The 129077-nt window shown below is 36.9% G+C and overlaps 6 protein-coding genes across 10 annotated transcripts; all 6 read left to right on the forward strand.

Annotated features, from left to right (window-relative positions):
- Window positions 1–3569: 3569 nt before the first annotated feature.
- ankrd67 (ankyrin repeat domain 67) lies at window positions 3570–17330 on the forward strand. Its single transcript, NM_001128730.1, is given in 5 exon segments — window positions 3570–3595; window positions 6365–6614; window positions 11069–11621; window positions 13055–13351; window positions 16887–17330. Coding segments are annotated over 4 exon segments (1269 nt in total). The 5' UTR covers window positions 3570–3595; window positions 6365–6375; the 3' UTR covers window positions 17067–17330.
- Window positions 17331–19744: 2414 nt separating this feature from the next.
- Window positions 19745–34136, forward strand: ccnl1a (cyclin L1a). 4 transcript variants are annotated; one of them, XM_073929108.1, is made up of 12 exons: window positions 19747–20037; window positions 20381–20455; window positions 21757–21866; window positions 24015–24135; window positions 24252–24316; window positions 24547–24560; window positions 27875–27974; window positions 28051–28155; window positions 28408–28549; window positions 29795–29906; window positions 31933–32031; window positions 33212–34136. In XM_073929108.1, exons 7-12 carry the CDS (start codon window positions 27882–27884, stop codon window positions 33633–33635), a joined length of 975 nt encoding a protein of 324 aa, XP_073785209.1. In that variant the 5' UTR covers window positions 19747–20037; window positions 20381–20455; window positions 21757–21866; window positions 24015–24135; window positions 24252–24316; window positions 24547–24560; window positions 27875–27881; the 3' UTR covers window positions 33636–34136.
- Window positions 34137–35578: 1442 nt separating this feature from the next.
- selenot1b (selenoprotein T, 1b) lies at window positions 35579–45781 on the forward strand. The gene is given in 6 exon segments (NM_178292.5): window positions 35579–35803; window positions 38291–38401; window positions 40756–40882; window positions 41455–41542; window positions 44740–44887; window positions 45208–45781. Coding segments are annotated over 5 exon segments (582 nt in total). The 5' UTR covers window positions 35579–35672; the 3' UTR covers window positions 44865–44887; window positions 45208–45781.
- Window positions 45782–48822: 3041 nt separating this feature from the next.
- tsen34 (TSEN34 tRNA splicing endonuclease subunit) lies at window positions 48823–56046 on the forward strand. Of its 2 annotated transcripts, none has more exons than XM_073930053.1 (4): window positions 48823–49544; window positions 50492–50636; window positions 53273–53545; window positions 53639–56046. In XM_073930053.1, the coding sequence occupies exons 1-4, from the start codon at window positions 49221–49223 to the stop codon at window positions 53821–53823; spliced, it is 927 nt and encodes a 308-aa protein (XP_073786154.1). In that variant the 5' UTR covers window positions 48823–49220; the 3' UTR covers window positions 53824–56046. The 2 variants fall into 2 exon arrangements, with proteins under 2 accessions (XP_073786154.1, XP_073786155.1); XM_073930054.1 differs by having other exon boundaries at window positions 50495–50636.
- On the forward strand, window positions 55897–65486 carry bcl7bb (BAF chromatin remodeling complex subunit BCL7B b). Its single transcript, NM_001006018.1, is given in 6 exon segments — window positions 55897–56042; window positions 56613–56688; window positions 57327–57429; window positions 61146–61328; window positions 62334–62413; window positions 64721–65486. Coding segments are annotated over 6 exon segments (606 nt in total). The 5' UTR covers window positions 55897–55950; the 3' UTR covers window positions 64793–65486.
- Window positions 65487–66768: 1282 nt separating this feature from the next.
- On the forward strand, window positions 66769–100051 carry baz1b (bromodomain adjacent to zinc finger domain, 1B). The gene is given in 18 exon segments (NM_001347672.1): window positions 66769–67465; window positions 71641–71757; window positions 77393–77537; window positions 77795–77987; window positions 78092–78411; window positions 78485–78664; window positions 79661–81179; window positions 86092–86391; window positions 88926–89046; window positions 89299–89397; window positions 89557–89743; window positions 89866–90051; window positions 91633–91780; window positions 92528–92675; window positions 92853–92959; window positions 94260–94438; window positions 95797–95903; window positions 97195–100051. Coding segments are annotated over 18 exon segments (5409 nt in total). The 5' UTR covers window positions 66769–67346; the 3' UTR covers window positions 98429–100051.
- The last annotated feature ends 29026 nt before the right edge of the window (window positions 100052–129077 follow it).

Genomic DNA, 129077 nt, shown 5'->3' on the forward strand with positions numbered 1-129077 from the left:
GCAAACATTAAGACAGTGTCCACAGTATAATTTTTTCTTGGCTGTGAGTGTTTTTTTATGTTGTTGTGGTAGCACCATGTTTTGAGTGCATGCAGCATGGCGAGGTGATGAGTTTGTGTTTTACTGTCAGCGCTGAACACTCTTGCTGCTTCCCAATTCGCATACTTACACTACGCTCTAAAAGTATGTACTCTTTTGCAACGCCCCATTCACACGGGGCTTCAGCGTCAACGCTTGACTGAAGACATGTCTGAAGTTAGGGCTAACACGATCGTCATAGCAGCGTCAGCCAATGAAATTCAGTTAGCAATAGGCCACTGTCTCAGGCCACTAATTTGATTGGCTGATGCTTCCATCTGCGCTTGAAAAGTTGAGCTAGTCCCAACTTCTGCAGCGAGAAACACCTCTGAAGCAGCGCCGACGGATCCACAATGCAGTTTGGCAACGCCTGACAACACCCATTAAAAGTGAATGGGAACCGTTGGCGCTGATGCCCCGTGTGAATGGGGCGTAAAGGAAAAATATGTAAGTTTTATATGAGTTCACATTGTTGTTGCAGATGAAATATAACACGGAAAACGTGAATTAAATATTTTTTAGTTGGCTAGATATATATTAATAGTCATTACATTCAAACAAATTTACTGAAGCCTCTCGACTTGACGGTTGGTCTTCGTCATTCGTCAAGTTTGTAGTTTATTTACACTTTTTACCCGACTTTGTAGTTCTAATCAAATTCCCATCCAATGCACAATGTATTGTGGGCAGTATTAGCAGTTAGACTGCACTTTGAATTTTTATCGAAAATAGTAAATCGTCTGAGAACTTTTGGCTTTTCAACATACTGCAGTTTGAGACATACTTTTTCTATTTTTGAATACTATTTAGGACGGATAGTATATGAATTGGGGTGCAGCATTTGTGTTTTTTCAGCCATTGCAAGTTGAAAAATGTAGCGCCCTTTATTGTCACTTTTGAGCTAGCTGTCCAGTCACAGTGGAGGAGGGGCGGGACAATACCATGCAACCGTCAACAAATAATCTGCTAAAGACTTTCAATTTGTAATGATCTATAGTACAGACAGACTGATCTCACAAAGTAAATGTAAGTATTTTATGTTTTGTCCGTTTAGTGGCTAATTCCTACAAATTCCTATCAGTTCAGTCAATTGAAAATTAATGATTTTAAAAAGAAGACGTGGCACCAAACCCCATAAGCAAATAAGCAAATCATACTAAATTGTACAAATGAGATTGTACAATTTCATATGAATTACTACTAGATCAAAAAGTTATGAATTGCTATGAGATAGCATTGATACAGCAGTGATAATCTATCATAGCAACCTACTGAAAAAATGCTGTGCTGCAAAAACCGTTAAGCATTTATAGTAAATTGCTTGCATTTCTGCAGCGCAAAAACACTTCAGTGGACACGAAAGCTTAACTTTGTCCTTATGCTTTTTCTAGTTTTGCTAACATAGGCTCATTCTGAAAATGTAGCCCTATATACATTTCAGGAGATCGTGAATTATGTATCCAGAAGTACGTATGACTGCATTTCGTCGTTAAAATGAACGCCACTGGGTGGTTTGGCACCTTTGTTTTTCACGCTTACCAGCTGACCGTTTACCTCAAGTGTGGATGGCTTTCCAACTGTTACCAGTTTGTCCAGTAGCTCACCATGTACATCAGCGGACTTTAGACACAGAGAGGAGTTGACCACAATGATGGAGGTTGAATAAACGAGGAATGGTTTCAGAAAGCAGTTAAGACAAAAAATAAAATAAAATAAAATAAAGTCAATAACAGGGTGAGAATGAGGTCAAATATGACAGCATGATAAAAATCAGGCGAAGGCTTTTCTTTTTCAGGATTGCTTTTTAAAACACTGTCAGTTGGGTTTAGGGAAGGAATTGAGAGGGAATTGGTCATTTGGTCAATCAGGTGGTGGATTTATGCGAGAATAGCAGTCGCAAATGGCACTTGCGAGAGAAATTTGAGATCTCAATAAGCGTACACAGCGGCCTCTGGTGGATTTGCGAAAACAAAAACTGCAAAAAAGAAAAAAAACATCCTGGGGCGTATTTAGAACTCTCCAGAAATGTATATAGGGGTATGGTTTCAGTATGGGAAAAGTTCTCCTCAGTTGTTTGCTATTCAAATCCTGCATACAAATCAGCATTTCATTTGCAATCTCATAGCAATTCGTAACTTTGGCGGCTAATTTGTATTCGTAACTAATTTGTATTCATTGTATGATCACATTTGTACATTTTAGTACAATTTAGTACTCATCATGCTCCAATGAGGGCCAGGGTTAGGGGTGGGGAGACACCTCTTTTTAAATATTGTACGTTTTCACACAAACTAAATCGTATGAATTCAAACCAATTAGCTGCTTTTCTGACAATATGTTAAATAGTTTAGTTTCCTTGTGAAATGGGGCTGGAAACGTCATAGGTTGACTTAAAACATTAATTCATTCAATCATTTTACTTCGGCTTACTCCCTTATGTATCAAGGGTCATCACAGCGGGATGAACCGCCAACTATTCCAAAATATGTTTTACATAGACGTTGCCCTTCCAGCCGCAACCCAGAACCAGGAAACACCCATACACACGCATACTCATACGACTCATACAATACGACCTATTTAGTTTATTCAATTCACCCATACCGCATGTCTTTGGACTGTGGGGGAAACCGAGAGCTCGAGAGAATCCATGCGAACACAAGAAGAACATGCAAACTCCACACAGAAATGACAAGGTGTCCATCTGGGAACACAGAGCAGCGACCTTCTTGCTGTAAGGCTACAGTGCTAACCACTGAGCCATTGTGCTGCCCTGATTTAAAACATAAAAAAAGATCACACTAAGCAAAATGACTGTGATAATGATAGTGAAATTATAAAAACTACAACAATTCATGTGTCCTGCCCATGGTCCTGCCCCATTGCCCTAATGGAACAAGCGGACGCGTCGAGTATAAACAAGGCTTAAGCCTGGGATTGTGGGTTCGAGTCCCATCTAGGGTGCTTCGTAGCAGAGTGGCACAGCGGAAGCATGCTGGGACCATAACCCAGAGGTGGATGGATTGAAACCATCCTCTGCTAAGATTTTCCCAGAGATGGGTTGCTGCTGAAAGGGCATCCGCTGCGTAAAAACTTTCTGGATAAGTTGGCGGTTCATTCCGCTGTGGCGACCCCGGATTAATAAAGGGACTAAGCCGACAAGAAAATGAATGAATGACTGAACAACAATTCAATGAGTTTTACACAGAAAAAAAGATTATAGGAGACAACCACAAGCCCACAAGCATTTGAGTGCGTATTTAAATGTGCCTCAGCAACCATCAGGCATGCGCACTCTCGCTCTCTCTTTCTCTCTCTCTCATCAGTGCCATCATATAATAACAGTGCTCCGAAAGCCCAATCTCACCATAGCAACCTCAGATGAACATAAAACACTTGAACAATATCAGAGGAAGCGGAAAGACCGGACTTACATGTTATGCCACGCTAAGAAATCGGCTCAGAACACAGAACACCGGAGAGAAGCAAGACGCCATGGAGTAACAGGCACTCACAGGTAACTTCTGTCTCGTTTTTCAGTCATCTGCAAATTCACACAATCGTCTCTAATAATGTGTATTTATGTGACTGCTGTTTTAAACTCACAGGAAAAGCAAGTTATCTTTTGAACTTATAATTGCTTGGAAAGCCACTCAGTACAGTCAGTATGAGTTTGGTGGGCATTGGAAAGTGAATGTGGAATAGTGTTAATTTCACTGTAAAAAATGTTAGAAAATAGCATCATGTCACTTGAGGTAATTTTTCTTTCTCAGCATCAGTGCAGTTTTGTGCTCTGAAAAGATATTTTGCCTTGATAAATGGCGAGGGCAGGAGGCAGTTGTCCGCCCACATAATCCCGAACTCCCACGACATGACAGGCCGAACACGCCTCCAGATCTCCAGCGGCTCGCAGCTTGGCTTGGAACATGCATTCACAGCGAGAACAACACTTCGAGTGTGATCCTTCTAAACTACACCTCTTTGCATCTGTCAGTCTGACTGCTAAAAAAGACAATTCGTTGTTTACTCGCCCTCTGTGGAACATGATATAAAAAAAGCTTTCTGTAAAATGTATTTAAAACAAACTTAAAAGGCTATAAACAGGACCAGACAGAATCTAGTTTTACGTTATTTCTGCACAGAATTTGGTACAAAAATAATGATAAAATCTGCAGATTTACGCAGAATGAATTTGAGAGCATAGGAGCTGAAAATGTAAATTTCAAGAGCTATTTTGTAATACATTGTTAAAAGTTTTTTTTTAATAATTAAAAAAACTTTTATATATATATATATATATATATATATATATATATATATATATATATATATATATATAGTTTTTTTTTTAGTTGAAGTCAGAATTATTAGCCCCCCAGTTTATTTTTTTCCCCCAATTTCTGTTTAACAGAGAGAAGATTTCTTCAACACATTTCTAAACATAATAGTTTTAATAACTCATTTCTAATAACTGATTTATTTTATCTTTGCCATGATGACAGCACAAAATATTTGACTTTTTTATTTTTCAAGACACTTCTATACAGCTTAAAGTGACATTTAAAGGCTTAATTAGGCTAACTTGGCAGGTTGGTTACGCAAGTTGAAGATGGTTTGTTTTGTGGACTATCGAAAAAAAAATAGCTTAAAAGAGTTAATAGTTTAGACCTTAAAATGGTTTTTGAAAAATTAAAAAGAGCGCGGTTATATCACAGTGTTTTATGGATATGTAATAGGCTTACGGCTATATGAAGAGAGAATTATGAGTAGGGCGGGAAGTTTCGCGAGTCTCCGGATACCCGCAAACGAGTGATGATCTCACAGTAATCTTGCGTCTCCCTTCCGGTCCTCAAATAGGCATTGTCGCGGGTCGCGCACCCTTCTCACCCCTCCCCACCGAGTCTCTCCTTAGACATGTTGCGCGCACCCTGTCAATCACCACCAAACCACCACCTCTCCTGACAGCTTAGCGGGACGCTGCAAAATAAACCCTGACACTCTGACCAATGTAAGGAGAGTTTACTCCACGTGAGTAAAGGGCAACAATGTAACAATTGTAATCTGTTTCGGAACAACTGAAATGATTCACAGGTGTGAAAGCCAGCAGCTGAATGTGAGAGCTGAATGCTCATGTCACCCCGCTGGTCCTACGCCACCCAACCCGCTCTGAGCTGGTATCGAACCAGCGACCTTCCACATGGGAGTTGGGTGCTCTACCAAGGAGGCTAAAGACCATGTCCTGTAATGCCTGTCGCTAAAACACCTTTAGAGGTCAGAGGAGTGAGGTTTACCTGCACAGCACTAACTAGTTGGCCACCGTTACACTCACAATACTCACTGCACACTGATGTTTTAAATGTCCTAATACTAATTCATATAGTTTGAAATAGAACTGCATATTCTTTATACAGGTTAGTGGGCTTGACAAACCACCTGTAGAAACACTCTTCTCTCTTATGCACCCGACACTTTATCTAAACTCCATTGCATAAACTCAATAATGAAAAAGATGTTTACTATAAATGTACCAAAATCATGCTGCGCTGCTTACTTCAACCTTGTACTTATGTAGCTTGTCCTATGTGTATAGTTAAGTATCATATATATGTATATGTAAGTTATACATAGATTTAAAAAAAATAGCTCTTATGTCCACTGCTGTGTTTGTATTTATGATTAATTTATGTAGCACTGTGGTCCTGCACGACATGTCATTCCTCTGTATGTCCATACAAAGCGGATTGTCAATAAAGCTCGACTTGACTTGAACTAGAATATAGCAATACATACTCCATTTCTAACAATATCTCTACAATGCTTTCCACACTTTCTCCACACAACATTCTGCCAGGAAAGTTAATGAAACCTCTAAAATAGTAATAGCAGCCACTGTTACCATGACAACATGCTTCTACATGAAATTACAGCCAAAGGACTGATCTGAACAGCTGCTGAAAACATTTGCTGGGAGATCCATGTTGAATTTCAGACCCAGTGAGACGATGACTTTATAAGTTATGCAACCGCTACAGCAATTCGCACAATTTCAACATTTATTACACTTCAAATGTAGGTCAGAAATGGTTTAATTTAGTGATGTAATGAACTGGCTGAGAAACTTCTGTAAAGTTTTACCACCCCCTAGTGGAGTAAGTGTGGAGATAGCCAGAAATTAATTTGTTATTCACTTAGTTCAGTGTAATCTTTACTAAATCTTACTTGGTAGTAGGCCAGTGATAATAGAAGTAACACATTAAAATGCAATGTATGATCTGGTCCTCCACAGACTGTCCTGCCATGGCTCGCGCAGGCCCAGAGGTGCACTGGCGGTGGCTGGAGCTCCATGACTCTGTGTCCATGGGCTCTGTGGAGAGGAGGGTCCGGACGACTGCAGGAGCCAGACAGTGGAGGATCCACCGTCGACCCAAACCCAGGCACTCTCTGCTGGATGAGCGCAGGCTGCACTACGCTGCATGGGACGGCTGTCTGGAGCAAGTCAAGGCCATGCTGGAGCGAGGGGTGCCTGCTAACTGCCAGTTTGTGATCTGAAATATTCATCCAAAACGTTTAATCCTGCTATTATTTTATTTTCTCTCCACAACCAGTTTTCAAAACTACATCTATGATCTCGTAGAGAAGCCACGTTGTGTATTTTGGTAACACTTAAATTTACATTTACATTTAGTCATTTAGCAGACGCTTTTATCCAAAGCGACTTACAAATGAGGACAAGGAAGCAATTTACACAACTAAGAGCAACAATGAATAAGTGCTATAGGCAAGTTTCAGGTCTGTAAAGTCTAAGAAGGGAAGTATTAGTAGTACTAGTATTTTTTTTTTTTTTGTACAGTTAGTGTGATATTCAGAGAGGCAATTGCAGATTAGGAAGTGTAGTGGAGACTAAATAGTTGGGTTTTTAGTAGTTTCTTGAAAGTAGTAAGTGACTCTGCTGTTCTGATGCAGTTAGGGAGTTCATTCCACCAACTGGGCAGATTGAGCGTGAGCGTTCGCGAAAGTGATTTCTTCCCTACTTGGGATGGAACCACGAGGCGACGTTCATTCACAGAACGCAAGTTTCTGGAGGGCACATAGATCTGCAGAAGCGAGAGCAGATAAGAAGGAGCAAGGCCAGAAGTCACTTTGTAGGCAAACATCAGAGCTTTGAATTTGATGCGAGCAGCAACTGGCAGCCAGTGCAAACGGACTAGCAGCGGAGTGACATGTACTCGTTTAGGTTCATTGAAGACCACTCGTGCAGCTGCATTCTGGAGCAGTTGAAGAGGCTTGATAGAGCTAGCTGGAAGCCCAGCTAGTAGAGAGTTGCAGTAATCCAGTTTGGAGAGAACAAGAGCTTGAACAAGGAGTTGAGCTGCATGTTCAGATAAGAAGGGTCGGATCTTTCTGATGTTATAGAGTGCGAATCTGCACGATCGAGCAGTTCTAGAAATGTGGTCAGAGAAGTTTAGTTGGTCATCAATTGTCTTTACACTTTTACTTTGACAACTGTCTTTAAGTGTCATTTGCTCAGATATTGTACATTTTAAAAGCTGACATTGCTTAAGATGTCTTTGTTGTGACAACTTGACATAACCAAGACAACATAACCTGTCATAATCCAACACAGGCTCATAATGGTTATGTACCCCTACGTACATTTCTGGAGAGTGCAAAGTATGTGCCAGGAGCTGCATTTTTTTGCAGTTTTTGTTTTCACAAATCCACCAGAGGCCACTGTGTACACTTTTTCAGATCACAAATTTCTCTCGCAAGTGCCATTCGCGTCTGCTGTTCTCACGTAAATCCACCAGAGGGTGCTGTCGACTGACTTGACTTGCTTACTCTCCAACCTACCGATTCCCCCCAACCTCCCCCTTCCCTAAACCCAACCGATAGTGTTTTGAAAAGCAGAAAAAGAAAATCTGTGTCTGATTTTCACCACGTTTGCAGATTTTACTACATTCTCACCATGTTAATTACTAGCTTATTTTAATTTTTCTTTTTGGATTCTATTTTTGTCTTACCCGCTTTCTGGAATCATTCTTTACTGAACTCGAACCCCGTTGTTGCGGTCAACTCCTCTCTGCATCTCCGTCGTACATGTCGAGCTACCGAACAAACTAGTAACAGTGGGAAAGCGGTCCATATAAAGGTAAGCGGTCAGCTGGTAAAGACAAAAACAGGATGTCCGCAGGATCTTAAAAAGTATTAAAAGTTGATAAATCAATTATGAGAAAATTAGGGCCCTGAAAAGGAATTAAATAGTCTTAATTGCGTTTCTACGAGGGCTTAAATTTTTATTAAGCATTTTCTAAAGTGTTTGACTCATGTGTTTGAAAAAGTGTTGAAAAAAGCATAAATATATTTATTTTGCTCCTAATTTTAACAACAGCGTTCTCGATCCAAGCGATTAATTCAGACTGGGCACGTCCAGCCAAGCTCCTCTATCCGGGTGATGTCACGTAATTTGCGTCAAACGCGGTAAGGTGATGTGACTCTCTCTGCATGTAACGTAACCATAGAGCTGAACAGATGGCAAAATGGGAAAATGTAAGTTTGTGTACTTCTGGTTGGAGAAAGACGCGTTTTTCATCAGTGGCTAAAGCCTGTCGCTGAAAAAAGCAGCGTAATTTATTCTTTCAAGCTTTGTTTCTACCGAGCTTATCTGAGTTCTGTTGCATGGTTTGCTCCATTTATTTATTTAACTACAACTGTTTATTAACAACTGCTTATTAAGTTTAAGGTTTGATACTGGTTAGAACTTGAAGGGGCGATGAGGATGAGGTCTTAAAATATTCTGAGGATGTTTTTAAAAAGTCTTAAAAATGTATTAAAAATAGGATTCCAATACCTTTAGGATTCCTGCATATACCATGGAAAAGAGACAGCGTCATACCGCCCTGTATTGTGTGTTTTAAAGACAAAATGGAGCCATACATACTACTGGCTACATAACTCATGATCTCCAGAAAAGTATATAAGGCTGCGTTTTCAGAATGAGCTTATGTTGCAACCATCTGTCCTAAGTACAATTGCACGAGGCCATTATTATTGTGTCATGAAGTATATAACAAGTATATTCATTTATTTCTTGACCTCAATTACTGATACAAATTGAATTTGTTACTAAAGTGTGATTAAAAATTAATGATGCTGTTCTAAAATTATTTATAGACATTAAATGAGACATTTTAACAAACATTTGACAAATTCGGTTTCTTCCATTAAACAAAAGTGACCAGAAAAATATTCATGACCCGATTATAATGGCATAATGACACTCATGTTTATGACAGATTTATGACAAGTTATGTTGTCTTTGTAATGTGAAGTTGTCATGACGAAGACAAAAACAGGCTCTGATGTATTTGTTTATGTCAAGTTATCAAAATAAAAACTCAAGCAATGTTTGCATTTGAAATGCAAACGGAGTAAATGAAGTTGTCATAAACATGCGTAAAATCAATTTTATTCATTTATTTTCTTTTTGACTTAATCCCTTTATTAATCAGGGGTCGCCTCAGCAGAATGAACCGCCAACTTATCCAGCATATGCTTTACACAGCGGATGTCCTTCCAGCTGCAACCCAGTACTGGGAAACATCCACACACACTCATTCACACACATACACTACGGATAATTTAGCTTACCCAATTCACCTATAGCACATGCCTTTGGACTGTGGGGGAAACCGGAGAACCCGGAGGAAGCCCATGCAAACACGGGGAGAACATGCAAACACCACACAGAAACGCCAACTGACCAAGTTGAGGCTCGAACCTGCGACCTTCTTGCTGTGAGGTGACAGCGCTTACCACTGTGCCACCGCATGCATAAAATGTCATTGATATTCATGATGTCATGAGTATAAAGGTATAATGACAGTCTTGTGAACACCCCCTTCAAGTAAAACTGATTTTTGTAGCTTAAATTATGACAAGATAAAGCAAGTGTTGAAGGTATAGTTCACCCAGAAATGAAAATTCTGTCTTCATTGGCTCACCCTCAACTTGTCCAAACATTACAAAAGTTTACAAAGGAAGATATTCTGAAGATTGTTGGAAATTGGTAGCCATTGACTTCCTTCGTATTTATTTTTCCTACTATGGATGTCAATGTTACAACATTTATTTAAACTCCTAAAGGTTCAATACTACCTGAACATGAGTGAATGGTAAGAAAATATTCATTTTTGGGTGAACTATTCCTTTAAATTATGCAATGAGACCTATAGTATCCATCCACGTTTCTTTACCTGCAAGGATTTTTACCATTTGGAATTTTTAATTTTTTTTGTAAATTGTAAGCGATGAACCATAAAACAGCAAATCTTAGTAATTAATTTTGTCAACAGTATTTTTTGTCTAAGGTTCACACTTTACACGTCTCTTTCAAATAAGCACAATAAGCGTTAGTCACAGAAGATGTTAGCAAGAGAAGGAAATAGTCATGCCTAGGGCCAGACGGAATCTGTGGATGTTTTTTGCTATTTCTGCAAAAAATTTGAATAAAAATCTGCCGATATCTGCGGAATGATTTTGGGAGCATCATAACTAAAACCTTAATATGGGAAATAAAAAAATAATACCTTTTTTACTTTTATTTAATGTTCAAAATGCAAATCCAATTAGATTCACTTTATTTAGTAAACAAAGCAAGTCTCTCATATATCTACTAAAAGACAGAAAATATTACTTTACAAACTGCATTGTACTTAAATCCGATTAACATTTTCATATTAGTCATTGTTATTACTGTAATTAATTTTAAAACTGAATAAATTTAGATTTACACATATTTAGTCAAAGTGAATAAACAGAATTAATGATGGGCTAAAAATCTGCGGAATTCTGTGGAAAATCTGCGGAATTCTGCATGTGCAGATTCCGTGTGGGCCTAGTCATGCCTAATGCCAAGCAAAAGTGTTGTGTTAATCCCAAAATAAAAATCCACAGGCTTGTTTTTGCTGACTGGAGCATTTTGTGCTTCCAGGGACCCGTATGGTTGGACAGCTGTCCACCACGCCTCTTTCAAGAGTCATCTCATGCTGATCAAGTTCCTGTTGCAAACCGGCCAGGTGGAGGTAAACAACCAGGACTTCTTCAACTGCACTGCCCTGCACCGCTCCTGCAGTGGAGGAAACCCAGAGACCACAGACCTCCTCCTCCAGAAGGGGGCATCACATTCAACGAGGTCCTGCTCCGGCCAGACACCCCTTCACCTGGCTGCAGCAAGCGGACACCTGGGCACAGCTCGGGTACTGCTCCAACATTTGGCCTCACCGAACCCCCAGGACTTTAATAAGTGGGCACCTCTGCACTGGGCAATTTTCGGAGGCTGGGGGGATGTGGCTGAGCTCCTGCTGGATAATGGCGCAGACGTGGAGGGAGGAAAAGGTGTGGGAATGAGCCCGCTGCAGCTGGCGGTGTTGGTGGGGAATGAGGCGGGGGTGAGACTATTGCTCCAGAGAGGTGCGGACGCCAATATGAGGGGTCCTAATGGACGCACAGCCATGCACCTTTGTGCCTGCTCTGGAGACAAGAAGGTGAATACAAATTCATCCTATTTATTTTCTAAAAAGCCATTTCATAGGCCTTATTTTAAATTTCCAATGCATTCAAGTGTTTTGAAAATGTTTTGACCTCATAATGTTTAACCCAAAGCCCAATTTACACCTAAATTTAGGTGAATTTACACTGATTCTTTCACAGGCGGTCAAGTGAGATGCATTACAGCTTACACATGATCTTAAAGTCTGCATAAAGTCTAAATTTATATTATATTTATTTATTATTTTATATAATTTGCAGCCATTTGCTAAAATCATTTAAGTTCATTTTGTTCCTCATTATTGTACACACAGCACCCCATAAAAAGACAGAATTATTGACATTTTTGCAAAATTATTATAAAAAAAAAACTGAAATATCACATGGTCTTAAGTATTCAGACCCTTTGCTCAGTATTTAGTAGAACATACTCGACAGCATTCACATCTACAATATGAAAGTGTACTAATCTACAACCAGACAAGTCATTTTGTTTCAACAAAGCACTTGTAACATCAACCCATAGATATATACACTAGATATCACATACGGACCCTGTTCATGTGAAGGACAAAACATTAAATCTGTCTGTTATTTTTATTTTGACAGAAAATTTAGTAACTGGAAAACTAGCAAGAAGTACAATGCTAGGCCTATTTTTATAATAATAATAATAATAATAATAATAATAATAATAATAATAATAATAATAAAAAACACCTGTCAAATAATACTTTTTTTAAAAAATTGAACGATGATGAGATGAGAACTTCATGTTAAACAGTGTTTTTTTAATGTTGTCTTTTATTCCCCTTTTTTCTCCACGGACGAGCGGGCGCAGCCATTTGAATCTTTTTGGCACAAGACTTCCGGTCACATTCACTTCCATTCATTTTTAAGCATTAAAAACTGCTCGTTTCGCTGTTTGATGTTTCCTTGTTATATTATTCTACTTGGTCTGTATAGTCATGCAAACATTTGTTTGTTGATCAAGTAGTTTGACCGTTTTTTTGCCGTTTATTATTCCTAGTCATTTCTCCCATAGGCGACTGAAACGGAAGTTCTAAGACAATCCCGAAAACAGGCGCACTTCCGCATTTTAGAATAAGGTCAATAAAGGTTCTCTCTAAAGAAAGTCCTGTAAATATGAACCATCCTATAAAAACCTAAACGCATTTGTTTCCAATCAACCCTATTACCGCAGCATAACCTGCACTGCCAAGACTGTGAATTCAAGGTCTCGCTGCCCTGTTGGCTGTATGCAGTCAGAGTCACGCCAACTGCGTACTGTGAAACAGATGGCATTTGTGTGGGTGAAGGGCAGTGTACGCTTTCTGTCTCCTTAGCACCATTTGATCTTTCTTCCTCTCCCTACTTGTCATCCTCCTCTGTATTTGTCTTGATAACTGTATCTTCTCCTTCCCCGTAGATTCTCCAGCAACTGTTAGCAGGAGGGGCCAGGGTTGATGTCAGGGATGGAGATGTGGCGTCTCCGCTGCACCTTGCTGCCCGCAGCGGCTCCAGGGCAGTGGTGCACTTGTTGATTCTGAACGGAGCAGGACTGGAGGACAGGGACAATCTCAAAATGACCCCGCTGCACTACTCCACACTCAGGGACAACGTTGAGGCTGCCAAACTATTGCTTCACTATGGGGCCGATGTGAATGCTGTGGAGAGGCTCGGACAGACACCTTTGCACCTGGCTTCTGAGAGGGGTCACTGCAAGGTGCGATACTTAAGTAATTTATTAAGTAACAAATATGATTAAAACTTACTTTCACAGTGTTGGCCTGGCATCTTTCCCAGAATGCATTGGTTTTAAAGAGCCCATATTATACATGAAATAGGGTCATATCTTGGTTGTTAGGGTCTCCAACAACAGTCTAATATGCATGCAAGGTCAAAAAACACTTTGTGGTCTTATAATCTGCATTTATTTTTACCTAATTATCCCAGCGACTCCTGTATGAATCGTCCAGTGATTCATTTGTTCCCAAACCCCTCCTTAGCGCGAAGCTAATCTGCGCTGATTGGACCGATGACAGCCTGTTGCGATTGGTTGACTGCCTTCAGTCAGAGTGAAATGCCAAACAGCTAATTAGCAATATAAAAGTAATCACAGTACATACACGCTCGATAGTTTAGGCGTGGATTTTAGCTGCCAGTGGGTCAATGTAAATACAGTCGATGGACTTGAAAATTCAGACGACTATTTTATTGAGCAAAAACTCCATAAACTGTCGAGGAGATCAAATAGCTTGTCTCACTCTGCTCTTTTCACAGACACACACACACACACACACATTGCCCTCGTCCTTGCGCGCGCACACACACACACACACACACACACCTCCGGACGACAACGCGCGCGCGCACACACACACACAAACACACACATACCTCTGGATGACAGCGCACACACACACTACTCCTCCACGGAGCTCCATAAACAAAGCAGCACGCGTCGCGTTTTTAATGTGACTTTGCACGCGATAAGTGAATATAGCCAGTTAACCTGATACATTAAACGCGGTTACAAGTAACAAATGACAACAAAATACATTTGCAAGCTAGAGTCAACGAGGCAACAACTTTAATCGCACGCACTTACACTTGAGAAATGGAGGAAGAAACTAATCCTGACGTCCATCAGTAAGTTACTCTTTACTGATCCTTCCTTTAACAAACGCCGATGAAGTATTCTTTGTAGCATGCAGTTTCCAGTAGTTTCAAACTGCTTGGTTATAATGCTGATGTTTCATCTTTGGGTAGAGACTCAATGTAATATCCATCTGCAGTGTGACTTCAATCGACCGGCATGTTTGTGTGCGTGTGTTTGTGGGTGTGTGTGTGTGTCTGGGTTTCTGCGTCAGAGGGCGGGGCCTCAGGTTTGAAATCTCCCAGGTTTGCGCGTGCACGTGAATAACTTGGTTTCGTTCGTACGTCATGGCGAAACACCTAATGACTCGGTATCAAGGCGACTCGTTTGAAGCACTATGAGTCGACTCTTTTATAGATGAATCAACCGTTTTGAACACTGTATTCTTACAGATTTAAGCCTTAGCTGGATACTTCACTTCACTTAGAGCTGTGTTACACACTACATGGAGGGGAATTTTCAAAAACCCATAATATAGGCTCTTTAAATGATTAATTCACCCCAAAAATGCTAATTCTAGATGAATTTTAGATGAAATCCGAGAGTAGGCATGGGTCGATAACTGGTTTTAAGGTTTACCACAATTTTAAAAAGTCATTTTTTTAAAATGGCTAAAATTTTTATACCATTCCTAAGGTGTATGCAAGTAGTTTTTTTATTAAGTAATATTTGATTTATTTAGGCCAAAAAGTATCTTCAGCAGCAAAGGACCGTCTACATTAAAAGCTACTGGTCAGCCCACGATTCAGCAAACATTTAAAAAACAATTCGCTTATACACCAACATCCAACCATGCTACGGACCTGAATGGTGCAGTGTTGTGTTCAATGGGAAACAAGTTGTTTTTTACCCAGATATTTAAGATCAGAATCAGCCTATCCGAGAGCTCTCTCATCCTCCATAGACAGTAAAGGTTCCAGCTTGTTCAAAGTGTAGAAAAGAGGAGTTTTCATCTTGACCATTTCCACAATCATGGTGTGTACACTGACCCTTAAATGAAATCCCACATAGCAAAATTTCTCTGGCCCAGCTCTGGCCCACACAATCAGGTTTTGCTTGGCCCACATGCCGCAGTGAATTACGGTACATGACTGGACCAAGTCTGGCTTCCAGACAAGGGCCAAACACAGACCATATCTGGGCCAAGTCTCAGCCAAGTTAATAACTCATAACTGGGCCTGAACTGGACCAGATAGGTTGGTGTGTCACGATTGCAATGAAATTGATAAACCCATAGAGTGCTGCGCTTTAGGCACACTATGGGCACGCTTTTTCTCACCTGATTGGTAGAATTTTTTTTCTTTACTCAAAAATGATTTTAGTGTATTTTAAATGTGGGTCAAGACTGGCCAAACTCACATGGCCCGCTTATCAAATTTTTAAATCTGGGCCAAATACTACGTTTTTCATCTGGCCCAAATCTTGTGTGCCGCCTTAAAAACGGTGCCACCTCTGCCAAACCCGGGCCATGTTTGGCCCACATGCTGTATGCCAGTGCCGGATGAATGCCTGCTGTGCCAGCTTTTTGCCAAATCTGGGCCAGAATTCTTTGCTACTAGGGATGCATGAAGCAGAAAGCACTGGTCATTCTGTGCAGCACTTGTATGCAGTCCTCTGTAGGTCGATATGTAAGTATTGAAAAGAGTCCACAACTCGTGTCTGAGCGCTCTGTCAGTGGAGGCTGGTGCAGAGCCAGCCTGAAGTATGAATCCAGGTTAAAGACATGTTTTTCTAAAAGGATGTCAGGAACGGATAGGATATTGTTTGACCACCCATTCTTGTTCAAAACAGGGCCGTGACACACCAAGCCAATGCCAAAAACGAGCACCAACAAAACCCAACTGTGTTGTTGCCTTGCACTGGATCGCTTCTGGACCAAAAAGCTGAACAAACCAAAGGGACAAAAGTCGACTAAAATGAGAGCTGCGCTCTTATCTGTTTTCTCGTTACTTTAAGGGGACCAAACAGCCGGCCTCTTTTTGATCCTTTTTGGCTTGAATTGTTTACTTGCTACATCACTTCACTACATCACACTCATGTCTGATTCGTTGCTAAATAAGCAGTCAGAGTACTCTCTTTCGCCAACAGCGATTTGGCATGCTGAATTGGGCCAACAAGCTCTGATGTTAACCCAATGAGAGCCGACGTGTGGAACACCAAACCAACTAGCCTGACCGAAGGACCGATGAACCCCAACTGCCAACTTATATGATTATAATTTTGCATCTCACAAATGTGATCTTTCTCCACATAACTATGCTTACATCATACAATTACATTTTTGTTTGTGACACAGAAAAAAAAGGTGATTTTGACTTTTTTATCTCACGTTTCTGACTTTTTATTCAGAATTGGGAGAGAAAAGTATTTTTTTTATATTTCCTTTCTGTGCTGAAAATAAGCACTGTCACATTATTACAGTCTTCTTCTTGGAGGAAAATCTTTCATTTGCTCTTTATTTTATCTCAGGGGTCTCAAAAGGAATCTGTGTTTTTAATTCCTGCAGGGATGATCTGCCTTTTTGTGTTGCTTTATAATTGTCTCGTTATAAATGATTACATGTGTATTTGCTCTCTCAGTATTCCCGTGATTCAATCCACAGGTTCTCAAAGTTCTCCTGGACAAAGGTGCTGATCCCAATTTAAGGAGCAGCTGGAGAGAGACAGCAGAGGACATCGCGAGAGCACACAATCAGCTAGCCGTCATCCAGCTCCTTCAACAACACCAGACGGTCAGCATGAGGGAACAAGCTCAGGACAGTATACAGCAAGAGAAGAAATAGCAGTGAATTAAGGTCTATTTTACACAGGATGATAGCTCTAATATTTCGAATAGAATTGAAAAGTCAACACCACGACTATGATAAGTACATTGACAGTGCATTTAAAGTGGCAGATGACAACTGCAGTGCACAAGCCGTCTTCTTTAATTCAGAAAGCTGTTGTGCATTTGTGTGGATGCTGATGTAGTTATCTTTCAAGTTATCATTGTAGTTACAGTTCTTGGTGTGAACAGACATTTAATTGTTTCAAGTGGCATGGGAGGAATTTTCATTGTCAAAATTAAGTCATTTTAATTGGTAGCTGTGCAAGTTGGTCACCCAAAATCACTGTACCGACCATGAGAAAGCTTCTTGGTTAAAATGATTGTAGTGGTAACTGGTGCTTAGTATTTTGGTGTAAAGTATGGTTCTTATATGTTCTTATGAGGTTCTATATGGAAATAAAATTATCTTTAACATTCAGAAACACTAAAGTGTCCATTTCTAATAAAGGTTTCCTTTCTGCTCATTATAATGGAAAATGTTGATATCAGTAGTTTCTATTAGGAATACTGCATTGAAATTTAAAACCATAAAGAGAAATAAACGAATGTAGGATGTGCGTTGTCTATGAAGCCCAGGGGTGCCCAAAGTGTTTCATATAATGGCCCAAAAATAAAATGTCATTATGAGCTGTGGGTTAAAAGTAGATATACCAAAACTTATTACATTAAAGTTGCCATGGTTAATTTCCTAATTTATTTCCTAATATTTAAATATAAATAATAAATAAAAAACATTACTTTAAATTGTATTAATGCAGTGTAACTTATAAAATAAACTTATTGCAATAAAACAACAGTGAGCAGTGGAGTTCAATGCTGAATACACTAGTCAAGCAGAATCTGTCTTTGCCTTCATTTGCTCACCAAAGTCTCTGCATTGTCCTCTGTCCAACTGTACATATAAACTAAGTCTGATTAATTTAAAATATTTAATTGAAATATTTAATTTCAGTTAGCTTTTAACAATAAAACAAAAGGTTACATTAGATTTGAAATCCCCATCATTCTTCCACTCTTCTCAGATGGGATGGCGGGCCAAATCAAAGGTTACTATGGGCCAACTTTGGCCCGCAGACCCTAGTTTGGGCATCTCTGATGAAGCCTCTTCATCAGCCTTATAGCTTACAAGCAATTGTTTATTATCTAGTACCACAGATGCTTTTCATGCTCAAAATAAGAGTTTCTCTTCAGAAACTTTTTTGTTTTATCTTCAGATATGATTAGTTATTTTACAATAGTGATTAAAACTGGACTCAGACTTTAAATGTAACCATTCTAATAAAAACAAATCAAGATAATTATATAAACTTTTCAATGTCAACATTTGGAAGGCAAATTTGACTGGGTTTGAAAATAACCCTTAATATAAGGCTGAAAAAAATTGTTTTTTTTTGACAATTTAACATTCCAAAGTATTATTAAATTCAACTAAGAGTTATTACATTACATTTTTACATGCGCAAAACATCAGCAGATGTAATAAATTATGCAGCATCATACTTTTTCAGGCATTTTACCAGTGAATATTTTCAAAATAAGGTTTCTCTCTGGTGACGTGATGCATCAGCATCACGGGTGTAGTACGCACCCGCGGATGGATATGTACCACTGATTTTGGTTCCTGTTATCAACGTCACTGCGCTTCCCGTCAGTGTTCAGTCACTAGCAGGAACTGTACAATACACCTAAAAATATCCAATACCCATATTACATAATACACAGTATTACAATTATATAGGTTCTCAAAAGGAATAGCCATAATAACGTATTTGTCCCCACTAAGTAAAACAGTTTTGACTCGAAATGTCAACACAAATTATGAAAACCATTGCTGATTATTTTAATGTAATAAATTGATGTACAAATAATAACATAAAAAAGAAAGAAAAAAAAACACCACAACCAACAGGAAAGACAAACATTCTTCACATATTTATTTATTTATTGTAATTGTAATATTTTAAGACATTGGAGAACAGGAAATCCTAGCAATAGACAGTTTTAGAAATAGACATAGCAGATGTAACGTTATAAGAATTTAAATTGCCAACGGAAATGTTTTCACACCAGACTAATTCACACTGCTAAAAAAAATGAAGCAGAAGTTTCTTTGGCAAACATTCGTAATAATAGTTTCTTTTATAAGCTACAGTGTAATTAAGTTTTATGTTTATATATTTACTCTTTATTTTACGCACATAAATTCATTTTATTCGGCTCTACATGAGACGGCGGATGTGTACAGATCTGTAATAACAGATTTCGTCAGACCAACGTTCAACCCTTACCGAAATACAAATACCTGGAAATGAAGGGAACTGCCTGTTTTAAGTTCCATCTGCAGGAGGCGCTGTAAAAATATATATTTCGACTGACACAAACCCTGTTTGGCAATGCATTCAATCTAAAGCATAACCAATAATACACAAAGTGTAGAATTAATTCTTTTCAGAAGATAACTTCTGTATTGGTGCAAAAATAGAACATTATTGAAAGCTTACAGCGTTGAATAATGTAACAGTATGTCCGATATATTTTTTTTGGTCACATGACACAACTCTGCACCAATCAGCGAGCTGTCATTTAAGCGGTCGACTGGATTGTTGTTATCCGCTCTAGGTTACAAATATATTTCTAGATTGTAACGTCTTCGGCAGGTACCGACGACAGCGATCATGGAGCCGTCGATTGTTAACATTGCCGGTCCCGCCGCAAACACGCCCGCTAATAACAGCGAGGGCATACTAATAGGGGATAAAGTATATTCTGAAGTCTTCCTTACCATAGACAATTCACTGATTCCAGAGGAAAAGCTTTCCCCGACCCCGTCTATGCAGGATGGCCTCGACCTGTACACCGAGACCGACCTGCGGATCCTGGGCTGCGAGCTCATCCAGTCCGCCGGAATCCTGCTGCGCCTTCCGCAGGTAATCGACTCATTTATTAGACTATGACAATGGTAATATAAAGGAAGAGCTGTCAAATAACGTTAACTGGGACATTTTGAGCTAATCATTAGCGTCTGCGACTTTTATCAGACAACCCAATAAATACAAACATCACACGGACTAGAGAAAGTGTTAATAAAATAATAAGTTAATTTTGTTTTAACATGGTGTATAATTTAGAGGAGAACGATTGTGATTTTCTATATTTAACGAATGATGTCCGTGTATGCTGGACAAAAACAAAATGGCGGGCGCTGCTTTTTAGACAAAACGGGTTTTATATGGAATCCTTTTAAAGAAAAATCCTAATTATGTATTTCAGGTTGCCATGGCTACTGGACAGGTCCTTTTTCATCGCTTCTTCTACTCGAAGTCTTTCGTGAAACACAGTTTTGAGGTAAGAGAATAAACACTTGTTTACAGGCATTGCGGGTGGCAGCCATGTTGTTTGAGCTGACGTTTAGTCAGATTACAGCTAAAACATAGTGCTGGGTGTGTGTAAAAGTGGATGTAAAATGCTCGTGTAAGAATAGATAAAGTGTATGTATGTGGATGTACAGCTTAAATTTAAGAGGCCACTCAAAAACTTCATCCAGTATGGGATTGTATAAAATTATTATATTTGCTTTATTCTATTAACAGTTCTTCCAAAAAAGGAATAATAAATGGCTTATTTTAATGTAATTTGCCCCAAATACTTTATAATATTATTTAATTTAAATGTAACTCAATAACATAAATGCAATTTGATATTTTTTTAACAGTATAATTTATTAACTGTACAATTTTAGCATATATGTATGCGTGTACATGAGCAGAATATACACAGAGCAAAATACTGAGCTATTTTTTTAACAGACTAGTATGTACACAAGCTAGTTGTAGATGCTCTCTACTGCTCTTATGCTTTAGTCACCGTGGCAACTATGCAGATAATTAAAATAATGGGTTTTATTGCGTAGTGCTTTCTGCGTCCACTGTGAAAGCCACTTCACCTCTAATAGAGATGACAGCTGAAGTAAAATCCGGTGCAGCCTAGTCTTTGTTTCATTACACTCTTAGGGGCCAATCCACAGAATGTGCTTTTTACGTTGTGAGGCACCTTTATTGAATGATTTATTGAAGGCTGCGAGTGATTTGCACGCTACTCATAGGTTTCAATGGCCTGCTGCACCCTGCACTTTTGCCATTGCGCGCTTGCACTTGAAAAAAATGTCACCTCTGAGTGGAATAAGCGTGTTACGTCAGTCGCGTCGTTTTCATTTTCCAATGAAATAAAAGCAGAGGCGGGGTTTCCGTTGAGGTGACAGCAGTGTTTGTGTTGTCAAGACGATACGGAGACTTTTGAAGATAGAGACTAGTGGTTACTGTTTTGAGTTATCTGGAGCTGTCTTTCTTTTCTTTTTTCTTTTTGTCCACAAAAAGGTGTGCTTCGCATTTTTGGAACTTAAAAGCACGTTCATTTCATTTTTTTCTTTTCGGGAAACTGAAAAAGCCCTTTTGGCTGATAATTTTGTGGTCAAAAATTTGGTGCTTCCACATACATTACATTTTAGAATTGGGGTCCTTTTACATATGTAAATTTCTATTTATCTGTTAATGGCTTCAATAAAATGGAACCCCCTTGAATTTATGTATGCTTGGTTTCTTGTGTAGCAGTGTTTTGACATCTCTTTTTGTCATCTGTTCTCTCTCCAGATTGTTGCCATGGCATGTGTCAACTTGGCTTCGAAGATAGAAGAAGCCCCTCGACGAATTAGGGATGTCATCAATGTGTTTCATCATTTAAGGCAGCTCCGAGGCAAAAGGTAAGCAAATCCCAGTCTCTCAGGCTTCCTGTCACACCCTGTTTCCTTCTGTTCGTTACCTGTGCAAGCAAAACCTCCCACCTTAACCAGTTTATTTTCCTTTGTATAACATTTAATGTCATCACCTTAAATTGTAAACGATTCAGGAATACTTAAAATATGTTACCTGTGAGTAGTCTGTGCACTTCTGTTTGTCCTTGATATGATGTCTTAATTTTGTTTGCTTTATTCTAAACCATTTTAAAGCTTTTCAGTTCCTTCATCAGTCATAATTGGTAGTAACAGCAGGATATTCTGATTACCTGAGCAAGAAAAATACATTCTGATGGATCTGACGTTTAATCAAAGATATATAATGCCAATTGGACTATATTGTGGGAATTACTGGCTTGTCTAAATTCCTTATTGAGTTATAAAGCTATTTAAAGAGATATTAAAAAGGAACAAAACAAAAAATGTTCACCTAAAACGAAGGACATGGTATTAACTTGAATTCTTTTTTCCCTTGCAACCAACTAACAGCGACCAGCTACATTTACCAATGCCTGGGTGATGTGGAATGGTACGTAGAGATGAAGCAGTCGGCATGGCAACAGTGAGCGAGGTGTCGCTTCCCCCCCTCCCCCGGGAGAAGCCAGTGGTCTGAAAGCGGTCACTGGGATATCGGGGATCGACAGGTTGGCCGCTGGTCTGAAGCGTCTGGGTGACTCCTGTATCTCAGTTTAAGCTTATTGTCTCTGCCAGCACAGGTGATGATCTCAATCTTCTTTTCATTTTGCAAAAAAAAAGACACCTCACCACCACCACACATGTCATAGCTTCCACAGAAATGTCTCACGCTGCACATCCTAGATGGATCTTTCTTGTGTGTTCATGTGACAGAAACTGTCATTTTTATTGAATTACAAAGTTGGGTATTGTTAGATATTTATTGTTTTAAAGTTTGTTCGAAATGCGGAATTATGTCGTGTATTTATGTTAAGTCGCGAAATGTTGATGTACAGTTATTTGAGGGGTTTTGTCAGGGCATGTTTGCATTCGTCGTTAGAAATCTTTGATTGTTTTGTGTAGATTTGTTTATGATAGTTATGAAATAAGATTTCTTTTCAAGTTTTACGTAAAAATATAAGAATTAAAGCAAATTTAGACAAACTATCTGCATTTCTGGATGTTGCCGTAAAAAATGAAAGCATTCTGATAAGGACTGATTAGTTCATAAAAATTTTTTAATACAAAGTGTATTTAAATATGTGTAAACCCGTTTAATAAAAAGCGAAAACAAATTTTTAGTAAAGTAAAAGAGAGACTACATTAATTTTATATATAAATTTTTCTCGCTTTATTTATTTTTTATTGGTCTATAACTGGAGTATATTATTATTATTATAATTATTATTAGTAGTAGTAGTCGTAGTAGTAGTATTTTTAGCCGTCGTCATAGTAGTCCTAGTAGTTGTAAGATTCATAGTCGTCGTCTTCTCATTATTATTATTATTATTATTATTATTATTATTCAGCTGTAGAAAACTACATTTGATGGTATTATAGATAGTTTCGCTTCTGAACACCTACCGTATTAGCATTATAGCAAGAGTACAGGCCATTTAAATGCTTTTTACACTAGAATTGCTGATTTACTGATTTTTGAGCATGTGGTGAAGGTGACTAATGTTATGATTACACCTCTAAAACCCCATTGTGCTATTCTCAGATTGTGACTCAGCACTGTTAGCATGTTATTATCTTGTTTTAGAAGCAGTTTTATTTATGCTTTATAAATGCTTTAATGGCTATTCTAAGACTATTTGTGTTGTGATTTTGTTTCCCAGTGTTGACATAGTATAACAGTTGGATTTATGCTTTCAGTTGTTTTTAAAAGACGTGTATCTAATTTCTGTTGAAGCTATGATGTGGTGAGAGGTGGAGCGCTTTGTTTTTCCTCCAACAGTCACTTGTGGCAGTGCGAAAAGTCTTACACTGAAATTACAGGAGTCAAAACACTGGACCTGTTGCCTGTAGTTGGTTGAAAGGGAAATGGAATGATTTGAATTGAAAATGAAGCAAACAAAAAAAGGCACTTTTTTCATATTCTTTAATAGTATTTGGGTCGTGGGAAAACCATTTTACTTTCGTTCCTTCATGAATCAGGAGTCCAAGTCCATTGATACTTGATCAGAACTACATAAACACCAAAAACCAGGTGATAAAAGCGGAGCGGCGTATACTGAAGGAGCTGGGCTTCTGTGTTCACGTCAAACACCCACACAAGGTACGTCTACCATCTCACTTGATAGCAGCACAACCTTTTTGTTTTTCTTGTTACAATTTGTATGGACTAGACATGGGTCGTTTAACCTACAGTTCATTCAATCATTGCCTTTCTAGATTATCGTCATGTACCTGCAAGTCCTTGAATGTGAGAAGAACCAAACATTGGTCCAGACAGCCTGGTGAGTAAATAAGCAATCTTGCATTAGTGTCTCGACATTGGAACATAATCAGCCCAGTAATGAACCCTCTGCCTCTGTTACGTAACTTTTCTGTCCTCTCATCTGATGGATTGGTGTATTCGTGGCTCATGTGTGTGTCTTTTGATTGAAATCTCTTGTTCATGGCTGTAATTAAAGGGAAATGGAGAGCTTAGTTTAACTCTGTCCTTTTTTCTACTCTTTGATTAAAGGGTAGTCCATGATGGTAAGTGTCATAAAGGTCCTCTGAACTCTACTCCTCCAACCACATGACCTCAGGAATCTCCCCCTCATTGGCTGCCCTTCTCGAGACAGCCAATCCAGTGAGAGCTCTCTGCCCGAGAATCACTGAAGGGGGCCTTTTCCAGCTGCCAGCAGCATCTTGTTTTCTTGCTGTTGTCCAAAAGGATTTGTATTTTGTTTTTGCTCAAGTCTCTCAAGTTTTATCTCTACTTTGATTTTTAAAAGGTAGTTTTTTTTTTTTTTTAAAGAAATGAGTATCAACTGATAGATGTAGGTGGTACAAGTAGTTTTTGTTTTGTTACTTAATGTAATTTAAGTTACTAAGTCACCTAAAAATGGAAATTGTCATTTTCATATGGTGTTTTTTTCAAGCATATATGATTTTTTTTTTTTTTTTAGAATTGTGAATGTTGCTATTTTCCATACTTTAAAAGCATATGATGTCAAGATATACCAACATATTTGATAAAACTCATACTCTTAGATCTCATGTGTTTCTGACAATTCGATATTGGTATGTCACTTTTGTTGACTCGCTCTGTAAAATATTTCTTAAAAAGGCCGGAGGTAGTTTAGTTGATCAAAGATCAACATCTGTACTTGTATTCACCATTTTCCATAAATATTGAAAAGACTTATCTGGATAAGGTTCTGCTGAGGAAGATTTGTTTATTTTTTTGGTGAAATTTTAAATTTCCTGTAGGCAAAGCTTTTATTTGACTTGTAACATAGCACACAATGTGCGTTTTCATGCTTTAACGTAAAGGAATATTTTTTACTAGCTATGTTTCCATTAGGGCTTGGCAATATATCAAAAATACAATCGCAATAATTATTATCCATATTGAATGCAGCGAAACTGGACCTCTTTTACCATACACAAACATCACACATTTCAGGGGAAAACAGGTCAGTCGAGAGGTGGCATAGAAAAGTTGGAAAAAAGATACTTTGGTGAAAAAAGGAAGTAAATATTAACACACTTTTAAATTCCTATTGTTGCACATTTCTGCTGTGTGAGTGGCTCTTAGATCAGTATAGAGCAAATAAGTCCAGAGCTTATCATTGTTTTTGACATAAATTTATTTTTCTCAATTCGATATAATATTGTTTATAGGCCCAGCCCTATTTTCCATCTACCTGTTTTTATTCCCATTTTGGATATGCTCATAGAAAATGCCTGATGGAAACAGCAAGATGCACATACATTTTGATAATGCGCTTAAAAAATGTATGCACATAACTGAGTAGGATAAACTTTTTATTCAATAAGAAAAAAAGTGCATAAACTATGATTAATTCTTTTACCAAACAATTTCCAGTATGCACATTTAAAAAAAATCATGTGATTTTGTTACAAGAGATCACGGGGTGATAAAATGTGTGTGAATAGACAAACTGCAGGCTGACCACATTGTAAAACATCTGAAATGTTGTGTTGGTCATTCTAAAACACCTTAACCATTTCAGTATTAGTCTGTGCTCCATGTCTCATGCCTTTAAACATCGCCACACACTTATTGCATCTCGGCATTGTTTTCCGAAGTGCAAGTAATTTATTAAATAAAGAAAAGATTCACGCTGTATCTCCTACTGCAGAAAAGTACGTTTTTTTTTTTTTTTATTTGGCGCCAGTTAATCAGAAATTGACAATTTTGTTTTCTTTGACCCATTGGATGGAAATGTTGCCTTATTCGCACGTCCTTTATGCGATATTCCAGTTTTGCACATAAATTTAATTTGCATCTTTGGATAGAAACATAGCTACTGAATAAAGCCCAAAAGGCTTATCGGCTTATGCATAGTAAAGCACTGTTGTAGAAGACTGAAGGGCTTTATTCTGCTAATACAACTGCCTGGATGTACTTCATCCTGCTTATTACACAGCTACTTGCCATAAAACCTTTTTTTTTTACACCAAGCATTGTTCTGAGCTGTAATGACTTACTAATTTAATTAAATGCAATGCTGACAGAAACAAAAACATTGTGACTTACAAGCTTAAATATTTGGATGTAAATGTATTTACAGAGGAAAGATCGTTTGAAGTACCCAAATGAGTTTAAGCGGTTGTTATCTATGAATATCATACCTTGGATTGTCACAATTGGTTAATCAGAATCAAGTATTCCAGATAGTTATGTAATTACATTCTTTAAGTTTATGAAGTCAGCCTTGGTCATCATATGCTTTCTTCGTTGAGTGGGCGGTCTTAACCATCTGATTTGTCCTAATTGTGTTCCACTGAGTAAAGTGTCATGGGTTTAGAAAGGGTGAGTAAATGACAGTTTCCATTTTAATTATATTTTATATATATATTTATACACCGCTGTTATCGCAATAATTTGGTGTGAGGCGTTGTGTCCTACAGGAACTGCAACTTAAACCATTTGTTTGAAGCTCAGCTTTTCAATCTAAATCAAATGTTTAAGAAATCTAGTGTTTCTGTTGCATCATAATGTAGCTGTTTTTGACACATAGCGTTTGCTTTTTCAAAGAGCTTTGCTTTCCATATCTGGCAATCATTCAAAGCTGAAGTTACGATTTTGTTTGTCTGATAGTCTCCTCTAGTCTTGTGCTATAGGTGACGTTTGTTTGTCCATACCCAGGGCAGCTGCTCCCAGTCCCGCTTTGATTACTGGTTATGCATGCTGTATAGTGTTCCAAGTTGCATGCAGCCATTGGCTACAACACTTGCCACATTAAAGTTGCTCTTTCTCTCCATTTTACACTTTCATCAGCTTATTTTATAAGGGATAGTTTACCCAAAAGTATATCTGCCTCGTGGTTTTGAGTTTCTTTTTTCTGTTGAACAAAAAAGATGTTTCGAATAATTATGTTTGCTGGCACTTATCATCTTATCAGAAAAATTCTGTGGAAGTCTATGGGTCCCAGCAACCAGCAACGTTCCAAATATCTTATTTTGTGGTTAACAGAAAAAAGAAACTCTAATAGGTTTTGAACCAAGTGAAGGGTGAGTAAATAAATTTTTGGGTGATCTATCTTTTTAAATAGGATTGAGTAGCATTGCATGCTTTGTGTAATTAGTAGACCAATGTCCTCCCATGAGCTTTCTAGTGTGTACATGAGTGCGCTGAACACATGCGCGTGCCTGTTCCCACCGCATGCCTACCGTAATACTTGTACAACAACAGGAACCCGAGGCAGGAAAAGGACAAAGTTAAACCAAAGCCTCCATTTCTATATTTAGTTATTTTTGCATTGTGTTTCAAACCTCGTACATGCAGGTGAAGTTATAGGAAATGGCAATGTTGTGGTTCACCTTGTGTGTTGCAGGAACTACATGAACGACAGCCTTCGCACTAATGTGTTTGTGAGATTTCAAGCTGAGACCATCGCCTGTGCCTGCATTTACCTCGCTGCACGAGTGCTTCAGGTACAGAATCTTTCATCGCCTCTTTCTGTCTTCATTCTTTGTTAAGATCTTGTGTTAATATCGGTCTGTTTCTCAGATATCGTTACCCTCTCGGCCGATTTGGTACCTGCTGTTTGGTGCCACGGAGGAAGAGATCAAAGACATATGTACAACCACATTGAAGTTGTACACAAGAAGAAAGGTTAGATTTGTTTCACCTCATTTTTGCTTTAGGCCCACTATAAACCTGCTATTAGGATGCATGTTTGGTGATCCTGTGACTTGTACAATCTTACTGTTATCCACTTTTAATTGGCCATCCTTTGAATAACTTTTGTCCTCAGTTCAAGACAAACATTTCAGTTTATGTTATGAAAAGTCCTAGAGTTAGCAGGTCCTAATTCTGGTTTTATTTAGTGTTTTATCATTTTTAATTTGTTTGTTTGTTTTGCAGCCAAATTACGATTTGCTGGAAAAGGAAGTGGACAAGCGAAAGATGGCGATACAGGACGCCAAACTGAAGGCCAAAGGACTGAATCCAGATGGCACCCCTGCTATCTGTTCATTTGGTGGATTCTCTCCTGCATCCAAACCATGTAAGTTACCACTTCGTCTTTATATTGTGTTGTTATAAGGACGACTTATTATTTCTTTATTTATATATATATATATATATTTATAGATTAGACTAGGTTCTTGTGTTTTTCCAAACAATGAAAGTAAAACCCAAATTGTACTTGTTTATATGGCAGGGCCCGCAAATACCGGTAAGACCAGACCTAACTTTTATCTTCACCTGCCAAAGGGCTAGTGGGAGTAAAAATATATTTTAATGTCTTTACATTCACTCAAAAAATTGATAATTATGTATGTGCTGTGCTGCTGATACGGCAGCAGTAAACCCACTTTTTTACTTGAGAAAAGCCACAATATAAACAATTAACTCTCAAAAATGCAGTGTTTCAATCAATGCACAGCACTGAAGCAAACAAACACTTGTCACCCACACAAAGATTCATATACAGAAATAGCCTAGGCTAAGTTTGAAATGTAGTAATCATATGTGTTAGATTTAAAGTCACTTTTACTTGTCTATAGCAGCATGAACTTGAAATTAATGGAACAAATCCGTATGTTTAAAGTATTTAAGGTTTTTAAAACATGCCATTTATTCAGTACAATTGAACAGTTAACAAAGAAACATTAATTTCTTACCTCAGATTTGTACAGAACTGTAAAGTTTAATAAGACATGTTTGTGTAGGAGAATAAAAGAAACATGTGCGTTTTTAGAAACAAAAATAATTTTAAGTGCTGTACTTTAGCATAGTGCACCTATCATGTCTAATATTCGTCTCAACATAAAGCTATTGCATGTCTTTAGAAGAATTTTTTTTTTTTTTTACCATTTTGATACCATTTTATAATTGCTTTTTGACAAGGCCTGATCACAATTTATTTTGTGAACTAAACAATGGGAGTATTCTGCTAAACCGCTTTTTAAAGTTGACGATCATCGTTTTTTTATGAATAGGATTTTATTTAAAGGCCAATATATTAAAGAATTGTCACATGTGATGTGTTGCATACATTTCAAGTGTTGAGAGGATATATGTTAGGGTTTGGTGGAAACTAAAATTGTCGTATTTAGGAAAAATTGCAAATGTAAGGGAAAATGCAAGTTTTCTCTTTGTTTTGTGGCTTTTAAAACTAAGAACATATGCATTAGAACAGTACCAAGGTGAATGAATAAGTCAGTTTTTTTCTGCCCAGACTATTCCCTTAAAACCTTAAACCTGTAAATCAAGGGAAAAGCTAACACAATTCAATTCTTCCTGCCAGCTTCACCTAATATAATGAAAACCGACGAGAAGTCTCCCAACCTTCAAACACTCAAGGCAATGAAAAAAGAACCAGAAGATCGTCCTCAGGGGTCTAAGAGCCCACACAATGGGTGAGTGTCTGACAAATGTGACTCAATATATTAAATATATTTTAGGAAACTTGTACTGTGCTGCCACTTCATGACTTTACCTAAAGTTAGATTTTTTTTTAACCCCAATTTGTCAACAGATTCTGTGAAATTGCAGAAAAATCCCTGAAATTAGAGTCAATCTGTGCTTTCACACGATTGTCACGCAGTGTGAATTATCAAAGATAGAATCACCGACATATTTGAAATATATGAAATATTTGATTATAAATATCAGTGGTGTTAAGTAACTAATTACAAATACTCAAATGATGTAACTGAGTAGTTTTACTTAGGAATTGTAATTTACTAGGTAGTTTTATAAAGGTGTACTTTTACTTTCCCTTGAGTACATCGTTAGTGCTGTATTGGTACTTTTACTCCACTACTTTAACCTGCAGTCAATACTATATTTTTGTCCTGTCTATGGATATTAGAAAAATAAGCCCTGATTCCTGTCCAATCAAATCACATATAGAAGGTAAATCACATCATAATGAACTACCTCAAGACATGGTCGTTTTATAATCACAGCAAACTGATTGGAAACATTAAAAGTGTCCAAGAAGATGTCCAAAATTTATTTATTTTTTTTATATAATTATTTTTTAGGGGTTTTTCACCTTTATTTTTGAAAGGACAGTAGAGAATAGACAGGAGAGCATGGGGAGCAGAGAGAGGGGAAGGATCGGCATAGGACCGCAAGGCGGAATCGAACCCGGGTCGCCGCGAGCACCGGAGTGCATGTGTCGACACACTAACCACTACACCACTGGCGCCGACTGATGTCCAAAATTTTATACACGCATTGACCCAGAGACTGTTTAGATGCATGTCACTGATGAGAAGATGACTGATGTTTACTGTATGACCAAAATGGCCTTAAACACCCAGCAGGCACAAGACGTCAACATAATGTTAGAATGACGTTTTACCCCAGTGTCGTGGGGAAGATGTATTTTGTTTGGAAATAAAAATCATGTTTATGTCAGAACTCAATATCAGGTCAATGTCCAACATTCAACCTGAAACCAACCAAATATCAACATCTAATGGTGTTAGAGCTTGACGTTGCGTGGACCACTATGACGTCTATCAGATGTTGGATTCTGGTTGCAATACCTGACAAACAAATATCAGCTTTTGACATCAATATGACGTTGTTTTAAGATGTTGGCTTAACGTTGGATTTTGGTCACTTTCCAACAGCCTAAAGTCAACTAAATATCAACGTAATTTGACGTCGTTATTGGACATCAAAATAATGTACTTTGACGCTGGCTAGACATTGAATTTTGTTCACCTGATTTTTACAACCTAAATCTAACTGAATGTTAACGTCTTATGACAGAATGCACTACAGAATGTTACGTTTACACACGCATGCACAAATTACAAGTAAATGCATCAGCTTTTAACAGTGTAATACTCTGTAGTACTCTTGAAAGGGCTACTTTTTACTCATACTTTGAGTAATATTTACAACAGATACTTTTAATTTACTTGCACTACATTTTTAGGCAAGTAATGGTACTTTTACTTGTATGATTTTTCAGTACTCTTTCCACCACTGATAAATATCCACCAGTTCAAAATCCAGAACGTCAGGAAACATGGCTTTGGTTCCAAAAAGTACTGCTTATTTCTCTTTTTTGGAAAGGGGAACCCATGACTTTTTGATGTTAGTTTGGGATGTAGCCTTTTCAGTCTTGCTCAAGAACTCGAGGAAATAATGCTTTCTCATTATTTTCTATCACATCTCACATGCATTTTGTGGTGAAACTTCGTTTGCAGGCCAGAGTTGTCTGTGATTCATTCTATTGTAAAGTCATGCATCATGTAACCTCCTCTCACCAATCCATCACACAATGTAAACACAGCAGCACCTAGTGCTACTTAGACAGTCACGCAGTGTTAAAACAACGACAGCCTGACAATACTGAAAATCATGCATTGTGAACTTTGCATTAAGGACATTGATTGAACATTCTCCTTTTGTTTTCCTCAGTCTCAGGAAGGACAGTAAATTGGGTCGCAACAGTAGAAGTGCTAGTCGTTCTCGCTCTCGAACGAGATCCAGGACCAGATCACGTTCTCCCAGAAGACAGTAAGTAGCATTTGCAGTGAGTCCTCTCCTGCAAGCACTCTGATGCTGATGATACACTCTGGATCTTTTTGTGCATTGCTGTCGGGCAATTTTGCAGAGCGATAAGGCTTGGCAACTTTCCTATAAAGAATTGACTACAATATTGTAGATCAGTGGTTCTCAACTGGTTTGGTGATGGGACCCACATTTTTACATGGTCATCAAGCCGCGACCCAAATTTTTAGCAACTATAATATAATTTTTGTAATTATAATCAATTTGTATTTATTTGTTAACATACACAAGTAGTAACAGACAGATCATAAGAAAATCACCAAGACTTACAAATAAGCAATACTTTATCTCTGGCATTTAACAAAATTTATTGAATTATATTAATATTACAAAAAAAACAACATCAAATATTGTAAACAGTGGTTAGGGTAAGGAAAGGTTCTGTTACTATTAACTAAACTGAACTGTTAATAAAACGTTAACACTGATCCTGTTGACCAGAACAAACCATCAAATTAAAGTAAAATATTAAAATAATCTTAACCCTTTTTATAATAATCACTAGTTATTTGCTCTTCTGCTATTGTGTGGGCTTTCTTGGCCTTTGCTTGACGGTGAGCACAGTAAGATGTGCGGAGTGCCTGTACTTGTTATGAACATGAAGATGTTCGGGAGTTTTGTGATGTTTTCAGCTATTGGAGTCGTCTTTGAAAATAGTCCACAGGTTTGTCCTTGCAACTGGGATGTTTGCTTTCTAAATGTTGTTTTTTGTCTTCAATATATGTAAATCCACACTTTACATATTCAGGGTCGTACTTGCAATTCGACATATTTGTTGCTTTAATTCAAAGAAATTTCACATGTCAAATGGTACTATTGTCGCACGTGCATTTTAAAATAAAAGTCCGATATAAGCAAAATAAGTAAAAAATTAAACTTTTGTTGTTTTTTTTGACCACACACTCCGCGACCCACTGAAAACACTTTTGAACACTTTTGGGTCGCGACCGACCAGTTGAGAAACACTGTTGTTGATGTAACCCGTTGCTCTAATTAGTGTCACACCTGGTTACCAATTTATGGCATCATTTCCCAAAGTTGCCCAACAACGGTGCTCAAAACATTGCTCTGTGTATCATCCGCATTACTGGTCTTCGTACTTAAATCGATTGTGTTTTTTCTGTAGTTACAACAACAGACGCAGTCACTCAGGCACTTACAGCTCTCGCTCGCGGAGCCGCTCTCACAGCCGCAGCCTGTCTCCACGCCGGCACACCAACCATGGCCCTCCATCTCCGCTACTGCCACACTTAAAGTCAAAGCAGCGCTCGGACGACCTGCACCAGCACAGCAGACACAGCCACAAGAGGAAACGCTCTCGCAGCCGCTCTCGATCCACCAGCAAACCTCGCGAGCGGGACAGAGAGCGGGACCGAGAGCGCGAGCGGGACAGAAGCTCCTCAGATCTGGCGAAGAAGCACAAACACGAGCGCAGCAGCGGCGGCGGACATCACCGCGACCGGCGGGAACGCTCACGGTCATATGAACGCTCTCATAAAAGCAAACACCACAGCAGCAGCCATTCGAGCCACAGCCGCCACAGACGCTGAGTGTTTTCCTGTCACATCACGTCTGCGAGTGCGCTTGTGTTCAGTTTAAGTGGTCGACGTTGACCTAGTCATCTGTTTTAATTAATTTGATTTTCTCTTGTGTTATTTTGGAGTTTTAGTTTTAAACGTGGAAAGAATGCGAAGCTACATATTTACAGTGTAAAGATGGGTTCAATGTTGAGGAAATATGAGAAATGCTTTGATTTATAAAAGCAACCTTTTTCAGACGGTGGGAAATCACTAGTTACATTAAAACAATAGGAGATTTTCAGGAACGATGGAGACTTTGCACAGGTTCATGAATGAATAATAGAGAGGCTCTACTGGTGAGGAAAATTGGTTTGTCTGGAAATAGATCACATTTTTTTTACAGGGGATGCAGACTTTTTTTTTCTTTTTTTTCTTTTTTGGATCATGGTGACTTTGTTACACTGGTTTTTAGTCTGCACGTCTTCATGTCTGATTTTTACTCAATAAAAAGTGACTTATTCCTACTGTAAATTGGTGTTTTGCTTTTTTTATGAAACTTTTATGTACACTACCTGACAAAAGTCTTGTCGCCCATCCAACTTTTAGGAACAACAAATAATAACTCGACTTCGAGATGATAATTTGGTATCAGAAGTGGCTTATATAAAAGGTAAAGGCCTCTAGACTGTGCTGAATTTACCTTAATAAAATCGTATCATGTCTTGATTTTTATTTATATTATTATGACAAAAAGGGTCAGACTTTGCTAAGACAAAAGTCTTGTCATTTTAACAGAAATAATGTACAGTACAGAATATAAAGTTATGGTGCAGTGGAAAAATAAATAAGATTGTGTGTGACTCATTTTGGAGGACTGCATCCATACATCTCTGCAGTGACTCAAATAACTTGTCATCTGGAATGACAAAGAAAGTTCTTGCAGGACTCCCAGACTTCATCAAGACTCTTTGAATTCATCTACAATGCCTCCTTAATCGTATCCCAGAAAAGCTCAATAATGTTCATGTCTAGTGACTGAACTGGCCGACCCTGGAGCACCTTGATTTTCTTTGCTTTCAGGAAGTCTGATGTGGGGGCGGAAGCATGAGAAGTGGTTCCTGGCCCCTACTTTGGGAACTACAAAATGAATTATAGTTTTACTATAGCATTTGAAGTAATAACATAGTAACTACTAAATGAATCATGGTTTTACTAACTATAGCATTTGAAGTATGAACATGGTAACTACAAAATGAATCATGGTTTTACAATGACAGTTAAAGTAATTACATAGTAACTATAAAGTAAAATATAGTTTTACCATGACAGATTAAAAATAAATATGATTTTTTTTGTGATTTGTGTTATGTTGAATGCAATTTTTGATTGAAAATCTTTTTACCATAGCATTGCAGTGTTTTATCAGTTACATTTAAGTAAAATATAGTTATGATTACTATAGCAATCCAATGTTTGCACCAGAAAAACACAGTTCCTACGATCTTTTTATAGCATTACTACAATATGTTTTTAAAACGACAGTACGCACAGAAACATGTTTACTACACAGTCATAATTACTACAGGTGTACTATAGAGAACCATGATTAATTATTATTAATTAACGAGCGTCTTTAAAAACACGAGTAATAGAGTCACTGATGGCAATTACATTTGTAACGTTATTCTTCAGAAAAGCTTTTTTTTATTCGACGACTCAAAACTTCGGTCTCTTTTATATATATATATATATATATATATATATATATATATATATATATATATATATATATATATATATATATATATATATATATATATATATAGCTTGTTTACAGTACAGCTTGTTACATAACAACTTTTAGATGTTTTGTGTTGTTATAAGTTAAAAGTAAAAGATTAAAAACATTGTCATATGCCAGCCGACAGCATAAAGCGTTATACTGATACTTTTTTTCAGGACTCGGGAACTGAAACTCTTAATTTGGCATTTAACGTATTTATTTTTTGTGAGCTTCCGGTAGGGACAGAGGCTCAGGGCAGAGTTTACACTAGCGGAGCGTGCGGGATGGAAACGCGGTGTTTATATCTTTTACTGGTGTGTGTGCTGTCAGTGAATCACGCCACAGCCGACAATGGCAGCATTAAAAAGATGAAAATGCAATATACCGGATTCCCACTGCTGAAGTTTCAGATTTGGTGAGCAACTGAATGGTTTTCCGTTTCCTGTCAGTTCATGTGCTGATCAAATGTGTTGATAACACAACTTATATTATTAAAAATGGCATTATTATGGGTCATCTAAGTGCATTTAAATAGAATTTTAGCATACGTTCTCCCTGCTTATCACTCAGTAACATAACAGTATTTTCCTTATCTGTACATGCTGTTTTATTTGACATTTAGACATTTGACATTACTCTTAAGTAAATTTTAATGATCGTAACTCCAGAACAAAGAAAAAAACATTAATATTGTTTAGAATTTATATAATTTGAAGATAAACTTGTAACGTACCCTGTAATCGTTTTCATGAACTACAGTGTATGACAGAGTGTGACATTATGAGGTAAACTTGATTTTATAAATGTAAATATATATATATATATATATATATATATATATATATATATATATATATATATATATATATATATATATATATAAATATAAGTTCAGAAAAGTATTCTTTGCAAACTCTAACTAGGGAAATCAGCAGCCAATGGCTATTAAAGTACATTTTTCACAATTAAATTGTGCTAATTTTTGACCTCGTACTTTCATGCGTTTTTCGCCTACTTGTTGGCATGTGAAAATAAGAAATAACTAATAAAACATCCACAAATTACTAAATCTATTCATCTGGAGCTGTTTCACTGTAAATAAAGAGTTGAAACGGTCAGTAATATGTTAATATTATTATTTACAAAGGAATTATTATTATACTTTAGTATACATTAGTAAAGCTGCAAATAAACAGTTTAGCCTTTTAAAATGAATAGCTATTATAAAGAAATTTAATCAAGATATCAAATCACATTTCCCTTTTCTTCACTGTATAACTTAAACATTCTGAATTAGGAGCAGCTAATAAATCTCTCAATTAGATTTTCCATTTGATTACATTAAATATCAGAGGTGTCACTTTAAAAACGCACACATCTATAATGACATAAGTAACTTTTTTGCTCATTTAAGACCAAATTTGTTGTTTAAAAGAAAAAAAAAAAACACCAAAATTGGCATGTTTAGATATTATTTTTTAAATATTTTTATTATTATTGTTATTATTATGTGTATATGTTTGTTCAAACATGCATCCAAAATCCAGAGTGTCCACTTTCACTTCACATCTCATGTACAGAATCCATTTGGGAAACAGTGTCTATTTATCACTATAATGTAAGTCTGAGTCACGCACCGCTACATAATCGGACTGTTTTGAGGATTGCCTATGAGAGGCAACGGCGACTGTAATGAAAATTCTGCCGTTTTTATTTTTATTTCAAAGTGTTTTCATGTCTTAATAAAATGACTCACATTTAAGAGCAGGGGGCGTCCCCTTGTGGTTTGGCGGTATGGGTTGCTTATAGGAGGATTGGCTCTTTAATGTTTGTTGGCACCCTTCATCGAAAGATTAACATATGAGAGAAATACAGGAAAATGCTTTTACGGAATGGTAGCGGGATAGAATTGTAAAATACGGGACAATCCTGGAAAAAAACGGGAGGGTTGACGGGTATGGTTTTTCGACTGCATATTCAGGTTAGTGTGTCACAAGTAGGGTTGTCACAATACTGGAATTTGGTACCAATCCATACTGAAATTTTAAAAACATCCATTTCCAGCTGAAATTTCAGCGCTGTTGAGCACCTTCTTAAACAGTGCTGATTTACCATTGTATTCACATGCTCAACAGAAATGACTATGATTGGCCCTAAAGGTCATCAGTTCACCAAACTCACAGCTGTTCACAAAGTGTAACCGCAGTTACAGGGACCATTTCAAAGTCACGTCTATCAGCTGGTTTGTCTATAAACTGACATGAGATTCACTGATGAATTGTGGCTTTAAAACGCTTTAGTGTGCCTTTATCTTTGGTTACACTCCGTAAACAAGGGTGAGTTTGGTGAACTGATGACCTTCACAGCCAATCACTGTCATTTCTGTTGAACACAATGGCAAATCATTTCCCAGAGATGGGTTGCGGCTGGAAGGGCATCCGCTGCGTAAAAACTTGCTGGATAAGTTGGCGGTTCATTCCGCTGTGGCGACCCCGGATTAATAAAGGAACTAAGCCGACAAGAAAATGAATGAATGAATGAACAATGGCAAATCAGCGCTGTTTAAGAACGTGCTCAACAGCGTTCAAACGTAAGCAGGAAATGGATGTTTTTAAAATTTAAAATTAACAAATGTGCCAATATAAAACAAACTTTAACCTACATGTGTGACTTTTAGTCTAACAGAAGGGGAAAAAAAACAGCATTTGGAATTGTATGTAATTTTAGGTAAACTAGTATTTTATATGTAAAGAACACAAGCAGTTAATAGAACTCTTTGCATGCAAAATGGCTTAGTATTATACAAACAGCTATAACAATTTGTAATTGGGTAACAGTTTTTTTTATTAGGTGTATTTTTTTATTGGCCAATTTCCTTTGTACGGTGTCTCTCAATTTTCAGTGTTTCCTGAGGGTACCGGCGGGTGTTTGAAGAGTACACTCGGGTTCTCACCCAGAGGTATCCAGACATCCGCATCGAGGGAGAAAATTTCCTGCCACAGCCTTTATACAGGTAAATTTGCTGAAATGTGACACTGGACCTCAAAACCAGGCTTATGTTGCAAGTAGGGCTGAGCCGATAAACGATATTATATTGAATCACAGTGAAATTTATGTCAATAACAATGATAAACTCTGGAAAAGCCAATCACACTGCAGAAATGTGCAACAATGGAAATCTAAAAGTGTTTATATTCGAGATGAACTGAATTATCGGCCACCGAAAATGTATTATCCGAGAATATGTTATGCCATTTAATCGGTTCTCTATTTTTTGTGGCCTTAGTCATTGTTAGGGTACTCTTTTAAATTTAGAAAGATCAACTTGAAATTTATATTGAAATATTGTTATCGTGCAATATGGAAAATAATTATCGAGATTGCTTTTTGCCATATTGCCAAGGCTTGGTTACCAGAGTATATTTGTAGGAATGGCCAAAATGACATTGAATAGGTCAAAGTTATCAATTTTTCTTTTATGCCAAAAATCTTTAAAGATATTTTGTACATTTCTGAAAATATATAAAAAAAAACATGTTTTTTGTTTAGTACTGTGAATTCAAGCATTAAAATTTGGACAAATTTAAAGGTAGTTTTTTTTTCATTACTTTGATTTTTTTTTATTTGAACCCTCAGATTCCAGATTTTCAAATAGTTGTAAGTATGGATGCTCCGATCAGGATTTTTGCAGCTGATACTGAGTATCATGCATGGTGATCGTCCGATACCCAGTAATGATTCGGATTCTTCAAGCTTTATATAACTTTGCCATTGCATAAGCACAATTACCCTTTAAATATGAGATCTCACCTTACCTAAGATAATAAATTAAGGATGTTGCATACATGTAATGGTCAGAAGCAGCTTTACAGAAAAAAGATAAAACAGATAGAAAATGTTAAGAAAAGTGACTAACAATGCAATTTGGAAACACTGCTGCTGATGTATAACCCAGTTCCTATTTGTTTCCCAAAAACAATTAACCACTAAGAAATGTCCAGTTCACATCACATATTATTTAATAATAAGCCTTGGGACATGGTAATACAGGTTTCGTTTGTAACATGCGCTGTAGACCAGTAGAAACCGACTGGGCCATCAGAGCAGAGACTAACTGAGGAAGGTGGGATTTTGAATGAATGTTCAGTCTTTAAATGTTCAAGACACCCTGGAGTAGATTTGTGTGTGTTGAGCATCAGTTAAGACACTGTAAGCACCTGTCAGTTTTAATTGTGGGGAAAACTGGATAATTTTGAGCTTTTGTCAGCTTATTTCTTCTTCCGGGTTTAAAATAATTTTTGGGGCGGGATCAAAATCGGTGACGTAACGCAGAACTGCAGGTGGAGTGATAACATGTCGGTTTCTCATTATTATTCATAGCGCAATTTTTTTTTCCTATGAAAGGAGCCCCCTTCTTAATTATTCATGAGCGCACATGCTTTCTGAAAGCAAAGCAGACCTGCCAAGCTGGGAGACCCAAAGACTGGGTGAGACACGGGTCGTATGTGTTTGTTTCCATGATCCCTGGGGTTTGTTGCATGTTTTTCCCAGCCATGCTGTCCGGGCCGATACAACAAAGCTGTTGGTTTGCAGCAACCATTTTGTTACTGCAGTTTGTTACCATCAGGCACATCACCTTTATCCGTGCTGCTGTGTTCGCCTATGTTTAAAATCCTCCAGATTACTGGCAGGGTTAATGGTTGGAATAGATAGGGAAAGATACATGCTGTACTGCTATCCACTTTGTCTGCATTCAGACCCAGGGATTGAGGAGGAGAGAAGTTCTCCTCATTTATAGTGTTTTTATAAATACGATTATCCTAATGATATAACAAATTGTGGTTGAGTGTATATGAAATTATGACGGACAAATGTAGCAGGGCATTAAATTACTGTTTGTGTCTTTGCATTTTAACTTTGTAAACTATAAAATCGTGGGTCTCCTCACGGTGTCTCATTTTGTGAGCACTGTCGGCCACTCCTACTCCTCCCTCTGCTCACAGCGCTGCTCCACGCCCAACTCAGAGCATTTTTTGAAAAATTTCTGAGGTAGACTTGAACTGAAAGAGGGGGCTTTCATGACCCTCAAAACTAATTGCTTGAGAAATCAGGTGACAAAGTAAACTCTTTCATTCATTTTACTTTGGCTTAGTCCCTTATTTATCAGGGGCCGCCACAGCTGAATGAACCGCCAATTATTCTGCCGTATGTTTTACACAGCGGATGCCCTTCCAGCCACAACCCAGTACTGGGAAAACAGGAAGTGAATGTTAGGATCAAATTATGCTTTATTTGACGTGTTTTTTAAGCTAAGATGCATGTCAACCTATGTGGGAGACCATTATTATTACCTTTATTTCTTTTCAGGCACATTGCTTCCTTCCTCTCTGTCTTCAAACTTGTCGTGATTGGCTTAATTATCCTGGGCAAGAACCCTTTCACATATTTACACATTGAGACTCCAGGAATCTGGCTTTGGGCACAAGAAAATAAGGTCAGTGAATGGGCATTATGGACCGCATGATTATCTCTGTTCACAAATGCCACATTTAGGGGTGTCTAATATGTATTGTCTTATCAATAATTATTTTCCTATTCCTACCTTTGTGTTTGCCCCTCTTCATTTATGCTTCAATCTAATTGGATGCATATCGTATTTCATACAGCAAGGGATGTAGATTATTTTTCTAAACAGTCATATTAACCATTGTCAGGGTAACCGTGGGGTCTTAAAAAGTCTTAAAATGTTTTAAAAAGTCATACATTCACTGAAATTTTGTCTTGTAGATCTTAAATAATTATAAACAGGTCCTAATTTTAAAAAATATAAATATTTGTTATGGAGCTGAGCTCTGTTTATTGATTAATATGGCAGTGCTGCATCAGCAAATGGCTTTCTGTGTGGTCAACTACTTGCATACAGTGAGTTTATGGGTAACCTGTATATATTGTTTATTAACGTAGTACTGTTTGGTGTTGCTAGTGATTTAGAAATGGCAGTTCTTGTGTTCAGTCCAGTTCCCTACTTAATGTGATTTTGACCTCCGCTTGTTTTGTTTCATAAAGATATACACCTGCACGATGGTGTTCTTCCTCAGCAACATGATTGAAAACCAGTGCATGTCCACTGGTGCCTTCGAAGTAACCCTTAATGGTAAGACTGATCAAGTCAACTTAAGCCACCTTTAGTTTGCTTATTTTAGGACGGATTGTGTTTGCTCATCATTAATTGTGTGTTGGTCAATGATTTCACACAAATGAATACTACTGTTTAACAATAGTGTTTTTTTTACTTTGCGTATTTGTGTTAAAGGTAAAGTTCATTTAGAAATGAAAATAATTATATACATTATGCCCGCTTGTGTCATTCCAATCATGGAACACAAATGAGGATATTTTCGAGGATATTCAGTAGGAGATATTCAAGCATTTGATGCTCCAAGAACACTTTTAAAACAGTGTTAAAAAACATTCAAATGACCCTGCTCACCAATATCTTCTCTTCAGTGACAGATCAAGCTGTGTGTTTACTATGTGACATATGACATGTATAATTTATGTGGCATGGCATGAGAAATCAAAGATGTTATTATACAGTTGAAGTCAGAATTATTAGCCCCCTCCGGGTAATTTTTCTGTTTAAATGAAAGAAGATTTTTTCAACACATTTCTAAACATAATAGTTTTAATAACTCATTTCTAATAACTGATTTATTTTATCTTTGCCATGGTAACAGTAAATAATATTTGACTAGGTATTTTTCAAGACACTTCTGTACAACTTAAAGCAGGGGTGTCCAAACTTTTTGGGCCGAGGGCCAGATGCAAAAAAACAAACGTTGTCGCGGGCCAAATTTTACATACATCACACAGACACGTGTGTATATATATATATATATATATATATATATATATATATATATATATATATATATATATATATATATATATATATATATATACACAGTTGAAGTCAGAATTGTTAGCCCCCCTAAATTATTAGCCCCCATTTATTTTTTCCCCAATTTCTGTTTAACGGAGAGAAGATTTTTTTCCACACATTTCTAAACATATTAGTTTTAGTAACTTATTTCTAATAACTGATTTATTTTATCTTTGCCATGATGACAGTAAATAATATTTGACTACATATTTTTAAGACACTTCAATACAGCTTAAAGTGACATTTAAAGGCTTAACTAGGTTAATCAAGTTAACTAGTTAAGTTAAGGTATTTAGGCAAGTTATTTTATAACAATGGTTTGTTCTGAAGACTAAAAGGGCTAATAATTTTGACCTTAAAATGGTTCATAAAAAATTTAAACCGCTTTTTATTCAAGCCGAAATAAAACAAAAGTCTTTCTCCAAAAGAAAAAATATTATCAGACATACGGTAAAAATGTCCTTGCTCTGTTAAACATCATTTGGGAAATATTTAAAGAAGAAGAAATAAATCAAAGAGGGGCTAATAATTCAGACTTCAACTGTGTATAGATAGATAGATAGATAGATAGATAGATAGATAGATAGATAGATAGATAGATAGATAGATAGATAGATAGATAGATAGATAGATAGATAGATCATAACAAGAACTGCTGCTTAATTGAATGCATGTAATAGCGACACCCGGTGGTTATTTATTGAATTACGTTCATTTTTGTATAGCGGGCCAGATTCTATTGATATTTATAAAAAGCCTCGCGGGCCGCCACAAAACTGATTGCGGGCCGCAGATGGCCCGCGGGCCGTAGTTTGGACACGCCTGACTTAAAGTGACATTTAAAGGCTTAACTAGGTTAATTAGGTTAACTAGGCAAGGAAGATTGCGGGAAAGCATGTGCACGTCTAGAACATGCTGACGTGACACGTCTACTTTAGCCAATCAGAACAGTCAGATGCATTCACTCCCACGCGGTTTATGAAAACAAAAGCCTTTGAATATTTTTCCAGACACATTTAGCTGATAGATGTTAGTCAGTTAACGTTTATATGTTTCTTCTTAATGCTAACTGTGTAAATAAATATTGATAAGATGCATATGATAAACTGCTGTTTGTTTACTTTCAAGTTTTGACGTGTGTGCACCTAAAGCAGCTGGTGAGCACCAGCACACACACATATTATGAACATCTCGACATGCGAAAGTATTTCTCTAAGCCAGGGGTCACCAACATGGTGCCCGCGGGCACCAGGTAGCCAGCGAGGATCACATGTGTTGCCCGCAGACCTATTCTAAAAATAGCTCACCATAGCGCCACTTACCAGTAAGCTTCATCTACTATAGAAGTAATCATTTAAAAATGTAAATATTTGCAGAGATATATAAAAATAAAGTGTTGCACATTGATCCATTAAATACAGGGTATTTCCTACCCTGTTAAATCATTGTTGATAGCTTTTGTGAGAATCAGTAACATGATCAGTGTCTTCACATTGTTTATGAAGACACTGTACATATAGTATAATTAAAAGTAAATTGAGCAAATTTGTTATTTGAGAAGTGTTTATCAAACTGGTAGCCCTCCACATTAATCTGTACCCAAGAAGTAGCTCTCAGTTTCATAAAGGTTGGTGACCCCTGCTCTAAGCTTTCATCAAAGTTGTTCACAACACTGATCCATCCACAGAGGTGGTAATGTAGTCAAACGTTTACAAATACAAGCCCAGCCGTTTTTGGCCATTTCTAGATAATGATGTCAGAATTTATCTGTATTTTGGAATGGATGTGTGAACGGTCCTTTCTGGAAAAATTCCAGAACGTCCTTGTCTGTGTGACCGCGCTTTTCTGAATTTGCTGGTAAAGTCGTTCCGGAAATTTTCTGTATATTAAACGGTATCCCTGTGTGAAAGGGGCTAATGTCTTTGGTTCCTATTCCCTAACTATGAGCATCTTGGGAAAGTTGCTGTCCATGGAGGATAAGGGAGCTCTCAGAATTCATCTAAAATATCTTACGTTGCATTTCAAAGATTAAACTAAAGGTCTCAGTGGATAAGAATGATATGAGGATGAGTAATGAATAGGGCCAGACGGAATCTGCGGTTGTTTTTTGCTATTTCTGCAGAGAATTTTGGTAAAAATCTGCGGATTTCTGCGGAATTATTTTAGGAGTATCCAGCGGAGTATCAAAACTAAAACCTTAATATATGAAACAAAAAGTAATAAATTACTGAATAAAAACTGAATAAATTTAGATTTACATATTTACTCAAGTAAATAAACAGAATTAATGATGGTCAAAAAATCTGCAGAAATCTGCGGAATTTTGCGCGCGCAGATTCCGTGTGAGCCTAGTAATGAATAACAGAATTGAACTGTCTGGTTAAACTAATCCATCAATGTGCTCCCAGATGTGCCTGTATGGTCAAAGCTTCAGTCAGGACACCTGCCGTCTATGCAGCAGCTGGTGCAGATTCTGGAGAATGAGATGAAGCTGAGTGTACACATGGACTCTCTCCCTCACAGACGGGCGTAATGCTGCAGGAATCCAACAGAACTGTGGGTGGTCTTCGTTTGTACTCCAGTGTTAATGGTTAATTATTAATGTCATCGCCGGTGATTAGATATGCACTTGTGAGGAAGACTGAAGAGTATACCATGTCGCCTTATTTTTATGCATATTTTTTTCTATAAGGTGAAGCGGTCAGTTATATTTAATGATTTGCATGTAAATTATAGTTTTACTTGACCCCCCTCCCTCCCTTATTTAGGGGGTGAACTGTCCCTTTAAATCATATTAAATATATACTGAAAAATGCCTCCAGGTGACAGCTATGGGGTTAAAATTTTAATTTTTTTCTCTCTGTCTTCCTCTGCAGGTGTGTGATGTGAAGCTTTGTTGTGTGAGATGGCATTAATGAAGGTCGGCACTGAAGGCAGTGTTTCTGCTTGTGTAGACTGGATGTCCAGCCTCTTCTCACCGGTTCATGGCTCACCTTATACCCACAGCTCTGCTGTCAGTGACTCAAAATTAAGAAGGAAATAGAACGGTTTATCTGCAGGCAACGACTAGTAACAACACACACTGCTAAATTGACTTATTTAGTGTTAATGACCTGTTTTTGGTTGTCCTGTAGGCTGCTAATGTTGAAATCAGTTACTTAAAGAAGTGTTCATAGTATTTACATTTCAAACATTCAATCTCGTAATGTGAACTTTAATTTTTCTTCTCTCTATATGATCATGTGCCAGATCATTCATTCCTTTTGGATGTTTTATGCACACTAAAACATTCTCAGTTTGAGACAACAGTGTTTATAGAGAAATGTAAACAGAGTTGCATAAAATTATCCAGTAACTATTTAATTATCCTCATTGATTTACTTTTTTGATCATTTTTTAATGCGTTTATACTCACTTTTGAATAAAGACAATGAATTACCACCCCGTTAATTCCTGGAGTATTGCTTTAAGTTTTAAGTGGTTTAAAATGAATGATTATATGAATGTATTAACAAAAGTATAGTAAGGGGAAATGAAGCACCCTCAGGGATTTATCTTAAGTCGGGCTTGCTTTATTAATCATTTACTCAATTTGTAAAACTCATCCAAATATTTAAAGGTAATTAAAATTAAAACAAGATAGAAAGTTTTACGCATTTAAGTTAGCATACTTTAAAAACTATAGGCAGTGAATTGCTGTTAACTTGTCAGGTTTATGGTGTTATGGTCTACACTTAATTTGTTGTAAATGCATTTAAAGATGCAGAATATTTAACAACTTGCCTTCATATCTACAAACCAAGGACTTGGAGTTTTGAGACTCACAAATGAAGAGAGACACCAATTGACTGAAGATGACAAGCTTTATTTTATTCAGCTTCAGAGTAAGAATCAGCATCAACATGTGTCTTCATGATTCTCAATGGTCCTAATGTCTTCTGGTGACCCTTACCAACCCTCTGTGTCACACTCACAAACCTTCTGTGTTTTTTGGTCACCCTAACCAACCCTCATTGTTCTTTGGTGACCCTCACCAATCTTCAGGGCCCTTTGGTGACCCTCACCAATCCTCCATGCCTTTTGGTGACCCTCAATAACCCTTGTTGTTCTTTGGTGACCCTCGTCAACCCTCAGTGCCTTTGGTGAACCTCACCAGCCCTCAGTGCCTTTGGTGACCCTTACCAATCCTCAGTGCCTTCCGTGACCCTCAACAACCCTCAGTTCCTTCGGTGACCCTCAACAACCCTCAGTGCCTTTGGTGACATTCAACAACCCTCAGTGCCTTCGGTGACCCTCAACAACCCTCAGTGCCTTTGGTGAACCTGACCAACCCTCAGTGCCTTTGGTGACCCTCACCAACCCTCAGTGCCTTTGGTGACCCTCACCAACCCTCAGTGCCTTCGGTGACCCTCAACAACCCTCAGTGCCTTTGGTGACCCTCAAAAACCCTCAGTGCCTTCAGTGACCCTCACCAAGCCTCAGTGCCTTCGGTGAACCTCACCAGCCCTCAGTGCCTTTGGTGACCCTCACCAACCCTCAGTGCCTTCGGTGACCCTCAACAACCCTCAGTGCCTTCGGTGAACCTTACCATCCCTCATTGCCTTCGGTGACCCTCACCAGCCCTCAGTGCCTTTGGTGAAGCTCACCAACCCTCAGTGCCTTCGGTGACCCTTAACAACCCTCAGTGCCTTTGGTGACCCTCAACAAGCCTCAGTACCTTCGGTGACCCTCACTAACTCTCAGTGCCTTTGGTGACCCTCACTAACTCTCAGTGCCTTTAGTGACCCTAAACAACCCACAGTGCCCTTTGCTGAGCATTCTTGGCAAATACTTTAGGGGGTTGGTGAGGGTCACCAAATGACACTGAGGGTTGGTGAGGGTACAACCCTCAGTGTCATTTGGTGACCCTCACCAACCCCCTAAAGCATTTGCCAAGAATGCTTTCAGTAATCAAGAATGAAAGTTGGAGGTTCAAAGACGTTCAATCACACAAAAACAATTGTCACATATTAACCAAACCAAAAATAATCTATCATCATTTTTATCAGTTTGTCAACATTCTGATTGAATTCAAAAAGCCACCACCCTCACAGATAATATCATTTGATACATAAACACAAGTACGAACTCTGATGCACAAGGATATATATTGAAGAATTAGATGATTATAGTTGTTCAGCGTGTAGGCTGAGGCTGAGTGGTTATTCTGTAGCGATAAATCAACAATGTTTTCAATAGAGAAATCATCGCAAAACGCATGAAACCAACTAGAACAACCAGCAAAGGATTCCAATAAAGAATGTTCAACCCTCACGTCATTACAGCACGTTCTATATAGAATCCTTTTTAAAATAGCAGAACTTGTCATATCACTGCGGTCACACCATCCGCGGTTCCGAGAGAGACGGTCTCGCTGTCTGTGCTTTTAGATTAAAGACCCGTGTGTTCAAAGCGATGCGTAATCTTGTTTCAGTTTTATTAATTTAAATGAGAGGTAATCAAAAATGTACACTTTAATCATGTTTGGATATATAATAATTATGACTTTCCATGTAGGTCCTGTTATTATTTGTTTGTTTTGCTGTAATTGTGTTTTATTTGTGAGTTTAAAATTAAGATAAAATTAAGAGCACTTAAAAATCATTACCCGGCTGTCATACCAATTCACATTCCTTTTCATATTCACAACCTTTTATTTAGGTGTTTGCTGTGTAATTATGACAGTTTTTTTCTGTTAGTTTTTGTTTTTCTGTAAATAGTTTCACCTTTTTCCATTTAGAATGTTGCTAAAGTACTTTTTAATTATTTACTTTATTAGGAATTATGCATTTTTTATATCTGAAAAAAAAGAATGAAGGCAATGCTGTTTCCAATTAACCATTGCTATTGGAAGAACACTTTTATCTACAGTTAGAATTTTCCTAATATAATTATTACATTTTTTTATCCACGATAGAAAGCTCTGGAAGAGAACCAAATACATGCTTATTTTTGCGGTTTTAATAAGGTGATTTTGGGGAGATACAATGAACAAAGTTTTTAGTATTCATCGAAAGCATTTTTAAAATCAAATGTGTTAATAAATCCCCAACATGACTTTATATCAAAATCTTTTCTCTGTACAAAAATGAATAATTTTTTAACATTATCATTCCAAAATATGGACTTGTTTTTGAATAAAATATACTGTTTGTTCCAAATAATACATGAGTGGAGGGGAAAAGATATGCTTATAAATCAATTTCCATGTGTTCAAGGCTTGTTTGTGAAAATTGGACATCTTAATAGAAACATTAGAACACAAAATCACAAGATAGTAAAAAGTGGAGGCCACCAATGAATACTTGTTATAAAGACTATTCTTGATCCAATTGATTTTAAAGATATTGTTAACAGTCGAATGCGGGGTTGTACCATGGACTTTTTAACCATTCCAATAAAGCGAACACCAAGGAAACCACTAGATGGCGCCATGCTTCAAATGGACAAATAGTCACGTGGAATGTGATGCAAGGGAAGTAAGTTGCAGAGAAAACACTCGTGTGGTGAATCATTTTGTATATGTTGTACCTTTTTTGTTTGCTATTTACATTTAACAAAACTCTTTTAGCAGACGAAATCAATACAGAATTAACATGTATGTACAGGCAGCGCGAGGTTAGCGTGACCACGAGGCAGAGTTTGTTTTGAAATACGTGTGCCTTCAGTACATGTTTTCATATAGCATATGGTCGTAAAAGCAGTGAACTGAGAGACACTCCATATTCATCGCCATGTATTTACTCTAATGAGCCTAAATGTATCAGTAAATGCCTTTTAGAGCAGATGTCCGGCTTGTATGCAGCTGAGAGTCATGTGTTGAGACATCCAGCTGTGTTTTGGAGGACTAATGGATGGGGATCCAGCAGTCATGAAGGTGCCTCGATCATCAAGTGTGGAAGTAAAGGAGGATATGGATACTAAAAGTGAGAAACAGGCAACAAGAGATGCTTTGATTGACATCAGCTTCTGCGGATCCACCCCTATGTTGTGGAAAGTGTCTGATATGAAAAAGTGCAGGTCTGAGGGTGTGATCGGGGCTCTGGTGGGCTCTCTGGCCCGGCAGCCGCGGCAGAACGTTCGGCTGGGCAGACCACTGGAGCTCCGGCCCGAGGAGGCGCTGCTGCTGTTGGAGAAGGAGAAGAGCACTGCTGCTGTTAGACTCGACACTCAGGTGACTTTCTTTCTTTCTTTCTTTTTCTTTCTTTCTTTTTCTTTCTTTCTTTCTTTCTTTCTTTCTTCCTTCCTTCCTTCCTTCCTTCCTTCCTTCCTTCCTTCCTTCCTTCCTTCCTTCCTTACTTACTTCCTGTCTGTCTGTCTGTCTGTTTAGGGGGTGTAACGATACACTTCATCACGATTTGATACTTAACTCACGATATGATATTATCTCCATATCGTATACTCAAACGTATGGTAAAAACAACGTATACAGCAAGTAGACCCTTGGATGGAACAAGCTTACTGTTGCATATTGTTTACCTAAGCAATATGCATTAAAACAGTTATGTTACTCGATATTACAATGTTCGAATACTATATATTAGTATATTAAAATACTATATCTGTCTGTCTGTTACCTGTGTAACGATACACTGAAGTTAAGATTCAATACGTATCTCGATACTTCAGATAAATTATTTCTTTCATATTCTATAAAAAAGTTTCATTTTAGTATAATTAATATTATAGTTTTTTCTCAAACATATGGTACAATAAAATATTATATGTAGAAATTTACTGTAAAAATACAATATGCTAACTATTGAGAAAAAAAAACAACCCACTGTCGCTTATTATTATTTCAGCGATATGCATCAAAACATTTTTATTTCACAATTTCTCGATGTTGCGACGTATCTTTACACATCTATCTTTCTATCTATCTATCTATTCATCCATCCATTCATCCATCCATCCATCCATCCATCCATCTTAGTTCTGTGAGTGAAAATGAAGAGAATAGCCAGACTGATTTAAGCAGATTGAAAGACATCAATAACTCAAATAACCACGTGTTCCACCAACCTTGAAGTAGATGAGCTACAACAACATAAAATGAGCACAGCCTGTGTGTGTATCTGTAGTACAGTGTGGCATACACACTGTTTGTGTTATTTTCAGCAGGATTGTGAAGACGAGGAGGCTCATTCTGAGGCGGTGAGGCTGTATGAAGCCGGTCTGGAGAGCAGCTATCAGGAGCAGTGTGTTCTGGCCCTGGAGGACAAGAAGAAAACATTGAACAGAGTCATGAATGAGAAAGAGAATGGTGAGAACGTGCCTATTGGAATTATAAATAGGGAGACTAAAGCTAATTTGATTTTAGGCCTATCTATTTTTATTGTTTACTTGATGAGACGTACTTAACATCTTTTTGTACAAGTGATTTCATGCCAAAAGAATGAATACATTTACATACAAACTTGTTCAAAAAGTTGTTCTTGAATTACTTCACTGTACATTATATTATTAAAGGGGACCTATAATGCAAAAATCACGTTTAAAAGGAGTTTAAACACAATTGTGTGGCAAGAGTCTGTGAATATAACCAGCTGCTAATGATAAAAAGGTATTAATTAAATTTTTATAATCACACGTCATAAAAAATACCAAAAACCCACCCATCAGTGATGATCTCTCCCTCATTAGCATAGGATGTTAGGGTGCTTTCACACCTGTGAATCGATTCAGTTGTTCCGAAACAGAGATTACAAATGTTACATTGTTGCTCTTTGCTCTTGGAGCGGTTCGCTTTCACACTGCAAAGTTTCCAATCGGACCAAAAGAGATAAAACAAGTCACGTACGAGTAAACTCTCCTCACATTGGTCAGAGTGTCAGGGTTTATTTTGCAGAGTCCCGCTCAGCTGTCAGGAGAGGTGGTGGTTTGGTGGTGATTGACAAGGTGCGCGAGCGCGCGACGTGTCTGAGGAGAGACGCGGTGGGGAGGGGTGAGAAGGGTGCGCGAAGATGCCTATTTGAGGACCGGGAGGGAGACGTGAGATTACCGGGAGATCATCACTCGTTTGCGGGCATCCGGAGACTCGCGAAACTTCCCGCCCTACTCATAATTCTCTCTTCATATAGCCGTAAGCCTATTACATATCCATAAAACACTGTGATATAACCGCGCTCGGATCGGATCGCTTTCTCACTGCAATCGAACCGCTCCAGGGTTCGTTTCAATCGAGCCGAGACCACCTCATTCAAGCGATCTAGGAGCGATTACTTTGGCGCGGAACAGAGCGCGATTGCCCTGTTCACATATGCCAATCGAACCGCGCTAACTGGGCAAACGAGATACGTTCCGAAACAAAAGTGTAGGTGTGAAAGCACCCTTAGTCTTGTTTTTGAAACTGCCACCATGCTGACGCATTTGTACCTCTGCCCTCATTTGAAATTAAAGTGACCGTCACCAAAATGGCACAATTAGGATCAAAGCCTAAAAGGCTCAGTTTCAAAGAGATATAAAACATTATTTGTGTGGTATTTTGAAACATCAGATGCACAAACAGAAAAAAATCTGACTTATTTTACATCTTGAAACAAGGGGCATAGTAGGACCCCTTTAATACAAATGGTAACTTTTAAAAGGCATCTAGACAAGATTTTTATTCTCAGAGCACTTTGATAAATGTTTGATGAATGCATCCCCAGGAAGAATTTTAGGTTATTTATCAGAAATTGAACTGAATAATCATATGTAATGTTTTTAATGTAATTTTCTTAAACTATGTATTTACATTTATTTATTTACTTATTTTGTATCAACTTTTGAAATATGAAGTTATTGAAGTTTTATGTATGTCGATCTTGCCGTGAAGTAGGCATAAGTTGCTAATGTGGCAATAAATAAACGAATGTTAACTTTATTTTTAATTTGCAGCTTTAATCTGTGGCATTTTCACGTGAAACTGAGCTTTGCAGGGCAACTGGACTACTGGAAGGGGGGGCGGTATATTAATTGCACAGCCCTGCTAGATATTTTTCAAGACACTTCTATAAAGCTTAAAGTGAGAATTAAAGGCTTAACTAGGGTAATTAGGTTAACTAGGCAGGTTAGGGTAATTAGGCAAGTTATTGTATAACGATGGTTTGTTCTGTTGACTATCAAAAATAAATATAGCTTAAAGGGGCTAATAATTTTGTCCTTAAAATGTTTTTTAAAAAATTCACAACCGCTTTTATTCAAGCCGAAATAAAACAAATAAGACTTTCTCCAGAAGAAAAAATATTAACAGACATACTGTGAAAATTTCCTTGCTCTGTTACATAATTTAGGAAATGTTTAAAAAAGAAAAAAAATTCAAAGGAGGGCTAAAAATTCAGACTTCAACCGTATATATATAATATATTAATATAAATAATTTGTTTGTCTAAAGAGCAAATCACTGTTATCCAATGACTTGCCTAATTAAACTTACTTGCCTAGTTAAACCTTTAAATTTTACTTTAAGCTGAATACTATTATCTAGCTACATAACTAGTAAATATTGTGCATTGTCATCATGACAAAGACAAAATAATTGAGTTATTAGAAATTAGCTATTAAATCTAGTTTGTTTTTAAATGTTGAAAAGAAATCTCTCCTGTATTTTTAAAAGGCATATAATTTTAACTGTGTGTGTGTGTGTGTGTGTGTGTGTGTGTGTGTGTGTGTGTGTGTGTGTGTGTGTGTGTGTGTGTGTGTGTGTGTGTGTGTGTGTGTGTGTGTGTGTGTGTGTGTGTGTGTGTGTGTGTGTGTGTGTGTGTGTGTGTGTGTGTGTGTGTGTGTGTGTGTGTGTGTGTGTGTGTGTGTGTGTGTGTGTGTGTGTGTGTGTGTGTGTGTGTGTGTGTGTGTGTGTGTGTGTGTGTGTGTGTGTGTGTGTGTGTGTGTGTGTGTGAATGACTCTCCATGACTTCACAGGCACTGAAGGCTCTGGCAGTGCAGTCAGAGAGCGTCTCGAAGCACTGGACCAGTCTTTCAGCTTCCCCTGGTCAGCGATGGCAGTCCAGCTCTGCACTGCCCGCTCTGGCTTCAGTCACTGTCCAGAGGAGCGCAGTTTCCACTCCACAGACTGCCCCATGCCCAGAGATGAGCACTTGAACACTAGATTCTCTGTGTACAGGGATCTGAGAAATAAAGGCTACTACCTGACCTCTGCTGGGAAGTTTGGAGGAGATTTCCTAGTGTATCCAGGTGTGTTACAAAAGCAAAGATGTAACGTTTCATTGAAGATAGAACGTTAGTATTTTCAATTTAACACTCATTTTTTAAAATATTTTTTCACAGGTGATCCTCTACGCTTTCATGCTCATTATATTGCATTATGCGTCTCGTTAGATGAAGAGATGCCGGTCTGTGATATTCTAGCTATTGCTCGTCTGGGCTCTAATGTGAAGAAAACGGTGCTGCTTTGCTCTCCGCAGGAGGGAGATGTGGTGTATTCGTCACTGCAGTGGAGTTCTATGGTTTAACCACACAAATAAAGTTAAAAATAGTTTTTCCACAATTGTTTTCTTACACGAGTTTGTCAAATTATTATTATTGTCATTATAAATATTAAGCAATATAATAATAATATTACATTGGAAATTTTGAGATGTAAAGTCTGAAATATTATTTAATTTTTTTTATTAAATGGTGTAGTAATTAACCTCAGTGGAGGACAAATGTTACTTAACTCTTGTGCACTGTTCAAACTGACTACTTTTTGTTATGTTCAGGATGAAAACATCCACTAAATTAAACTGCTGGAAAAATGCATCAGATAAATATATTTTTCTTTCTTTCTTTTTTTTGCATAAACCTGTTAATCAACATCAGTCCTGATCAAGACTACTAAAGGTTTTTAAAAATTACAGGATTTTAACTCTTTAATTGCCAAATTTATAAATGATGTCATTGGTTTGTTGAAAAAGCACACAAAATGATGTATTTTCAATATAAACAGTAGTTGTGGGCTGGATTTTTAAAAATCTTTTATCAGAGTCTCAGACATGTAAACGATTAGTAACAACATTGGCTTTGATGCATGGTTAGATTTAAATTTTTTCTCTCTAATTTACTGTTGGTGGCTGTTTTTGCCCCATTGACCTCCTTTATAAGCACATTTAATGGTGCATAAATACAGTCTTTGCTTTTGTTTACTCCATGTAGATCTGAGAGCTCAGACACATCAAGGTAAGTGCGTAAAGATCACACTCACGCTTTTACACACTCAGACACACATACACACACTTTAATTTGCTGTTATACTCCATATAAAATCTGGAAATCAAGCTTTTTTTTTGAACAGGCCTATATAAAGCGTTAATGGCGCCAACTGATGATCGACTGTAAAAATTACAGATTTGACCCACCATCAACAATGGAAAATACATGATTTCGTGGTGTCATGGTTTTGCAATAAAGAAAATGTGGTTATTATGGAAGTTAATGGGACAAAACTGCCACCAACAGTAAATTGGGGGGGCATTCACATCAAAACCAATGTGTCAAAGGCAATGTTGTTTCACAAATCCAAGACTTTGATAAAAGGTAAAAACAATCCTGTCCTTAATTACTTTTTATATTGGAAATGCATCATTTTGTTTGTTTTTCTTTACCAAATCAGTGACATAATTTATGAATTTTGGTATTTAAAGAGTTAAAATACTGTAATTTAAAATATATAGAGTAGAACGGAGGTTGATTAACAGATTTATGCAAAAATATGAGAAGAAAAAAAATTACTTTGTGGCAGTTTTGGAGTAGTTTAACTCAGTGGAGGTTTTGATCCCAAACATAACAAAAGAGCATTCAATGAGCCGAGACCCAAGAGTGTATTAAGTTTTTTTTTTTTTAATTCAAAGCATTATGTTAAAAAAACGTGTCAATATAAGATTTGTCACCAAATATCATTTTGCTAGCTGAAACACAGCATAATGGCCAAATTAAGACTCAAAATCACCCCAGGGTGGATGAAAACATCCTAGACAGCATATAAGGGATAATTCCTCTTATGCAGAATATTAAACTTCTGATTGTTAATGATTAATTCTAGGTTAATAAAGTAAATATAAAAAAATATTTACAGTGAAATACAAAAAAAAAACACCAAAAAAAATTTTTTTAAATGGCGTCATTAAAATATTTGTATTTTTGCTCACACAAAATGTGTAAATATTCAAAATTCAGTTCTGTTTTGATGATAGGCGCCACATTTAAAATGTACAATTTTAATACTATAGAAAATATGATTTATTACCTGAAAGGATTTTTGTGGAGATTATGTATGGTAACTTGGGCCTCACATGGGGTTTTAAAAGTGTAAACGCTGTCATCTTGTGGTATTAAGAGGACATTACATGCACGTAACGGTTTTTTTTTACGTTGTTTGCTCGCCTCGTGGATATTAGATTAAATTAATTCAAGGGTATTTTACAATTTAAATAGATAAACAAATATATTAAAATGGAAGATATGAAAAACAGAGAGGCAGTGCCAGTGGCGCGTTCTAAAGTCTCGCGAGACCGGGACGAAGACCAGGCGAGATCGCAGTCACAGACGGAGGAAGGCGAGAAAAAGAGGAAGATCTTGACAAACTAATAAAAGCCATCAAAATGTCTGGACGGTCCGTGCGAGCGGAGACGCGCAGCCGTGCAAAAGATGACATCAAAAAAGTGATGGCGGCCATTGAGAGGGTTCGGCGGTGGTAAGTTGGCCGTTTTGAAGAGGGAAACTGAAGTTTCTTTTCTTCTACGTTACAAAAATAAACTTCAGAGTGGCGGGGAGGGTGACGTCCTTCGACATAACATGACAGACAAGCAAGGCGACCAATGGGGGTCACTGTTTTTAGCGTGTGGGCGTGGCTTAGACGTGTCAATGGGGATTGTACAATCTGTTGGCGGACTGTAATGGAGTGAAGTCATTTTGTCATTCTGTTCGGAAATGTAACAATAAACCTGTATGATTTGAGTTAGTCTGTTCAGCAAATTCATGCAACGTACAGTCAAGAGCATGTGGCGTTTGTTCATATTAGATAAATCAGTGTAGAATAAACTACTGTATTAAGCTATTTTGAAATGCAAGATTGAATACACATTTGAAATGCAGTGTTTTTGTATTCAGGATAAAATGACTACAATAAAGGGGTATTACTCAAAATAATAAGAACTGATACATAATATTAGTCCCAAAATTAATTTCGTTTTATTTGCACACAATTTAAAATGTGCCTTGGACATCTTTTGTGAGATTAATCTTAAAATATTTGTCTTTTTAGGGAAAAAAAGTGGGTTACAGTCGGAGACACTTCATTACGGATATTTAAATGGGTTCCGGTAACAGAGACGAAACAGGTTTGTGCATCAAATCACCTTAAGTGACTCTCCAGCTCAAGGTGAAAATTGAATTACTCAAGCATCAAAATAATAAACATGTCATTCAGCTTGTATTGTGAGTGAAATACAGCCGATTCATTTTGAAATGTATATATTTTAATTATTAATGGTATAATTGTTTTTTACCATCATTTAAAGAAAACAGCCAATAAAATGCTTCTCAAAAAAATTACAAATTTCCCACCATTTACTCACACTTGAGGCTTAGTTCTAAACTTGAATGAATTTCTTGCTGTTTAACACAAAACCAGCAGCTATTGACATCCATAGTCCAAATCCAAATACTATGGAGGTCAATGGCTGCTGCTTTCCAACATTTTTCTTCTTTTGTGTCTAACTGCAGAAAGAAACTCAAAGAGATTTGGATTTAATGATGACAGAGTCATCTTTGGGTGAACTATCCCTTTAAAATGTATATTTTAAAATAACAATGTACATGTATTTGTTATTTTACTTTACTTTGTATAATTTTATCAAGAGCTACATGAGTTCTGGTTTGGTCTTGACTTGGTTTAGGTCATCCTGACTACAACCTTATTGAGTTTACACCTCATATTTAAGCCAAAGTTTTTAATATTTGTTTCTCTTTCTGATAGATATACAAGCCTAAGGGGGCAGGTCCTGCAGTGAGGGAACTGAAGGGCTTTCCTACAGATGTGGTGCTGGAAAATGCCCGTTCTGTTCTACTGGATTTCCAGGGTAATTCAGGACAGGTTATGTTTATGTCAGAAACAAGGAAGCTTGATATTTTCTCTGTAAACAATTCAGAACATCCTCTATTCAATTTACAGCATCACTACTGGGCTGTTGTTATGCTTTATTACCTTGACAGTGTTGTTTGCATCACTACTTTAACATTGACTTTTATTTTAATAGCAGTTTAAACAATGAATACTGTGTCAACTGCTTTACATGGACTAATTGACAAAACATACAAAGTCGGATAACACTATTTCAGTTTTTGGGACATATTCAGAATATCAGGCAGGTAGCAGAATAGTGGTAGAATGAAAGTGCAATATGCTCAAGTACCTAAAGAATAAAGCTTGATGTACTTCTAACTGAAATAGAATATTATGTAGGGGACTGGGCTTTCTTTTTATGCATCATTCCCTTGTAGCAAACTGACGGTAAAGGCTGATTTATACTTCTGCATGCTGTTTGTGTTGCTCTGCAATAACATTTCCGAAACGCTAGCTGGGAGTAGGTTTCATGTTTCTCTGCATTGAGTTTCTTCATGGGTGTTTTGTTTTTTCTGAACGCTACCTTAATGTACAAGTAGCTTAAACTCACTCATTCAGAGGCGGGAACCTGCAGATGTTCAACAAATTTAATCATAAGGTGAATACGAAACAAAAGCTTTCATCTGGAACTCCTTCACAGGACTCAACACTTGTAAACAATCGCTCCATCAGGCTCGCTGCTTTCAGCACCGCCCACACTCTTCACTGCTACCAAGCCGACCAGAGCTTGCGCTATGCGTCATTGTCACATGTAGTAACATTTTTTTGAGAGGTCAGCGTCAGCCACAGCGAGGGCTATGTGACCGCAGAAAGGCTGCACCAGACCATACATGTGCGCTTTAAGCAGAACTATAAATCAGCCTTAAGCCTGGTTTATACTTCTGCGTCAAGTGACCGACGTAACCCACGGGCGCAGGCAACGCCCGTAGCCGTGCATTTATACTTCTGCGCGTGGTCTCCTTTGTTCTGCATTAACACTTCCAAAACGCTAGTTGGCAGTGAGGTGTTAATGTTCCTCTGTGTCGAGTTTCTTCGCTGCTGTTTTGCTTTTCCTGAACACTTTTGGGATGTACAAGTGCCTCAAACTCGCTCATTTTGAGGCAGGAACCGGCGGACGTGCAACAACTTTAACTATGAGGTAAACAAAAAACAAAACTTTCCATCCGGAGCTCCTTCACGAGACTCCACACTTGTTAACAATCGCTCCATTGGGCTCATGCCATTCGCGCAGCTCTCGGTCCCGCCTCGTCAGCGCTACCAAGCCGAGCAATCACAGAGCTTGCGCTACGCGTTGTTGCGATGTGTAGTTACATTTTTTGAGAGGTGCACGTCAGTGACGCCGACGGCCATGGCGAAGGGCTATGCGTCAACGCCGCAGCATATGGCGGCGTTTGACGCCGAAGTATAAATCAGCCTTTAAGATGGACGTAGTTAAAAATATTGTGGCTTAAGTCCTGAAACTGATGTCAATAAAGAAGGGTCGACACTCCAATTGTGGAAGCAAATGGTCAGAATTTTATTGAAGATTACCAAAACATACATTTATTCAGTTGTTTAATTTTCTTCATTGTTCACATGAAATGCACATTCGCAATGTTTATTTGGCGTGCGCACATTGTTAGTGTTAAAGCCATCAGTTAATCCATGTAAATTAATTCACTATAGTTTAAGTAATCTTTAATCAAAAAGCAACCGTTTGCTCGTGCTCTACAACAGCAGTCCTTCTCTGATGACGTCTGTAGTGATGGGTCGTTCTTGAACGGTTTGAATCTTTTGTGTGACTCAAGAACGATGAGTCCTCTCAGAGAGTGATTTGTTCACATTATGCATAAGGGAGATAAGATTAGTCCCCTTTTTCCGAGTCTTCTATCATATTTGAATTATTTGTTCATCAAAGAAAAAACAGAAACCAAACATATGCAGTAAGAGCCCGAAAAAGATTTGGGGTCCGTTCTTCGTACGTGGATTACTCAGTTAGCTGGATTTGGATATTGACGATTTGACACGATCCAGGATCGTTTCGTTCTTCAAAGCTGATCCGAGAGGTGTTGTCATAGCAATAGTTCTGCTAGCTTAAACCTGATCGGGAGCAGGTTCAATTCATATAAACAGGATTAGATCGGCTCAGTTCAAGCAAATATAATACAGAAAGTATGTACCGAATTCTGATATTTTCTTACAGTAGTAGTTATATACACTTGGGAAAAGAGTAAATGTTTTTTAAACTATATATATAAAGTTATAGTTATTAATAAAATAAATAAAGTTATATATATTAATAAAACTTATGCAATCTGCATTCTCGAAATGAAAGTACAAAGACTGCCACCTGGTGGTGCACAGAGACAACTTATTGATATGAACTTTTTAGATCGCTTAGTACAAATTGTGTATAATAGAAATGCACAATATGTGACTTTTTTAAAGCAATAATTTATGCAGTCATGAACATGTTTTGATAGTTAATATGCCAGTGATTTGATGCTTCACTAAAGTTGCAGGCGCCTTTACCAATATCTAAGTGCTTTTGTAAACAACCAGTTATTCTTTACACCGATTAAAAAAACGGCTACTATAATAAAGAAAATCTTTTCTAAATGTGGAACTAAATACACTGATATGCATTGAAATACATGATGAATACTCTTGACACATAAAATAGTAAAGCCTGCAGCTCACAACAAATGCTGAAGGTTATTGCGTGTCATATTTAACAAGCCGTTTACTGCTAATTTGACGTAATTTTGCTCACATGGACAATTGAATATTAATCAGATGATGTCATTACGCAGCTGTGCCGTCAGCCAATCGCTGCATTGCTGATCATGATTTCGAGGATCGATAGGTCTATCCTTTACAACACACGCAGTGATCTCAGATCAGTTCATCCAGACATGCTAATCTGATTCGCGAACTTGTTTGAAGAACCAAATTAGCAAGAGATCAGTTATCAAGATTAAAAGATCCAGGATCTGCCAAATCATCTTAGATCATTTAAGCGAGGTATGAAGAACAGACCCTTGATCTGTTCACTTATCGAGTCCTTGTGTTTGAGTGGTTTAATTCACTTTACATGCTTTACATGATGAATGAATGGCTCAAAAAAAAAAAAAAACCTGAAGACATGACAGGTGAACTGATCATGGGCCCTTCTAGCTTAGACTCTGTGCATTGGTTTAGCTTAACTGTCAGTCTCGCGAAAACGAACGAATCAAACTTAAAGCCTTGTTAGAAGAGCTGAGCTATTCATTGACAAAACAACCAGGTAAGCAATGATTGATTATTTTCTTTTTATAATAGCATTCTAATTATGACTTGTTTAGAGTGTATTTAACATTTGGGCTAGTTGTAGATGTGTTTGGTAACATTGTCAGGATATTTTGATGAAATAAACGAAAAAAAGATTCATTCATCTTGCTAAACAAGACTCAAAGGTCTGAGTCAGTAAAGTGATCTGAACTTCTCATGACTAGGCGTCAGTTTGACAGCTTGGGTGAAATATGCTTAAAAGGCATAAAAATAAAGTCCCGCCCCCTACTCAATATTCCATTTCAGTTGGAAATGCATCATCGTACTAAAATAAAAGTCTGCAGCAATGTCCAGTTCATGCCGACTTTAAATATAATTGACTGATAATGTGAAGACTGGCTACAAATATGTTTTTATTCACAGATGACAACAGTAATCAGAGTTTCCTATCAGATGCCTATCAGTCTAATACCAAAGTGGACAGCAGTAGCAACTCCAGTCCACAGCATGTGAGTGAAGCAGTGAGTCCTTCACATCCTACGTATTACCGGACGGAGGACTCACAGCCACCCACACTGGGACAGGAGAGCATGGAGGCTGAGAGAGGTGAGACATTATAGAGGGAGAAAGGCAACACCCACAATTTGTTTACACTCAAAAATGACAATTTAGTTGTTAAGATGCTTAAAATATCCCGGCAGGCACAGGACATCAACCAAATATCAAAATCTAATGATGTTACAGCTTGACGTTGCCACTATGAGGTCTATCAGATGTTGGATTTTGGTTGCCATACCTGATGAATAAATGTCAGTATTTGACGTCAATATATTAGTTCCAACACAACCTAAACTCAACCAAATATCAACATCATTTGACATCATTATTATACATTAAAATAATGTTGTCCTTAGACGCTGGCTAGACATTGAATTTTGGTCACCTGACATCTCAACCTAAATCTCACCTAATGTTAACATCTTATGATTTCGTGTGCCTGCTGGGAAGCATCTTATTCTTACAAAGGCTTCATTTGTTTGATCAAAAATAATGCATTAATATCTAATGCTGTGACGTTTTTTTACATGAACATATTTGAAAACTTATTTATTAATGTGATGGCAAATCTGAACATTCAGCAGCCATTACTCCGGTTGTTAATTAATCTAATATCCTTTTTTGCAGTATTGCATTATTTATATATTTAAAATACCAGTTAATTTTTATTCAGTGTAAATGTGTTAAAATATTTAGATAACGTTTGTATGATGATATTATTTGCAAAAACTTAACACAATTAAAAATAGTATTGTAAATAAATCGCTAAATCCCTAGTAAAATGTACTTCATAAAAAAAGCATCATTTAATTTTTACTTAAATATATATATATATATATATATATATATATATATATATATATATATATATATATATTTAATTAAAAATTAAATGATGCTTTTTATATATATATATATATATATATATATATATATATATATATATAATATATATAATTTTTGTTGGATGAAAATAGAGATTTGTCCAAGTATGTAAGATAATAATGATTGTGCTTCCTTTACTTTTATTTTCATGATCAAATCCATATTTAGAGGCTTCAACGACCAGCAGTGAGGTGACAGATGAGCCTCCAACACTCATTAAAGAAGACGTGCTGTCTCTCTCTACTCAGGTAATGTGAGTTGGGATAAATGTAAGGGTTGATTTAGGTGTGATTTATCTGACAGACACACAGAATTATGTTTTCCTGAATTGTGAAAATTAAAATAGATTATAAATATATCCACCTGTGAAGATTAAGTAATTTTAGGATTTGTACATTGTACATTACATTGTATACAGCGTAAGAAAATTTTAAATTAACAATCGTGAAAAGTGATATTTTGTTTATATGTTAAATTGTTTCAGGATTCGTTTTATACCAAACTATGTTTGGAAAAATATAAAATACTTTATGCAGTATGTGTGTAAAATGGCCCATAAAAATGTTTTCTTATGAGTGCACTTAGGAGTGCTTCTGGAACCGATCTACCTCAAATACGTAGATATGTCAGTTTCAGAACCACTCCTGGTTTTTTCATCAAATATTGACCAATCAAATGCTATCTGACATGTCCCGCCCCCTTCAAGTCACTTTTCATTTCGTTTTATTTGAAACAATTGATCTCAACCATTCTCACTGACAGAGCTGTGATAAAACAAAACGCTACTGGCTGTTTGTAAAGGGGAGGAACTACTCTATGTCCCACCCTCTCTTTATGTTTCGGTTGAGATAGGGTATATGCCGAGCTAGTGTTTTTCCCATACTGATAAACTTCCGGTGACCTGTTATTGTGAGTTTTTTTTTTCCATTTTATACAGTTCCTTTTACAACATTGATGTTGTAATGTCATTAAAATACATTCGGTTAAATAAACTTTGGCATTAATTTAGTTGCTCAAGCGTAAAACGATACAAAAAGCCGTTTATTCGCACGCGCGGTCAGAATCGGCAGGCTAGCTCAGAAGCTCCATTGAATATATCAGGGTAAAATAAATGCTCATATTATAAAGACATGGCCGGGGAAAATGTTATTTAATGCAGTGCTTCTTGTACAATCTGAGACCCACTATATATCGGATATCACTCAGCTAGTGGAGATCGCTGATTTTTAAAGAAAACAGCCCTTAAACGCGCCGGTTTTTGCATTGGCATACAGTTCGCAGGAAGCACTTAACCCAGATACTGGCAAATTAAAAGTCACTTCAGCCAGCGTTTTGTAGTTAGGAAACATTTATGCTAAGGCTGTGATCAGAACTAAGTTTACTGGATTCTCTGAATGTGGGATTTCCTGATCCTGCATGCACTCGTTTCACCGGGAAAAAATACTACAGCACGCGCTCCTTCTGCACCCCTCTGCGTTCGGTAGTGCTCACAACGCACTCCAAAACACCTGACCTCCTTGCTGCTGCTGGGTTGGCTCGTAACACCTGTCGGCGACTGAGGATTTTTGTCTGTTTGTTCTTCATCGTCCACAGCATCACTTCCTCTTTTTCCCTTTATTATTAATATCACATCTATTTGGCCGTTTAAAGAAACTTCTCACACACATTTTTGCAACTGTACGCAGCGATGACAAAGAGGAGACAAAACAAGGATAATCGCCATCAGCTGGACAAGAGTGGGAATTACAGTTAGCTACAAATTACAATAGATCACCCTCAGCATAAAGCCTGGTTTATACTTCTGCGTCAAGTGACCGGCGTAACCGTAGCTGTGCATTTATACTTCTGCACGCTGTCTCTGTTGGTCTGCATTAACACTTCCAAAACGCTAGTTGGCAGTAAGGTGTAAATGTTCCTCTGTGTCGAGTTTCTTCGCTTCTGTTTTGCTTTTCCTGAACACTTCCGGGATGTACAAGTGACTCAAACTCGCTCATTTTGAGGCAGGAACCGGCGGAACTTTAACAACTTTAACTATGAGGTAAACACAAAACAAAACTTTCCATCCGGAGCTCCTTCACGAGACTCCACACTTGTAAACAATCGCTCCATCAGGCTCGCACCATTCACAGGCTCTCGGTCCCGCCTCGTCAGCGCTACCAAGCCGACCGGTCACAGAGCTTGCGCTACGCGTTGTTGCGACTTGTAGTTACATTTTTTGAGAGGTGCACGTCAGCGACGGCCACGTCGAAGGACTATGCGTCAGCGCCGTAGCATACGCCGGCGTTTGACGCAGAATTACAAATCAGCCTTAATCCGTCAAAATTATGGATCACCTTCAGATTTTTCCGTTACTGCTGAAAAAAATCCGTCAATGACAGAAAATATTCAGTTAACGCGACCACTGTTTGAAACCAAAATATTTTGCAGAGATTTTTGACAAATCCTTTAAAACTTTGTCAGATTTAAATGAGAATTACAAAATATTATCGTATTTCTATAAAAACGTTACACTTGCTAAATGAATGCTTTTCAAACAACATTATTGATTTTCACAGGAGGAAGAGGAGGCAATCGGAGCTCCACCGCTTAAAAGAGTTTGCACTGAGCATAACTCAACCGTCAGTTAACACAGATATGCTGAACATTGCACATCAAGACTACAGAAGACTTTTTTAAAGCAGAACTGCAAATTTAAGAGACATTTTACAACCAGCCAAATGCCTGATATCCGCTTACAATTTATGATCATTAAACAAGCTTGAAATGTTGTGTTTTGTACAATTTAAAAGACTTTACTTCGGGTATTTCTTATGAAGGTAAAGCAGTTTGTAATAAATACATCATGAAAACTGTTATTCTGAACTGAGAATGAACTTGGTCAGGATAATACACGTGTCTGCATGGAGTGATGATTGGTTTAACAGTATTACAAAACAGTAGAGTTTTAGCTGAATTTGTTTTGTGTTTGTGATAGCTTTGACATTATACAAATGACTTTTATTGCTTTGTTTTACTTAGCTTTTCTGAATAATAGTTCAACGCATGCAGTTTAGGGCAGTTCTAAATGACATCCGCGTCAACAATTTCTTGATTTTTATTTTTAATGTTTGTTGTATTGCATCCAATTACTGAACATTTTATTAAAAACAAAAAAGGGAATGCATAGCTTTTATACATGTCAGATTTGTATTTTGAATATAAAGACTTCCATTTTACATTGTAAGTATTTTTCAGATAAAAAAAGTGTATTATCCATACAGTGTTGTCTGTAAAGTTGGACTTGTTCGCAGAAGATATGAAAATAAAACAACTTTGGTTTAATTTGGCATTACTGTGATTGCATTGTTGGCAATGGTATTACAAGAATACTCCACAAATTAAAATTAATCACTGAAGTGTACAAAATGTATGACATTTCTATAACAATAGTAGTCATAAGTAGTAACTTGAGTATGTATGCGAAGTTTCAGCACAAAATACCACACAAATAATGTTTTATAACCCTTTGAAACTGACCCTTTTAGGCTTTGATCCTAATTGTGCCTATTCGGTGACTGCTTTAAATTCAAATGAGATTTTTGCTCTTTTTCAAATGAGGGCGGAGCTACAAATGCCTATGTGTTAGCATAGTGGCATATTCAAAAACAAGAGGCTGGCTATATTCACACTGTTGCTACATAACTATTTAAACCCCTTATTTTTTTTTTTTTTTTGCATAAGTCCCCTTTAAATCTGTTATAAAAGACTATTGCAAATGATAAATGGGTTTCAAATATTTTTGCAGAATATATAATCTTTATTCCATGTTAGCAATTTATTTATTCATGTATTATCACGTTTATTATTACATGAACATTTTTATTTTTTAAAATTGTAAAATATTTTGTTTTAATCTATTTTTTTCAATCATAATGTTTTATATTACATATATTTATTATTTTTAACTAATAGATTAAAACGATTATTTTTTTATAAAATTGTATTAATTTATTTCTGTAATACTAATGTTACTTATCTGAATATAATTCATTTTCCTTCGGCTTAGTCCCTTTATTCATCAGGGGTCGCCACAGTGTAATGAACCACCAACCTAATGTAATGTTTATTTATTATTTTATATTAATTATAAGATCACACATTACATTTCACGTGGCTTTAAAAATAAAAAAATATTGCAATATCTTTATACTCTCTACTATTATAAGTGTCTTTAATATATTAATGAAGACTGTCTCTTTAATTGGATCAAACGTGTCGTGTGCATGCCCTATTGTCTCCATTTAATTTCTATAATCAATTCACCTTTTGGCTGAACGCTTGGCATTTGGCCATGTAAAGCGTCAGGTTTTACTGATAAACTGTACAAGTCAAACTAAAACCTGTCATTATTAATTTAGTTATGGACAAATCTACCATAAACTGACCTTTAGTAGCCACGCTTCCAAACACTTCTTGTATTTGTGATTGGAGGGGTGTTGCTTTGACAAAAGGTAGAGTAGATGTAATAGACAACTCAGTCCACCAATCAAAATATCGAAGTCTGTGTCGTAGTTTTTTATTAACCAATAGCTGCATTTGGAGGGCGGGGTTTAATCTTGCGACGCTGCTTGCTACCGGGGTAACGGAGTTTTGAGGTTGCACGGAATGTTGCCGGTGTAGCAGGATCTCCCGCCATTTTTCAACCAGCGATAAAACCCTCTTGTTTGTTTATGTAATCAGCACATCCTTCAAAACACCGTTTACGCTGTCTATAGTCGCCACGGACGAGGGATTGGTACGTTGCTTTGGCCTGGAGGATCGACCGCAACCCGGACCTGAGCGGCACAAGTGAGCCTGTCACAGCAGCTCTGACGGGCGGCCTTTCGCGCTTCAATACCCGGCATCCGGGAGCTTCCGTTCACTCCATACGCGCTTTCCAGGCGTTTCGCCATGACCCCACCGGCTCCACGAAACCAGCGGATTTAACACAGGGATGTAATTGACCAGTCAAACCGCAGTTTTGTTTCTGTTTTGTTTTGACTTTTACGCGCTTTCTGAAAGTACCGAAAGCACCGCGCGCTAGCCTAGCCCCGATGCTACGCCGCTGAGACGCGCGAATTTCACCGCATATTCATTTGGAGCTGGGATTGAGAGGTGGGTTAGTTCAGTACTACGCTTCGCTGATACATTCAGGACCCCGCGATGGCACCGTTACTAGGCCGGAAGCCCTACCCGTTGGTTAAGCCGCTGTCGGAGCCGCCGGGCCCAGGAGAGGAGGTGTACACCATCGAGCACACTAAAGAGGCCTTCAGGAACAAAGAGTATCCTTTCTTACTGTCTCCACTCATCGTTTGCATGCACAGAACAAACAAGCACGTGCCCGTTAGAGTCTCGGTCCGCGGTTTCCACGCAAATCGTGGATTCCGGGCGCGTGCGTGCGCAGTGTGTGGATTTAGGCGTTTATTGTTGTTTTCATTTTGCGCGCTGCATCTCATTGTAACGCTAGCCGGCTAAAGGTGACTCTGACGTTTATAACTTGAGGTTGGACTCTTAAAATTGGCGTTAATGTTAGTTTTGTGAGGGTTTCTGGGTTAAGTTAGTGTCATTTAAGCGGTTGTTTTGTTGTCGTGTGTGTTTTTAGAGAGTCAGTGTGTTGTTAGCTTGCTAGCTGCAGGACGCATAGTGTGTGTGACGTCTGCTCATCCATGACTCAATCTTGTGTAAGAGGCGCGCGCGCGCTATCACTTTAAGTTTAGGGATTTTATTTAAAGCATGGGCTCCTAGATTATTGGTTCTGTACAGTTAGACTGGAGTCGTTATATGTATGCTTGCTTATGCTTGTGCGTTCAGTTTTAGCTCAAGCTTCTGCTGGAGAACAATATGTGCGAGTTCATGTGCAGCTGCTGCGCGAGGTCATTTGCGCGCGGGATGCTTTTCGCGCGCGCCACGTGAAGTTTTCACAATTGACAGGATGCGTGAAGCTGAAGTTTAGGGCGTGCGGCTCTTACATTTGTCAGTCACGTGATTCTGTTAAATTCCTTCATTTGTTTTTAGCTATTTGGTGTTTTTTGTAAATAAGCCTTGTTATTCCATTGAGAAGCATTAGTTGTTGTTGTGAGAGTGCGCTATGTTAACTCGAGCATCTCTTATCTGACATTGATGTAGGATTCTTGACCTCTCACACCTGTCTCTGTAAAACTGTATTAAAAAAAGAAAGTGACCCCAGGCCGCATGTGTTATACAATCAGAACGCTAGCCAATAAGAAGCGCGATCGGTATGTCAATCACTCTCCTCTGTTTCGTTTGATAGCATCTAGTTGGCCGACGTGTGTGGGGGGCGGGGCTTTGATCAAAGGATGAAGCGATTTGAGATTGGAGGAGCTGCAGTGCAAGGTTTACTAATGGGGAAACTACCAGACTCGTTGCATTGGTACAGATTTTATCGCTTGCTTCCAGTAGGGCCATTTTAAGTAGGGTTATTGTCAAACTAGAAGTTGTCCCAACGTTCACAATTTAAGTCTGTTATTTAGGTCTGTATCCAGCATCATAAGAATTGTCATGTTATATTTTATTAGATGCAGTGGTAGAATATAGTAAGGAAGTAAACAAATGGTTTTTAACAAATGATGATTACTATACTATTTACTATAATTTTATATATAAATATATATATATATATATATATATATATATATATATATATATATATATATATATATATATATATATCAGTGCTTCACACATGTTTGAAATATACAGTTGAAGTCAGAATTATTAGCCCCCTTGTTTATTTTTTCCCCATTTTTGTTAAATGGAGAGATTTCTTCTACACATTTTTAAACCATAGTTTTAATAACTAATTTGTAATCACTGCTTTATTTTATCTTTGTCATGATCACAGTAAATAATACTTCTAGATATTTTTCAAGACACTTCTATACAGCTTAAAGTGACATTTAAAGACTTAACTAGGTTAATTAGGTTAACTAGGCAGGTTAGGGTAATTAGGCAAGGTATAGTGATGGTTTGTTCTGTAGACTATCGAAGTTAATACAGCTTAAAGGGGCTAATAATTTTGACCTTAAATTTTTTTTAATCATATAAAAGTGCTTTTATTCCAGCCAAAATAAAACGCATAAGACTTTCTTCAGATGAAAAAAAATATCAGACATGCTGTGAAAATGTTCTTGCTCTAAACATAATTTGGAAAATATAAAAAAAAATAAAATTCAAAGGAGGGCTAATAATTCTGATTTCAACTGTACATGTGGTGGTAGCTGGACTGAAATATACTTTTTATCCGCACATCACATAAATAGTTAACTATATGCAACAAACAAACCAATTTGATTGTTAACAATATTTTAATGTATTAAGAAACTGTTATACACTGTTTCTTTTGAAAAACTTTATTTCTAGTGTCTCTTATGCTATTCAGGAGCCATGTGCACTCACTGACAGGTAAATCTGCTTTTCTCTAATGTTAGCTGTCATTCAAGTTTAAGTTTGTACAGTATTGTCAACTTTTTAGATGTATAAAATATGCAGTATATTAACATCAATCTAATAAAATATACAGCAATTGAGAAAAAAATAAAGGGATGAAAACAGAAAATGTCTCTAAAAATTATAATAATTACAATAATAAAACGTGTAGATTTCAATGAGGTAAATGAGTTGTTTAGCCGTTTGTAATGGTGTACAAATGTTTTGCTGTGCAGCCAATTTAGATCTAATTTCGTCCTTTCCAACTGTTTAGTAAAGTTTTTAGTAAAGTCGTTTATATTAAAAAATGGGTCCCACTTTATATTAAGTGGCCTTAACTAATATGTACTTACATAGGAATTAATATTTTGTTACAATGTACTTTGTAAGTACATGTATTTACTGTGTACTTATGCTTGATTAAATACACTGTTGACCATCCCTTACACCTTAACCCACCCTTAAACCTACCCATACCACCAAACCTGTCCATAACTCAACCTCTGTCCACTCAAAAGCACCACAAGTGTTCTCAAATACATTATAAACACAGTAAGTACATTGTATTTCTTTTTTGATGCAAGTACATAGTAGTTAAGGACACTTAATATAAAGTTGGACCAAAAAATGAATTTAAATTTAATCATTAAATATGTTTCTCTCATGGCTGTGCGCATACATTTGACGACAGCTTTAGAAAGGGAAAGCAAAAACAATTCCTGGACATTTTAGGAGATTTAAAACTTTAGCGCATTAAAAAGGCATATTTCTTTGGGTCTTTGCAGAGCACATGAGTCTATGGGAGTGTTGCAGGTGTCCTGCACAAAGCTACAAAACGGTTAAACGAGAAGATTTTCCACTACTTAATTGATTGCGGGTGTTTGGTTATATTGGGCAGATACAAAAAAGTGTCAAAGGATAGTGATAGTAAAAAATAAAAATTAATTTAGATAGATTGGGGTGATTTTTCTAAGGGTGCGAATCATGTATACAAATTATTTTCATTTATTGTTCATTATAAATATTTAAAATAAAATATTCTAATCAAATATAAAAATGTAATAATAAAAAATTTATCTCAAGCAAAATAGTTACAAAAGAGCTAAGAAAAAAGTCAAATAAAGAGTGCTTTATGGTTTTCGGAAGAGTCAAACATTATTCAGGCATAGAAATTGAATAACTAAATGTAAAACAAAACCGTATCTTCATTGTATTAATTATTCAGTAATATTATTCTTCATTAGAGCTACAAATGTTGTACGTTATTGTGCCGAATGCTTTACACTTTCCTGAAATGCCTTTAAAACACATGCGAATGGTAAAGTTTCACTCTGTTATCGTTTTACTTTGCTATGACGCCACAAATCTCATGTATGCTCAGTTGTGGATCAACTATAATCCCAACTGAACATTGCGTATCCTACAGTGTGACTAAAGTGGATGCACACATTGTGATTTCAATGCTGAAATTATATATTGTGCAGCCCTAATATGTATTTTATAATATATAAAAGCAATATTCCGTGCCTATTTCTTTATAAATAAGAGCTAAAATTAAGAGAATTCTTGTTAATTAAGAAAATTGTTGTTATTAACTAACACATTAAGGAAACTGATTGTCTTGATTGATATGAATATAATGCTACATGCTATTTTTGTTACTCCTTTCGGTGACTTGCTTCACCTTTTCATAACACATGACCAATGCAAAATAAACCCTAACTGTTGATTTTCCTCTAAAATGGTTTCACTCTCTAATAAATGCTTTACTGAAGCTCTTCTGTATTTGTCAGTCGTTCTTTATGATGTGTTTATGTGTGATCTGCTGGCCATTTAATTATTAAGCGGCTTTGCTTCATGCGTGCGTTTAATTATGAATGAGTCTGTCTTGTAGAGAACACTCATGGCGCCACTTGATCAACTCTACTTTGAAACTGTTTGCTGCTTAGAAGTTTCAGAAGAGCTGGATGTGATGTAGTTTTGGCAGTTTCTCCTTAATACTTTTGCTCAGAGAGTATGAAGCTCGGCTGCGCAGGTATGGAGAGCGGATCTGGACATGTAAAAGCACCGGCAGCAGTCAGCTCACGCATAAGGAGGCTTGGGAAGAAGAGCAGGAGGTCACGGAGCTGTAAGTACTGAAAACAAGCAAATGTAGCATCATTTAGTCACCAGTCCTTATCCATTCCGTTCATCTCAAAGTCTCTTTCGCACTGTGGATTCATCTGTTTTTAGAGATATACTAAGCCTTACTCTCAAAGTGAGTGTTGTCAGCGTCAATGCTTACCTTGTATTTCTGTATATCTGAACAACAGAAATGCTGATTTGGCAGCTTTTTTAGGCAGTTGCCATATCTTAAAAATAACTTGAGTCAGAGTTCATAGCAGGGTTATAATTTTTGTATCTGGAGTAGGGCTGCACAATATTGGAAAAATCTGATATTTTGACGTTTTATTTTTCTGCTATTAAATATTGTAATATGAATACAGTTTAGAAGATAGTTGAATAGCACTATTTCATAGTTTTCTGGGGAGTCTTACAGTATTCATGTAGAGAAATTGAAAAATCACAATGCAAGAAAAAAAATATTTTCTTACTTTCTTCAAAATAATTCTTAGACCAAGGAAAAGATTTTTAGTTTTTTTGTTTACCGTCAGAAGAAATAGTTGAAAAATAAGAGGTTTGTTTTTTTGTTTGTTTTAGAGAATTTTTTTTTCCATTGCTGTAATTGAAATAATCTTATTTTTACTTTGAAATGTAGATATTTGGACTAGAAACAAGACAAAATTCTTAGCAAGATAATTTTTTTTTGCATGAATCGTATACATTTTATATAAATACAGTGATTAAATACAGTTCGGTCAAATATAATTCAAACTAGATTTTGGATATCTTATCGATGTGACTATTGCGAATGCACACATTGTGATATCAGTGCTGAAACATTATATTGTGCAGCTTTAATCTGGAGAGGGATTTTTTAAATGTGAACCCTTCAAATATGGTATATGATATATTTTATCAAAAGTAAATCTTAAAAACAAAACAAAAAGTAAACTTGATGTATTGTGGAATGTAGTCTTTTTATGTAATTTTTTTAATGTAATGTTTTTATGTATTAGTATAATGTATTTGTTGTCTGTATATTGTTGATGGTTTTATAATAGAAAAGTGTTTTTTATACAATGTTTGTAAATTTGATCTGTTTTTGCGATTTAAGATCGTTTTCTGTAATCTATATTTTTTATCACGTGAGTTTACCTTGCATAAATATTTTTACTGACCTTGTAACCATGTGAATTATTTCATTGCTATAATGCAAAACAATTTGGGGAAGTGCATCTAATTGCTATTTTTATATTTTGTAAATATAATTTAGCTATTATTTAACTAAGTTACAAAAATCTATAAAGAATTTCAAATATTGAACTTTACTGATATAAAGGGTCATTTATGCAGTCATTATTCAGGCATTTTTTGTGATTTAACCACCTTCTCGATGCTGACATGTATTGTAATTTAACATTTTGCTATTGCCATTAGAGACTTTTGTTAGGTTATTATTTACTGTTTACTTTAAGGCGAATGAAGTCCAATTCAAAATATTACTTATTTAAATTTTTAGTTTGCAGTAGTTTTGATTATTATTATCAATTGTTTCCAGTAGTTTTTGATATTATTATTATTATTATTATTATTATTTTAATTATTATTGGTTTCCATTTTATCATTATTGTATTATAATATTACTATGTGTTTACAGCAGTTTCTAATATATTGTTATTAATATTATTGTTTCCCTTTTAATATTATTATTATTATTATTAATAATATTTATCTGCTGTAGTTTTTGATATTGGTTTCCTTTTTTATTTGTTTCCCTTTATTTTGTTTCTAGTAGTTTTTAATATTATTATTATTATTATTTGTTTCCCTTTTATTATTATTATTGTTTACAGTAGTTTTTAATATTATTGTTTCCATTTTATTTCTATTGTCATTATAAATATTTGTTTACAGTAGTTTTTGATATTAGTTTCCTTTTTATTGTGTATTTAATATTATTATTTGTTTCCCATTGTTATTATTTTGTTTCCTGTAGTTTTTTATATTATTATTATTATTATTATTAATATTTACTATTTTTATGTTTTTCTTTCATTATTATTATAATTATTATTTGTTTCCTATTGTTATTATTATTTTGTTTCTTGTAGTTTTTGATATTATTATTATTTACTATTTTTGTTTTTCTTTCATTTTTATAATAATAATAATTATTATTTGTTTCCCATTGTTATTATTATTATTTTGTTTCCTGTAGTTTTTAATATTGTTATTATTATTATTGTTATTATTATTACTATTTTTATTTGTTTCCCTTTTATTATTAATATTATTATTTTATTTCCAGTAGTTTTTAATATTCTTCTTATTATTTGTTTCCCTTTTATTATTATAATTATTTGTATTATTTTGCTATTTTTATTGCTTGTATTACCTTGTATTTCTGTTCCATAAAATCAACTCAATATATTACAGTGATCATAATAGTGTCTATTTTATTCTGAAGTACAACACTGGTTCACGGTCATGAAATACCTGCCATTATTAAAACTAATGTGCATGCCATAATATTTTGCGGAAATTGTCATGTGAGAATTGGTTACAAAAAAAACAAGCAGTTTGAACTGATTCATAGAATTGTATCATGCCCACTTCTAACACGTTTGTATGAGCAACTCATCTGCTGTGACCTGCAGTGAAGGTCAAGGAGACGCTTTGTGACCTCTCAACTGATGTGCAAACGGCTTTCCATGTGGGTGTGAGGGACAGAGAAAACAGTTGAGCTTGTAAGCTGCTTATGTAACTGGGCACATGTACACTCGGAGATGTGTTTGCAGTACAGGCCATATAGAGGGTCACAGTGTTTTTGAAGCTATTTTTACAGTTCATTCTTCACCCCTGTGTTTCTCATCTCCCTCTGCTGGGCATGAAGAGAAACAAATTGTTTTGTTTTTAGTAGAGCTGTGGTCCGTTCTTCATACCTCGCTTAAATTATCTAAAATGATTTGGCAGATCCTGAATATTTTAATCTTGATAACTGATCTCTGATTAATTTGGTTCTTTAAACAATTTTGCATATCAGATTAAAATGTCTGGATGAACTGATCTGAGATCACTGTGTGTTGTGAAGGACAGATCTATCAATCCTCAATCATGATCAGCAATGTAACGACTGGCTGACGGCACAGCAGCGTAATGACATCATCTGATTAATATTCAATAATCCATGTGAACAAAATTACATAACGTTCATATTATTTAATTTTCCCCGCCTAGAGCAAATGCATGACTGCCATCTTCTGCATGTGACAGTCTTACTAGCCAATTGAGTGAGCCCACTTCCTTCTGCCCAATCAGAATTATACAACTGATATATGCGGAACGCCCACAACAAAAACAAAACAAACAGGAAAGTGTGGACAAGTGGGGAGATAATGTTGAATTATTATTAAAGAAAAGCAGCATTGGTTATATGGAAATATTTTGGTTTCGAAGTCACAGACACCGAACAAAAACAGGACATTTTTAAGACCTCTCGCAGAATTGTTGCCACGACTTAGAGATTATTGAGCTGAAGTTTGCCTACAAAATTAAATTGTGTATCAAATCACAATATCTCAAAAAATTGCAATTAGATATTTTCCCCAAATCGCACAGCCCTACTACAACAATTTATTTACTTTTATTTTTGGAGCAGATTTCCTTTTATTATAGTAGGCCTGTTATCAGTTTCTTAATAAATGGCTATTTAAGTTATTTTGCATCAAAAAAAGCATTTAGATATTAGTAAAGGTCAAAACTATTGCTTTAAAAAAAAAACACGATAATATTGATTATGGTTATGATCATACACAAATTGTACTAACGTACCTTAAAATAGTACGCTTCTGTATCTAAAAAGTTCAGAAAGGTTCTTATTGAACCTCTTGGTGAGCTAATTGAGTAGTCTTCATACGAAGAACGGACCTCCGAATAACATAAAATGTGACAGCAGAAACTTTGAAGTCAATAGCAGATAAACCTTTTATTTTTACTTTTAGGAATTTTTTAGTTTTAGTTTAGATATTTGTGGCTAGGTATTTGTGGTTTTTAGTCCTTTTTTTATTTGACAGGGACAACGCTTCAAAATTAAAAGTAAAAAAACTGAACAAATACAGAACAAAATACCTTTTTTATGTTCAAGTAGATTTTTCTTCTGTTTATTTAAAATAATGAAAATGAGTATTTCTGATCAATTAATAAGGTTAATGTTAGCAACTGAAAAGCTAAAATGTATATATTAACATTTAACAGTTACTGTAATATAATTGTATGTCAATTAAATTTTATTTGTAGTTAGATAAATAATTTTCATGTAAAATGTTTCATATATATATATATATATATATATATATATTTTTTTTTTTTTTTCATTTGAATAATATTGTATTTCTTTTTAAAATAAAATACAAAATAAGAATTATTTAATTATAGACCCTTTTCACATTTCCAGGTTTCTTAGTAGTGGAAGACAACATAGTTAGGTAAACTTAGAGCGCAGAGAATGGGAGAGTACAACAAATACTTTTTTTTCCTTTTTTTTTTACAACCCTATTTGCTGAAATAATAAAAGAAAAACTCCACGATGGTGTTATCAAGACTTTCAGAAAAAAGAAAAAAATAGTGTGAGACTGATAACCACAGCCAGAGAAAGAGAATAACGTAAATTTTACTCTAAGCCCCATAAATGCTGCATAAAACACCTCGCATAAGCAGGTATTTTTGTAATTTGATGCAAAGAGATGATATAATACATTCATAAATGCATGTTTTTTTAAAAATCTAAATATTAAAAACTTTAAAGAATTTAAGACTATGATGACCGTTAAATACATTTGTAAACATTGACATTTGTAAACATTCTGCAGTGTCTTAAAGTATTCAAAGTTGATAAATCAATTTAGAGAAATACAAGGCCCTATGCATAAAAAATGGCAGATGTTATTGTACAAGGTATTTAATTTAATATCATGTTTTGATTATAGTTTGTGAACTAGATAAAATCCTGATAAATTTGGCATCTTTACTGTGTTACCCAAGACAACACCGTTATTTCAACAGTTCTGTTGGCACCTCCTGCTGGATTAGCATTTTTATTCAGTATATCAATGATTGAGTTTAGGATTTGTTTCCTATAATTAGTATTTAGTAAATATATTGTAGGTTAATGTCGCCAATGTTCCTGCTTGAAACCTAAAGTGCGTATGCGGTCTTAATGTAGGTATTATGCGCTCTTAAAAGATATTAATTTTCGCATCTAATCCCTTCAAATACCCTGGTAAAGGTTTAGGTTATTTGTAAAGATAAAGGATTACTGTTTATAGCATGTTCCACAGTAATATAGTACACAATTCTAAGTTCCCTAACAGTTGTTTTTCGAGAGGTTAGAGTTTCTGGCTATACATGAAGTAATGACAATTTCTCAATTAAAAAGGTCTAATGCATATGAAATGGCTCCTAAGAGTTTGTTCATGCCTCCAGAAACAGACAAAAACATCATGATTGCCTGCAATTCCATCCATGTTTTCTTCATCTTGAAAATCATTTGTGTTCATAACAGAAGAAACAGATGTGTTCATAACGTTTGAAAGTCAAAGTAAGTGAATGACTTGCTTATGTTGTCGAATACTGAATGGTTTCTCCCTCCTTTTTTCCGGCAGGCTTCAGGAGGAGTATCCAGTGTGGTTTGAGAAGCCTGTTCTGGAGATTGTGCATCATAACACAGTACCTCTAGATAAGCTAGTGGATCAGGTCTGGGTGGAGATTCTCACGAAGTATGCTGTGGGCGAGAAGTGTGACTTAATGGTATGAACTTGGATTTTTGTCTATTGGAATGTACACATTTAAATTAAAATTGGTTTACTTGGTGAATTCGAAGACAACTCTAACTAAATATATATATATATATATTTTTCTTACGGGTTTTATGTACTCAAGCTTAATTCTAGTGTTGTTAGAATTAGTTGTAACAATGTATGTTAATAAAAAATTGCTTTATCATGTAGTTGTGTCAAACAAAATAAACTTCTTTGTGATCATATTTTACTTTACTGTACTTTAAGGTTGGCAATGATAAAACTTTGAGTGTGGAAGTGGTAAAGATTCATCCGCTGGAAAATCCTCCTGAAGAAAATGCTGAAAAAAAGATGGAAGGAGCTTGTGACTCTCCATCCAGCGATAAAGAGAACGCCAGTCAGGAGAACCTAAAGAAGGAGCCACAGTCCAAAGAGGAGGAGAGCAGGAGAGAAAGTCTCTGTGAGTCTTTCAGTCAAAATATGAGTGAAATCCTAGCGGTTTCAATTAAATGAAGAATTTAATGGTAATACTTTTTTTCTTTGTAAATGTATATATTTTTGTAGCTGATAGGGCCCGCCGCTCACCGAGGAAACTCCCGACCACTATGAAAGAGGAGAAGAAGAAATGGGTCATGCCGAAATTTCTGCCACATAAGTATGATGTCAAACTTGTCAACGAGGACAAAGTGATCAGTGATGTTCCTGCAGACAACCTGTACAGAACAGAGCGGCCTCCCAACAAAGAAATCATGCGCTACTTCATCCGACACTACGCACTGAGGCTGGGCTCAGGAGAGAGCGCCCCCTGGGTGGTGGAGGATGAGTTGGTGAAGAAGTTCAGCCTGCCGAGCAAATTCAGTGACTTTTTACTGGATCCTCACAAGGTGAGATGGTTTAAGAGGAATTAAAATATTTTTCACAGTACATTATATTGTATTATAATTTATGTTTGTTTAGTTTTTGGCGGAAAATCCATCCACTAAGAGGAAAAGCTTGAGTTCGCCGGAAGGAAAACCCAGGAAGAGGCTGAAGACTGTGGAGACAGGAACAGGCGGCGAGGGAGCAAAAGGGGACAAGAAGAAAAACAAAGACTCTCAGAACATACCTCTCAGCCCAACCATCTGGAGTCACATGCAGGTATGTTTCACCATGATGCAGCAAAAAGAATCATGCAAGTGCATGACAAAAGTCTCATAAAATGCTCATGTCAGTGTGTTTTCGTAAGACGTCCACATTCTGGTTTAAATGCTACTGATTAAGTGATCATGGCATTAAACACTAGAACTACCGAGGTACTCATTTTAACTTTTTTAGTTTTTACATTTTTATAATTTAATTGCTTTGTCAAAATAAAACCCACAAATCTACGATACCCTGCCCTTTCCTAAATATGTATTTCTGTCTAATGTATTAATTTAATATTTTTTTTAAAACACTATAGAACTGAGTATTTCTACCTTGAACTACGATGGTAGTGAAAGTTATCGCATTTCCCAATGAACTTACTTTTTCATGTAGCTTTAAATATGCATATCTGTTGCCTCAGAACTTCATGCTAACATAAATCTAACTTCAAAACAGCGTATTTATTGCTGCAAAAAGGTCTTCTACCCTGCTTGTGAAAATAAAAGCATGGTGCAGACATTCGCGGGTGGTCAAGTAGCCTAACTACACATGCATAAGCTGGCCGTATTGGCACTGTATTACAAAAAGATCTTATTTTTAAAGTAATTACTTCATTAAATATGACAGACATTCAAACCTTATTTTAATCTCTCAATAGAAGTGTTAAATGTAAATATGGCGACTATATGACATCTTGTATGAGAACAATTAGAATGATTTCTGTGGTAATTCTAGTAATTATAGAATTCTGGTAGTTCCAGTGTTAATTAGGGATTAAGAGCCAAGTATTGCTCTCATCTGTGAGTATATAGTATCAAACTTGTTCTGAAAAAAGTGGTATTGGTTTTCACGACTTTAAGTATAACTTAAATATATATAATCCTAAATTCAATTGACTAGGTTGGCATTGTATGTATCATATATTTGTCCGAGAGATGATTTGTAGATGACAGTACATCTTTTATTTAACCAGACTGGCCATTTAATTTTTTTGTTTCTTTAATTTAGGTGAAGAAAGTTAACGGATCACCTTTAAAAATGAAAAACTCAGGTACATCTAAGAAATCGGACGAGGAAAACGTCCTCGGCACTCCAAAATCTAGTAAGAAGCAGGGAGATAAAAAGTCCTCTGACCCCAAAAGAAGACGCAAAAGTGGACTCAACAAGACTCCCAATAGTCAGAGGCTCTCTAAAAAGGAGGATAAAAGTCTCGGAGGCGCCAAGAAACCCAGAATGAAGCAGATGACCCTTTTGGATCTTGCTAAAAGCCCAGCTGCTGCAGGGAGCCCAAAAAAGCAAAGGCGAAGCTCAACTACTGGCTCAACTAAGCTGGGCAAACCTTTTCCGCCCATGGCCTTACATCTCCTTCGGTTTTACAAAGAGAATAAAGGCAAAGAAGACAAGAAGACCACTCTCTCCTCGCTGTTGTCTAAAGCAGCGAAAGCGCTGTCCCCAGAAGATCGCTCACGACTTCCTGAGGAGCTGAAAGAGCTGGTGCAGAAGCGCTGGGAACTTCTTGAGCAGAAACGCCGATGGGCCCTCATGAGCGAGGAGGAAAAACAGAGCGTGCTGAAGCAGAAACGTCAGGAGGTCAAGCAGAAGCTGCGTGAGAAAGCTAAAGAGCGGAGAGAGAAGGAGATGCAGGTGAGGCGAGAGATGTCTCGACGGTATGAAGACCAGGAGCTTGAAGGCAAGAACTTACCAGCTTTCCGTCTTTTTGACATGCCAGAGGGCCTTCCCAACACCATCTTTGGAGACGTAGCCATGGTAGTGGAGTTCCTTCATTGCTACTCCGGCCTGCTGATGCCTGACGACCAGTATCCCATCACCTCCATTGCGCTCTTGGAGGCTCTCGCTGGAGAAAAGGCTGGATTCCTCTACTTGAACCGTGTGTTAGTGGTTTTACTGCAAACACTTCTGCAAGATGAGCTGGCAGAAGGTTACAGTGAGCTAGACATGCCGCTCTCTGAGATTCCTCTCACCATGCACTCCGTATCAGAGCTGGTGCGCTTGTGTTTGCGTCCATCAGATGCACATGAGGAAGAAAGTGCCCGTGGCTCTGATGATTGGCAGTCTGGCGCGGACTTTGATGACATGGTGAGCAGTGAGTTCTTGGAGAAGCTGGAGACGGCAGAGGTGTTCGAACTGGACCCCCAGGAGAAGGTCAGTCTGCTGTTGGCTCTGTGTCATCGTATCCTCATGACCTATTCGGTGGAGGATCACGTGGAGGCGGTGCATCAGAAATCGGCTGAAATGTGGAAAGAGCGGGTCGCCACGCTCAAAGAAGCCAACGATCGCAAAAGAGCAGAGAAGCAGAAACGCAAAGAGCAGATGGAGACCAAAACTGATGGTGATGTTCTTATAAAGGCAGAGAAGAAGAAAGAATCCACCGTGAAGAAAGAGACGCCTAAGGTTCTCCCCAAAGAGGAGCCAGAGCCTGAAGACATGATCAGCACAGTGAAAAGTAGACGCTTGATGTCCATTCAGGCTAAGAAAGAAAAAGAAGAGCAGGAACGACTGAATAAAGGTGAGAGAGAATTATTTGCTTCGTTATTTATTTTTGAATCTTAGAAATTGGGTTTAAAAGAGCAAACCTGTTTCCACTGAGGGTTCAGTTTAGTACAAAATGATTCCGTACCGTTTACCCTGGTCAGGCTTGCGTTTACACTGCCACTTACGGCCGATTATACATTACGCGCTTTTTCTTTTCTTTTTTTTTTGTATGAATTACTAACGCTCGCAAGTGTTTTTGCGCTGCCTATGCGCACCTCTCAGTTTAACCACATGCTGCGTTTTTGCCATTACTTGCTGTGCTCCTGTAGCTTAAAAAAGTCCGCTCTGAGCGGAAAAGGTGTGTTGCGTCAGTTCCTTTTTTTAATATGTATTTTCCAATTATTTGAAAGCAGAGGCGGGGTTTCTGGTGAGGTGACAGCAGTGTTTTTGTTGTCATGATGACTATGGAGGATTTTAAATATTGAGCAGAGACTGTTAAGATCACTGTTGTAATACATTGAGTCACTAAGCATTGGTCTCATGACGTTTTTCTACAGGCGGAAAACCCAAATTAATTCCAGACACATTAAATATTGTCTGTGTTAGTAAATACAAGGCTATTTATAAAATCCAAGCATAACCTTGTATAAAAACGTTTCTGATGTCTGTTCTAGAGCCTACAGCTAATCAATCTGTCAGATTCCGGAGTGCATTACAGCTCTAAAGAACATTATAAATGATCTTAAAACAAATACATTTATAGTGATGGTTTACAAGTATATAATTTCTCTCACCTGGGAAACAAAGGCCACATAAATGGGTTGTGAGCGCAATTAAGTACACACAGCATGCCATATTATCTGATAATGTATGTGTGAAGCCACATGAAACAACAAAAATACGATGTATATGCCAAGTTCAGCGGCTAATCAACCGGAATCAGTTGTCGTGACTGCAACCAGCAAGACCTAACTGTCTCTCAAGTGGCCCTGCTTTTAATCATGCAGACTTAATAAAAACGAAACGGACGAGTTATAACAAAATTCACCCCCCTCACAGTTTTCATGAAGGGTAATAGTTATATGAATCTAAATCGTTCTTTGTACCAGGCTGTAATCACATTTTTTTCTGCTGTAAAGTTGGCCATTTAAACAGTGGGGTCAATAGAAATTTGCTCTTTTATGAAGCCAGGTCTAGCGGAATTTCTATGAATTGCAGTTTCAGTTACTTTCGTGTTTGCTTATGAGGAAGAGCGGGAGATTGCCACTTGTGTACATCAGAAAGGGTTGATTTAAAAAAAACACAAAAAGTTACCCTCTTAAGTTAATTTTTTTCAAATATTCAAACATGGCAGGTGTGTTGTATTTTTAATATTGTGTAAATGTGTTATTATTGCCGTGTTATGTCTACACTGTGTATTTAAAAATTTAGTTTCCTGTGTTGTCATTCCAACATGGAGGTGACAATTCTTTGTTAACCTATAGCAGCGTTCAGCAGTGAGTCTGGCTAGCTCCACTCTTTTGGTACTGTATTGTTATGCTAGAAAAGGGTACTAGAAAATGGTATGGCACGATTCTGTATTTGGGTAGCTATGAAAGTGAAAATTGACAAATGTGTGTCATACCGGAGGAAACCCTTTTATTACAAAAAAATATATATATTAAAGGGTTAGTTTGGCCAAAAAATATAATTTTTTTTTTTTTTTAGTTTAATATTGTACTATTTACCATGCTATTTTCAGTATTACATATTGATTATCTCAATGTTTTTTTGAGATGTGAATTTTTGAAATGCATTTAGCACAGCTTGTCTGTAAACTACAGCTAACCTCCATCTAAAAGCATGTGCTGGAAGTTTACTGGAATCATCTTTACTGACAAAATGCCTATAAAATTGGCTTTGATTAATGCTCAGACATTTAATTTAGATTCTGATTAATTGCTTGATTGAACAAAGTTTCAAAGAGAACAAAGAGAATAGTGATCGAAGGATCATTGTTTTCTGGGGGCTGTTCCAGAAAGCAGGTTATGTGACATACACGGGTAAGTTTGAGAGTAAGTAGGTGGATAACCTCAACTTTGGTTCCAAAATCGGAGGTAACTTCTGGGTATGTTAAGTAGCCATAGCAACTTACTCTCTGAAGATAACCTGCTCCGGAGCAGGTTATGTTCAGAGTAAGTTGCTATGTTTCAGAGTTTGTCTGTTTCAGAGAGTTTACTGAGCATTGCGTGCTCTTTTGATGAGAATATTTATGGATGTGGACACACAGATACAAGTTTTTTCGTTGTGAGAGGGTTATAAGTGCATAGTTTTTTTCATAACCAAATTCATAATGTTAATGTATTTAACAAACCTTTTTGAAATCAAATGTGACAAACCGCGGGTCTGCGCTTACCATAAAAAACATTCAGTGCAGCTCTTTGTATTCACGTCAGGGCATTTTAGGCAACTGTACAATATGGCAGTAGGACCACCTGTACAGTATGCCTGGCACTGAACTGTTTTTTACACTTTTGTACAGTTCCTTGGTCATACATTACTGCGTATCATTACACAGATGGTTCAGAGCATGGGAATAACGAAGTGGACAGTGCGTCGATAAAGAACAACGGAGCGCACAATGGAGCGAGTTCGAATCTCACTTATAGATCTTGTGTTTTTTCTCTCCTTCTGCACCCTCACATTTTTCTGTATAATATTATAAGTGGCAGCTTTGTCTTTTGTAGGAAAATATATCTTTAATTTAAGATGTAGGACGTCAGTCTTATATATACATTCACGCACACACACCTACATTTTTTAATATAATTTTTTTTTCAGGGTTTCTAAATGCTATTGTATGCATTAATTGCAGCCGATTTTAAAGCTCCATCAGTCACTAAAGAACACTGATAATATAAAATTTGTCCAAAGTATAAGTGTGCAGGTACAACTTAATTTTCTATCCTTAATCTTTTGGTGTTTCAACTATTAAACTCATTACTGCTTCCACTTACCAGCTCATCACACACCCCTCCTCATCACTATATGTTAGGTGTTAGGGTTAGGAGTAATGATTCAAGTGTATAACACAAATATAGTAATATATATATATATATATATATATATATATATATATATATATATATATATATATATATATATATATATATATATATATATATATATATATATAAAGCAAATGTTGCTTAACACAATGTTTATTTTTATTATATTTGTATTATAAAATAGAATCATTACTGGGCACTACATTGTTACTTGCTGGAGGACAAAAGATACCCTTTTCTGCCTTATACGATGACACCATACCTGCAGCCTGACCCAGAGGAAATCTCAGTGACCCAAGCAGACAAAACAGATGGAAGAGTGCTAAAAATATATAATTAGTCAAAAAACTATGTTTAATCAAATAGTTTGGTCTGTTCATTACTTCATTTCCTGAAATAAAATGAATGATTTTGTACACTGCTTTATACACACACCTTTCAACGTGTAACATATTTTTCATATACATTTCTCACCTTAAGTTGATGCTCATGTGACTTTATCTTTGAAGATGAACCTTATACAGCTACTTTAGAATTTAAATATGTAGATAAAAGATTTTGTGATCCAAGAGTAATATTCAAATATGGAAAAGTGCAGAAAATTCTTACACTGCTTGTTAGTTGAGGCAGAAGGAACTTCGTCTGCATGCAAAATAAAAAGAACCTAAAGCTATCTGACAACAATCACTTACAACAGTGACAGAGTGTGTGGTTTAAGTCAAAAACTCAACCACTGAAAAGCCTTTATTATAAGACACAGCAGTTAGACAGGCCTCTTTTTATTAGCTGCATGTCAGAAAGAATATTCTAGAGTGTTAAATAAAGAGCTCCAGTAATTAAATATTACCTTTTATGATAATGTTTCTGTGTTTAATGACTTTGGACAGAGTTCTAGCTCCAGAAAGATTACAATTTCTATAAGCCTTTTTAGTCAACACACATATTGTGGCCTTAAGAAATTAATGGCAAGAAAAATAAATGCATGAATGGTTACACAACATACTCAAAAAGGATGTTAAAGAGTAGTTTAATTTATCATTACAATAAAATGGAGGGTGGCATGTGTAATTTAATGAACTAATAAATTTTCTTATTATTTATTTTTTATTTTCTTATCTATTTCGTATTCTATATTTCTTTCCTTCGTTGAAGCAGATGTGTAATCTCTGTGTTTAAAACCTCCAGCTTCGCCTCTGTAAAGTGCGTTGCCCTTTTTTTTCTCACCGTGACTTTCTATGGTGACTCGTGAATTCGGCGATCTACTGAAAATGCCTTCAGGTGTGTGCCGTGCACGCGCATTAACCCGCGGTTATCTTCAGGAGGTTGATTTAACTAACTCTTGTCACCTGTTTTGGAACCAACATACTCGCGGTAAGCAGGTTTTGGGTAAATCAACCGAGAGTTTAGGTTTTAGCAGATGGTAAGTTAACCCAGCTTTCTGGAATACCCCCCAGAAAAAGTTCCAACAGCATCGGTTTAATTTTTGATAATAACAAATGTATAACACTGATTACAAAAGTAAATTGCATTTAATATACATTTGTCAGCAGGTAAGCAATTATTTTGAATGGTAATATTTCACAATGTTTCAGTTTTACTGTATTTTTTGAGCAAATCCCCATAGCTTTAGTGAGCAAAAGAGAAACTGACATTTTTACGGACTTTTTCATTTTTGGTGCTACGGCTATATAGTAATTTATTCATTTCAAAACATATTTTAAAGAATAATTTCAAAGCTTTAGTGCAAATAACATGATTAGCACAAATGTGAACAATTTAAGTAAAAGTAGTATCTCCAGCCTGTTGTTTTTAGTTTACTTCTTGATGTAACTTTAAGGGTTTTATTAAATGGTATAAAAGATATGAAATGATACTAAAATATATCTTCATATTCTGCAGTGCGTATGGAAAAGGAAGCAGAAGAGGAGCGTATCAGGAGGCAAAAAGCTGCCACTGAGAAAGCCTTCCAGGATGCCGTCACTAAAGCTAAGCTGGTGTTGAGGAGAACGCCGCTGGGTACAGACCGCAATCACAACCGCTACTGGCTGTTCTCTGATGTCGTTCCTGGACTATACATTGAGAAAGGATGGGTTCACGAGAGTATAGACTACTCGTTCACACTTCCTCCTGAAGAGGAGCCAGTGTTGACCGAAGAAGAAGAAGAAGAGGAGGAGGTGAAAAAAGAGGAGGAGACAGAAGGTTAGTCTAATTTTTACTTTTTTCTTTGTTTAGGGGTAAAAAGTTGTAGGAAATACTAGATGCCGCTGTATACAGACAGTGAAAAACCTTTTCAAAATTATGTCCTGTGTTATTCAAACTAGATCGGACCCTCAAATGTTAAACCTTTTATTGTAATGTGTAATATTAGACACATAAACATGTACATTTCCCAGACTAAAGGTTGAATTTTAGTTCTTCGTGGAGTGATGGCTGTAACCCACTGTGGATGCCCTGCACGTAGCTTATACTTATACATTCTGTTTGTGGTTCCCTGACAATATTACATCCGAAACATTAGTAAGTTGTTGGGTTTTCTGTGTTTCTCTGTTCCTCTGTGTTGAATTTTTGCTGTTGTTTTAAGTTTACACCTGTAAGAAGTAGCTCAAACTCAGTTAAGGAGGAAAGAGGCAAAGAGGGAGGAACTAGTGATTATGCAATAATTCTAATCTTAAAGTGAACATCCATTTGGAGCTACTTCATCAAACCCTGACACTTATTAAATGCACAGCAACTGTAGGTCATGCGACTGTGTGAAGGCAATGTCAGACATTGACACAAGCATAAATAAACCTTTACATCTGTTGTACAAGAAACCCAAAAGTTTTTTTTGGATCTTACTGGAAACTTCTACCTAACCAGTTTTGTCAAATACGATTCTTAAAGCGATAGTTCACCCAAAACTGAACATTTACTCATATTCTGTCACAAGTAGGGATGCAACAAGTTATAGATTATAATCAGAGGAATAATCACAGTTTCAGTTATCATGATCATGAGGCATTCATGAATCTCAAAACAATAATAGTTTAGAAAAAATATTGTGGCTCAATAACTAAATACAGTACAAAATAATATTAAAACAAATAATTGTCCATTTCTCTTTGAACTTAAAAATAAGTAAAAAGTTTTGGCATTTAAACATAAGTAATAATTGTACACTGAAAATAAGTGACAGAACAATGGATAGATAAATAAATAAATGCCCGAATAAATGAATGAATATATAAAAAATTTGTTTTATGCTAATCTAACCTACATATTAGCTAAGTATTTCCCTTTTAAAGAGAACAAATGTAGTCAAATTGTTGCTGAGCCTCTGTCTGAAAGGCTCTTTAGATCAACTGGATTATAAACTTGTTTGCTATTTTTGTTTTGCATTTTTTTTCTTCTTGTTGGAGTAGAAATGTGTTTATTCCATACAAAGTATAAAGCTGCTCGGTTGGTTATTGTTGGGTGACTCGCGATGCTCTCACGGCATTCTTTTAACTAGGTGCGCCTGGAAAGATGCATTATGTGAACGGCTCTTAGTTAATAGCCTCAGCCATAGTTAATTCAGTGAGTTTATGGACTAGCCTTGGTGTACGAGCACAGAACTTCAAACTAGCACACAGTTAGCATTACTTTTAGTTGCAGCAGTTTTGTTCCATGCAAAAACGCGGTGCTGAGAAGCTTTACGATTTATTAACAGGGATGAATTAAAGCATGGTTAATAGTGAAATCAATTAATTGTTGCATCCCTAGTCTCAAGTTGTTCTGTGGAGAAAAATGAATTTATTTTTATTACTTTTGGGTTTTTATTTTTTATTAGAAAAATGTTTAGACTAACAACACAACAATCTTTTTTTTTTGTATGATACCATATATTGACCAGGCATACTTCTTTTTAACTGTGTTGCATACTTTTTAGAAGGAACTGAAAAGAGGAAAATAGCAGAATAAGAATAAATGTAGTGCGGGGGCCCTTGTTCCAGACTGGTGTCTAATGAGAAGTCTAGACATGTCAAAAGGAGCATGATGCTTGTAGAAGTTGTGAAATATATTGAAGATGCACTTAATTGTTCAGTTCTGGTATGCAGAGAAGGGTTGCAGAAAAGAGGAAGTATGTCTGGGTGCAACACTCAAAAACTGCAGAATGACTGATGAGGTTACACCAAAACTCCACCTTTAATATCAGTTGTGTAAGTATGCTGGAGTCAGGGAAATGTATGTCATTTGCGAACCTCCTGAATGTATGTCTTGTATTGCATTGGGGTAACGTAGCCCAGAGCTCTGTCATCGAATTATTCATTTGTATCTAACAAATTACTAATATTTTTGGCATTGAAGAAAAGCCTCTCCAGACCTTTTTTTATTGAACACGCATGGAGTTGACCTGATATTCCAACAGTTCCAAAGCTTTGAGTTTCTTTCTTCTGCTGAACACAAAATATTTTGAAGAAAGCTGAAAACCTTTAACCATTGACTTACAGATTAGAAAAAAATTCTATGCAAGTTATTGGGTACAGGGTTCTGGCTTTCTTCAAAACATCAACTTTTGGGTTTAACAAAAGAAAAGAAAGTTTTGAAACAAGGATGAGTACATTATGACTTTTATATTTTTGGTTGTTATCCCTTTAACTTCCATTACTTTCTGTTTCTGTGGGAAAATAAAACCCACTTAAATGTATTTTAACAAAACAATGCTGTACAGCAAAGGCTGCATGTTTGAAAATCGTTGTTCTTTGACTTTTCAGATGGAGAGAAAGAAGATGAGGGCAGTATAATCAGCGCATCTAACGACATTAGCCAGCAGGGGGCGCCATCGCATGAGTCTTCTATCGAGACCACTGTGCCCAAACAAGGCCAAAACCTCTGGTTAGTGTTCTTGCAAATTCCAACCTGTACTGTTGGTGTCTGGGAAATGAGCCTTGTGGTAATTTGTACCTCCAAGCTTAAATTGTTTTGTGCTGTGCATAGTGTGGAGAGAAAAAAACGTCCAAAAAGAAAAATTTCTAAAATGCATGAATGATTATAGATGACTTAGATTGGCTATTGTTTCCAATTTGACTCGTGCTTCTGTGTCTATATTGTGTGGCAGTGCTAAAAAAAAATATTTTTTTATTTCAGGTTCGTGTGTGATACACCAAAAGACTTTGATGAACTATTAGAGAGCCTTCACCCTCAGGGAGTAAGAGAAAGTGAACTCAAAATAAGGTTACAAATCAAGTGAGTACACGCGTGCATGCACACGCATAAATAAACAAAAGTCTATTTTCCCCTGACCTCAAACCTTCATAGTAAACCATTTCTGAATGAATGTTGTCACATTTCAAACTTTTACTTAGTAAAAACTGCTGAAATGAATACGGTTGTCTTTCGTTTTAGTTACCAGGAAATCTTGCATTCCATCCATCTGACGAAAAAAGGAAACCCAGGCCTGAAGACCTGCGACGGACACCAGGAGCTGCTCAAATTCTTGCGCAGTGACATTATCGAGGTGGCTTCTCGTCTGCAGAAAGGTGGCTTGGGATACTTGGAAGACACATCCGAGTTTGAGGAATTTGAGGAGAGGGTGAGAGACACACACATGACTACATGTGGTTGGGTTTGGCACTCAATAGGATGTGTTACTGTCTAGTCAAGGATATCAGCAGCACACTGAACATAATCCTGACATCTCACTTGTTTTTTAAGGTAAAAACGCTGGAGAAGCTGCCGGAATTTGGGGAGTGTGTGATCGCTCTTCAAGAGAGCGTTATCAAGAAGTTTCTGCAGGGCTTCATGGCACCCAAACAGAAGAAGAAAAAGAAGACTGGTGGTGAGGAGAGCACGACGGCTGAGGAGGTGGATGATCAGAAGAAACTGGCTGAAGAGGCCCGGGTGAGTGTTTGTGATGCTGACATAATAAATAAATGACATTGATGACAATGTTAGCAAGGGAATCCACCATCATACAATATTTGTCACAATGTGATATTATTGCTATTTTAAATATGTTACAAAATATGTTCAGGGTTTACACTCAATGCCTAATGTGCAATTCCCTTACAATGACCTACAATGACTAGAAAACCAGGCATCTGTTGTGTTGAGAAGACCCTCCATAATCCAGTGATTCTGCAATTGGTAAATTGATTGCAAAAACAAAAAAACATATGTAAATGTAATTTCTCTATAATTTTTTACATTTTTGTTTTCTGACTCCTGCAGATTTTAGCCAATCCAAGGCACTGTGCGAATTCCGTTTGTGCCATCTGTTTTCTTTTTATATAAGGTGCAAACATGTGAAATCATGAGAATCATGTCGTGCCCCCCCCCCCCCCCCTCCCCCCAAATAAAATCAAGATCACGATTTTTTTCACGATTCTGTAATTGTACAATAAAAGTTAAAATGAGGGGGCTATTATTATTGTTAATTCTCAAACTTATGGTAAAACAACAACAATATTACAGTACAGACCAAAAGTTTGGACACACCTTCTCATTTAAAGAGTTTTCTTTATTTTCATGACTATGAAAATTGTAGATTCACACTGAAGGCATCAAAACTATGAATTAACACATGTGGAATTATATAGATAACAAAAAAATGTGAAACAACTGAAAATGTCATATTCTAGGTTTTTCAAAGTAGCCACCTCTGCCTTAATTACTGCTTTGTACACTCTTGGCATTTCCATTTGATATAAAATAGAATTGGCTAAATTAGCCAATTTATTTTCACATCTGTTGCTCAAGTCTTCAATGTCTCCCTGAAAGAACTTTTCTTTTTTTGCAACAATGTAAAAGTCTCTTCTGACAACTAAAGCCAAGGTCACACTATTTTGAGCTTGAGAAATTTTGTCATAAGGTGCTGTGAAAAGGGGCAGGATAAATCTAAAGGATTAGACAGATAAAACTCCATATTATTTATGTCGTACAGAGAGATCAAGTTTTAATCTTCTGATTGGTCTCATGCTATCACGTCATGCTATTTTGCGGATGCCATGCCATGCTGCACTATACGGTACCACATCTATGATAGCTCAGGGTACCGGATGAGCACTTTCTATATGCGAAGATAATGTCATTTAATATAAAGTGTCCTGGCTGACCAATATCTGCCAGAAATCTGTCAGAAAACATTCAAGCTTAAATTGTGTGCCTTTTTTTTTTTATTTTTAATTTTTTTTTTTTTTTTTTTTTTGCTTGATTTTGCCTTAAATTCAGCAATCGCAGAATCACTCAGTTCTGGAGGGAATTCTTAACAACTCTTTTTCATTATAGATCAAGGAAATTCATCTCTTTAGTCTGTAAATCATGAAATTTAACATTTGGCTTACAACGGGAGCCCTTTATGAGGCAAAAAATGCAGTGTGACCATGGCTTAAATCAATTTAATGTAACATTGCTAGTGGCACTTTTTAAATTTTTTATAGTGTTCACACTAGACTAACCTACTTGTGCATTTTAAATTTCTAGGTAGCAACAGCGGTGGAAAAGTGGAAAACTGCTGTTCGTGAAGCGCAGACTTTCTCTCGCATGCATGTTCTGCTCGGCATGCTGGACGCCTGCATCAAGTGGGATATGTCTGCTGAGAACGCTCGCTGTAAAGTGTGCCGCAGGAAAGGTGAGAATCTTCAAGATTGACCTCAGATGTTGTTGAACAAAGTTATCCAATTTTGTATTAAAATTGTATCCGTAATAATTTTTTAAGTTGGTTGCTTTTAGATTGTAGCTTTATACACCCCCAATGACAAAGCAAATGTCCAGATGTTTTTTAAGCTAAATTAAAGGAGCATTTGTTCAAACTGATTTCAGAACTGTCAGATGTCTTTACAGTTTATTGTGGCGTACAAAACTAGTTTGAAGCATCCAAATGTTTAAATGGTTCCTATTGCCTTGACAGTGGCTTTATTACCTGACCAAGTTTTATAAGGAATGTACACCTCTCATAATATTTAAGATCTTATAGCATTGTTTTTTGCACCATTTCGTTAATTAAATTGTGGAATGGTTTATCAAATCCCAAAAGGCAGCAATTTATAGTAAATTGCTTGATATTAATGATAATGAAAAATCTTTACGGTTTTTATTTTTATTTTAAGTTAGCAAAACCCGGGTCCACCTTACATAACTTCACCAGATGCATTGGGAAACCCTATTATATGTGAAACAAATGACCTTTACTACTCAGACCGCAGGGAGTAGCTGACTTCGCACCTGTAGAGTATGAAATACACAAGGGGCTGATCAAACAGAAAATGTCTTGAGATTTACACGGCACCTGTTGCTGTAATACGAGCGACACGGAGGAAGTACTGCATGGAAGATTTAATATGCAAGTGATCTGATTTATGAATGTATTTCTTTGCAGGAGAGGATGATAAGTTGATTCTGTGTGATGAGTGTAACAAAGCCTTCCACCTGTTCTGTCTGAGACCGGCCTTGTACCGTATACCAGCGGGCGAGTGGCTCTGCCCAGCCTGTCAGCCAACCATTGCCCGACGCAGCTCCAGAGGAAGGTAAGGTCATGTGCACATTGTAAAGTGTGGCTATTCTGTGCCTTTTTTTTTCTTTTTCTCTCTAGGTGTACTAGCTGTTTGTTTAGTTTTAATAAATGTAACTATGCGGCTCTATTCAGCTTTCTGTTTAATCCCTATTATCAAAGTTCTTTAATTTTCACCTCTTTGCATGTGAAGAAACTACAAAGAAGACTCTGAGGAAGAGGAGGATTCAGAGGAAGAAGATGAAGAGGAATCTGAAGAGGAAGACTCAGAAGAAGAACACAGAAATACAGGACACAGCTGTGAGTGCCAACTGAAGATGTTAAGAACAGTCTGTTTCGCTAGGGGTTGGGGGGAAAAAGTATTTTAATGTTATGATTCAGGAGTTGGAATTTTTTATTTATTTATTTTCTTAAAGGTCTTGTGAAATGCTTTCCAATGTGATTTTTAAAATTTTTTTTTTATTATTCGATGTTCGATGTAATCTTAATTGAAACAAAAAGAGAGGGAGGGACATTGAGTAGCTTCAAAAAACAGCTAGTAGCATTTTGTTTTTATCACCGCTCTGCCAGCAAGAGTGGTTACACTTAAGCACATCAAATGAGAATGAGAAGCTTTGCTAACTGACCAACAAAAGATACATTAAAATTAGGATACAAATTTTACCAAACTAAATTTGTTCCAAAAAGATCATTTTCAGACAAAAATAGATGAACAATAAACACAACTGTGCGGGCGGCCATGGTAAATAAAAGCTTAATTAACTCCCCACTGTATTTGTTGTATCAAAAACCTATAATATTTTTGCTACATAATATGTCAATTTTAAAGATTATGTCTTGAGCATCTGATTTTTCCTTAGTGCTAATGTGCTTTAATTTTTTAAAACTCATTCACAGTGAGATTTGGCAAGGGTGTGTTTAATAAGTCAAATATGGCCTTAGACAGTTTAGTTTAGCCTGCATCAAACCTGAGAATATCAGGCTTTGCTAAAAGGCTGGTTATTTTACCAGCAATGAAGGTAAATAGTAGTAGCCTATTACAGATTTCTTAAAACAATCTTAATATTAAAAAAGAAAACGTAAGCTGGACCACAGCAGATCCTATCAATATTGTATAATATAATATCCTATATCAATAAAAGGAATGCTCAAATAATGTAGCCTAGTTTACAGCAAACATCATGTTTTTAGGTAGATTGTGTGTCTGGCATGTATAATAGGCCTATAGGTATGTTAATTTGACTAAAGATATATTATTTGAGTTCATCACCAAAACAATAGAAACTGTATTCTGTAAAAAAATAAATAAATAAAATAGCACAGATTCTGGATCAGTCCAAACTCAGAATTTTTGTATCAGGATTGGATAGGTTTAAAAAATAGTGCATCCCTAGTTTTGGACCTATAGATATCCGTAAGACTAAAATAATGATACAAATATCTCAATATGTTTAGTAGAAATGAGATCAGCTATGTTGTCTATCAAATGTTTTTTAGCATCATGTTTTGCTGAATGGCTTCAAACTTTGTCTAAAAGTATTTGCACCAACTCTAGTTTTTACTGTGTTCAACTCTAGTTTTTACTGTGTCTTTATTACAGTGAGATCAAGGAAAAAGGTCAAGACATCTTCGAAGTCCAAAATGCAGAAGAAACCTGCCAAACCTGCTTCTAGATCAGCTTCTAAAACAGATACTAACCCTTCCAAAACTTCTCCCAAATCTTCTGCCAAACCTAAATCACGAGCTGCACCAAGCAGCCCTGTTGACATCGATGAACTGGTGAGTGAAGCGAGGTGTGCAGAACTGAACTGTATGTACTACATCAGGATAATTTATTAATGCTTTAAAAAAAGATTAGCTGAATCATTAAAAAGTACTGGTAAAAGAACCAGTTAAGGATTATTCAATGTGTTAAGGCATAAAATGTTAATGACTGTCCGAACATCATGTACACTACCTGACAAAAGTTTTGCCTATCCAAGTATTAGGAACAACAAATAATAACTTGACTTCTAGATGATCATTTAGTATCAGAAGTGGCTAATATGAAAGGCCTCTAGGTTGTGCTTATTTTATCAAAATCAAATGATTATGCCTTAATAAAAAATAAAAAAACATTTAATTGCATAATTAGGACAGTAAGGTCTGACTTTGCTTAAAGAAAAGTCTTGTCACCTAACAGAAATTATGTACAGTATAGAATATAAAGTCATGGTGCAGTGAGAAAATGATTAATATTGTGTATGACTCCCATGAGCTTGGAGGACTGCGTCCATGTATCTCTGCAATGCCTCAAATAGCTTAATAATAAAGTCATCTGGAATGGCAAAGAAAGTTTTCTTGCAGGACTCCCAGCGTTCATTAAGATTCTTTGGATTCATCTTGAATGCCTTCTTCATCTTACCCCAGACATGCTCAATAATGTTTATGTCTGGTGACTGGGCTGGCCAATCCTGAAGCACCTTGACCGTCTTTGCTATCCGGCTAAAGAATTTGCCCTCTCCTGTGGTTTGTAATGTAATGGGCTGCACAAATGCCTCAGCCTGTTGATGTTGTCACTCACTCTGCAGATCTCTCGCATGCCCCCATACTGAATGTAACGCCAAATCATGATTTTTCCTTACCAATCTTGTGAGAATCTTGGGTCCATGCAGGTTCCAATAGGTCTTTTGCAGTATTTGTGATTGTTATGCAGTTCAGCAGATGATTCATCAAAAAAATCTACCTTCTGCCATTTTTCCAAATGATCAACTAGTAAGTCAAGTTATTATTTTTTGCTCTTACAACTGGGATCGAGGACAAGACTCAGGCAGTGTATGTTTTAGTGAATATAGCTTGGTTTCTGCAGGTCTCAAAGTCTTAATCAGAATGAAAGAGATATTAATAGTATTGAATTAGAGTCAAATATCAAGTTCAGAACGACTTTATTATTAGTCATTCAAGTCATTTAATGTATATTTATTGAGTTAAAAAATATGTTGTTTTCTGTGAAACTAGACTATGCAAAGTGTGTTCTAAAAAAGTTTTTAAATGCAAATATTTGTCTCTGGATCAGCCATAATTAAACTATCTTCAGAAACCTGCTATTCAATAAAGTGAAATACCGACGTTCCTGAAGTGTTGTTGATTGTGTGCAGGTCCGGCAGAGCTCCAAGCCTCCATCAAGAAAAAAGGATGTCGAGCTTCAGAAATGTGAGGAGATCCTTCAGAAGATCATGAAATTCCGCCACAGTTGGCCCTTCAGGTACACCCTCACTCAGTTTTATTATTAATTGATAAGTTAATCACAGTTTTGTGTATCTATGTGCCATTTTTCAGTATTTTTTTATTAAATTGATTTTCTTTTCCTCTCTTTGGTAATCAATCGTTACATGAATAACAAAGTCACATTTTCAAATAAGTTTTGATTTATGGATCAGATCATTTTTTAATCAAAAAATGAAAGAAGGCAAGTTTCATTGGCTGTCCAATTTAATAAACCTATCCTTCTAACAAAAATGTGTTGTGTATATAACCTGCTGTACAATCAAAATGTTAAACGCTGTAACATTTGCTTGCTATAGTACTTACAAATCCAGTAGCATGAAGGCTAGGTCTCCATCTTTTTTGCAGCCCTTTGCTGCTTTCAGCTAATGCCACCAGGTGTAAACCTGTTCACTATTGATTCATATTCATACTCTGATACGATCTTCTGGCTTGTGTGTGACTATGACAGGGTTCATACGGTCATGAAAAACCTGGAAAAGTCATGGAATTTTGACATGGCATTTTCCAGGCCTAGAAAAGTTTTGGAAAATCTGGAAAAACTCACAAAGTTTTGGAAAACTCATGGAAATTAGTTTAACAAATGTCTGTATACTTAAATATAATGTAGGTTAGTTGTTTTTACTTATTTTCTATTCATGGTCAAACACATGCCCTCACATTATTTGTGTTGTCTGAACATTATCTCAATACATTTTACATGGATATAATTATCAAGTTAGACTAAATAGATTGTTCATGTTTTATGATATGCTGTAATAACTTTAAAGATGAATACTTTTTCCTATTATTTCACATGTATACATGGACATTACATGAAACATTAGGTAATGAAAATTTACTTGAAAGTCCTGGAAAAGTCATTGAATTTTAGTAGTAAAAATGTGTATGAACCCTGCTGTAAGAGATTAAGGGCGTACTCACACTATGCTATCCGGACCGTGCCCAGGCCTGTTTCCTGGATCGTTTGAGAAGTGTGAGTGCACTGAATCGGGCTCAGGCTGAGCGCGGTTCGCTTGGGCTTTGGTGCGGTACGCTTGTGTGTAAGTGCAAAGCGCGCCAAAGCCCGAAACTAAAAGAGTAAACATTGGTAACATGTAAACTCACAAGTCATCTATGTTCTCATACAAAATGTGATTTTTGTTAAGCTTCAAAGGTAACCAACTGTCTACTGAAAGTTTTGTTATCATTTAAATTTGTAAACAAATCTCATGTAGTCACACTGAGAAGCCAATTGAAACATTCTTCTGCTTTTCCTTGATCTCATCCAGGGAACCCGTATCTGCTGAAGAGGCCGAGGATTATCAGGACGTCATAACCAGCCCGATGGACTTGACCACCATGCAGGGAAAGTTCAAATCATCCGAGTATCACAGTGCCAGCGATTTCATCGAGGACATGAAGCTCATCTTCTCCAACGCAGAAGAATACAACCAGCCCAGCAGCAACGTCCTAACCTGCATGTCCCGCACCGAGGAGGCGTTTGTCGAGCTCCTGCAGAAGAGCCTTCCAGGAGTCAGTTACCTGCGCCGTCGGACAAGAAAACGTGCTGCGACTCCATCAGACAACAGTGATGATGATGATGAGGAGGAGGACGAGAGGTCAAAGAAGCAAAAGAATGGGAAGCAAGGCAAAAAAGCCTCATCCAAAAGAAAGGTAGACAACTCCAGACGAAAAAATACCAAACGAAACAAAGATGACAGTGAGAGTGAAGAAGATGAGGATGAGGATGATGAGGAAGAGGACGACGAGAGGTCAAGAAAGCAGAGGAATGGGAAGCAAAGCAAAAAAGCCTCATCCAGAAGAAAGGAAGACAACTCCAGAAGGAAAAATACCAAACGAAACAAAGATGACAGTGAGAGTGAAGAAGAAGAAGATGATGATGAGGAAGATGAGGAGGAGGAAGAAGATGACGAGGGGTCAAAAAAACAGAAGAATGGAAAGCAAGACAAAAAAAACTCATCCAGAAAAAAAGGCAACTCAAGGCAGAGAAATACCAAACGAAACAAAGATGAGAGTGAAGATGATGAGGATGATGAAGAGGAGGAGGAGAGGTCAAAGAAGCAAAAGAATGGGAAACGAAGCAAAAAAGCCTCATCCAGACGAAAGGAAGACAACTCAAGACGGAAAAATACCAAACGAAACAAAGATGACAGTGAGAGTGAAGAAGATGATGATGAGGAAGAGGAGGACGAGAAAATGAAGAAGCAGAAAAATAGGAAGCAAACAACAAACAGAAGAAAACAAGACAACTCGAGACAGAAAAAAACAAAACAGAACAAAGATGACAGTGAGAGTGAAGAAGATGATGATGAGGATGAACCTGTGAGAAAGAGCAAGCGGACAAATCGTAAAGATTATCACGAGCAGGACAGCGACAGTGAGCAGGACAGCAGGAGAACTGGTTTGAGACGGACATCGCGAGGAGTGACGGACAACAAGGAAGCCAGCAGTGATGAAGACTCAGGAGGCCAGCGACATTCCAAGAGGCTCAAACGCTCGTGAAGACCAGGGTGTTTTTTTTCTTTTCTTTATTATTTTGTGTTTGTTTTGTACCCTTCCCCCTCCTTATTAATCAGGAGGTGAAACGGGCCACCCCAAACCCAATGCATATCGGACAGAACCCTGAAATCTCACTCCCGGTGTAGATGTTTCTGTTTATTTTACTATTGTTTTGAGACATTTTTATGTTAATATTGGAGAAAACTGATTTATATTTGTAAGTTGATTAATAATGGTGACTTTCGCCTTTTCAATATGACAATTTGCATTGAAAACGAGACGTCATCTTTTTTTGAGCTCTTAAGACTTTTTCATTTTGATATTTGACCTAAAAAATACAAAAGAGAAAAAAAATGAAGCCACTTATATTACGGAAAAGATTGCAAACGGGTTGCAAACACCACCAAGCCATGTGTCGTATTGATAGATTTGGAAGTAACGATACAAAGTGATCCCGAAAGAAACCTCACACTGCCTTTAAAGTGAGTTTAACCCGTGACTGTCCTAAAAGAGAGGCTCTTTAGATCCAACTGACCTTGTGTTTTCTCAGAAGAGCTGTTTAATTGGCACCAAACCCCCATGGTGGTATGACATTGAATTAAAACTCTTTATTTTTGATTGTGCCACCCAGTTGTTTAATTTCTTTTTCAATAATAAAAGAAAACTGTCATCCTCAAGTTTGGTTAACACCTTCTGTTTGTGAAGAAAAAAATCACTCATTCATCTATTGAATTATTGTAAAAACTCATGCTGCTCTTATTCCCAGTAGGTGGCACTCTACTACAGTGGTCTTCTAATGAAAATCCCCCCCCCCCCCCCCCCCCCCCCCCATTTGTGTTAAACTGACATTTGAATGTTATATCCCCACCGAAATCCTTTTTCAGTGATGAACTGAACCTGAAATCAAGAGGGTAAAATCAGACACTCAGTGAAATTCATAAATATGAGTGTATAATGTTCATCTTTCCTTTTTATATTAATATGTAAATATTACACACTGGCTGTATTTTGATTTTTAACTATAGCCACGGAAATTCAGGGCTGCTCAGGGCTCTACTTTGGATTTTTAAAAGGATTTTTCTGCTTTAATTGTCCCCCTTATTTGGATTAAGCTGAATTTCATCTTCAAAAGCGAGGTCACTATCATAATATTCACTCTTTAGGCTTGGTATTCCTATTTCTTTGTATAATTTTTTTGTTGTTTTTAAAACTTTACAGTATGTTCTCGAGCTGACCTGTGAAAACTATAGTATGTCAGACCAAGATTGCTTGGAGAGAGCTATAGAGTGTAAAGGCTCTCTTTCAGTTATCAGATGCTTTCAGGAGGTTCTAGTGGTGGTCAAAGCTTCTTTCCTATGTATTAATAGCTCCACGACCTGGTAGGGAAACTTAAGTTTAAAGAGATCCTTATTTCTTGCCCCCTTTTGCACCCACAAAGTGCACCTATTCGAAAAGTGTTTCTTCTTTTAAAGACCCCTTCAGTGTCACTGCCAGTTGTAAAATCTTGTGTTATATAAAAATAAGGGGCGGGAATGAAGGGGAGGGCCTGGTAGGTTTGGGGACAAATTTTTTTTTTTCCTTTTTTGTGTAATTTCTTTACTTTTTAATAAAACATTGTACAATGTCCAAGATTTGTCATGGTCTCTAAACCCCTCTGGTTTCTCCCACCTGAGTCATAAAAATGTGTAGAGCTTCATAAGTCGAGCTTTGTTTCAAAACCTGTTTGAGAATACTTTTTTAATTTTTTATTTACTACACTAGAAAAGGGGCTTTTCACCCAAAAATGAATGTTTATGTTCCATTTATTTCCTCTTAAGTGGTTCCAAACCACAAAAGTTATTTTGAAAAATGTGTAACTATTGACTTCCATAGTACAGTGTGTCTGCGGAGTCTTAAAATGCTTTTAAAAGTCTTTATTTACTGAATTATTGTCATGTTGGTCTTAATTTTACTATGTCCATGTGAACAATCTTATAACATTTAACAAAGCTTTGTATGTATAACAGTTTAATAGCTAAATTGATAGCTTAAGAACCAATGTGATTTTAATATCTTCCTTGCATTAAAATCACTTTGAAAGTTCTTTGTGTTGAGCAGTGTTTCTCAACCATGTTCCTGAAGGACCACCAGCTCTGCACATTTCCATGTCTCCTTATCCAAACACACCTGATTCAGGTCATCTGCTGATTAGCAGCGACTGAAAGACCTGTAATGGGTGTGACAGACAAAGGAGACATCCTAAACATGCAGTACTGGTGGTCCTTCAGGAACGTGGTTGAGAAACACTGGTGTAGACCATATAGGACAGGGGTCACTAATCTCGGTCCTGGAGGGCCGGTGTCCCTGCAGGGTTTAGCTCCAACTTGCCTCAACACACCTGCCTGGATGTTTCAAGTATACCTGGTAAGACATTGATTAGCTTGTTCAGGTGTGTTTCATTAGGGTTGGGGGTAATTTGTTTATTATAGTTTCTAAAGAGTTTATAATTAGTGTTGGAAAAAGGATTATGTATACAACTGGGGTTGCTTGCTTGTTTGACACATTATGTAAAATATATGACTAAGAAAATAACTAATGGAATATTTTTATTTGGGGCAAGTAAAAATCTTTTCCACTAGACCAACTTGGCCATTAGAAAACAAATACACTTGTTGAAACGCTGTAGTAGGAAGAACAAAGACTATGGATGTGAATGGTTACAGGTTTTCAGCATTTTTCAAAATATATTCTTTTGTGTTCAACAGGAGAAAGAAACTCAAACCGGTTTGTGACATGGAGTAAACAATGGCAGAATTTTCAGGTGTGAGTGAACTGTCCCTTTAAACCTTTGTGGGATTATTTTGTTAAACGCAAAATGAGATATTTGGAAATGTTTGTAAGTGACAGCATTGACTTCCATAGTATTTATTTGTCTTATTTTAGCAGTCAGCGGTTACCTGTTAACATTCTTTAAAACAATATTTTGTGTTCATAAGATAAACAAAACGATATGGATTCACCTCAGGATGAGTAAATGTTCATTTTCAGGTGAACTGTTTCTTTAAGTAGTCTATGCTTGGTGAAATATGTCGTTTAACGGTATGTTTGAGTTGTATTTCAGGTCATAAAAACAGATTAATTTAGAGATTAATTTATTTGCATCTTGCATTTAGAAAACTTTAACTTAAAAAAAATTCATTTTACTAAGTAAATTGATTCTTAGCGTAAAATGCTTCCGGTTTCAAGCCTCTACTTAGTTGAAAAACTCAGCAGCCATTTATTTAATTTATTTTTATTGTTCCAACTGTTCTGTCTGGTTCTCAAATCTGATTGGCTAAGATTTGATAGCAATATTAGCTTCATCTCAGTGAATGCTCTTTAACGATGGTGAACGTGGTGCCAAAGGCACGATTGACAGCATCGTGACGATTAAATGAAGGATTAAATAACGTTAGAACACGATTACCTGAAAACTCTGTCCCACCGACTTTACGGTGAATGCTTTAGTCATTTTCATAGCGGACGTTAAACACTGGAAGTCTTTCATCCACTCTTTGAAAAGTGTAAATGCTTGATTGACATTCAGCACATGATCACTAATCAGATGTGCTATTATTTGTAACTTTAGGTGGGTTCTAAAACTAAATCTGTAAATCTAAATCTGTGATATTAGCCAATACATTCGTGTTCTGTTCCAGCGCAGTGGGCCAATAAGAAGAGTATGAAGGCGGGGCAACCATTACGGGCTTTGTTTACTGCAGCAAGTTGACATGACAACTGTTTTAAACCATTCCTAAAGCGCTGCGTTTGCCGCTTTTAGGTGCAAAGATGCTTAATGTGGGAATGCCTAGTAGTTCCGCGCATGTGATGAACATTTTGCTGTGAAAACTGGTCGCACAACATTAATTTTATGCACTTGCGTAAATGCTCCTAAATATATTTCGAGGTCGCATAGATACATTTCGGGTGCCTATCCAACTAAAACGGTCGCAATTTCGAGCCCTTTTTTATATATTATTTACATAATGCTTTCAATGTATTATAACAGCTTGTCACCCAGTGATAAGCACAGTTATTTAGCAAAATTAACGTTAAAGTGAGCGGCGTTCGTCTGACAGGTCCATTTGCGGTAGCACCCTCACAATGGATATCGGATAAGACAAAATGGCCAAGCATCCAGCCCCAAATATACAACTATCTCATTGAAACTTCAAGTGATTTTACTAGAGAAGTTAAAGGCCTACAAGCCTTTGGATGCAAACAATTTTGATCTGCGTGGTCATGTGCAAGAAATAATGTAGTTATACTATGTAGTGCTAAAAACCGAGGTTCTGCTAACATTATACAAGGCCTGGGTACTCATCAACAAGCAAAACAACTGCATTCCTCACTCCATTCAGCTCTTATGATGGCTGTTAGCCAAAGACGTCTGCCGTTGGCATTAAAAGCAGTGTAGTGTACAGTAAAATTTAAGTTTTACGAATTTGGTATCCTACCGCACAACACGACATGTTTGCTATTGCAACCGGTCTTTTTTTGCAACCGCCATGCAGGGTTGAACATGTGTGACGTCATGTGTGATGTAGGTTGGTAATTCCCCTATACAGTATCCCTGTCTAGTTCCTGAGCCATGTAAAGCCCGTGTTCTTAAAAAGATATCTCTCCTATCTATTACAGTGGAGCCTTGGATTTATTTGACAGTTCAATGTGATAATCTGAAGAGGTTTTATCTTATCTTTTATTTCATGAAAAGCGTTTGTCTCATCTGTTCCCACACTGGCCTCCAGTGCTCCTCCTGTCCACGCGTAAAGAGGCCCTGATCATGAAAGGGTGAGAGGGTAAAGAGAGAGGTCCGCCATTCATGCTTTAATTACACACACTGGTGTTTTTGTTGGAAGTCTCGGGTGGCAGAAGGTAATTGGCCTTCCTCACATCGCCGCTCAGCCAGCCTGGCTCCAGACTTTCCACTGAGGACAGAGACCGGAGAGAGAAATGAATATGGTAAGTTTTCGAAAGAACGACCATTGGACGGGAAAATGGAGACCTGAAGACTGATTAGAATGCATGTGCAAATGACTATTGTCACATGACATAAGCAGATGTGGACTACTCCATTGTTAGCCTCAGTCAATTAAAAGTACCAACCCCCCCAAAAGGGTAGGTATTGCTTATCCTGAAGCACTTGAAAGGTAGAGAGACGAAACATAAGTTCTAAGTATGAGATAAAGGACATACAGGTAGTTAGTTATTCACAGAATAAAGCCCCACACAAAGTGGAGAAACTAAAATGGCTTTAAATAAAATTTAACATTAAATAGGGTTAAGGTAAATCAGTGGTCATTTTGTTAGCGAAAATGAAGCATTTTTGATCCAGGCAGGTAAGTAAGGGTGCTTTCACGCTAGCACTTTGGTCCGCACCCGGGTTTATTTAACGTCAAGAGTATGGTACATTTAGTAAGTGTGAATGTGTCTTCTGAACTCGGATGCGCACACATGAACCATAACCGAGTTCGCCTGAGAGAGGTGGTCTGGGGTATGGTTCACGTGAAGTCTGGTCCGGTTCACTTCTGGTATGAATGCAATAGTACCAAATAACAGAAGTGAACAGCCAACTGTACAACAAACTATTGTTTTCATAACTTTTATTCGTGTGTTTGTGTGTATCACGTACTGTACCTTGGTGACAAGCGGGACTGAGCCAGGTCAAACACAGAGATAATGTCTGCTTGCAGATCGCCTGATGTTCTGAATTTTTAATATATTTGCGGCAGACAGACGCGAGTCACTTTCTGTATGTCATTCATTCATTCATACATTTTCTTTTTGACTTAGTCCCTTTATTAATTCAGGGTCGCCACAGCAGAATGAACCGCCAACTTATCCAGCACCTTTTACGCACCGGATGCCCTTCCAGGCACAACCCATCTCTGGGAAACATCCACACACACTCATTCACACTAATACACTACAGACAATTTTAGCCTACACAATTCACCTGTACTGCATGTCTTTGGACTGTGGGGGACACTAACACAGGGAGAACATACAAACTCCACACAGAAACGCCAACTGACACAGCCGAGGCTCAAACCAGCAACCTTCTTGCTGTGAGGCGACATCACCACCTACTGTGCCTTTGCATCGCCGCTTTCTGTATGTCCAAAACCAAAAGATTCAATAAAAGCAGAACAACCGCAATGTGTGCAGACGTCTTTCCATTTTGGCGCTTTGCTATTGTGACCGTCACCTAGCAACAGCCGTAAACAAAACAACAGCTCGTTGACGCAAGCGTAACGGGGTTCAGAAGGAAAAAAGACCGTGTGAACACAAACCAAACGAGAAGGTGGTAAGGGGGGACAATCATACTTGGGTACAGTCCAGTCAACTGAACCAAGTGTGAAAGCACCCTAAGTCACTTTTGTTGAGCTCCCATTACTGGTTTTAAAGTCAGGATTGTTGAAGTTCTTCACACTGGAACTTGTAATTTTCTACCTAATGGAATCCACCATTAATAACGTCCAGTGTCCTCCAGCCTCCAGCGTTTAGACTGCAGCTCTGCACAGGAAGTTTGGCCAGAGGAGAAATGGTTGTGCCCAACTGAGCCTGGTTTCTCTCGAGGTTTTTTGTTTCCTTCATTTTCATCAATTGGTGAAATTTGTTCCTTGTCATTGTCGCCACTGGCTTGCTTGGTTTGGGACTTGTGGAGCTGCGCATCTATGGATTTGCTCTTCAGTGTTTGGACTTTCAGTAGTAAAAATTAAACCACACTGAACTAAACTGAACTAAACCCCAACTCTGAAATCTGGACTGACACAATTTTAATTTACTAGCACTTCTATGTTAAGCTGCTTTGACACAATCGACATTGTATTCAAGAGTTCACACTTAGCTGATGATTGATAATAAAGCTTGTTTGTCTTGCTGTCCCGGGAGAGCTTATACGATCCTCGAGCCCTGGGCTCCCTCCCGTTGGAAGGCAAGAGAGGAGTTTAAGCTCAGGTAGATCTCGATGACTCCCCCTCCTGCTTATTGCAGCTAAGTGTCAGATATGGATGCTGAGAAGGTGTACTCAAAGTTTGGCTAAAATATTTTGGATTAATTGTTTAGGGTGCTTGTTTTGAACTGTGGAAGGAAACTGGAGGACCCGGGGAAAACCCACGCAATCACGGGGAGAACGAGCAAAACACAGAAATGTCGCCTGGTTTGGAAGGGAATTAAACCAGGGGCATTCTTGCTGTGAGGCAGCAGCGCTAATCACTGGCCACCATGTCGCCCGTTTGAAAGGAGGGAAAGTAGGGTTGGGTGGGGGGGTTTCTTCAAGACGAAGATATTGAGATGAGAAAAAGTCTGATTATTTATAGTGAGTTAAGGATCGTCTGATAGGATAATCAGACATTAGCTAAAGTTGGAACAGCTGTGAACAATCATAAGCGCGTGATCCTCTCGAAATTTGTTTATATATAAACTTCACAGAGCGCTATAGAAATAAAGATAACTTGACTTGAGTTAATATCAATGCATCCCATGTTCCTGATTGACTTGTGATGTGAAGATGTTAGTCCTGTTTTTTTAGGGAGAAAAGCTTGTAACAATTTATGTCATTCATATCATCCATCAGTATCTCAGCATGTCTTTTGTCATTTTCTGTCGGACAGATCAAGGCTAAAATGCCAGCGGTAATGGCTGTGATTCACCTGCTTTTTCAGGAAACCGTTTCATGTGTTGTATGCTTCATAAGGTCGCTGGAAAATGTCACATCTTCTTTGAAATTGAAAGATTATCGCTCTCTTGTCTTTCCAGCTCTGGTCATTCTCTTTTGAAGATCAAACACTTTGTGGTGCTCATCTTTAAAGCTGAAAGAAATGAGCTTGAGCAACTGTAGTCTGAGAGCCTCCGCATCAAGGGCCTCACGGTTAAATATTGTTTACGCACAAGCGAGTACAGCACTTCATATATCAGTATTTATGATAAATATTACTTAGATTGATGTATGAAACGATCACGCACAGTTTGCAGGATTTTATAAATCAGAAAACCCTGAAGAGTACAATGAGATTCACACAGTTAACCTTATTGATCCATACATTTATGTTCATTTATTCATTTTTTTTTTTTAGCTTATTCTCTTTATTAATCAGGGATCACCACAGTAGAATGAACCACCAACTTATCCAGCACATGTTTTACACAGCTGATGCCCTTCCAGCTGCAACCCAATTCTGGGAAACATCCATATACGCTCATTCACACACACTACATGCAATATAGTTTATCGAATTCATCTATAGCGCATGTCTTTGAACTGAGGAAATCGGAGCACCAGGATGAAACCCACACTAACAAGGGGAGAACATGCCAACTCCATACGGAAATGACAACTGACCCAGCCGAGGCTCGAACCAGCGACCTTCTTGCTTTGAGGCAACAGTGCTAACCACTGAGCCACCGTGCAGCCCAACACCCATACACTTGCATTTATTTTATGGATGCCAAATTCTGACCTTATGCCAGTATTTCAGCAGGCGTCAAGGATCATCAGCCTAGATGACTTTTATTTATTTATTTTTTTACAATAGATTAATCTATGATTTCATTAACGCCATGTGAATAGCCTCATGGTTTGATGTGCTGGGTGTTCAGAGATGTGCTTACGCAGACATAAGTTTTAACAAGTGGTTCTTTGAGTCATTCTTCTCTGACCTCTTTTAACAACAAGCCACAGTTTTTCACACACAGATCTTTTCTCTTTCTTGAACCGTTCTTTATATACCCTAGAAATGGAAAAGAAAAGATTCCTATAATCCTCCTAGGCTAAAATATGTGGTGTTCATTGGTCATTGGTTTGACATTTTCACAGACGATTGCTTAATGGATGTTGCAATCAAAATTCTCCATTGATTTTCCTGCAATTTAAAGGCTTAACTAGATTAATGAGGCAAGTCATTGTAGAAAACTGGTTTGTTCTGTAGACAATCTTTTGCTTAAGAGACCTAATAAAATTGACCTTAAATTGGTTTCAAGAAATCAAAAATGTTTGGTAACACTTTATAATAACTACACACTATAAAGCATTTATTGAACTCATTATCTGTTAAGCATTAACTCTACATTAATAAACATTAAGCTGTTTATAACTGAAACTACAAATGCTCTATTCTTGACTTACGAACATGTTTATAATGTGCTAAATAATTGTACTTTCATACTTTGTTAATGATTTATTTTTCATTACTAAATGAAGTATTGCATTATTTACAAACCAGTTGTATTTAAGAGTAGTTGAGGGTTTTTAGGATCATTCAGAATGAGTTCTTAAATGATTAATAAACTTTCGAAATCAACTTTTATATGTCTTATTATTCAGGCATATATTAATGTTTACTATGTGTGTTAATAATTGCTTTATTAACTCAACTTCATCTAGTTTTGTGAGCTAATCTAAAGTGAGGACTATTCATGCTTTATAAATGCCTTATAAATGACAAATAAAGGCTCAGTTAAATTAACGATAAATTAAAAGATACACAAATGCAACTGAACTTCAAATGAAAAATAAATCTTTGCAAGCTTATCTAAAATAAAATCACTGTAGAGTTGAAACATTACATCTTATTATATTGTTAAATTATTATATTGTTGTTGTTGTTTTATCCAGTTGGATGTCGTATTTTGACACTCCTTTTATTTTGCAATGTTTTAACTTTACAGTAATTTTACTTTTTAGAAAAGATTGCACAGATTATCGTTCATTTGATTCTGAGCCTTTATTTGTCATTTATAAGGGATTTATAAAGAATAAATAGTCCTCACGTTAGATTAGGTTACAAATCTGCATCAAGTTGAGTTAACAAAGCATTCATTAACATATTAGTTAACTATTAGTATATGACTGAATAATAAGACATATAAACGTTGATTTTAATAATTTATTAATCATTTACTAACACATTCTGAATGGTGGTTTTTAGGATCATTCAGAATGAGTTCGTAAATGATTAATAAACTTTCGAAATCAACGTTTATAGGTCTTATTATTCAGTCATATTTTAATGTTTACTATGTATGTTAATAAATGCTTTATTAACTCAACTTCATCTAGTTTTGTGAGCTAATCTAAAGTGAGGACTATTTATGCTTTATAAATGCCTTATAAATGGCAAATAAAGGCTCAGTTAAATTCTAAACAGGAAGAATGACATTATTCATTCATATTTATTTAAAGATACACAAATGCAACTGAACTTCAAATGAAAAATAAATCTTTGCAAGCTTATCTAAAATAAAATCGCTGTAGAGTTGAAACATTACATCTTATTATATTGTTAAATTATTATATTGTTGTTGTTGTTTTATCCAGTTGGATGTCGTATTTTGACACTCCTGTTATTTGGCAATGTTTAAACTATACAGTAATTTCACTTTTTAGAAAGATTGCGCAGATTATTGTTCATTTGATTCTGAGCCTTTATTTGTCATTTATAAGGGATTTATAAAGCATAAATAGTCCTCACTTTAGATTAGGTCACAAATCTGCATCAAGTTGAATTAATAAAGCATTCATTAACATATTAGTTAACTATTAGTATATGACTGAATAATAAGACCTATAAACGTTGATTTTAATAATTTATTAATCATTTACTAACACATTCTGAATGGTGGTTTTTAGGATCATTCAGAATGAGTTCGTAAATGATTAATAAACTTTCGAAATCAACGTTTATAGGTCTTATTATTCAGTCATATTTTAATGTTTACTATGTATGTTAATAAATGCTTTATTAACTCAACTTCATCTAGTTTTGTGAGCTAATCTAAAGTGAGGACTATTTATGCTTTATAAATGCCTTATAAATGACAAATAAAGGCTCAGTTAAATTCTAAACAGGAAGAATGACATTATTCATTCCTATTTATTTAAAGATACACAAATGCAACTGAACTTCAAATGAAAAATAAATCTTTGCAAGCTTATCTAAAATAAAATCACTATAGAGTTTAAACATTACATCTTATTATATTGTTAAATTATTATATTGTTGTTGTTGTTTTATCCAATTGGATGTCGTATTTTGACACTCCTGTTATTTAGCAATGTTTAAACTTTACAGTAATTTTACTTTTTAGATCAGATTGCACAGATTATCGTTCATTTGATTCTGAGCCTTTATTTGTCATTTATAAGGGATTTATAAAGCATGAATAGTCCTCACTTTAGATTAGGTCACAAATCTGCATCAAGTTGAATTAATAAAGCAATTATTAACATATTAGTTAACTAGTAGTAAATGCCTGAATTATAAGACATAAACGTTGATTTCAATAGTTTATTAATCATATACTAACTTATTCTGAATGATCCTAAAAACCCTCAATTACTCTTAAATACAACTGGTTTGTAAATGATGCAATGCTTAATTTAGTAATGAAAAATAAATCATTAACTAAGTATGAAAATACAATTATTAACCATATTATATAGGTGCTTATAAGTCAAGAATAGAGCATTTGTAGCTGCAGTTATAAAACTGCTTACTAACGTTTATTAATGTAAAGTTAATGCTTAACAGATAATGAATTCACTATTTGCTAATGCTTAATGAATGATTTATATTGTGTAGTTATTATAAAGTGTTACCAAATGTTTATATTCTAGCCAAAATAAAACTAATAAGACTTTCTCCAGAAGAAAAAATATTTTTAGGAAATCCCTTGCTCGGGGTTAAGCACCATTTGGGAAATATTTGATAGAAAAAAATCACGGGAGAGCTAATAATTCTGACTTCAACTTTACATCTGAGGAAATAGGCGGACATTGTTGCACATCTTGTGTTTGTAGACATGTTCTTCTTGACCATAGCATACTTTGATGACAAGATTTTCAGACATTTGCAGTGTACACCACAGTACACAATGAATGTGCTGCTCATTGCTCTCCACATTGCAACACATCCAGCCTGATTACCATAGTAAAGTGTACACCTAATTATTATCATTGAATTATATTAATGATAAATAGCTTACTTGCACAATACATCAAAAAGAGATAACGACAATCAGCACAGTAATGTAAAACTAATGTTTAAATCCAATGTTTCCACAGTGCGAACTAACGAAGGCTGTCTTTTCTTGTGCATGTTTAATCTGGGTTTGTTTCTGATGCAGAGCAGCATATTGTTCCCACTCCACGTTTTAGATTGGGTTTAGAATTGTGTGCATGCGGCACAGTTGAGAGGGAATTAAAGATGAAGACATCAAAGTGTGTGACAATAGAAAGGAATCCCTACCCACACACACACACACACACATGCACACAGCAGCTCAAACGAGCCATTAAAGAAATGGGCAGAAGCAGCTGTCTAGTAGGAGCTGCAGGAAAAGGGAGGATTTTTCTTTTTAAGACTATGTAACTGAGACCTTTCAATTCAGGAGTGGGTGTGTGTGTGTGTGAGTGTGATTTTTGTGTTCTTGTAAAGGTATTTGTTTACATAGGATAATTTTTTTGGGTGAATGGCGTTTTGTGCTTTTGGTATTAGCAGAGGTGAATGTGTGTGTGTGTGTGTGTGTGTGTGTGTGTGTGTGTGTGTGTGTGTTAATGTGGAGCAGTGAGGGACCCGCAGGTCTATAAAGGAGTCTTTGAATGGCAAAAGGATTTATAATTCATTGCAGATGTGAAGATAATCAGACTCAAAAAGGTCTGGTGGCTGCCACAGCCCAGCGACGGGAGAGCTGGTCTGGGCACTGCGACAGGACGGCGTGGGTGCAGATACAGAGCTCACAGGGTCAAATTTAATATTGCACCTGAAAATGAATATTAGGAACTTTCCATTGTGTTGCTTTTCTCGAATTTACTTTAGTGTTATAATTGTGAGACTGGGTAATATCTTGATCCAAGCAAACAAACTCCATATATAACTTTTGACTTGTATTTGTGGCTAAGTTTTATTAACAATTTTAAAATTCTCTTCACAAATGCTGCATTCATTTGATCAAAAATACAAAAAAAAGTAATATTCTGACATTAATTAAAGACCACCTATTTTGATCTTTTTAAAAAAGGTCATATTTTGATTTTAGGGGTCTCCAATAACTTGCTGATATTGTTTGCAAGGTCAAAAAACACTTTTATTGTCTTAAAATAAGCATTTATTTTTACCTAATTATCCCAGCGACTCCTATATGAATCATTAAGCGATTCATTTGTTCCCAAACCCCTCCTTAACGTGAAGCTAATGTGCGCTGATTGAAGCGATGACCCAGTCTGTTGCGTTTGGTTTGACTGCGTTCAGCACGAGACAGACAGAAAAGCCCACCCCGGCGACAGTATGAAGTAGCAGAAAGTATGTGAGAGCCCAATGCAGGAATGCAATAAAGCAATGCAGTTACATACCAGCATATACTCTACTCTTAAAGCTAACCTGTGATCCCCCGTGCCTCCACTAGTGTCTGAAAATACATCGCATTCACATTTTACCAGAAGTGGAACTACATATTTGGTGATGTACCGTATCGGTGATCTGAACCCAACTCGATTCGTTTATTCAACTCTGAGTTGACTATTTCACTAAAGAATCAATAGTTTGAAACACAGTGCACTTTTAGATTTAAACCTCAACTTAATGTTTTCATTCACATGGAATGTCATTTTCAAAAACCCATAATAGGAGCGCTTTAAATATAAAATAACCATTCTATGCCTCAAATATCAGGAGGTATAAAATAAATTCTATGCCTAAAAACTTTTCTTATGTGCTATAAGTGTTTCACTTTGATTTTTTTTAAACCTGATATATATATATATATATATATATATATATATATATATATATATATATATATATATATATATATATATATATATATATATATATACAGTTGAAGCCAACACATTTCTAAACATAATAGTTTTAATAACTCATTTCTATTAACTGATTTATTTTATCTTTGCCATGATGACAGTACATAATATTTTACTAGATATTTATCAAGACTCTTCTATACAGCTTAAAGTGACATTTGAAGGCTTAACTTGGTTAATTAGGTTAACTAGGCAGGTTAGGGTAATTAGGCAAGTTATTGTATAATGATGGTTTGTTGTAGACTATTGAAAAATATATATAGTTTAAAGGGGCTAATAATTTTGACCTTAAAATTGTTTATAAAAAATTTAAACATATTTCTTTTATTGTAGCCAAAATAAAACAAGACTTTCTGCAGAAGAAAAAAATATTATCAGACATACTGTGAAAAGTTTCCTTGCTCTGTTAAACATAATTTGGGAAATATTTAAAAAAGAAAAACAATTTAATGGGGGTTAATAATTTTGACTTCTACTCTATATATCATGAGCCAATGAATAGAAAGTAAAAGAACACATTTTAATTTTGTTCATTTTTTAAATATTTCCCAAATGATGTTTAATCTGGAATGGCAAAGAAAGCATTCTTGCTCGACTCCCAGAGTTCATCAAAATTCTTTGGATTCATCTTCAATGCTTCCTCCTTCATCTTATCCCAGACATGCTCAATAATGTTCACTTCTGGTGACTGGGCTGGCCAATCCTGGCTGAAGAATTTGCCCTCTTCTGTGGTTTGTAATGTAATGGGCAGCACAAATGTCTTGATACCTCAGGCTGTTGATGTTGTCTTCCACTTTGCAGATCTCTCACACGCCCCCATACTGAATGTAACCCCAAACCATTATTTTTCATTTACCAAACTTGACTGATTTCTGTGAGAATCTTGGGTTCATGCGGGTTCCAGTAGGTCTTCTGCAGTATTTGTGATGATTGGGATGCAGTTCAGCAGATGATTCATCTGAAAAATCTACCTTCTGCCACTTTTCAAAATGACTAACTAGAAGTTGTCAGGCAGTGTATAATATAATTTCATTTATAGTTACTACATAAGATCGCATATTACCATGAAATTTAACTGTTGACAATTTTGTACCACGGTACTGCCACATTTAACCATTTTTAGTGATTCTCTCAACTAAAGAAAACAGGAACTGCTTGTCTGACACCATCAAGAACTATGAATCCACTATGAGCTCTAGATGCCGCCGGCTGTGTTCAACAGACTCTGAGGTTGAGTCTATAGGGCACACACTGACTGTGTTTCTTTTTCTGAAAGAGTCAGTTGAAAACTCCTGCAGGCCCCAATTCCATCTAGGAGCACCAGCCTTTACCATTCCAACCGCACTGGTACCCACCACTTACTCATACAGAAGCCCACTCGCATGAGGCAGCAATGGGAAAATCGCACTTTCGTTCCCAAGAACACTAAAAAGCGAGAGAGGTGATGATGGATGGCTTTCCAAATTGGATCTGTAACATTTACACAACTTCAGCAGCCTTAAACGGTCGACGTGGTTCATGTACCGTCTCATAAATGTACCATTATGCAATATTAATGATGTGAGAATAATGAATCGCATTACCACAGAAAGTTAATAGCGCAAAATATGATTAGTCCCACATCTTCTGTCAGTCCTCTATTTCTCTGTTAATTTATTTGTGGACAGACATGGAGAGAAGGGAGGAGGGTTTGAGACAAAAGAGTTTCTATGCGAAACCACGAAGGTGTTCCGCTTGCTGGGGAAGAAAAAACAAACAGAAGCGAGAAGCAGAAAGGAGGAGGATAGATGTGATTTCGCACTCTCAACGCCTCCGGTGTGGCCTTGTGAAGACTTTAACTCCCTTTCTGTTTCACGCACATGGGCAGATGCCCTTTGCGAAGTCTCATCTGACATCTAATTTGAAGACAAACACAGACAGGCTCTGCCCTTGCCGAAGGGCATCACTTACACTTTTAATTAAAAACTAACACCACAAATAAATTGGGGGCTGGACCTCTTAACCTCTGTCCTGCTCGCACACCACTCCCACATTAAAAACACACACCTCTTCAGTGCTAAAATACACATGATCCTGCTGTGGGGAAAAGTGGCCAGATGCTCAAGCCTGATATACTTACAGTGAAGTTCTTTATCATTGTCCATTTAGGAGTAACAAGAAGTTTGAAACACCTGTTAGTGACTCCACCCACACTGCTGAGAGCGAGGTTTACATGAATATGTATTTATGAGCTGTACTACAGTACTGTGCAAATGTCTTAAGCCCCCAGTTACATTTGTGTTTCAGTGAGGGTGAAATGACATTATATATTACTTCTCATTCTCTTTTTTAAAATACACTCAGCGGCCACTTTATTAGGTACACCTTACTAATACTGTGTTAGACCCTCTTTTGCCCTCAGAACTTCCTTAATCCTTCGTGGCATAGATTCAACAAGGTACTGGAAATATTCCTCAGAGGTTTTGGTTCATATTGGAATGATAGCATCACCCAGTTGCTGCAGATTTGTCGGCTGCATATCCATGATGCCAATCTCCCGTTCCACCTCATCCCAAAGGATGCTCTATTGGATTGAGATCTGGTGACTGTGGAGGCCATTTGAGTACAGTGAACTCATTGTCATGTTCAAGAAACCAGTCTGAAAACAAAAGTATTTTTGAGTTGTTGTTTTTTTTTGCAGTTTAAAACTGCTCACAATAGCAAACTTTTGGGGAACTACCATTGGTCCGTAATGATTATGCAGTCAGTGTTTGTGTGTTCTGATTTGCTAGTAGTATATTGTCAGCCATTTCAAACTTTTTTTTTTGGCCTGAAACGAAGAATGCAAAAGAACTTTATTTGAAGTACTCTGGAGGCTTTATCATAGTTTCTGAGATTCTTAAATTAATTTATTTATTCCACCCCTACTCCTTCTTTCCTGGATGGGTGGCACAGTGGTTAGCACTGTTACCTAACAACAAGAATGTCACTGATTTTAGTCCTTACCAAGCCAGCCGACGTTTCTGTGCAGAGTTTACACGTTCTCCCTGTGCTCAACCGTTTTCCTAGGGTTACCCAGTTTCCTAATACCATCCAAAAACATGTAACTTAAGTTAATTGACTAATCCAAATCGGCACCATAGACAATGCTCCTAGTAAGTAGTTACCTCTTAAGAGCAATTACAATCTGTATATTAGCTACTACAGCAGGGGAGTTCTCGAGATCTACCTGAGTTCAAACTCCCTTCTCACCTCGCAATTGGGAGAAAGCCCGGGCTCGAGGATCTTATGAGCTCAGGGCTCTTTCCCTTAATAATCATCAGCTTAGTGTGAACTCTTGAATCAATAGACATCAGTTACTGCACTTTACTGGTCTGATGTCTTTCAGGTTGCCTGAAGGGGTGAAGTATCGAAGTTCCACCACTGTTTTCCAATTGCACCACATTACTGGAACTCTTGCTTCAAAGTGAAGCTGCGGTCACACTAGAGGTAAAGCTTGTGAAATTCTGTCGTACAGCGCTTCGAAAAGGGGTGGATATAAACAAGATGATTAGACATTCAAAAAAGCAAGTGATTGAAATTCCATATCCATATTTTAAATTTCTGTACAGAGAGGTCATGTTTTGAACCTCGATTGGTCTCACGCAGTCAAGTGATGCGATTTCGCAGGTTCCAACACACTGATCTGCGAAACTTGACGCACAAACTTGCGTTTCCGGTCTGACGCATTCGCGTGCTTATGAATAGAAATCTATGGGGAGAAAAGCCTAGTGTGACCGCAGTTTTATGGTACGATTGTTAGGCAGATAACATACAGCTTTATTCATAGCCAAACATGCTGCTGTCACAGCCAGGACAGGTTTTCCCCACTCAGTTACCTGATTCACCCCGTTCACCAATTAATCAAGATCTCTGTCACCTGAAGACTAATCACCAACTCACCTGCACGTCATTCCACGCTCATTACTCCAGCCTATAAATACCTGCATGTTCCCTCACTCAGTATCAAGCCTCGTCACTATTGAGAAGGACATACTCTTACGGTCAGTCTATTCATGATTGAGATACTTTTTCTTGCCTCGTCTGTTCAAAGTACACCGTGTCTTCATCTCACTTCTAGTGTGATTCTCAATCTCACCTGTGATTGTCATTAGTGTCCGGTCCATTCCATCAGTAGTTCACTGCTCATCTTCTGCAAGATAAAAGACTTACCTGCTTGCCATACATTCCTGTTTACATCTAAACCGCAATAGGCAGTTTCATACTCGCTCAGTTCTGGTCTAAGTTCTCCTTTGACAGCTGCACAGCTTTTTGTATAAACCCTTGACATTTTAGACTGCATTACTGCAATGCTCTTTTGGCTGAACTTCTAAGTGCAATTAGACCTCAACAAATAATGGAAAGTGCTGCAGCACAACTGGTCTTAAACAGACCTAGAAGCCTGTCACACCTCTCTTTATCTCCCTGCACTGGCTACCAGTTGCAGCCCACATCAAGTTCAAAGCATTGATCCTTTTTACATAAAAGCCACAGAATCTGCACTTCCTACCTCCACATACTCTCATGAGTCTGCATTCCCTTCTGAGAAAGTCAATATATGAACAAAATCACACACTACAAAACCCTCTCATTCAATGTTTCTGGCTGGTAGGACTACCCCCCCCATTGATATTTGGGAATTTTCTGTTGATATGTAAAATAAACTTTAATATTATTTGTAGTGAGCAATAACTCTCATCCAGTCATCACAAGAATCTTTATTAACTATAGAATCTAGTAGAAACAGTACATATAAAATAAGTGGAATTAGGATGATGTACATCCCCCATGGTGTCATTATCACATGACCTACCTGTGTCAGTTATGTTGATTTACTTCCATTTATAAATCCTTTCCCAATGCCTAATGAGATAGTAAAAGTGTCCATTGAATGCGCATTTCAGTATCTCAAATAAAATCTGTGTCATACAGGAACTGTTTTTTGAATACAATGAATTCCTCGTGAGTTGGCAGCTAGCTCTCAGCAACTTTCAGATGGTTGTCCACTGAAGCTAAGCAGGGCTGCACCCGGGCTGACCACATGGGAAAGCTAGGTTGCTGTCAGATGTGGTGTTCGTGAGACCAGCAAGGGGCACTCAATCTGTGGTCTGTGTGGGTCCTAACGCCCCAGTATAGTGAAGCGGACTGACCGTCTTTTGGATGAAATTCCCAAGTCTCCTCTCCACCAATCAGCTGAAGAAATATGGCTGCCGTTGCATCATCCAAGTGGATGCTGCACACTGGTGGTTGATAAGGAGAAATATGTAAAGCACTTTGAGTGTCCAGAAATGATTTTGGCCATTTCCAGGCTAATTTCCAGCCTGGTCTTAGCTGGTCAGGCTGGTAGATGACTAGCTAAAACCAGCTTGACCAGCCTAGCCAGGCTGGGAGCCCAGCCAAAACCAGCTATGTCCAGCTTAAACCAGGTTGGTCAAGCTGGTCTTAGCTGGATTTAGCTGGTCATTTTCCAGCCTGACCAGCTAAGACCAGGCTGGAAACCAGCCTGGAAATGGGCAAAACCCCTCTAAAACCAAGTTGGTCAACCAGCTTAAACCAGCCAAGGCTTGTTTAAGCTGGATTTTTCAGCAGAGAAACAATGAACAATATATTTATTACAGTATTTGTTCCTCTTGGTTAATGTTAGTTCAGGAAAATAGAGTTGTTCATTGTTAGTTCATGTTAATTCACGGTACATTATTGTTAACAAGCTTGAATTTGGATTTTAATAAGGCATTAAGGGTTAATAAATGCTGTACAAGTATCGTTCATAATAAACTTTGTTCGCTGTAGGCTTTGCTAAGCTAGCTCTGTAAAAACTATGTCTCCCTTTGCATTGAACTTTGAGTGTCTTGCATTCAGAGAAGTTGTTTATGTTTACACAGCTGCATTACACATCAACTAAAGTTTAAGATATGATATCGTAGTAGACCACCCCTTTAAATAACATGAACAAATAATGTAATAAATGTATTGTTTATTGTTTGTTTATGCTATGCATTACCTAATACAACCTTATTGTAAAGTGTAACCAATGTTTTAAGCTATGTTCCAGTTAAATATTCGGCTGGAAACGTATCTAGTGTGTGCAAGCAGCATGACTTTCTCCTCCACAAAACATAAATACACACGCTCTCTCTTTCCCAGTGTCCCCGCCGCATTTTCCCTTGTAGGGTCCAGCCAGTTGGTCCAATGACGGTATCCAATGGTGGATGAAGGTTCACTGCATGTTCGGTCTTTCCAGTGCACAATGTTGATTTATATTAAACTTAACTCATATCTGACTCCAATTTTAGTATGAGATGGTTTAGAATATTAATATGTTTATCCTCGTTTTATCTGACTCCAATTATAAAACATTGATAAGATTATTTTGTTTCCTTCCACATTATTTTAGATTATGATTGAATATTCTCTTCGGTTCATCATTTTATGTTATTCTCGTTCATTGGGATCTCTATAACATCCTGAATCTTGTACCGGCCGAGTATACAATTTCTTAAGCACAAGCATGTCAGTCTTGGTCACTAAACAGGGGCGATTGACCGCTATCCTAAAAAGGCAGAACCCTACTTACTCAGATTAGGATATTTTTTATGCGGTCCCCATAGGTCTGCTACCTCCTAAATCAGACAGAGCTATTTAGTCATATAACGATCATTACTATAGAATTAAGCAGACCAGTCGTACTCAAACTAGTAGTAACTTTGAATAATCACTATACTATCTAAATAGTATTAAAAGTTTATCGGGTGAAGGACTATCCCCTTAGATATCCTTTTACAGCCTAAGTATACATGAATAAATGCCAATTTGTTAGTCGGAGCTCTAGAGACATCGTGTAACGTGCCGCAATGCTCCGTCTACCGTGTTCTAGTCCGCTACTAACCTGAACAGGGGCTTGTGGTGCTATGAAATTACCACAATCTACTAAAGATAATAACACGAACTCTGTTTGAATCATTCAAAACATAACAATTTATTAGTCAGGTAAATGTATTATGCCAATTCAATCAGTCAATTCATAAACGATCAATACAAAACATCAAATTATCAAAGATAAATCCAAGATGAAAAAGATGCATACCTGACTTTGAAATATACATAACATGGAGCAGACCCCATGTTATGGGCTGATCTGGTTAGGCAGAATCGCCCTGAGCTTTTCTTAGCCCTTACCTTAAATAATCCAAGAATTCCCTCAAGGAAGGGGGTGTGAATGTATAACAAAAGGCATTCACACTTAGTGTCACACCCCTCACAGTGGATCAAAAGATGCCTGAAGTTATATATTTATTGTTCTGATTATGTCTATTTCTGAGAGAATGAGACCATTGTACCAATCGCACTGAGACATTTCAAATGATATCAAACATGATAGTTAAAGTCAGTTTGGTTAATTTAAAACATTCAAACATTGAAATGACCATATGCGTGAATTGGGGGGATGAAGCTGAGTCTCAGATGCAAATGCAGCAGGAACTGGTTTTTCCCGCATACCCCTTGCTGAGTTGTGAAGTTACCAGTCTCTGTTTTCAGCTCATGTTTTGAATTGTCAAAGATATCAGAATATTTGCAATATTTCATTTCTTACAGATAACCCCCATTTGATCCCGTGGGTCAGATATAAATGTGCCCATGGGGTCACTATGTATCCTTGTTGAGGTCGTTCAGGGGCAATTCAAGACAGTCTCTGCAGCATTATCAGTTGTAAGTCGTGTTCAGCAGGTAGCTAAACAGGTCCAGGCTCGTTTTCACCTCTTTTGATGAGCCTGACCCGAATGCACTGCTCATTCAGTCCATACAGGCCTTCATAGCTTCCACTGTGTCCTTCCCCTGACAAAAGTGTCCACGTCGTGTGGGCTTCTCATAGTCTGCTTCTTCTGATGAATCTGGTCACCTCCAGATATGCAGACATCGGCATGTGGGGGTCTACAGTGTGTATACACTGCCTTCTCCCGGACACCTAAACAGCAACTTGATGGCTCAGCGATTGAACAATTATGAACTTGTGTCATTCTGCATTGGAGAAAGTCATGAGGTTAAGCATAAAATATATGATCAAAACATAAAAGTCAGCAAGTGCGAGTTGTACAACTGGTCTCAGGTCTCTTTCAATCTGTTTAAAAGGTCCAATCAAAAACAGATAATTCTTTGTCACCACTGAGATAGGGTATAATGATAGGGAGAATATTAAATATTCTTGGTTTGAATTACTCAAGGTAAAGCTATCAAAAGGTCAGTGCAACTTATTAAAACAGTATAACAGGCAGTATGCATCATAAAACATATCATCATGACAATACATTCAAATAAATGACATTCATTTTCAAAATGAAAAAAACGTGAAGATATTTGTCATACATGATAGTAATCACATTATTTAACCATAATTATGAAGGTATATCTATAATAATGTGTGTATTTGTGTGTGTATGTTGTGTGGTGTGTGTGTGTGTGTGTGTGTGTGTGTGTGTGTGTGTGTGTGTGTGTGTGTGTGTGTGTGTGTATGTGTGTGTGTATATGTGTGTGGGGGGGCTTGAACACAATTGATGGTATTTGTCAAATTTAAATGTCCTAGTGATTATTAGAAGTGTCCTCACTTCAGTTTAATTTTAATCACTTTAGCACTTATACCTGTTATTGGTGATAGATTGGAAAACCAGGGGCCCTCTGGTTTGTCAACCATCCCCACAACAGTCAGTGTATCTATCTTAAATTTATTGGCAAGTTCGCCTCTATTGAAGTTTTATACCATTAATTTGTTGTCAAAGCCATGCAAATGTGTAATTTCTTTTCAGCTGACAGAGGGTGTCAGAGGGTGTTTGTTGTCTCGTCTGTCATCAGATTAATTATTCTGTTCTATGTGTGTGAGGCTAATGTGTTTTGTTTGTATAAACATGGACAAAAGATCTTAACTAAAGAGATTTGACTCCTGGGTCTTTGAAGACTAAGGTGTTATCTATGTGCCTGGGTTTACCTGTGGCTATGTGTCAGTGTAATGCTCCGAACAATGGTAATCAACTTTTATAATTGTGTTGCAAAATTTTAGTCCTGTTTAACAGGGAGCCAGCATAAGAATGTGAACATGAGGTGTGTTCCGGCTCAAATTGATTCCATATAATATCTTTTACGGAGCATGTTAAGGTGCAATGTTCAAAGCTGGATCCTGTAAAAAATGCATTTTCATGGTTAATTTAATTATCACACTCTATACTCCTGTTTGTAGTTCAAACTGCAGCTATACAGGGGATAGCAGAGTTTTCTACTTTTGGAGATCAAAGAAACAAATATCATGAATTTCAACATAGTTAATTCCATTTTCATACAGGACATGTGGTTTAACATGTGTATAGTATAAAAACAAATTTAAAAATGCCACCAGGATTCTTAACAATAGAGTCTTTTGCTATTGTTCTTGCAAGGATAATGCATTGAAGTTTATTTTTGCCTCTAGGTAACCAGGCTTTTAGTCCCATTGCTATTAAACAATTTGGGAAGATTTTAACTATGAGATCTTTTTGTGTCTCTGTTTCATTTAACATGTAAATTTACATCTTTGTTGAAGAAAGATGTTTTGCGAAATCACATAGCCTCCTAGAATGCTGAATCCATTGATAAGATCAGCTGTGGATAATTGTTATTCTGATGACTGATCAAAGACTTTTTTCAGAGGACTCACTGCAGGTGAGGTGTTAGCACCACAGGGGTTCTTGCTTTGAGATGCAAGACGGAAGACTTTTGGCCTCTCAGGTTATGGCCTAACCTTTTGTTGCCCTTATTTGTATTTGTTTGATGTGGACCGGATCTGGAGTGTTCTTTGTTATTGGTCCGCCTAAGATGAGAACAAAAGCAGAGAGAACCATTTTTAGAATTTTCATCAGTTTCAAATTCAATCATGTGGAATTAATGTTAATGCATCATCTTGCAATATTAATTCTGGAAGCCACATGATGTTGCTGGTCAGATCTGAACTGCTGTTGTTGATTTCAGCATATTGTGAGTGTGTAACACCTGTTTACACAGTCTGCTGTATTCTGAGCATTATCTCCCAGTTCCGCTGGGGACATTTTTCTGAATCAATCAATGATTTTTCATTAATTTCAGTTCACAATCTAATGGGCCGATACCCATAGTTCATTTTTTTGCTCTCATTAACAGTCAGATCTGTTGGCAGAAATCATTTCACCCTTTTGGTGTTCTCTGCTTAACGGTTGTCATTTTATGGTGTGGCTCACAGGTTAGATCTTTTGACCCATAAAAACTTTGGTAACTCTGAATGTTATCATATCCATCCCCCTTTCATTATTTTTCTGGTGAGTTTAATTCTCTGATCAAATTTTAATTGTAGGTGGTGTTTTTCAGCGAGGATTATATTGGTTTACAATCAGTTATTCTATAGTAGTTCTGTCAGTGTTTTCATTAAGCATAAAGAAAGCGAACCTCCTCAAAGTGAAAGATGTTTCATCTTTAGTCTTTAGTGCCATGATTGGCGATTATAATATAATGTTCATTATTGTTTATTCCTAATGTAATTATATTATATTAAAATAGTAAATATTAAAATTTAATTATATCTGGTCTCTGGAGAGTGTTTTTAGAACAACAGTGCATTTTAGCTTAATGCTTTTATCTTGTGATCAGGACTGTGTTTGCTTGTAAGTTGCATGGAGAACAAAAGGGTCAGCAAAGGCTTGTGGCCAAATGGAAGAATGTATTGTTTTATGCAAATACAGCAAACACATTCTGAGCATCTTATTATCACTGAGGTGAGATTTCTCTGCTCTCTGTCAGGACATTTGAATATGAAAAGGTTTGAGCCATCAGGAGGTCTAAGGGCTGATTCAAAGTTAAAATCTTAGAATTTCTTTTATATTTAGTCTGTTTTGAGATTAAATTAAAGTATAGTGGATATTTTACACTGTAAACCCTAATGCTGTAACTAATTAATTGAATTGAGCTCTATTAACTTAAATCCTTAAAATTCGTTTATCTTAATTAACCTTAATGAGTAAAAAATGCTATCAGCTGGGTGATTTAAGTATTTAAAGTTGAAAGAAATTAAAGCAATCAAGTTAATTGGTATTAAAATGTATGAGCTGGGTGACTAAGTATTTAAAGTTTGGAAAAATTAAAATAATTAAGTTAATTGCAATTAAAATGTATAAGTTGAGTAACTTGGGTATTTTAAGTTAGTTGAATGTTTCTGTTCACTTAAAATAGATAATTTCATAACTTAAAAAATTTGACATAACTGATTGCCTCAAATTTTTTTGAGTTTTGTCAACTTATTCGGGATTACAGTGTAGTTGATCAGCATCATATTTGAATTTATCACCATTAAATTTAAATGGCAAATTTCTGATTTGTAAAAGCAGAGTTTTCATTAGAGCTTATTTGTCTTTTTGCAATCAAATCATTCTGTTCTGCTCACCTTTATTTTTCACATGCAAATGCCTTAAACAGACTGTTGTTATTAATCCAATTTAAAAGTTTACAATTGTTTTTAAATCTTAAACCATTTTTTTTTCTGTTTTCCTTTTTTCCATTTTTCTCTTTTTTATAAAACAGTAGATTTAAAACAATGGATAGTTTTGATTTAAACTTTTAGGATCTAATTTATGACTCTCCACTGAGTCCCAGAATATAATTTGGATGATGTTATTCCAATTTTAAGCTTCAACTCTTGCTGCCTAGCAGACAAAGAGATTTCAGAGCAAGGGATGGCATTTATCTATACTGCTGCTATCATGTCCCTGATAATCAAAGTGGTTTTGTCTAATTCTCAACCCCACCGGATAACGCATTCCGGTCTAACATTTTTGAGCATTTCCGACTCATTCTATCAATGTGTTTATAAAGGGTGCGTCCAGCTTTCCCTCAACATTTCTAATAGGCAAAGAAGAATTGACTTACCACAGCAGCTGAAGATAGAATAGAAGATCCAAACCTCTTGGTTGATATAAATCCATTTTGTGCTGGAAAGACGTAACTCGCCTGAGTTGGGAGATCACGGAGATGGGTCACCATTTTGTAGGGTCCAGCCAGTTGGTCCAATGACGGTATCCAATGGTGGATGAAGGTTCACTGCATGTTCGGTCTTTCCAGTGCACAATGTTGATTTATATTAAACTTAACTCATATCTGACTCCAATTTTAGTATGAGATGGTTTAGAATATTAATATGTTTATCCTCGTTTTATCTGACTCCAATTATAAAACATTGATAAGATTATTTTGTTTCCTTCCACATTATTTTAGATTATGATTGAATATTCTCTTCGGTTCATCATTTTATGTTATTCTCGTTCATTGGGATCTCTATAACATCCTGAATCTTGTACCGGCCGAGTATACAATTTCTTAAGCACAAGCATGTCAGTCTTGGTCACTAAACAGGGGCGATTGACCGCTATCCTAAAAAGGCAGAACCCTACTTACTCAGATTAGGATATTTTTTATGCGGTCCCCATAGGTCTGCTACCTCCTAAATCAGACAGAGCTATTTAGTCATATAACGATCATTACTATAGAATTAAGCAGACCAGTCGTACTCAAACTAGTAGTAACTTTGAATAATCACTATACTATCTAAATAGTATTAAAAGTTTATCGGGTGAAGGACTATCCCCTTAGATATCCTTTTACAGCCTAAGTATACATGAATAAATGCCAATTTGTTAGTCGGAGCTCTAGAGACATCGTGTAACGTGCCGCAATGCTCCGTCTACCGTGTTCTAGTCCGCTACTAACCTGAACAGGGGCTTGTGGTGCTATGAAATTACCACAATCTACTAAAGATAATAACACGAACTCTGTTTGAATCATTCAAAACATAACAATTTATTAGTCAGGTAAATGTATTATGCCAATTCAATCAGTCAATTCATAAACGATCAATACAAAACATCAAATTATCAAAGATAAATCCAAGATGAAAAAGATGCATACCTGACTTTGAAATATACATAACATGGAGCAGACCCCATGTTATGGGCTGATCTGGTTAGGCAGAATCGCCCTGAGCTTTTCTTAGTCCTTACCTTAAATAATCCAAGAATTCCCTCAAGGAAGGGGGTGTGAATGTATAACAAAAGGCATTCACACTTAGTGTCACACCCCTCACAGTGGATCAAAAGATGCCTGAAGTTATATATTTATTGTTCTGATTATGTCTATTTCTGAGAGAATGAGACCATTGTACCAATCGCACTGAGACATTTCAAATGATATCAAACATGATAGTTAAAGTCAGTTTGGTTAATTTAAAACATTCAAACATTGAAATGACCATATGCGTGAATTGGGGGGATGAAGCTGAGTCTCAGATGCAAATGCAGCAGGAACTGGTTTTTCCCGCATACCCCTTGCTGAGTTGTGAAGTTACCAGTCTCTGTTTTCAGCTCATGTTTTGAATTGTCAAAGATATCAGAATATTTGCAATATTTCATTTCTTACACCCTCCTGCTGCATTTATTTTAGTAGCCGATCTCTCGCCGCAGCTTTGATTGTGTTACAGGAGAGTGTTTGCGTTTGTTTTGTGTGTGTCTAGCGGCACTGAGACTCTTATACCAGCTGTTAATCCCTTGACCCTATCATACACCCACACACACTCACACACTCTTGGCCCAACGCCGCCTTTATGACACTTGAGACTCCAGCAAAATTCATCTCATGCTTCGCGGTGGACTTAGTCCGAGTGCTCTCTCAGCATACCAGCCCGCTTTGTGTCCAAACATACACTTTTACAGGATCACACATGGCTGCACACACACTTGACCCTCGATTCGTCCTCTCTCTCACACACGCTTGCTTCATGAAGTGTGATACAGAGCATGATAAAGTTGCTGAAAGAAGACAGGAGACTATTACTCCTATGCCTCCCTATAGCGGAACCAAGCTAAACATGTGCCTGGTACAGCGGCGCTGTGCTGTTGTGAAAACATTGTGCTGTTCATGGTAATGCCTCATTAGTGTTCAACGTCTCATATCGTGAAAAATACCTCACAACAGCTCTCGTCCAAAAACCACCTGCCTAGATCACATTTTGTGGCATTCAGCAGTTATGCTACCCTAAAGTGATAGTTAAATGCATGGTCAGCGCCGGAGTGGGACTTCTTTTCAGCCCTGGAGTTTCAAGAGATCTCAGTTCACGACTGACTATAATATTAAATAATTTCCTATTCAGTTTCTAATGACACTATCACGTCTTATTCAAGGAAACAGCTGCTTTATAACTTCAAGTGTTTTTCATAAATATGAGAACATTAAAGGTTAGCTAAATCTCCAACACTATTCTTTAAAACATCACAATGTCCTTTCCTGCCATATCTGAATATATATTCTGTGCTAAATTCTTTATAGATGTCTAGTCCTATGTAACGGAGGTCACACAAAAAATAAAAATAAAATACATACACTATATAAGTAACCCAAACAGTATTATATGTCTTAACACCATAAATAAAAAAAATTTAAAAAATGTACGCAGGTTGGCAGCATCGTAACACAACGTGCTGACCACTGGACCACAATGGCGCCATCATGACAGTGCAATACTTATTATTTGTTCGTACAGTCATCCATAAGACTCTTTTACCCACAGTATTACTTTTTATTGATAACTTAATCTTTTTCTCCACTTTTTAGATTTCTGATTAAGTTATGTCAGATTTATTAATGTAGTGAATCATCTGATTTTTATTAAACAGGTGTAATATTCATTAATATTAATAATTCAAATTCTTATTTTCACTAAGGTGCTGCTATTTGGGGTCGAATGATAATTAGGTCATCATTAATCTGCAGGCTGCATTTTGCTCATGGGGCTGCGAGAAAATAAATTAAAAGAGAGGAGCTGCGGCAAAATAATGAATAAAAAGAGTGAGGATTGGGTCAAATAAATAAATAAAAAAGTGCGGCTGCTGAGAGTGCAAGCAGGGATGGGAAACTTGGTCCTGGAGGGCCGGTGTCCTGCATAGTTTAGCTGCAACACTAATCAAACACACCTGAACATGTTTATCAGTGTCTTCTAAATCACTAGAAATCTCTAAGCAGGTTTGTGTAATTATAGTTGGAGCTAAACTGTGCAGGACACCGGCCCTTTGGGACCGAGTTTGCCCACCCCTGACTAAGGACACCGTCCCTTGTGGCCAAACAAACAGACCGGTTCACCTGGAATTCTCCCAGTCCTCCCAATTAGCCAATCTGGGCCTGGGCATAGACAATATTTTGATAAAAATACTAATTGAAAAGTGCTCCAACTGATTTTTGTGCTGTATACAGGTGTAGTAACCAGCGAAAAAAAAAAAAAAACATTTAATAGGTAAGATTTTGTTTTTTACGATTTTGTACATTACAAAATTTTGTGCTGAACAAGTAACATTATTGTTGTTACATTATTATTGATGATAGTACAGTTTATGCTAGTTTTGTTGAATAAAATCAGCAAACAATGTAAATTAAATACAACAAGACGCTGCGGTGCCAGAAACTTGTTTTATTGTCAGCTAAGTGAAGTAACGGCTAGATTTTTAAGTAATTTATAAGGGTGCCTGATTACATAACAGTGCCTGCGCCTCAATTTGCATACTGTCCACCCTAAATTACTGAATATTACAAATGTTATATACCGTTTAGATCAAAAAGGTCATAACAGAGTCATTCATAACAGAATCATTTATAACAGAAATTCATTCACAAACGAATCACTCCCTCCGTTACAATTACAAGTGAAAGCAGAAGAGGGGGTGTGTTTCAGGACATGGATAAGGTCAAATTTAACAGGTAAGGAGGATAATACATTTCCATACACACAAACACACTGTCACAATCATCAGCAATCTAATCCTTAGAGCGCTGGTAAACTCCGATTGCATAGAACTACAAATCCGCCGATATATGGACTACAAGATCCAGCCATGCACCACACACTCACACCTGTTCCGGTTCCCCACCGATTGCTAATACACCCCATACAGCTGAACCTGAAGTGATTCTGATGGACTTTAAAAGCAGCACAGACACACACACCAGTTGCTGTGTCTTGTGATACTGTTTGTGAACATTACAACGCGATTGCCTTTTCTTGCCTGTTTTGACCTTCGCTTTGTTTTTTTTTGTTTATCCCTGTCTGCTGCCTGCCTTCTGACCACTCGCCTGTTATTTAGACTACGGATCTGGATTTGCCTGTATACATCTGTTTGCCCCTGTGTTGGTTATTGCTTGCCTGACCATTCCTAATAAACCTGCATTTGGATTCATGTCAGCATCCGCTTCACATGACAAAGGGTGTATCAACAAATGTCGTGCAGTCACTTATCCATCGATATAGATAAGTGGTGTAAAATTATAATTTTCGTAATTAAAAAAATATTTGTTTACTGACCACCAGGAAAACTCCAGATCATCGATGTATGTATATATGTGTATATATCTATGGCTCCAGATGGACAGTCCTCCACTGCACCTTGGTCCCACATTAATTTCAAAGGAGTTATACCAAAATGGTGGCTCTATTGACAAAATAGACAACAACAGCGTAAGCGACATCTTATGTAAATATCTGTGTGAATTGAACTCGGACGTACTACATCCACCATTTTGTCATCATCACCTGACCTACTCGCATCAGTTGTGTCACTTCAATCCTTTTCATGAATTCTCTCTCGGGGCATCATGGAATAGCGTAGCCTCCATCAGATGTGCACTTCAGAATCTCACCAGAAGTAGTAGGCAATATTTGTTTGGCTCCCAATAAAAATATTCCCCATCAGTCAAATCAATAATGAAGATCCATTC

This window comes from Danio rerio, chromosome 18 (assembly GCF_049306965.1).
Source record: "Danio rerio strain Tuebingen ecotype United States chromosome 18, GRCz12tu, whole genome shotgun sequence".
NCBI classification, from domain to species: Eukaryota; Metazoa; Chordata; class Actinopteri; order Cypriniformes; family Danionidae; genus Danio; species Danio rerio.

What these genes read in the sequence shown, in the direction of transcription:
- ccnl1a (XM_073929108.1), top strand. Translation starts at nt 27,882, where the DNA reads ATGAACGACAGCCTTCGCACTAATGTGTTTGTGAGATTTCAAGCTGAG. An exon ending in TCGCTGCACGAGTGCTTCAG is followed by an intron (nt 27,975 to 28,050) that starts GTACAGAATCTT and finishes TCTGTTTCTCAG; the next exon opens with ATATCGTTACCCTCTCGGCC. An exon ending in AGTTGTACACAAGAAGAAAG is followed by an intron (nt 28,156 to 28,407) that starts GTTAGATTTGTT and finishes TTTGTTTTGCAG; the next exon opens with CCAAATTACGATTTGCTGGA.
- tsen34 (XM_073930053.1), top strand. Translation starts at nt 49,221, where the DNA reads ATGGATGGGGATCCAGCAGTCATGAAGGTGCCTCGATCATCAAGTGTG. An exon ending in CTGTTAGACTCGACACTCAG is followed by an intron (nt 49,545 to 50,491) that starts GTGACTTTCTTT and finishes TGTTATTTTCAG; the next exon opens with CAGGATTGTGAAGACGAGGA. An exon ending in AGATTTCCTAGTGTATCCAG is followed by an intron (nt 53,546 to 53,638) that starts GTGTGTTACAAA and finishes ATTTTTTCACAG; the next exon opens with GTGATCCTCTACGCTTTCAT.